This window comes from Perca flavescens, chromosome 11 (assembly GCF_004354835.1).
Source record: "Perca flavescens isolate YP-PL-M2 chromosome 11, PFLA_1.0, whole genome shotgun sequence".
Lineage (NCBI taxonomy): Eukaryota > Metazoa > Chordata > Actinopteri > Perciformes > Percidae > Perca > Perca flavescens.
The window spans coordinates 9,698,303-9,815,470 of record NC_041341.1 but is presented as its reverse complement, the minus strand read 5'-3'; the positions used below and the strand labels follow the sequence as shown (position 1 = coordinate 9,815,470).

The 117,168-nt window shown below is 39.5% G+C and overlaps 3 protein-coding genes across 7 annotated transcripts; 2 read left to right on the top strand and 1 right to left on the bottom strand.

Moving 5' to 3' along the window:
- Nucleotides 1-5,307: 5,307 nt before the first annotated feature.
- prkag3b (protein kinase, AMP-activated, gamma 3b non-catalytic subunit) lies at nt 5,308-29,662 on the top strand. Of its 5 annotated transcripts, none has more exons than XR_003693716.1 (13): nt 5,516-5,616; nt 13,148-13,202; nt 13,862-14,010; nt 15,280-15,361; nt 17,458-17,516; nt 17,628-17,673; nt 19,379-19,433; nt 20,765-20,891; nt 21,203-21,368; nt 21,684-21,721; nt 22,103-22,249; nt 23,615-24,410; nt 28,509-29,662. XR_003693716.1 is itself a non-coding variant. In XM_028591097.1 (13 exons), the coding sequence occupies exons 1-13, from the start codon at nt 5,599-5,601 to the stop codon at nt 28,538-28,540; spliced, it is 1,026 nt and encodes a 341-aa protein (XP_028446898.1). In that variant the 5' UTR covers nt 5,516-5,598; the 3' UTR covers nt 28,541-29,662. The 5 variants fall into 5 exon arrangements, 4 of the variants coding, with proteins under 4 accessions (XP_028446899.1, XP_028446898.1, XP_028446897.1 ...); XM_028591097.1 differs by having other exon boundaries at nt 13,904-14,010; nt 23,615-23,708; XM_028591096.1 differs by having other exon boundaries at nt 23,615-23,708.
- Nucleotides 29,663-36,473: 6,811 nt separating this feature from the next.
- On the top strand, nt 36,474-68,555 carry fer1l6 (fer-1 like family member 6). Its single transcript, XM_028590413.1, is given in 46 exon segments — nt 36,474-36,549; nt 37,182-37,293; nt 37,829-37,883; nt 38,248-38,379; nt 38,463-38,525; nt 39,092-39,170; nt 39,599-39,755; nt 41,276-41,462; nt 42,544-42,645; nt 42,758-42,848; nt 43,012-43,129; nt 43,224-43,458; nt 43,852-43,960; nt 44,834-44,855; nt 44,937-45,077; nt 45,884-46,004; nt 46,332-46,432; nt 47,347-47,449; nt 47,625-47,744; nt 47,955-48,107; nt 48,224-48,395; nt 48,737-48,861; nt 49,390-49,524; nt 49,646-49,795; nt 49,900-50,007; nt 51,617-51,679; nt 52,486-52,584; nt 52,781-53,006; nt 53,643-53,776; nt 53,894-54,016; nt 54,114-54,156; nt 56,990-57,087; nt 57,476-57,604; nt 57,690-57,824; nt 58,775-58,902; nt 59,005-59,175; nt 60,997-61,151; nt 61,728-61,870; nt 62,458-62,546; nt 62,673-62,771; nt 63,079-63,199; nt 65,297-65,371; nt 65,374-65,435; nt 65,611-65,773; nt 65,918-66,018; nt 66,496-68,555. Coding segments are annotated over 46 exon segments (5,505 nt in total). The 3' UTR covers nt 66,677-68,555.
- On the bottom strand, nt 67,348-78,484 carry si:ch211-67e16.4 (uncharacterized). The gene is made up of 10 exons (XM_028591444.1): nt 78,178-78,484; nt 76,573-77,068; nt 76,361-76,492; nt 75,746-75,975; nt 74,761-74,904; nt 73,229-73,316; nt 72,746-72,951; nt 71,461-71,547; nt 70,878-70,956; nt 67,348-68,884 (listed from the first exon to the last, which is right to left on the bottom strand). The coding sequence occupies exons 2-10, from the start codon at nt 77,012-77,014 to the stop codon at nt 68,634-68,636; spliced, it is 1,659 nt and encodes a 552-aa protein (XP_028447245.1). The 5' UTR covers nt 77,015-77,068; nt 78,178-78,484; the 3' UTR covers nt 67,348-68,633.
- Between the last annotated feature and the right edge of the window lie 38,684 nt (nt 78,485-117,168).

Sequence of the window (117,168 nt, the reverse complement as noted above, 5' to 3'; positions counted from 1 at the left end):
AGCAAGAATAAAACCGCAAAGCCACTACCTTACGGAACCCAGTGGTGATAACACAATACCGTGATTTCTCTAATGTCTTAAATCTAGGACTGTTGTTGGTTTAGTTAAGAGGGACTGTTGAGCAACTGGTTGCACAAGTCTCATTCCCAGCCTCATGGACTTTTGTGTGGAAATAGAGCGGTGAATTAAAAGGGGTCTCCGTGGATAAATGAAGGGAGAAGAGAGCAGCGCTGTAGAGCTCACCAGACTTTGTATGGTGTGTTGAGATCTCTGCAGCTTATTTCAAACATCTTGAAAGTGTCAGTACTTGATTTTATTTTCACTGGTTGGTGGTGTTACTGGTGTGTTTCACAAAAACCTCATTTTGATTAATGATGATTTACAGTATGTTTGAGATACTTGAAGATGAAACTTTGATTACTCGGTCGTTGATTACTTACGTGCACATTAGTAGACTCAGAAAAAAGTTAATATTACCAACAGCATTTCAATTTCTTTTTGACTTGGAGCACTTTAACTCTGTCATATTTAACTCATTTCATAACTAGTTTGACTTTTAAGAAGGGCTTTGGTTTTCTGTGTGATTACTTGTAGAAAAATGATAGCATATAGAATTGTATAGTATATTTCTCGAAAGTTGCCAAATCCAAGTCCAGCGCCAGAATCTAACCCTGCAGAACCCGACGGTGTACGTTCATTAATGCAAAGTATCAAACAAAAGTATCTCTTAAACTCATCACCGCTGTGAGTTAAGCGTTAATTAACTGATTGTGGGATTGAGGGTTCAGTGTTTGCTGCTTTAGGGGAACCTGTTTAAGATTTCTTATTGTATCCTCAGGAAGCATCTCATTTTAAAAATGGGAGGACACTTTCAGAAAAAAAAAACTACTTGAAGTTGCAAATGTTTGGGCACACTTTCTCTTAAAAGCAACATCTATTGAAACAAACTGACAGGAAGAAGTGCTTGTAGACGAGAACGGTGTAGCTGTCACATGAAAACATCTATTTCTTCTTGACCTTAGTCTTACCTAAGTGACAATTTGAAATGCTCCTTATGATGCCCTGTTTTGTTGTAATAATAATAATAATAAAACGTTTCCTATTATACAGTTATCTAAAATATAGGCTAAATGAGCTAAAACATACGAATTCAGCACAGCTTATTGGCTGCTACAGGCCCTCAAAGGTATACAAATAAATTAGTTTATGAATTACTATGTAAACTTATCAGGGTAAATCATTTATCCTGGAGTCTTAATGTTTTCATCAAAAAGAGGTGACAACCTGCTCGATTTAGCAGATTCCACTTTACACTGGAGCCACACCACTGTCATGTTTCGTTGGCTGCTTTATATTATTTCACTTTCACTATATATGTATGTGTGTGTGTGTGTGTGTGTATATATATATTTATATATATATATATATATATATATATATAATATAAAAGTGTGTGTGTGTTAAACAATAACACTGCGTTTGAAGTTGTTTTTAACATAGACATTTTATAAGTAAAGAGAGATCATATTTTTACTAACTTGACAATTGTAACATTTCCACGTTAAAGGGCTGTATGACTTGCTCAGGATGACAATTTCAAAATAAAAGTTATTTGTGGTACAAGTGTCATGATTGGGTCTTTATCTGGGTGATTTAAAAAAAAAAAAAAAAAAAAAAAAATATATATATATATATATATATATATATATATATATATATATATATATATATATAATGTTCCCCTAATACTGTATTTGAAGTCTCATTCCCAAAATTCAGCCTTGGTGTGCTGAATGAGCTTTCCTTAGTATGTGCCATTTCTGTATTGAGGAGGGGGGGGGGGTGGCCTTGACCAACTGCCACTTTGCTCGTTTGAAAGCCATGATGTCTCTCTCTCTCATGGGTGGGCCAAATTCTCTGGGTGGGCAAAGCAGAGAAAGGGGAGGTAACTCCAGATTGGCCCATCTGAGCTTTCATTTTCTCCAAGGCAGAGCAGGATACCCAGGGCTCGGTTTACACCTATCACCATTTCTGGCCACTGGGGGACCATAGGCAGGCTGGGGGAATGCATATTAATGTTAAAAAAAAACTCACAAAGTGACATTTTCATGCCATGGGACCTTATTAAACTTTTGTTTGTCATAGTTGTTGGCAGTTGGCCAACGATGTCCCTGTTTACAGTTACGGCATGTGTTGAACACACATACATACTTAAACCTCGTTCACACCAACGACCAGGGTTGGACTTGGGTTATCTGACCAATGTTCAACCCTTTTTATGACCATTCAAACCAAGCCAGTCAATAAGGGTATGGTCACAACCAGCGAGCAATGCATCTAATTGCCTTAAATGCTAGAAATGGGCAGGGTTTTACATACCCCATTCCATCTGTACACCACAAGAACTGTTTTGTAGCTACTTGAATTTGTCATTCTACAGTTTAACGCTTTTTAGGCCAAGGACCCCTTAACTGAAAGAGAGACGGAGCAGGGACCCCCTACTACATGTATAAAATTAAGTTGCATATTAAACTGGGCCGACAATTACATGTAGGGCGGCCTAAAGCCTTTATACATACCGTTATTGCATAGAATACTAAGCTTGAAAAAAATGTTTTCATTTAAAAACATACATGTGGCACGGTACATCCTCAGGATTAACTGTCTCTGTGGATGGCTACCTTAGTGACCACCTATAGGCCAGTTAGCCTATCCTCAGTGGGGGTTTCTATTTGCTAATATGTTGGATTCATGAAAAAAAAAAAAAAAAAAAATTACAATAATTTGGAGGCCCCTCTGTTTTGACTCTGAGGACCCCTGTTGAAGATCCCTGTTCTAAAGCACAAATAAATAAACATTACTCAACAGATGGTTTTGTTTTATATATATATATATATACAAACCTACACACATACTTACAAACTATACAAACACAGATACATACATACATACATACACACATACAGTACATTCGCACATACACACAAACACATACAAACATACACTCCCATTCATACAGAGTTGCTGCACAGAAGCGATGTCAGAGTAAAGACAGAAACCAGGCTGTGGTATTCTGAATGTGTGTCAGAACTCTCCAAGCAGTTAAACTATTAATATCTGAGATCTTCTCTAACCTGCAGTGACAGGCCCGTTTGCATAACTACATGTATTAATAGATGAACACCGCAGAATTGCTGTATATCAGAAATATAACGCGAACTTCTTAATTCTGGCTCGAGGTTGCATTTAACGTCTCTTGGAGCGAGTGTAGTAAAGTGGTGAATTAGTGGAGAGTTTAGCCAGCAGGTTTCACCAGGCGCTGAGCACAGCAAATCCTTGCTAATTAAAATATTCCCTCCTAGCTAAATTTATGGTTGTAATTGTTGATGACATGTTTGATATGTACTTAAAGGCAGCATGTTAACTCAACTCTGTGAGACAGAGAGAGTGGATAGTCTATTACAGTCGTTCAGTGTCTATAAATAGACATGAAACTTGAACGTCTTCCACACAGTAGGACTCACAAAGCCTTAAAGCTACACTGGTTTAAACCATAGACAGTATATTAAATGGTCTATGGTCTAAACTTCTTTTTTTGTCAGCTTTTGCGTCGCCATGTTTTCGTTTCGCGCTACTAGGGAGAGAAGTAGAAGGAAGGTTCTACGCAGGCACACAGACTTGGTGGTGTTGTGTGGCAGTGCTTTACACTATCACCTAGCCGCCCGGTGTGCACACTACATCGAATTTCACACACTTTTGCGTCACCATATGCACGCAGATTCCAAACCGCTTCAAAAACGCTTGTCTAAACGTGAATTAAAAAGTGATAACGCAACCCCACTTTATCGTTTTCTCTTCAGATCGTTTCCGTCTAAACATAACCTCAGTCAGTTCTCCTGCCTGCTTCTCCAAACTGGGGGCAGGCTGACCACCCTCTGCTGTAAGCAATACACTGACTATGGGTAAGCACCTCATACAACCCCACTGCAAAAAAAAAAAAAAAAAAAAAAAAAAATAGTACTATCCCTTTAAGTAAGAGAGTAAATATTGTACTTACGAATGTCAGCTGGCCAGTAACACAACTCCAAGTAAATGATATTGTTGCTCCATGTCCGCTGGCCGTGTAAATTGGCAACTGTTTGCGAACAAGTGTTAGGAAAAATATGCTTGGAACCGTTTTGCTTCATTTTCTTTTTTAAACCATTTGCATCAAAACTGCTGTTTTAAGTATTTCTGTTTTAGTATTTCTGTCTTTCATGTGTTAATCATGAAAGCTGAGTGACCTTGCAAGGAATGCACCCCTGAGGCCACAGCGCATAATGTGGAGGAGATGCCGAGCCTTGACCAGAGATAAGAAGAAAGCTACTGATTGTGTGAATTGTATAACTAACTTGACTCCCTGCTCCTTTTAAAAAGCCACTGTTGAGACCACTCGCCAGTCATTTGCTGTACTTAACACTGAGCACTGTTAGCTGGCTCTGCTTGCACAAGCCAAATAAGCTAAAGAAACAACTCCAGTTATTTTGTCCATTCTTAACTATCTAATAACTAATTCTAGTGACAACAAGTTAGCCAAAACAATTCTGGTAGTCAGATGATTTGTCAGTGTTCTGTTTACAGTTCGTTACGCTGCCCAAAAGTGACCAAAAAATGTACAGCAACTACTGCATGTTTTTGGAGACTTCGTCATAGTCAATTAAACCGTTGATTAGTCCCCATATGAGCAAACACCGAAAGAACCAGGATCTACTGTGACGTGACAATGCTAACAGTGAATCTGTTCTAGTAGTCTTATATGACCGAGCTACCGCCACCCCCATCATGCATTTACAGTAGCACGATTACAGAATGCACATACTTCACATTATTGACCCTTTCTCAAGCAAATTTCTTTCCCGAAGTTTTTGACTTTTTCCAACATTTTAAATTGTAAAATTTTTCTTCTACACATTTTCAGCGCTTATTTCTACATCCCATATTTTCTGATATAAAACAAAAATTGAAAACGGGTCAGTGTGACCCAAAGTCAACACAAGGGTTAAGGGTTGACCGCATTGGTGATCCAACTCTGCCATTTCCATTTCTGTATTTACAATTGAAGTGACGGGACGAGGTTCGTGCTCTGAGTGTTTTGGGGTTTTTGTTTTACTCCAAATGTTATTTATGCTGCCACCTGAAGTTCTTGCCGATGATTGATAAAGAACAACCTAATATCTGTCACCATAAAAACATATTGGGTATCTGTCTCCCCTACATGTTTCCCCTCCCACTCTCTCTCTCTCTCTCTCTCTGTGTGTGAATGCCAAAGGCCTCTCAACCCTCATTCCAGATTTAGACCTCAGCCTTTCCCAGACATTCAGACCCAGCTGGCTGGAGTTGCTGGCCGGTAGTGTACAGATTTCCTTGTCTCCCTCGTTCTTCCTCTCCTTCTCTGCTCTTCTTCGCCATGCCTGGACTCTTTCATCACTTTTTTTATCTGATCTGGTAGGAGGGCCTGCCGGATGTCTGAGTTGGAAATCGGGCCAAGGGTTGTAGTCCAGGGCCTCGCCAGTCGTTCTGGTTCCACAGAGGCAGACTTCCTGCTCCTCTTGCCCAACCATGGAGCCTCTCGCAGAGGTAAGACACTCTGCTGACTCACCCCCAGCCCCCTTCTGATCCGTCCACTTCTTTTGACTGCTGTCTGCTGTAAATGCAATGTGTGCGCTGGTATGCGTTAGGACAGGCCTTGTAACTGAAACGCTACAAAGAAAAAACACCAGGGCTACTTTTACATTACTACATATGTTTTTATTTACCTCTTTAAAGTAAAGCATGTTCACAATTTTGTCTTCTTGGATATATGTGTGTTGTGCCTAAACAAAGTGTCTGTGCATGCACTGATTCTATGTTTGTAGCTGTTAAGCTGTGAGATGTCAACACAGTACCCGAAACCTTGATTTTGATTTCATTACCGTTTTATTCATCCTGTTCAATCTAGGTATAGTATCCTCATATATCTCCTTTTGCCCATATTTACTAGTTGTCTCAAGCAGTTTATAATCTTTATCTTTGTTTACTTCCAAATAGAGCTAGAAAAATATAATGATTGGCCGATATTATCAGCCGATATTGGCCTATTACAGACATATCGGTATGTATCGGTATTGGCATATGTGTTTTCTGATATGCACTGATGTAAAAAAAACTCTTTTACAGAACAGATCATACAGAAAATTATGCTTGGTGTGATTTAAAAATGGGGTCATATAGGTATTTTATTTTTTATTTATTATTTATTTAAATGGTCAGCAACTGATTTATTTATCTATTTATATATTTGCAGTCATATCAGTCCAAAATTGGTACACAATCAACAAAGAAAAGGTCTGTTTTCATTCCAGCTCAAACCTTCACTACATATAAAATGGCATCTAACTCGAAAAGCCCATATCAGTTGGGGCCCTACTGCCAAAGACCAAGTTTAAAAATGTATCTCTCAAATACCATTTGAAACCATCTCAGAGACATGTAAACACGGTCACAGCATGGCTCATTAATCATCAAGTGAATATTAGGAAATTGACTTCATGATCTTGGAACGTGATAGCCAGTAAACCAGACGAATCTGCAAGCTCCTGTTTTATTTGCTCTGGCAGATAACTCACATTTGCTATTTGGTCTGACCATGTCCTGATAAAGGTTATAATTGTGACAGTGTTACATGAAACATGGTATTATTTACATTGAGGTTACACAAGTAGCCAGTGACTTGTCTTTTAAGGTCAACATATGGATAAAAAAAGAATGTCAAAGTACATACAAAACTTGTGGCACCGAGATATACACTGCAAGGTGCCAATGGAGATATAAGACACAGTAAACATATACAGTCCATCCGTCTGTGATTATCTTTTTTTTAGAATCACTCAGAGCTGCTGCCACTTCCTTTAGCTCTTTCTGGGATTCTCTTATTTCTCATATATGGAGGATACAGTGGTGTGAAAAAGTGTTTGCCCCCTTCCTCATTTCCTGTTCCTTTGCATGTTTGTCACACTTAAGTGTTTCGGAACATCAAACCAATTTAAACAATAGTCAAGGACAACACAAGTAAACACAAAATGCAATTTGTAAATGAAGGTGTTTATCATTAAAGGAGAAAAAAAATCCAAACCATCATGGCCCTGTGTGAAAAAGTGATTGCCCCCTAAACCTAATAACTGGTTGGGCCACCCTTAGCAGCAACAACTGCAACCAAGCGTTTGCGATAACGTGCAATGAGGCTTTTACAGCGTCCTGGAGGAATTTTGGCCCACTCATCTTTGCAGAATTGTCCTAATTCAGTTACATTAGAGGGTTTTCGAGCATGAACGGCCTTTTTAAGGTCATACCACAACATCTCAATAGGATTCAGGTCAGGACTTTGGCTAGGCCACTCCAAAGTCTTCATTTTGTTTTTCTTCAGCCATTCGGTGGTGGACTTGCTGGTGTGTTTAGGATCATTGTCCTGCTGCAGAACCCAAGTTCGTTTCAGCTTGAGTACACGAACAGATGGTCGGACATTCTCCTTCAGGATCTCTTGGTAGACAGCAGAATTCATAGTTCCTTTTATCACGGCAAGTCTTCCAGGTCCTGAAGCAGCAAAACAGCCCCAGACCATCACACTGCCACCACCATATTTTACAGTTGGTATAATGTTCTTTTTATGAAATGCAGTGTTCCTTCTACGCCAGATATACTTGGACACACACCTTCCAAAGAGTTCCACTTTTGTCTCATCGGTCCACAGAATGTTGTCCCAAAAGTCTTGGGGATCATCAAGATGTGTTCTGGAGAAATTGAGACGAGCTTTGATGTTCTTTTTGCTCAGCAGTGGTTTCTCCTTGGAACTCTGCCATGCAGGCCATTTTTGCCCAGTCTTTTCCTGATGGTGGAGGCATGAACGCTGACCTTAACTGAGGCAAGTGAGGCCTGCAGTTCTTTGGACGTTGTTGTGGGGTCTTTTGTGACCTCTTGGATGAGTCGTCGCTGCGCTCTTTGGGGTAATTTTGGGCGGCCGGCCACTCCTGGGAAGGTTCACCACTGTTCCATGTCTTCGCCATTTGTGGATAATGGCTCTCACTGTGGTTCGCTGGATTCCCAAAGCTTTGGAAATGGCTTTATAACCCTTTCCAGACTGATAGATCTCAATTACTTTCTTTCTCAATTGTTCCTGAATTTCTTTGGGTCTCGGCATGATGTGTAGCTTTTAAGGATCTTCTGGTGGACCTTACTGTGTCAAGCAGCTCCTATTTAAGTGATGCCTTGATTGTGAACAGGTGTGGCAATAATCAGGCCTGGGTGTGGCTAGAGAAATTGAACTCAGGTGTGGACAACCACAGTTATAGTATGTTTTAACAAGGGGGGCAATCACTTTTTCACACAGGGCCATGATGGTTTGGATTTTTTTTCTCCTTTAATAATAAACACCTTCATTTACAAATTGCATTTTGTGTTTACTTGTGTTGTCCTTGACTTTTGTTTAAATTGGTTTGATGTTCCGAAACACTTAAGTGTGACACACATGCAAAGGAACAGGAAATGAGGAAGGGGGCAAACACTTTTTCACACCACTGTATATTTATTCATAATCCAAATTGAAAGTCCAAAGAGAAAACGTAGCAAGATCAAATAAAAAATATTATTATTTTACTATGCTACTAGGAAAAATCATGCCATAATTAAATTCAAAAAAGAAAAAGGAAACTGAAAAGGCAAAGTTGAAATGTAAAATGATCATTTAAAATGCAAAGCTTAAATATAAATGCTTAAACTGAAATCTTTGAAATATTGTATTGAATGACAGAAACATCAAATATGAAACTCAAAATGTGAAATGAAAAAGCTTAAATAGAAATACTTAAAATCTCAAATAGAAAAAAAAAATTGGTAATTGCCTTTTGAAATTTTAAGATTCACCATTGCTATTTCTATTTAACATTAAGGCTTTTCATTTTGAAGTGACACTTATCAATTCAAATGAGGAGGCGTGGCCCAACGGCTGGTGGGAGGGTTGAGAGACTTCCAGCTGACAGAGGGGTCTCTGAGCTTCACTGGCCGGTCGGCGAGTAGGCAATGCCGGCCACAATTACCTGGCTTGTCACATTAGACTGGAGGGTCTGAAGTACGACAATTTCCGTTCGCTATTTCACCACTAAATTCACTTCTGAGACATTTTTGGGCAGTTTTACAAAAATATATGACCAATTTTGCACATCTGCTCCGCTGTTGTCAGACTCTCCAGTCCAGTCTTCAGCCTTGATTTAAAAGAGCTGAGAGTTGCAGCAGACCTACATTTAGGTGCAGGGACGGACTGGGGCTAAAAAACAGCCCTGGACTTTCTCCCAAATAGGCCCATCATCCGGCCATTCGCCACTAGCCGTGTGCGACAGACACTAGCCAGGATGTCCTGATACTATGCCTCAATACTGTAGCCTTGTAGCCTATCAGACAAGGTATTCACAGCAAGTAACATCTCAAAACCAATGATGATAACGGGGGTTGTGTTTATTAATGAAGCCTCAGCCTTCAACTAAAAACAACACTTTCAGAGATAAAGTAGGCTACTTGCTGTACCTGAACACAGCCCAGATAGCAAACACATTTGGGCCGATTCCGGCTGAAAAGCGCTACTGTCGGCTCATTGTCGGCATCGGAGTAAAGATAATGGGCCATAGTCGTGCCAACTGTGTACACAACACTTCTGCCTGATATACGACTTTTTATGAAGAGCCAGTGTCGGCTAAAAGCAGTTTTACTCGCGCTGGTTCAAATACAGCGTTTTATTAATGGGCCAGTGTCGGCTAGAAGCAGTTGTTCTATTGTCAGTTACGTACTCGGTGTAGCTGTGTATTTTTACCGTCGGCCCGAGTACGTTTTGTCACAGTCGGGCCACAACGAGAATTATGGAACTCAGCCGCCTGAAAAAAAAAATGTTTTGGCGGTTAAATTCTAGGACTCTGCCGGAGATTTCATTTTCGGGAGGAACATCTTCAGCGGCAGAAAAGGCAAGTAATTACATTTAATGTTCATTACAGTGTTGTATTACATTTAGAAGCTGTTGTAAATGTCAAGAAGAATTGTATTTTAATATCTTTATAACAATTAGATCGTTTGTGATGATAGGCTATCAGAAAACATTCTGATATGTTATCACAAATAGGCTAGATGAGTGCGATCTCATTGTGTAAATTTAATTAATTATCTTGTTTTATTATTATAACTGCTCCAGTGCACTATAGCTAATCCAATGATTTGGAGTTATTTTGAGTGTTAGTTCATTCAACGCCAGCTTCGATTCATCTGTTGAATGAATGGGCTATATCAGGCCTAGCATTCTGTGACCCATTGAATTACATAGCCAATTCTGTTACATAGCCTATATATATATATATATATATATATATATATATATATATATCAACCCTTCAACTAAGGGCGATAGATAGATATTAATATAATATTAAGATAATATTAAGAAAAGTTTGCTTACTCAAAGTGTTTTGGTTTGGCATTAATGGATGTGTGTGTGTGTGTGTCATTTCTTCCTCCAGAGTCAACATTGGAACCAGCAACAAACATGTCGTAGTTTCTGGACCACATCTGGCCCGGGGACCAAGCCGAGTCTCAGCCAGATCTGTCTTACAGTGTCTGGACCAGAACTGGGCCACATAACACTGTCACTTTACAGTGTCTGGGCCAAATAAAACACTGTCACTTTACAGTGTCTGGGCCAAATAAAACACTGTCACTTTACAGTGTCTGGGCCAAATAAAACACTGTCACTTTACAGTGTCTGGGCCAGAACTGGGCCAAATAAAACACTGTCACTTTACAGTGTCTGGGCCAGAACTGGGCCAAAATAAAACAGTACAAGTCACTTTACAGTGTCTGGGCCAGAATTGGGCCACATAAACAAAAAAATCATTTTACAGGGTGTGGGCCTCATCTGGGCCGGAGGGACTGTTTTTGTGTCTATTTTCCATGTGTGGACCAGTTCTGGCCCAGCCAGCCAGAACTGGGCCAGAATTGTAGCAAGGATGTGGCCCTGTGGTGGGCCAGACAAATTTTGTTATGTGGGAGGCATTAGATATATTGTAGGCCTATACCAAAACTACAGAGTGTTTTTTTACTACTATAACTATTCAAATATAAATGTATATAACATGGGTTGCTTTGTGTTAAAGAATTAGCATTGAATAACCTATTTAATTTGTCAATGTCATATTACACTTTTGATTCATATTAAGGCTGTGGAATGATGAAAATGACTAGGACCTATCAATGTTGTCTGTGAAGCTTTCACAACCAACCACCAGGTCTTTGCCAGTTCCACAATAGTAAACGCAAATTTATGAAAGACAAGGAAAAACTCCACTCTGATGGAAGACAGACAGAAAGTGCAAGCTAGGATCTTTTGGTTAAACTTTTGGTTACATTTGGTGAATTATTTCGCCTCCTTCCCTGTTTGTTAGCACGTTTAGAGTGGTACCAATGCATGCCTGACGTTTAATTTAATACCATAGTCTTCATCCTAGCAGCAAAAGTGAGCTCACTCTCAACCCTCCCACCAGCCTTTGGGCCACGCCTCCTAATTTGAAATGACAAGTGTTCTATTTCCAATTTTTCCAAATCGAGGCACCAATCACAAACGTTGAGGCGGGCATTACGCGATGACGATAGTGCAGCGACGGCGAGCAGCTTTTTGTTTACATTCAACATGACGGCCTCCGAAGCACAGCAACCTGTTGATGCCGCTGTCGCTGCTACGTCACCCGGATCGTTGGTCTGATTGGTTGATTTGGAAATGAGCTGTGAATGAACGTTCCTCGGTATTATCCTCTCAGTTACAACTGAGAAGGGTGTGGTGTCAACCAGGCTATTTTTCTGCAGAAATAAAAGCATCTTCCCCACGTTTTGTAGGAAAAGTTTTGTAGGTCTTGGACTATGATGATGTCATTTATAGACACGCATCCTCTTCAACTCTTAAATCTCTAGACTCAAGTCTATCACTCCTCCTTGAGATTCATAACCTGTCATGTCTATGGTACACATCATTGTATTGTATATGAAAGTGTTGTGTGGCATTCTCTCCAAGAGAGAAGTGATACTCACTGGTATTTCTTCATCTATAAGGCTGTTATTGGAAAACTACCACGCTACCTTACAGAACTTCTGCTACTTAGAGGGACCTTATCAGACTCGCTCGATCTCAACTTGAAAAAACCCTTTTGGACAATTTAGAAATCTGGTTTTAAACATGCAAACTTCTACTAGTACTTGCTCGACATAATTGCACTTTCTTTTGCATCGGTATTATCCTCATTTTTTCATCAAATAATCTTTCCAATTCAGAAAGTTTTATTCTCTTTCTATCTTTCTTATGATGGTTTTGCTTCTTTTATGTGTTGTTTTGTCTGTATAATTTGACTCAATGACATTGCAAATGAGGGCCTACCCTCAATGATCTTCCGAATTTAGATAAAGGTTGAATGAAAGTTCAAAGCCATGCTAGCAGCACTGTGAGGCTATGCTTTGAGGTAAATGCTAGCGTCAGCATGCTAACATGGTCACATTGACAATGCAAACGTGTTTAGCAGATATAAGGTTTATATTATGTTCTATACCTATCTAGCTTTTGCCATTGCACATTCCTTATTGGCAGCCTATTATTGACAGGACTTTGGAGTCAGTTAAGGCAAACGGGCTCTGGATGCTTCCTTTCCTTAGTGATGATCTCCTCCAGCAGGTTCTTGCCGTCTTTCCATGACATGCACTTCTGCTTGTACAACAAATGTTTTCAACACAGTAGACAACATGACACACTTTGGTTTAAGGAGCAGTTAAGCTATTTTTTGACCAACAACAGCTGAACCCTGTGACTGCATGCAGCCTCGTAGAAGACGGAACTCTTAGATGCGATTAGCTTACTGAGTAACAAGATACAATCTGACATTATTTAAGCACAACATTAGTCACATACTGTAGGTCAGTGAGGAAGGACGTCTTGAAGCAAATTAAAGACCTTCATGGCCGGTAATCACGGATGGGGCTCATTGCGGAGTTAAGTCTTCAAACTGTAACTGTACTCTGGCCTGTAACTAAACTGTTGATATACCACTTCCTTTCCCAGGCCCCGTTATTTAAGTTGGACCAGGAAGAGGATGTTCTCTCAATGAAGAGCAAAGGTAAAGAAGAGAAGATGTTGTAACTTTGAGTGTGTGTATTGTTTGACTAGGGCTGCACAATGTGAGTTAAAAAAATGTAATTGCGATTATTCTGACTGATATTGTAATTGCGATATGATTCACGATATTGCAGGGAATGATCATTTTTATATCATTATTCTCATTGAAATTTTTCTTAAAATCTAAATGATTATGGGAGGATCTGTACCAAGCAAAGATTTTCTCTTTAGTCTGTAGGATATGATTTGTAGGCTGGGACATCTCTGCAGCACCACAATACTCAATTCTGAATTGAGCCCCCCCTTGCGATTTGGATATTGATTGGATCATTTGTGCAGCCCTATGTTTGACTACTATTCCTGTGCAACTACTACTACCTCTACAGCCTCTACTACTCCTACTGTTCTGTAGAGTATGTTGCACAGGAAACTGATCATAGACCTTTGGGTGTTGGCCCGCTTTTCACAGCCACTGCACCTCCTGTTGATAAAGTGCAAGCAAACTGTAACCTGACTCACTCTATTATGAAAACCACATGCTGATGCTTCTATTAAATACCCAACATTTATCATGATTATTGTTAAAAAAAAAAAAAAAGGTTGTCAATATTTGGATTTCACGTAGTGCATATCATGTATTCAGTTGTTTTGTATTTGTAGGTGGCTGTACATATGCAGCAGATGCTTTTGCGCCCTCTGCAGACACAGACCCTGAGACATTTATATACATGAACTTCATGAAGAGTCACTGCTGCTACGATGCCATCCCCACCAGCTCCAAACTGGTCATTTTTGACACAACATTACAGGTATGGAACACATTGTTTTGTTATGTTTTTTTCTTCTTTTCTACAAATTCCCTCTTTTTGAATCTGGCAGTATGAATGTGTATATATTAGAGATATTCCGATACCGATACCATTATTGGAAAAACCTGAAACGCTGGTATCGGAAAGTACTGGAGTCTATGCACCGATCCGATACAACGTAATTTAGCCCTGAAGAAAATCTACTTTAAAGGAAACTTCTATTTAATTTCGAGATTGTTGAATTACATTTTGGACTTTAAATTTGGAGAAATAACTGTTGACTGTTAAAAATGATCCCTTAAGTTTCTGTTGAAAGTCAACCACGGAGAATTCATTATTTATTTATTTTTGACGTAGGCCTAATAAATCTTGCGTTATTTGAGCAAAATGTAAGGATCTCCGTGAGGGCTCCAACAGTACTGTCAGGTTTACATGGACTCTTCTGTTGGTTTTCATGGACTTTCAAGGTTTTCATGGACTTTCAGTTTGTGTTTCCCATTCACATTCCCCAGCACTCACCCCTCTCAGCTGTTCACTACTGATTACACGCACCTGCACTGCATTACGCCAGATCATCAGTTCACCACCTGCATCTCATCAGTGACCACCTTCATAAGCAGCACAGACACATTCACTCTTTGTCGAGTCTTGCATTTGTTCACGACACTCTGACTTGCTCTCGTATTTCTAGTTTAGTCCCAGTACTTACTTACCTGTTGTTGGCATCCTGTTGTCTGCTGCTGCTCTGTCGCATTACCTCGTCTCCTGTCGGTATCCTGCCTGTTCACACTACTCTCTGTTGGATCATTGTAAATAAAGCTCACTGCACTTACTCCAGTCTGACTCCTGCTCCTTCCGTCCGTGACAAGTACATTATTTATGTTCTTTTTCTGTTATGACTGGATAATAAAAGGAAGTTCTATGATGTTTATTCTTTGTTCATTTTTCACAAAAAAGATTGAACCTGAGCCAGGCCGAACAACAAAGATAGCAATCATATTGCATCCAAACAGTGATAGTAGTATACAGCTATTAGAACATAATAAAATATATGACACACTGGTATCGGATCAGTACTCGGTATCAGCTGATACGCAAGTTCAGGTATCGGTGTCGGGAAGCAAAAAATGGTATCAGACAATCTCTAGTATATATCTGTCGGTGGACTGTGTAAACGGAATTGTCCTTAGAGGATAAATAAAGCTATTAAAAAAAGACAAACTATTTTGGGTTGTAATTGTGTAAAAAAACTTTGTGTGTTCTTGACAGGTGAAGAAGGCTTTCTTCGCTCTCGTGGCTAACGGTGTGAGGGCAGCACCACTGTGGGACAGCAAGCAGAAGTGTTTTGTGGGTGAGCTCTAATACGTATCTGTCTACTGTAAATCTCGTTCTCTCTTGCATACACATGCACTGTAACCTAATGTTTGCTCGTGGGGGGAATCGTTGGGTCTCTGTAAATTATAGAGTGTGGTCTGGACCTACTGTAGCTGTAAAGTGTCCTGAAATAACTCTTGTTGTGATTTGAAACTATAAATAAAATTGAATTAAATTAAATGAATTCATTAGAGGTACAAAAATGATCTGAGTGTACTGAATCATCAGTGTCACCCACTGGTGACTAACAGTGCTGACACTCAGCTATAATGTACACTATATTAATGTTCAAAGCTTACTGAAAAACAGAGAAAGCCATCATATATAATCATCTGATTACTTTGTCTGCAGATTTTCTTTTGTTTTTTTTCCATTTTTGAGCAACCTGGGTCTTATTTTTAATATTTTGGCCATCATTCCCATTAGTTATAATATTTTACTCAGCAGCCTCATTGCAGACATTTCTTTCAGAGGGAATCTGTCAGGCTCCGGCCATGAAATAGATGCCAGTTGCTAGCGTTTAACGTGTTAAATTTAACCCTGGTCATTTAAACTTACTTACTTGTAGATTCTAATGATATAATGATAACTCTGTATCATCCTCCATGCCTTGCACAGCTACCTTCTGTTTCAACTCCAGGATTATAAAAGAGGGATGGGTCAGTGTCATCCTACAAGTGTTTAAAAAATATCAAACTAATAGTCTTTTCTGCCCTACAACACAATGTTGGAAATCATGAAAACCTATACATTTGAGTCATATTTTTTTTTAAAGTTTGTACGTGTCTTACAAACTCATTAGCCAGTCTTAATCATCTGGACAAGTCCGCCTGAATAAAATACAGTAGGAAATGAACTCAGTTATAATTTAAATCAAGCAATCTAATCAAAGAGCACATGAACAAGAATAACTATGTGGTCAACAACTTTCAGTACTCTCATAGACTGCTGTCACAATTCATTAGGTAGTGAAAAAGCACTGCGGTTCCAAGCACGCTGGCATTTAATAGGTGTGGGGTGGGACCTCCATTGGATTGAAGCCCAGTGTCTAAAGGTTCAGGTTTCCTCACTGTGGATAGGTGGTTTCAAATGATCCCGGCCCAGCTTGTGTGCTAACATGTAGAAGAAAGCAGGTCAACTGCAAAACATTTGGGTTACATTACAAACACCATCACCTCACTGAACACGAAGAGGTGATCATAGTGACACGTAGAGTGTACATTTTCTGGTTGCAATGGAAACGGCAACAGCCTTAAACATGCGTGTCAAGTGCCAGTTTAACTTGACTAAATCCCATAGATTAAAACCAGACTTTCAGCCTAAAGTCACACCAACAGCCCAGTGAGGTTACAATTCTTCTTATACACAGAAAACACACTTGTTGGATAATGGGGATGTGTATTTTATACTTTTAGATCATTACCGCTAGTGGGCAACAATTTAAAGGCAGAGAAGAGTAATAATTCACATGATGATTGACAGAGGGCCTTTTTAAGGTAAACATAAATAAAGGTCATTGTTGTCACGAATGCTTTTATTTTTCTTTTGAGATCGGTCTAATATATGTATGTCAAAACTGTTAAATGTGTATGGTAGCATAATATCCTGTCCTATCTCAAAGTTTCTCCACAAAAAGGTGGAAGTGGGGAAGAGATGTGTCACTTTAATAGATCCGTCACACAAGCAGTAATGGATTCATTATTAAAAGATAGACGCTGTCCGCAGTATGCATAATGCCCACATTAAAAATAAAGCCACACCAACTGTGAGTGAAACCATCTTTAAACTAAAGGCTGACATTTCCTTTTCCACACTCGTCAACGCTAATTTTCCAGTAAGTCTGACATCTTTGATTCTGCTGATTCTCTATGTATAACTCAGTTATGAAAAACAACTAGTGCGAAAACACACATGCACATCTGTCTCGTACAGGAGCTGCTGAGACGAACTTTGCTCTTCATTAGTTAAACAACATTCAACCTGGAAAACCATGTTTCCTCTGTGTGTGTGTGTGTGTGTGTGTGTGTGTGTGTGTGTGTGTGTGTGTGTGTGTGTGTGTGTGTGTGTGTGCAGGTATGCTGACCATCACTGACTTCATCAACATTCTCCATCGTTATTACAAGTCTCCTCTGGTGAGCTCTGTGACACAATGATACTAATACTAAGGCCTATAACTCTGTTCTCCGAATAAAAATCACATATCCGTCATCGAGATGCTGACATGTTGTTTGTTTTGTCTGCAGGTTCAGATCTATGAGCTGGAAGAGCAGAAGATAGAGACATGGAGAGGTCTGTGCAACACAACATATATCCTTATATAGTGCTAAATGGATAGTTAAGTTGTATGAGTCACTTCTCCATAGCCAGTCACTACATTTACATGCAGCCAATAACCCGTTCAAAACCGGAATATTAGCAATAACCCAGTCGCGCACGGCCACGTAAACACCGGCAAAAACCCGAATATGCTCATATTCCGGTTTTTAAAAACCCGAATATGCTACCTGGGTTACCCCTTTTCTAACCCGAAATTTTGGTCATGTAAACCCGTATGGGCATACCCCCATCAAAAGGAACATTGATTTGTGTTCTGCGCATGTTCTATTCGCAAGGAATCTTGGTCTTTGGAGTCGAGGAACTTCTTGTATGCGCCAGAAAACATAGTTATAATAATAATTATATACTATAATAATTTAGTTATATATATTTATATGTCAATGCAGAAAACCTGTGCGCAGTATACCGGAAGTACACAAGAAGTAGAGGTAAACATGGCGAGACGCAGCACATCACCACACTTTTGGAGCGAGGAGGAAACCAGTTTATTTATTAGTGTGGTGAAAACCGGGAATATAATGTCTTTTGTTGACGGCAGAAAGTACCGAGATAGTGAGATTTATAAGAAGGTGACCGAAAAGTTATTGCGTCTTAAGGTTGTCCGTACATCCAGACGCTAACCGTGCCTCGCCGTTTACATCGGGATATTGCCAACTGATTATAAATTCCATGTATACAGGAGTAACTCTCTCTGCTCACGCATGTAAACGAGGTATTCCGAATGTTTCAGAAACCCGAATAGTGACCTTAACCCGACCATAACCCGAAAATTGACAGCTTGTAAACGTAGTCAGTGTCAAGGATCAGACCTTTAGGGGGGCTCAGCCCCTAATGAGAATGTGACACGGATACAGTGCCTTGCAAAAGTGTTACTGTCACTAACAGACATGTTCACAAACCTTCACTTGAAGCACTAAAATGAATACAAAAAATAAAATAAAAAAGCCACCCTAAAAAGGGTCTAATATTGCCCGTGGTCAGTGTCTTAGCTACAGTAGATTGCAGTTGACACCCCCAGTATAGAGAAGCAGGCAGGAGTACCAACAAGGAAGCTAAGCAATGTACTTCTGTAGCAACCCAAAAAAATCAATATTAGTTTAGGTGTATGCTATATTTCATTTTTACCGCTTTACCTTGCCATGAACTGGGAACTGAAATTGTTATTTCTGCTCTATTGAAAGCCACCAGACCCCTTTGACAAAAACAATAATTTGACCTCCCAGAACATGGAAGCTGCTGGTCTACTGCTGCCTCAATTGGTTAGTTTGTGGTGTTTTAAAAGAGTTAGGAACTAACAAATTAACTAACTAACTGATCGAGGCACAGCGGTAAACCAGCAACTCCTGTGTTCTGCGAGGTAAAATTACTTTTTTTAAAGGAGTCTGGTGGCTTTCAAGAGAGCATAGATGAATACAACGGCTTCAGTTCACCGTCGTAAAGGGCAAATATTGATTGGTTTAGGTTCCTGTCTGCTTCTCCAAACTGCAGGCATGCCGACCGCCATCTACTGTAGCTAATACCCTGACTATGGATTTGTACGTCATACAAACACACTTTAAAAGATACAAACTATCCCTTTAATTAAGAAAACTTAAAAAAAAACATCCATTTGGTTTTTGTAGTTTGAGTTAATTTATTTTTGTCTCTCTCTCGACAGAGATCTATCTGCAGTACTCTGTCAACAGACTGATCAGCATCACTCCTGACTGCAGGTGAAACCAGCCTTTGAAATAATTCATACAGACATAAAGGCTCTCTGGTGTCTGAGAGTGTGATATTTCCATCTTTTTTCATCTTCCTTTATTCCCCCACACTTTTTAATTAGGTCTGTTCTTGTCAATTTTTGTGTCACGGCATAACCACAACCCTGGGAAAACTTGATACTGTCGTTACGTCTAGGGCACATGTGTCAAACTTAAGGCCCGCGGGCCAAATCCGGCCCCTCGCTCATTCTGATCCGGCCCCATATCAATCTAGGTTCACAATATATTTTGGCCCACCTAGTTGTGCGTCAAACCAAAAACATGGGAAACTGTTCTTCAATTTGCAATTACGCAACACTCAAAGCAGAATTTGGCAAATTTGCTGACTTTGAGACTCAGAAATTCCCACAGAACCAGAGAGTTTGCATATTTCAGCTGTGAAAGAGCTTGTTGTGAGTCAGCTGGGTGGTAGCCTACTTGGAAAATGTAATTATTGTTTTTGCTTGATTTTCTAAATTCTAGGATGGCTTTGGAACTAATTTTTTCAGGGCTATGTGGACCAAACTGTAAGTGAGAAGAATATATGACACATATTTGACTCTTTCGATGAGATAAAGGCATGTCAATAAACTATACATGTCTGGCCCTTGATGTGATTCTCTTTTTCCAGTGTGGCCCTTAGTGAAATTGAGTTTGACACCCCTGGTCTAGGGGCTCTCAGCCCTATTTGTGAAACTACAGAGCTAAAGTCTCGGTTTGCCAGACCGCAGGTGAAATGAGTGGGCATATCTGTCGTCCTTGGCTCTGCGTTTCTTCGCTCCGTCAGCCGAACAGCTCTCTCCGTGATCCGGCGCCGATGCTCCGTTAACAGTTCACTTGTAGACATTTAAATGAATGCCGACAAAAAAAAGTAGCACAACTTGATGGGGGGGGGAAAGAAAATCTTCGTCATGACATTCAGAAGCATATGTCTCTCTTCCAAAACCGACTGTCTCCCAGTCTGTCCTCAACTTCCACTTTCTAAACTTGACGCAGGTAAGCCACACCCTCCTCAGCCTGGCAACCAATAGGAAAAAATTGTACGATATTTATATAATGTCTTAAGTTTATGTTCTATCAGCAGGACGCACTCATCTGAAATCAAGTGTTCAGCACTATAGTTCACTGTAGTCTGAGCTGTGGTCTGTTGCATTAAAACCCCCGCAGAAGGAACTGAGGGAGCATTGCTGCCTGATAACAGAGCACTAAATGAATGAATGAATGTGTCTTGTTACTCCATGTCACAATCCTCACGTGTGATTATTATAATCGTAATCATGCATCATTTATTGTCTCCTCAGTCTGTTTGATGCCATCTACTCCTTGTTGAAGAATAAGATTCACCGGCTGCCGATCATCGACCCAACATCAGGAAATGTCCTCCATATCCTCACACACAAACGCATCCTCAAGTTCCTCCACATCTTTGTAAGACTTCTTCTTCCCTTTGTAATGAGCATTTGTCCACATCTTTTTACTTACTGTACAACAAAACACATTTAAACTCAGCCAACCATTTAAAACACAGAATTCTGAAAATGTCCTACAAATAAGAATAGAAAAAAAATGTTCCAAAGAAGAGGATTTCACTTTCAAAATAAAAGACATAGTTTCTTTTTATTCTGATTGGATAGAAAGAAATAGATATGAAAAACTATTGGATTTCTGTAAAATTCTTTTCAATTTGGTTTCATTTTTAGATATTGTATACTAGTTTTCTGTCTTCCCCTTCCCTCCAGGGATCTACGATTCCTAAACCCAGATTTCTTCAGAAGCGGATCAATGAAGTGGCGATCGGTACCTTCAGACAGATTGCGACAGTCCAGGAAACGGCCTCTGTCTATGACGCTCTGTCCATTTTTGTAGAGAGAAGAGTGTCTGCGCTGCCTGTAGTCAATGAGCAAGGTAGTCTAACATCACACTGGCATTTGGTTTGTTAACAAAAGAGCAATTTTGTTTGTTTTATGTATTAGAATCACAGTTTAGTTTCAATCGAAAAACACTTTGGATCCATTGCATTACTACATTACAGTACTGAAATGAATGCTTCGTGTTCAGGCCAGCTGTCATTCATCAACAATCAGCCAGACTCGCTTGTGATTTCTTTCCAATATTGATTTTTATTTTATATATCATACGCTTTGAGTTGACATCTATATGTTTTGTCTGTGTGTACAATCTATTCTATGGTCTGTTCATCTCTCTGTGTCTCCTCTGCAGGTAAAGTCGTGGCGCTGTACTCCAGGTTTGATGTCATTGTAAGTTAGTTTCACATATCCTTTAGTCTTGTGATTCGTTTCATTAGTTTTATAATTGTTGTTTTCTTTTGCAACACAGGAGCACTAGTCAAAAAGTTAAAGACATAAGAGTTCTGTCAACAGTAAATTAACTGTGAGCCAGAATGTTGTTTTAGCAACCAAAAGGCTAGCTTCAGTCAGGACTACTGTGATTGAAAAAAAAATACATGTAATTAACTATTTAATATAATTCAATTAAACATAATTTAGCTTAGAGTTACAGTCACAGAATAGCTGTGATGCATGTCAACATTAAATCTTACAAAACAATACGTATACAACATTGTCAATTAAACGGCTATGGATCGCTTTGTTTTCTTTTCTTTTTCCGCTATCACTCAGAATCTCGCAGCCCAAAAAAACTACAACAACCTGAACATGACAATGCAGGAGGCCATTTCCTCCAGGGCCTGCTTTATGGAGGGAGTCCTCAAGTGTTACCCTTACGAAACACTTGAGACCATCATCGACCGCATCGCCAAGGCTGAGGTATCATACATGCATCAACAGTCTGACTGACTTTTCTGTATTAAAGCAACACCAAAGATTCTTTTGTACCTTAAAATAATGTTTACGAAGTCGTTTCAGTGGTTGGCATTTCCATGTGATGTTTAGAACTGTAACCTTAACAGCAGGGCTGTAGCGCTTAAGTCCGGACTCAAGACGTTTTTCTATTGTCTTGGACTCGCCTCGGACTCGGCCATTGGACTGGCCAAATATTGTAGTTGGTCTCGACCTAGTCCAGCACTATATGCTTTTTTTCTAAAGTAACTTCCTCCTTTAAAACAAAACCACTGATGAAGCGCACTTCAGGTATTAGTTTAATTAAAAATCCATCTAGAAGTGCATTGACGTTCTTTGCCTGGTAAATGCCTGGCTGCGTCATATACTTCATCATCAGGCATCAATCATTTTCAGGATTCTTTTTTTTTTTCTGTCTCGGCCATGACTGTCTCTCATTTGGACTCGGTCTTGACTTGGACTTGAATCTCTTTGGACTCGGTCTTGACTCGGGTATACTAGTCCTGGTCTTGGACGTGTCTTGGACTTGTCAAAGGTGGACTTGACTACAGCCCTGCTTAACAGTTTTTTGTTTATCTTTCTTTTTACTTTTTTTTCTCACCTCCAATACATGAAAATGTAAAGGTAGGGGGTATTGTGTGAGGTTTATTAGATGTTCATTCATCAAGCATTGGATGCGATAATGTATGATTATAGAAAAAAAGAGGGAGTTCTCTGCGCTTCTACAGACCACAACAATTTGGTGCAACCAAGGCAGGACACAACAGCACAAATAGCAAAAAATTGCCGGTGCAACACGGATGTCTTCTACTTGATGATTTTATTTCCTAAGGTGCATAACAGTGACTAACGTTTCGATGTATAGTTACATCTTCATCAGAGTCCTTGGAGAGAATGGGCAATGGAGCCCTTAATAAGGATCATCAACAGGTGTGATTGTGCTCAAGAGGGGCGGTGACAATCTAAAGTTACACCCATCTCAACCAAGGTGTTACACTCAGTAATCAGTCGTTAAGGGGCAAATGCCCATAGCCAAGCCAAAGATGAATATATACAAACAAAAATATACAAATGTATAAAAATGTAAAGAATTTTAAAAGTTTTTTACAAAAGTTCTTTACAAAAAAGTTCACAGGGCAATGTATGATTATGTTTCTATGTAGGTTAACTGTATGTTTATGGTGTGTTTGTGTCACTATTTCGTTACTGTTGAATGCCCAAGATGAATTTATCCTATAGGAAACAAAGGCTTATCTTATCTTATCTCAGTGATAGTGAATGTTTTTCTTTTTAGGCTATAGAAGGATAATAACCAAATCCTTTTCTTCTCAGGTGCATCGTTTGGTGTTGGTTGACAGTGATGACGCGGTGAGAGGGATTGTCTCTCTATCTGACCTTCTCCAAGCCCTGGTTCTCACTCCTGCAGGTATTGATGCACTGTACTCCTAATGCCAATCCTTCAATTCATCCCTTCTTTTCCTCAATCTTCGGTTATCTGTCTATCTACCTTCAAATCCTCAAAGCTTCCTGCTCCTTCTGTTGATCTGTGCTCCTTTTCCTGTAAAAAAAACTCTTCTTCATCTTCAACTTTTCGTCCTCCTAAAGACACTAAGGGTCTTTCTTCTCTTCCTGTGAAATTTCCTGATGTCAGAGATCCAACTCTGTCAATTTCCTCCTTCCCTGAAATCTCCTGATCCTTTCAAGCATACTTACCACTCTCCTTCTGCTCCTTCAAAATCAACCAACCACCCGATCTGAAACTCTCATTGGGGACAAACATCTTTACATTTCTTCTTCTAAAACTCTCATTTGAAGCATTCAACTAAATGTTTCCAGAGCGTGCTCTGATCGATCCTGCACCTGGAAAATAAACAAAAGCCCCCTCAAAACCCCCTGCCCAGCCACAATCAACTTTGCTTTCACGATCAAATTCTTAATCTTCCAATCCAACTTTAAAACCAGTTCAGTTACCGCCACCAAAATCCTGCAATCCTACCTACCAGCCAACCAACCAAGTTTCCTTATCGTCTACGTTCTACAAAGTCTGACACCCCCCCAACGTCTTCACGCTGCAGTCCCTCCTCTGAAACCACCACGCCAACAGCGCCTCTTAGCCAACACATCCCAGGTAGGAAGCCCAACTTAAGCTGCCGGTGGCTGCTTGTCTGAGCTTGCATCTTCACTTTTCCTTTGAATTACAAAATCTCGCTGCTGCCTGTTGTAGTCCTTCTGTAGATTCTCCAAAAGGATCATATGAGGGGGAATTGGTACCCATGTAGTTATGGGATCTATCTTGACCTGTTTTAGCAACAACAACAAATTAAAGGAAATATACCTGTGTTTCTTGTTCACAAATTCCCAGTTTTCTTTCAATTTAGCATAACGTATATTCATGTAATATATGATTTACCATACTGTATATATCCCAGTGTTTCCCACACATAGACTAATTTGTGGCGGTGTGCCATACAATCAACACCGCTGCCACATATTGCTTTTCGTTATTTGTATTTTTCTTTTTTACGCTATTTAAAACATGCAGCGTATTCGTTCAGCTGCATTTCCTTTCCATGTGGAAGTGGCTTATTTGGTGCATACTTTTCCATGTAGCTCTCAGTCTCGGCCCCCCATCTGCTAGCGATGGGGGTCTGACCAAACAAAAATCGCAACATACGTAATACCGGCAATACATAATCCGAGGGAAAGTCTCATCACCCCGCCCCTTTCTGAGGGAAAACAATCCGGCATTCCCCATAGACGAGAACAGCGTAAATTACTTTAAATTGCTTTCTAATCTGTGGTAAACACTGTATCCTGATAGGGCAGTGAATCTCAAATAATTTACTATCAAGGTGCCCACATGCTGTGATTTCTATTCCAATGTTGTACCATTCCCACCCATCTCTGCTTTAAGAAGAATCTGTTGATATCTGGGGACAGATGTGTCTGTACTCATATAACTAAAGTCATGGTAAAATAATATTTTGTTTTATTGAGCATGTGAGAGAAAGTTCAGTCTGATTCCTTATGTGACATCCTCCTTCCTCATCTGATGATTCATGTTGTAGTTGAATCTCAAGAGTCGACATTGACATGGTTTGTGTTTTGGGGAATGTTTTGGTGATGTCACTGAGGTCAGATTGAGTGGATTTAGTTATGTGTAGCCACCTGTGTAGCTGTCTGGATGTCACTTAGATCAGCCTCTTCTAGCCTAACATGTCTGAGTTTCAAGTCCCCCACCATTGGCTTTTTTTTATACTTTCCTGAATATTTTAGCCTTTCTTCGTCAATTAAACTGCACAAAATATTGCATATTTGAGGTTCAAAGTTCATTCTGACTTTGGAAAAATAAGGTCAACAAACTCGCCACATTTAGTAGCTCCTATTTAGTAGAGCATTTGCTCATATCATATCATCCTCATCAGCAGACTTTGGAGTTCAAATTTCAGCTCTAAACTCCTTTTTGCACATATTACCAGGGGACCTCATGTGTTTTAGAAGTTACCCCCCCTCATGTCTGTACCCATGCGGCTCATTTGCACTCTGACATTATCCCCCTGGCTATGATGTCAAGGCTCATTGTTAACAGTTCACCAAAAACTGTTGAGCCTGTTGGAAGAGAGAAAAATTTTGCTTACCGCATGCTGCCATCTTTCGAGATTGTACTCTTCTGATGAATTGGAGCTTTCTCTTTCTGTGAGTGGGTCTCGATGCTGTGTAGCGAGATGAGCCTGCTGAATTTGCACCCAAGACGCATTGCAAAACTTTAATTTATTGTTGCCAACGCAGCCTCCATAATACTTGACCAGGAAGAAGGTCGAAAAAAGGCACGGACCAAACAAAAAACATAGGAGAAAAAAAAGGCTTGAACAATTCCAAATTTCGCTGTACGATTAATTGTCTCAGACATAATTGCGATTAACAATATAATTGTCTCTTTCAGTCAAATTCAAAAACATGTATTACTTTTTTAAACAGTAAAGTTTAAAATTTAAAATTTAAAAAGTTTCAAAGGAATTCCAGGATACATCTTTTGTTATCTATCACTGTTATGTGACCGAGATAATGTAGTAACACAAGTACACATCCTATGATGTAGATGCCTCTTTATTATCATAAAATAACATTCTAACTGTACCCCCCTTTTCATTTTTGTTGCTATGAACGTGTATAGGATCAAGTGCCTACAACTAACATAGCTTTAGCTCAACAGTCCAACCAATAATCACATACATAATTGTAATATGGCATATCTAAACAAAATCAACAATTACCATGAACAGTCATACCCCTTCGGACCTTGGCTAATGTTAGCAATTCATTGTTGTTAAACAAAAAAAAAAAATGATTACGTAAAAATATTGGCAATTAGACGATATGGGGCGATTTTAGGAACAGACCTTTAGGGGGGCTCAGCCCCCTGATGAGAATGTGACACGGATACAGTGCCTTGCAAAAGTGTTAACCCCCCCCCCACACACACACACACACACACACACACTATTAACACTACGATGGAACTAAGCCTGACACTTTATAATTTGATACAATGTTCTAACATTCAGCAATTTTAGTTGCTTACGTTTCCATTTGGGTTCTAATCTGGGCCCTGAAATGACCAACTTCTTCTCTGGTGGACTACCATCGTTAAACTTCACAACCGCACTCCTGCTCTCCCTCTGACAGATTAGATAGAGACTCAGCCAAAGGCGGGAGTCTGGCACAACCACCTCTGATTGGCCGACACTACGGTTCTGTTAACCCTTTCCTTGACTGGGTTACAGGTGCATAGCATCGGCGACAGCAACACAGGATATTAAACCTGTTTCAAGCCCTTTGAACCTGTAATTGTTTGTCGTCTGTCACTAACAGACAAGTTTGCAAACTCTAACTTGAAGCACTAAAATTAATATAAAAAAAAAAGAAAAGACGATTATGTAATACTTGTTACAGGCCTACCCCAAATCACAAGATGTCGACTCACATGGGTCTTATGTTATCTACCTCTGTGTTTGGCAAAATATGGTTGCTAATTTGCGTTGGATTTTTGTACTTGAAGAATTACGGACATGGCAGATTTGCATGGGAATATGATCACAGATCTTGCAATTATTATAAATTAGGTCCCCAGGTAATACTAGTCCGGTGTGAACAGGGCTTTAAGTTTTCCCGGTTTTCACAGAGTTGTAGATGTTCAAATGTACTATTTTTGGAAGCTATTAGGACTTCTCGTCCATGTTGGCTTTCGAACGTGATAACTGGGCAAACATCCATCAGCTGATGAGGATGTGTTATGATTAAAGCAGCTCCTAATGGGACCTCGTGGTGAGACGTTAATTAACATGTTAGGCTGAAGACCTTAGAAAGCAAGCCGGCCTTGATCATCCGTGACTTCTGTCGGCATGTCATTACAATATACTGCATTTACATCATACCAGATTTACCCTAAATATAAGAAGCCATCTGTGAGACTATATTTGTACAAGTGGGTTGACATTTCCCACTTGGTTTTACAGTACAAGTCCTCCAGTGGTCAGTACATCTGCTCCCTGAAGTTGGCCTATGAGTTTATCACACGACATGTTGTGATCGAAAATACGTGCCTCCAATAATTTATTTCATGGCTGTCCAATGATGTAAACACCCTTATCCACCCAGGCTGTACAAATACTTTATCAGCCATTTTTTCTGGTTCCTCTGATATGATGTGAACTTTGAGTTTCAGCATTGATGAAACATTCTGTAGCATTACACTGTGTGCTTAAGTGCTTTCCTCTGTCTACAAACAATGTAAATATTGAATAGATTGTAGATTTAGTGTTGTGAATGTGTATACAGTTGTATAAGATTGTGCTCCTTACATATATACTGTAGCAACACCACACATTTTCAACTGGATAATCTTTGGTTAAAGTAAGGTTGTAGTTGGTGATGGTCAAATGAAGCTTCGCGAACCACTGTCTTTATTTTCTGAGCTCACTAGATGGCGCTCTCTGTTCAAAGAAAAAGGTTAAAGGAATGGCAATTCAGTGTGTTTTCAACCCTTTGTTGAACCAAGAGCGGCATCTAGTGAGCTCAGAAAATAAAGACAGTGGTTCGCGAAGCTTCATTTGACCATCACTAGTTGTAGTCACTTAAGTTAAACTTGGTGTCAGTATGAAAACTGAAATGAATGAAAAGGTTTTCCTCCTCTCTTGTTAACTTTTTCTTTTCATTGGTTTTTCAGATATTTACAATAAATCCAGCTGTCAAGACTGAAGAAAACTCTGAAAGACTCTGAGTTGGCAAAATAAATTTGCAGAGCAGGGCTGTGGCTGAGAAGTCACTGGTTTCAGTCCCAGTCTGGAGGACAAATATGGAAAGAGAAAATGAAAATAACTCTTCTCTATGAGCACCAATAATGTGCCCTGGGAAGTGTGTGCTGGGAAGTTACCAGTGTTGAACTTTATCACGGGTGTGAATGGAAAGCAGCGTTGAACTGATGATGCACACATCAAGAGACTTTTAAACTTGACTTATTAGTCATCAAATTTGAGTTTATTTAGCAAGTTCTGTTAACTTGGAAATTGAGTTGTTGATACAACATGTACAAATTTTTTTTTTATCTTTAGTGGTTTTGACTTTCTAGTCTTGGAATGATTTCAAATTAGTCATTCATATATTGGAAATATTGGATCTTTGGAATTAGTTTTTGTTTGTTTAGCACAAGGAAAGTATGCAAAACAAGAAAGGGAAAACGTATACAATGGTGATGGTAGAAATATGCTACAACGAACATCAAACACAATCAATAAAAGAATAGACCATTAAACTGATAATCAAGAGACATCGTCATCAGAAGAAGAGCACAAACGAGCAAAGCAAGAAACATTTCAAGGCAAGGAGCGAGATATACAGTAGATGTATACGATCTTTTAGCCTTTCTATTCATTTCTACCATATATCTCAGGATGGGAATCGCTTTACAGATTTTTGTTATTGGATCTTGGAATTGTAATCACATTTTTGTAAATGCACTTATGTTTTAATCACTGTGAAAAAAAGAATAAATGTTTTGCTTTAAAGTGTACTGGTAACTGGTAACAACCAGGTAACAAGGGTTAAAGCTCAATAATAAGGTAATAAGGGGGTTAATACTAAATGAACAGTGTAATACCATTGCAATTACAACTATAATGTATAGGCGGACTGGCAATGCCATAAGGGCCGATGCACTCTTGGGCCGATTTGGGCTGCTGGGAAAAAAAATAAAAATTGGCAACACTGGTGTTTCACACTAGTTTGACTAAAATATGCAAGACTGTACGGCTGCAGCCTGGAGCCTCCTGTCTGGTGCCGTCGGGCTTCTACTTTATAAAATAAAAGCTTGCGTCTACTATGTCTTCATACTTTTGTGTTTTGGGTGTTTAAGTATGTAATAATATGTTTTAAATATGCAAGCATTTCCATGGTATTCTAAGATGGTGCCTTGGTAGTTTATTTGAAGGTGTTATGAATTGTGTGAATTATTTCATTTTGAAAGCCTGTAAGTGTGCCTCATGCCGCTGGTGCCATAATCTCATGTGAGCCTGGTTTTTGCAATTTAAAGCAAATAATGTCCCTTTCTGAAATTGGGCCAGTAAGGGATGGAATTACCAGGGAAAATCTTTTGTCCCAGTCCGCCCTTGTAGCCTGGTAATATCTTGGTAATAATTAGTGGTCATATTGTGGTTCAATCTTTGTAATAGGGTAATAATGGAGCAAAAAGATTAGAGTAATATTGGGTAATAAAAACAAGACAACGTAAGCTGGATAAGCAGGTTAGCAAGCTACTATATTAGAAAATAGGGAAACGGGTAATTATAAGGGATAACAAAAGGTAATATGCTTACAATGTGAAAGTGATATTAAAGGTGCAGTAGGTAAGACTTATAAAACTAACTTTCTGTCATATTTGCTGAAACTGACCCTAAGTTCGAGTAGAACTACATGAATCAGGTAGTATGTTAATCACTGCTCATCACGCATTCATTCTCCCTTGTGGGGGGAGGGGCTTAGGAGACCGGTTTGGGCTTTAAAGGAAAGGGGGGAGGAACTGAGAAGTTGTCAATGTTAAAACATTTTGGCTAAGTCCTGGATCTTTGCAATCCTACCTACAGCACCTTTAATGTTATGTTTTTGCAGTAACCATAGGTAAGTATCAGTATAAAAGCCTCAGAATTACATGGGAATTTCTGTTAAATTTATACTTTAAACGGTGTGATTTTCTCTAAGTGATTTGGTAATAATTCTTTAAACTTAACACCAAAAGCCAGAGGTCATTTCTTGGAAACACATCTGGTGGTTTCAGTGAAATAAACATGAATCATGGCGGGAAAATACCTGTGTTTTTTTTTTTTTTTTTTTTTTAAGTTATCTTCAATCCAAATGCTGTCTGCTGATCCTCTCTGACTGACGATATGTCACTGCTCTGTTTACCAGGGGTGGGTTTGTTAACTCTACCACTTCCATACATCCTGGTACATCACATGATTACCAGGCTACATGACACACACACACACACACACACACACACACACACACACACACACACACACACACACGTACACACACACACATTAGGTAAATAGCTCTGCCTCTGCAGAGGAAGTCGGTAAGTTTTGAGTGACAACTTAATGCATTGCTGGTTTAATTCTTGTCGTGGGAGGTTTTGACAATAACTAGGATATAAAATATTGCCAGACTTATCCTTTGCCTCCTGTGTATTAATAGTTAACCATAAAATAACACTAGTCAGCCGCACACATAAAGATATAACTGATTATGAGCATCAGTCCACTCTATCTTGCTCTGCTAACCATGCCAAACATGTAAATCATATTGTTCTACCTGTAATATTTTATGCTTTATGTTACATTTTCATGTTAAAGCAAGGAATAACAGCAATGCTACTGATCATAATATAATCAATACTACAGTACTAGTTCAAACAACAGTATTCAGATTACTACTCATGCTGCATCTTCTTTTATGGCAACACTAACACCATAGCACTAGTGCTACCAGTGCTTTGTCTATAATCATGTGATATAGTATGAAATAAGTTAGAAAATCATCAGAAACTCTACAAATAAAGTCTTAAAAAATATAATAATATTCAAACTCTTGAACTTCCCAGCAGGTAATCAAGGAAAAATAAATAAGGCGTGGGCCATGCATCAGCCACATGCTCCCTCAGCTTTACAACTTCATACTCTGAACAAACATTTCAACCACCAATCACTAGGTCAGGCTGTTACTTCACCTTAACATCTAACTCTGGATCTGTCTGAGCCAACACATGCCAAAAGGAGGAAGCCAAGCGTGTCCAGCTGCCGGAACTGATGAGTAACACTGACTTCTGACTGCCAAAATGGATCCCAAACCAAGGTATGGCTCCGGCTCTGCCGTGTGGTTACTGCAGTGATGTTTGGTGTTGAGTCAACAGGCTAATGTTATCTTTTTTTTTTTTTTTTTTTTACACTCTGCTAACCGGAACTGAATGTAGGCAATGTGTAGTTTAGTTTCTGTGATCAAGACCAAACCCAAAAAAGAGAGAGAAAAAGTACTTCAACGGTTCAAAGATTGTCATCTTTTTGTTGTCTTAAGTGTTGTCTTAAATACAGTATCAGCAGATATCAGGGCTGTCCACCTTTGTCAAGTCCAAGACCATGTTTACTAGGACTAGTTGAGACTGAGTCCAAAGAGGTTCAAGTCCAAGTCAAGACCGAGTCCAAATGAGAGACTGTCAAGAAAAAAAGAGAAGATACATGAATCCTCTTCAAGATCACCTACTTCCCTGTTTATAATTTATCTGATGCTATTTTAAGATGAACACTTTGCTTAATTATTTGTAACAATCAAAAAGCAAGTGCAGAGTAACACACTATAGGATCATATGAGGTTGCTGACATTGTGTCTGTGGCCAAAATGAAAATGATTGATGCCTGATGATTGAGGTATGTGACACAGCCAGGTGTATACCAGGGGGCCAATGCCTGTTCCAGGTGGATTTTGAATTAAACTAATACCTGTTTTCTGATTTAGTTTGCTACATCAATGGTTTTGTTTTGAAGGAGGAAGTTACTTTAGAAAAAAAAACTTGCTCGAGACCAACCACAATATTTGGCCAGTCCAATAGCTGAGTTTGAGACAAGTCCGAGTCCAAATACTAATGAGTTCGAGACAATAGAAAAGCGTCTTGAGTCCAAGCGCGGGCTCAAGTACTACAGCCCTGGCAGATATACTGTACTGTATACTACACTATGTGTAGTTTAATTCCCGTGATCAAGACCAAACCAAAAAAGAGAAAGAAAAAGTACTTCAAAGGTTCAAAGATTGTCGTGTTTTTAGGTTAAGACTTCTGTAAACATAAAGTCAGTGTTGTCTTATATACAGTTTCAGCAGAAAATATCAAAGTATCCTCATTCATTTCATTGAGACCACTGCTTAAACACAGCAGAGGCTCTGGAAAATGCAGGATTATCCGGCAAAACAATTGGCTCAACTGAAACCAAATGCAACATCATCCAGTAACAAGCTGTTCTCACTCCCAACTCGTAATATACTGACGCTTGGGGAGTGGCTCTCAGCATCAGATACCGACGCAAAAATCACCCTTCAGCGTGTGTTTGGAACGCACCGGGCAGAGCAGCAGCTCGACCGCGGTGCTGCAAGATGACATGGTATTAACAGTGGCAGCGGTAGTGAGAAGTATGAAAGACTGAACATCCGCATAGGGAGGTTGGTTGGGGTGGTGGATGGATCAGGTAACACAGGACTTTCACCCAGGAGACCGGGGTTCGGGTCCTGTTCTTGTCCCGCGTGTAACAGAAACGTACGTTTTGTAACCCCACCCTCTATCTTTTCCTAAACCTAACTGTCCCGTTCTTGTGCCGCAATATCATCTAAACGTACGTCCCGACCCAGAGCGTCGAAAAGTGACGCCAAGAGTCCCGACCAAGCGTGTCTAAATACGACGCTGAAGGAGACTTTTTGCGTCAACAACAAGCGCCAAAGGCAACTGACCGAGCGTTGCTACTTGACTCGATGTGTTGCCAGTAACACGCTGAATTGGCCAATCAAATATGTGCATGTAAGCGCACCTTCCTGGTAGATTTCTCTGCAATGTAAATGTGGTAATTAAACTGTTTATCTTACCGAGACGGAGAATAAAATGATTGTCACCATGGTAACTTTCCGTATTTGTAAAATTACAACAACTAAAAAAACATTTTAGCATCTGACATTTTAGCATCTGACATACCCCAAAACTCATAGATGTAAATACTCAAACTGGACTTCTTGTAAGCCTGCTAAGGGAAAATCCAGTTACTGACCATCAAATCATTCTGCCTATGTAGTAAGTCAGTGTGCAGCATAAAAGAAGGTAAATGAACACTGAAATAAAATCTGTTGTATCAGGCCTGTTTGATACCCAAACTTAGCTAAATCTTCATTACCAAACACAATCTCATGTTTATAAAAAATACTTCAACATTTGAGGGAAAATGCTCAAAACTCATTCAAAGCAACACAACTCTTAACACACGTCTCAGAACAGGCTCAGTGCAGCCAAACACTATGAACAGTCCTCACTGAGATAACACACACTGAGAGGAAAAACACTAGCATCAAACACCAATACAGAAATTACAAACTTTCTCATCTTTACAGTTTAAAAAAATTTTAGTGACTTGACACTACTCAAAAGTTTATTTAAGGAAAAGAGATTGTATAATATATATATTTTTACATGAGGTAAACAAGATGGAATGAAAATTTTGTCTCTAGTAATTTATGGAATTACTGGGGAAAAAAACTAAAGGTGCATACGTAAGAGTAACAAAGAATAGTGGGACTAATCCTGCCTCTCTCCAGCATCATGTGGCAAGTTTTCTTCATCACATTGGATGTCTGCATCATCTCAAAAATGAATGTGGTGTTTCTATTGCTTTCACCTCCATTACTTTCTGAAAAACAGTAAGAACACAGTTTTATTATAGTAAAGATATAGTGTTTTTCACTTTTTTATAGCTGTCTATATAACCTTAGACATCTTACTTGGACATGTTGGTATCTTTGCTCTTTTACATGTTTTTCTCAACCGGTACAGTGTGTAATTGGTTTCATTCTTATTTGGTGTTTGTATACAAAAAAAGGCTTTCTGAGCTTTCTCTGTATTCACTAACTACTCTAAAAAAAAAAGACACCTGCTTAGGCTTTCAGCTAAAAGTGCAATCAGCAGTGTTTGATAGGCACCACACTGAAAGCTATTCTGTTTTGAATGCGTGGTTAACAGTTTTGACAGCAGTGTGTTAGCATTTGAACAAAGTGCTGTAAATCTACAGTGTTGTGCACATTGCGGTAAAAGTCATGGGATAAGTGTGTAGAGTTTTGAAAACTGTGTTCAAGCAATGAAAAACGAACTAGAGTTTGGTCCATATGAACTGCTGCTGTGCAGACTGTGGTTAGAGTTTTGCACATGTGACTCCTGTTGTGTCGTTTAGCAATCGAAATGGAAGACGGATTGGAACGAGCAGGGCAGGTCCCTTTACCTTAACCACAAACTAACACAACACTGTAAAGAAAATGAACCGCTGGAACCACAGCCAGTAAAACATTGGGCATGATGGAATCACAATATTTTTTTTAGAACGAGAAGGAAGAAGCCGAGCTGGACACGGGATATTCAAGACTGGATCATTTCATTATTTGGATGTGAGGAAGCATGGGTGGAGAGTGCGCAGGCTTTTTCCGTGAGGACGAGTTTCTTTATTTACAGTGCAGTCAAGTCAAATGATAAAGGCACTTCTGGTGAAGGAAGGGCTGTAAAGAGTGAGCAAATGAGGATGACTGAAAGCTGACAGCATAATTATGTGTTGGAAATTAGCCAGGGTCACTCAGGTGATAAAAGCACGCTGTGTTATTCAGCTTTGTCCAAGACAGGGACAATGTCCTACGTCTTAGTCTGAGCAGAGAGAGATGAGGAGATAACAAATCATCAGACATCCTTTAAGCACACAGAGGGCAGGAAAGCATCCAGATGTGAGTTGTTTTGAGTCGTTGGTGGTGGTTTTTAGTTGTAAACCGAAGGACCCGAACCCTCCTGGTGCCCGTTAGTGGAAAAAGAAAAACGTCTCTGGACTTCAGCAGAATGGATTATTCAGACACTCCGGAAACCCAGCGGCGGTGAGCAGTTTAAATGATTTTTGTTTTCGAATATTTTGTTGCATCAAAGTGACTTCTGTGTTACTTTTGACAATCCAGGATCCATAAGCTATCAGTCTGTCAGTTGAATAAAATATTCTTAGTTTTTACACTTGAGATTTCAATTAAAGATATCTTTTTCCTGTTTTTGAAGACTGGTGGTACAGTGAAAAAAAATAAACTCTGAGATAATGGTCAATATTTATAAAGAAAAAAATCGAAATTCTTGAAGTTAAAATATAGTAAGAATTAGGTAAAAAAAAACAGGACTTATATCATGGGAACATAAACTATTGTTAAACAATTTTGTTTAAATTTTGTTTCCACAACTTAAAAAAATAATAATTCTATTTTATTTATTCCCAAGGAACGTTTTTGCAATAATAAACTGAATTTAAAGAGTATTTGAAGGTTGTTGTCAGAGGGAATACTTCAAGGGACTTTATTGCAAAGCATTTGTTTTTCTTCTTTTTTACAAAATATTGATTGCATTTTGATGGAAAATCTGAATTCAAGATGCTGCAACTATTCATAGACATATAATCATATTTAGTTACATACATGCATCTAACTCAGCTTGGTTTCTTACTTATATGTGAAATAAAACACCAGAAAAGGCAAGAGGCTGTGTGTCGCAAACTGGGGTAAAAACGCCTAAGATACTAAGATACATATTCCACATACGCTGTATACATGTCCAAAGAATCCTTCTAAAAGCCGAATAACATCGGCATGTCCAATATGTCTTTAAAGGCAAAGGCTACATTTTGCAAACTTGTCGTATTCTGAATAAAATTGGAACATTAGTATGCATGTAAACGTAATCAGTGACTGTCCCTGACCCCCAGACATGGGCAGATCTTCCCTGGATGACATGGAAGTCATCTGTAGCAGAGACAGTTGAAGATAAGATTTGACTGATTGAAAGTTTTCCTTCTCTTCTGTGAGCAGAAAGGCCAAGTTGATGTTTGGCCTGAAAGGAAAGAAGAAGAAGAAGGAAGTCAATACGGACCTGGTCCTAGCAAACAAGGGAGCTGTGGGTGAGGCCCCGGACAACACACACACACACACACACACACACACACACGGTTGTATTTACAGTGTACAACAGAGTAGGTATTCCTGTTATATCTCTGTGGGTGAGACTAACCCTTGTCAAACAGTTGCATGTTGAGCGTAGCTCTAACAGCAATTAATGGTCATTTAGGTTTTCAATGACAACACAGAAAAGTATCCTCACAGGATGTAATTGTCCCTGTTTATCCCGTGTGCTAAAAAAAAAAAAAAAAAAAAAAAAGGTCCTCTGACAGGATTTTAAGGTGTTCGTTTTCCCATTGCCAAATCCAACAGGATGTGGCAATGGGATCAATCAGTATGGACTCAATCTGACATGAAAATCTGCATATTATTGAATATTTCAAAGTAATTTCATTATTTTAAGAGACTTCTTTGTGTTACGTCACGGTGCTGGTGTTAGTTAGCGTAAAAGATGGCTGACAACCAAGACCTCACATTGATTGATGATCAAGATTTGTAGTCATGCATAGAACAACTTCACTGACCTTTTCCTACTAACAGAAAGCTCACAGTACATGTAGTTAGACATGTTCTTTATTTCTCTTGGCCACATGAAGTTGTGCAAAATAAAGTCTGTCTGTGTTTGTGTACGCAGACAGTGGGGCGGAGGTGCCTTCTGAAGCGTCTCCCATGGTGGAAGTAATAAACACTGAGGACCAACCAGGAAGCTCTGCAGTCAGAACCAGAATAATACCAAACAATAAGAGGTATGAAATATTCACATTACAGATAACTTATGCCGTATTTGGGAGCAAATACAAGTATTTAAGAAGCAAAATGCTGCCATGAACATATATTTAATTACCTCCGAGTGGCGTTTTAAGCATCATGCTCTTCTTCAGACAAGCTGTTCCTGTATTTGTTTTTTTTTTGTCTGATGAAGAGCTTGATGCTCAAAACGTCACTTGGCGGTAATTAAATATATGTTCATTGGAGCATTATCTAGTGTGCAGACTCTATTTTTCCGTCTTTTAGATTTTCTTCTGTCCAGCACCATGGAATTTATTGTCTGGATGCGCGTGCTTTTGTCAACCTTAATGCACAGACACAGCACATCACAATTTATCGCCAGAAATCCAAAAAATAAACATGATGTTAAATCCTGTCACCAGGATTTGTCAAGTTTCTATTTATCTTGGTGGTTCATTAAGTGTTCTGTCTGTTTGTTGTGCTGTGATGATCAGTATGGAGGAAAAATGTGATTGAGACACTGAACTGAACTGCACAGTGAAACTTCCACAGGGCCAAACTGAGAACTTGCATCCAGAAGAGTGAAGAGAAGCCTCAGCACTTCCAGGTAACAGCATACAGAACACACAGTTATGGAATATATTTGTGTTTTATATATTATATAAAATGTAAGATTAACCTTGATTAATTCTCGGCGGAGCTCTGTTGAGTAGTAAGAGTACTCATGAAAAGAAAAAGGTACAGAAATAATTGAAAATAACACAAGTGACCATTTTAATGCAAATTAAAACAGAAAAAGACAAAACAGCACACTTTTATAATGCTCTAAGTTGATGATATAAATTAAAATATAAAAAATATCATTACAAAACAAACAATGTGCTTTACAGTGTAAGACAAATGCATATATGTAATTTATATAGTCTTTTTTAGGCCTCATTGGGAATAAATCCTTCTCATCTGGTCCGTAGATTACCATTAACATCACAGAGGCCAGGCAGCTGGTGGGAGAAAACATCGACCCCAGTGTGGTGATCGAGATCGGTGATGAGAAGAAACAGACTTCAGTCAAAGAAGGAACCAATGCTCCCTTTTACAATGAGGTAAGAATCAATCCTTAAAAAAAACACATTTGAATCATCTGTGTCTCAGTCTAAAATTGTCCCCCCTCTCTTCTTTTCGCCAGTATTTCGTGTTTGACTTCTTTGCCCACAAAGAGGTCTTCTTCGATAAAGTCATCAGGCTGACGGTGAGTAAAAGAACAGCCAATGAGCATTTCAAAGATAAGTTTTAGGTAGGGCTGGGCGATATGGAGTAAATCAGATATCACAATATTCTTGACCAAATACCTCGATATCGATGTTGTGGCGATATTCTAGGGTTGAAAATTGGTGCTTTAACAAAATATCTTCACACTTAGATTAATGATTAATGTGGACATAATGTCTAAGTGGTGAAAAGGCAAATAATAGAACAGCTAGAACCGGCTGGTAAGTTCAGAAAAGTACATCACTTTATTGTAATGCAGCTTTTAAAACCAGTAAAAGACACCACTTATCACGATATTATGATATCCAAAATCTAAGACGATATTTAGTCTCATATCACGATATCGATATAATATCGATATATTGCCCAGCCCTAGTTTTAGGTGTCTATCATTGTAAATGATCAGTTCAGAAAGCCTACAAATTGGATGATGAAAGTAAATGTTTGGTTGCATGATCTGATAGTCTGGAGTTGCAAGGTTTTTCAGTGGCCTATCAGTTTCAAGTTTAAGCTCTGTGTCTTGTCCGTGTCTCTTACTCTCACCAGGTGATACACTCTAAAATGCTGAGGAATTTCTGTGTTGGAGCCTTCAAGCTGGATGTGTGGACAGTATACAGACAGCCAGGTAGCTCAACTCTTTCTGAAATGTGGTTAACAGCAGCTGCAGTGATTTGAAAAGGCTAAAGGTTTATAGCCTGCCAGAGGCCATTACATTATTTTTCTGATTTTGATTCCATTTTTCTGATTTATCTAATTCCCTGGGTATAATTTGTTTAAACTTGTTTTAATCTAGCTTTATTTCCACAAACTCTATGAAAAATAATATATGCATATATATGTTTTAAATTCAGTTTTAACTTGTTTGCATTTTAATGTTGTTTTATTTCCACAACATCTATGCACATATGTATTCATGCTTGTATGTGTATACATATTCGGTACGTCTTTGCGAAGCATTTTGGTGCAAAACCAATTTGCTTTTTAAAGTGCTTTTTTAATGAAATAAACTTGAAACTTTGATTTGATTTAATTCTCTTTTTCTTGCTCCCTCAGGTCACCAATTCCTCAATAAGTGGGCAATGCTGACCAATCCTGGTGACATTAGCACTGGGGTCAAAGGTTATGTCAAATGTGACATCAGCGTCTCAGCGAAAGGAGACACCATAAAGCCAGGACCAAAAGCGAGTGATGCTGAAGAGAGGATAGACAAGTATAATCCCCATCTTTTTTCTAAATGTTTTGCAGTTTTTCTGCTTCATTAGACCAGTTTGGTTTTCTGGGAAAGTTTACAGAAACAGCAACGATATAGTAAAGGTATCTAATAGTAGTTGTGAGATAGAATCTAACAACATCAGCATTACCTCTGGAACTGTATGCCTTCACCTCTTATACCCTCAGTTTAAAATGCCCCACTGTCATTTTTAAATTACAAAAACCTAGAATTGTAAGTCTCTAGATATACCAAATATATTAGGCTGAAATTTGAAGAGATACTGTATATATAATAATATACAATATACATTTACTTTACTTAAAGAGATAGTTCAGATCTTTTTAACTTAGGTTGTATGAGGTACATATCCATAGTCAGTATGTTAGCTACAGTAGATGACGGTTGGCACGCCCACAGTTTAAAGAAGCAGACACAGAGTATCGACACAGAAGCTAAACTATGCAACTGCTGGGGGTAGCAGCTAAACGCATATTAGAAACTGAAAAAAATCGATATCAGCCTAAGTTTACGCTGTATTTAGAATATTTTTTCACTGCACCTTGGCTTCGGACAGCCCTTTCTGACAGAAAACTGAAGCCATTATGTATGCTCTCTACGAAGCCACCAAACTCATTTGACAAAACTCATTTGGCTGCCATCTACTTTAGGTAATACATTGACTATGGAAAAGTATGTCAAACAACCACACCTCGCAATATCCAAACTATTCCTTTAAAGTGGCCATATTATGCTCATTTTCAGGTTCATAATTGTAATTTGAGATTGTATCAGAATAGGTTTACATTTCAAAAAACACCATATTTTTGTTGTACTGCACATTGCTGCAGCTCCTCTATTCACCCTGTGTCAGGTCTCTGTTTTAGCTACAGAGTGAGACCTCTCAACTTCTGTCAGATCTTTGTTGTCAGTTGGACATGTGCAGTAGCTAGGTAAGGATTACATGAGCTAGCTAGCTGTTTCTCCAACTTCGGCCTGTACAAGGCAGGATTAGCTGGGAGACTTCTTCTAAACGCACTTCCAACTTTGCATGAAATACCTGCAGAACAGGGACACGTAAGTAGTGTAAGTAGGCCATTGAGAAGGAGCTAGCATGATAGCGCTAGCATGCTAACGGTTAGCCCCCTAGGCCCCTCGTTTCGGCTAGTGATGTAGAAAGCCGTGCAGAGTTTGAACAGCTCACCCGGAGACTGAAGGCAGGACACATTCAGAAACCTATATCTCACTCAAAACAGCATGGATGGGTTTTTTGTTTCAAAGTTTGTATGCGTGTGGAAGCACCAGAGACACAAAATAATACCCCAAATCCCAGAAAAAGTGATTTTTTCATAATATGGGCTCTTCAATTGCGCAAATGCGTTCTTCAATTTCAGTTTATAGCAATAGTGATCGCATCTCTTTACATGCAGATGACACCCTGCTATTTATAAAAAAACAAACCAACAGTTTGGACTGGGTTGAAATATATTTGTGTGTTGCTGTGATGGCCTTTTCCTCAGGAACCTGCTGATACCAGAAGGTTTTCCCTCGGAACGACCCTGGGCTCGTTTCTATGTGAAGGTGTATCGAGCTGAAGGCCTTCCACGGAACAACTCCAGCATCATGGCCAACGTCACCAAGGCCTTCATAGGAGACAACACAGCACTCATCGACCCATATGTAGTGGTGGGCTTCTTCAAACAAGTGGTGGGTTGAATATCAACTACTAGCAGATGTCATTTCCATATAGGCTCATTTAAAAACTAATCAAGAAGCTCTTTTTGTTGTCCAATTATATAATTTTCCAATTCTTATGAGTAAGACAGCAGGTATGTTTTTGGGCAAAGAGGCTCCAAATTGCGCAAGATTTCAAATACAGAGTTGAATTATTGAATCACAAATGTATTTTAAGAAACAGGTTTAAAAATTTGTGAATACAAGAACAAATTCTAAGTAGTGAAAATTGATATGACTAATTTCAGACACATTTGTAGATCTAACATAAAAATGGTAAATGGTTACAGATATGTCAATTACTAAAGGTCTAATATTGTTAAAGTAAGATTTCAGTTGTTTTTCATTATTAAGCAGGTTGCGGTGCTATATAAATACTGTGGAAATATAAAAATGCTCAATGCACAGAAAAATGCACACAGCCTTCATTCAGAAACTGTGCCTTAAAACGAGTAGTCAAGGGTTCTGTACAGTTGTTATGTCACAACTATACTATATATAGGTAAAAATGCCACTACAGTGCTGTTACAGTCATTCCCTGGCTGCAATGACGGGTCAGAGACTCTGAGAGCGGAAATGCAGAAGACATAGAAACGCTGACTAATCAGAGCAGAATGGGCTTTTCGGGCTTAAAGAGACAGGCGCTAAAACAAAGTATTTCTGACAGGAGTTAAATACAGGTATATGCAGACAGACAGCATGAGAAAAATTATGTGTTTTTTTAACATTAAAGCATGGACACATATTCTAGTAGAGACCTAAAATACAAGTAGGAACCTGAAAATTTGCATTATATGGGACCGTTTAAATTGTATACAAACACATCCTCAAAGCTCTAAACCAAAAGTCATCACTTTTGCATTTGCATTGTCCTGAGGAAAGATTAACTTAAAGAAATAAAGAAATTTTAATTACGCTTTGCTCTTTTAAAAAAAAAAAAGTTTGGTCCATTTTCAGTCATCCATGTTTAGCTTTCATCTCATGTTTGGAATATAGCACAAGTTGTTTTATTTAAGACTAAATCATCTTTCAATCTTCCTCCATTGCCTCTCAGGGTCGAACATCTACACAGAAGTCCACAGCAGACCCGGTGTGGAATGAGCAGATCGTCTTCACAGAGATGTTTCCCCCTCTGTGTCAGAGACTGAAGATTCAGGTCTGAGCGTTTCTATGTAGGAGGTGGAACTATATACTGTATATATGTACAATTACACTACGCATAACCAGACTATAAACCTGACAGGATGCTGACTTCTCTCTCCTCACAGGTCTGGGATGAGGGAAGCATGAGCGACGTTGCCATAGGAACCCATTACTTTGACTTGAGGCGCATCTCCAATGAACAGGATGGCGACAGAGGTGAGGAGAGATGAAGTCATGAAAGAAGGACAGGCGAATGGAAAGAAGAAATGTTTTTTGGGAATGATAGGCTACATATGTGAAGGGGACTGAAGGGAGCACAGTGAGGACAGACAGGAATCATCCAGTTTGTCTCTCTTCATCTTATTCTCTCTTTCTCCAGGGTTTTTACCAACTTTTGGACCTGCTTGGATTAACCTGTACGGCTCTGCCCGAAACTATTCTATAGGTGATGACACAGTGGAGCTTAATGAGGGCATCGGAGAGGGCGTGTCCTACAGGTCAGTGTTAGATACATTCAATTATGAGAAAAATGTATAGATAGTTAACCAACAACTTACCAACAACAAGTTCTCCAATCCGTGCATGTGTCAGGGGTCGGGTCTACATGGAGCTCACAGTGGAGATCCTATCAGGAGGGACTGGTTCGGAGTCCAAACTCAGCAAAATGGTCAAGCCATTGAAGGACACTAAAGCAGGGAAAGTAGGAGGGAAGGATGGTAAGACTCCTGCAGGAGGAGGAGCGGTAGGAGCAGCAGGAGGAGCTGCTGATGATGACAAAGGAAAAGCTTTGGCTCCAGAGGTCCTACCTGTGGAATCTCCTCCTGTTGTAAGAAGTTTTCTTTTAATAATATCCTCAATCTTTCCCTACATAGAAACACGGTTTAGTAATTTAATAAGACAATATAGTTTTGTCACACCAATTGGTAATAATTATTCCTTTTTTGCTGAGATTGGTATGGCAAATGGCTCTGAATACTACAAGGCCCATGAGCCTTTGAGTTTCTAATCACTTTTTTCAACATAGTTACTACTGTCTGCACCGATGATTCAACTGGTAGAGTTTTGTGTCAATATACTGTATGTGCTGCAATTGCCACAATTGTCATGAGTCAATTTGGATTAATTCAGCAATTAATGTTGCAGTGCCAATGGACATGTCTATATTCATGTCCCGGAAATGCCTCATTATGACAGTCTACTGTGATGTTTCTGTGTCCAGCTGAATTCGGACAACATTGAGAGCTTTCTGCTGTTCGGGGCGTTGTTTGAAGCCACCATGATTGACAGGAAGATTGGAGACAAGCCCATCAGCATCGAGTTCTCCCTCGGTAAGTCTCCAAATCTACTGATCTCACTCCTTGCCTTTACAAGCGTTGCACTGAATAGTAACACCTCACACATTAAAGTACTTTGTAATCAAAGGAGCTCATAATATTCCGTTTAATACGTCTTGATGCAACTCTTGAGTAGTTTGTGATGTTATTGCTTTGAATTTGAGGATTTTAAAGTATTTCTGTTATTTGGTCTACCCTGCATTTATCACTGAAACCAAGAATAAAATCACAGTACAGTACAGTAGGTTAAATTCCTGAAAACAGTCACATTTGATGGCAGTGGTGTCCAGCGGTGGAAGAAGTACTCAGATCTTTCACTTAAGTGAAAGTCGCAATACTACATTGTAGAAATACTCTGTTACAAGTAAAAGCCCTACATTTAAAATGTTACTTTAGTATAAAAATATACTTAAAGTACCAAAAGTAAAAGTGGATTGGTCAATTTTAGAATAATGTACCCAATACAATGTTTTTGGATTAGATTGAATTATTGATGCTATAATGAGTACATCACTTTAATATTGCACCTGGTAAATGTGGGGGTTCATTTTAATTTGTTTATACATATTTTATATTTATATACAGTATACTTTATATAATTAATGTATATACTGCTGGGTAGCTTGTGAATTCTTATTGATCTAATAACATCTTAAGCTACTTGTTGAGTATATTTTGTATTCTCTTCTGGATCTGTAAAGTAACTAGTTAGGTACTAAGTTATCAAATGAATATAGAAGTAAAAAATACAATATTTCCCTCTGAATTCTACCCAAGTACATTGCTTGAGTAAATGTACATAGTTACTTTTCACTGCTGCTGGTGATAAATAAGGAATCCTTCTTCTTCTTTTGTTTCCTCGCTCAGGTAACTACGGTAACGTGTTGGAGTCTGCAGGCCAGCCCAGCGCCCCTGCTCCCAGTCCTGCTGTCAGTCGGAGGAGAAGAGGGCTGGACGTCCCAGATAGCAGTGACTTGTTTGGCTCCTCTCCTCTCGGATCCCCCATTTCCAACCCGTCCTCGCCCCTCCTACCCAAGGAACCTCAGGACTTCCCTGTGACCTCTAAGTCAACCACGCCTCCACAAAGGCCGCTCATTGTCGACGGAAACAAGTTGAGCCGCTTTGTTGTTTGATTCTTCACGCTCTGTTGAGCCTTGAAAGAAGTTTGATGGTTTTTTCTCTATGTTGTCTTGTGTGCAAATTATGTACACTGTCTCAGACACTACTGAAGGAATGTGGCTTATTATATAATTACAGTGTTTAATTTGTCTTTGTTTGGAATTACAAAGCATTTTCCTTTAAGTTTAGATGAAAGCTCTGGTTATGGACAGTAGTTAAGAATTTTTTTGTCAAACATACTGTAGTTCTTTTTTTAATTAAGAAAGAGTTCATAATATCGTCATGAATTGGGGAATCAATGAAAAGCAGTGAAAGGGGAGGTAACCTTGCTCCTTTTGACCTCATAAGGAGCAAGATTACAGATCAGCCCATCTGAGCTTTCATTTTCTCAAAGGCAGAGCAGGATACCCAGGGCTCGGTTTACACCTATCACCATTTCTAGCCACTGGGGGACCAAAGGCAGGCTGGGGGAACGCATATTAATGTTAAAAAACCTGATAAAGTTTTCATGCCATGAGATTCAATTCGAATTAAGTTATCCAGCATTTCATAAATGAAAGTAGATGACTGATGCCTCAAAGTAAATCCAGATATTTAATAGTATTACTAGCTATCTCGACCCTTTTACGTTTGGTAATTACCAAAATCTTGTAGCTCGGTGGTGAGTGATGTAATTGTAGAGTCTTTCAGTTCCAGCGAAGAAGAGCGTTTCCTAGCTTTACAACATATTGCTCTTCATTGTTTTCTCCTTGTGTTCTGTAGATAACTGTTGTTTCATGTGCGCGTGTGTACATTTAGGCACTACATGTATCTTCCCCTGGAGAAGCAGAAGCCGTGTATTAATGTGCTGAGTCACTGGGAGAACCGAACCTACCGACTCTACAACTCTAATATGCTGGAGAATATAGCTGTTCTGTTTGTATGAACACACACACACGCACGCACGCACACACACACACACACACACACACACACACACACACACACAAACTTTTATGGCATGTTATTTTTACTGATCACATTTTTGTCAACATGATCTGATGTGTGCTCTTGCCTCATCATGGGAATGTATTTAAACCATTAAATGTCTAAAGAGACTGCTAAAACATCTTTTTTGTAACATTGTGCAGTGACCTGATGTACAGTAGTTGTAATAGTGAAAGGTCACTGAAAAGCCTACCTCAAAACTCTGTGAATAGTTTCACTGCCATCCCAGTAAAAAAACTCATATTTTTTTGTTTTTTAGGAGGAGGGATTGGAATTTGCAGCCGAGCTAAACAGGAATTCAGATCCAGGAGCGGAGCATATGCTCAAAACCATCCTCAGAGAGTTCTGTATGGACGCCAGGTATTCTAATCGGAGCATAATAACACTGTTGGTGTCTCACTTTAACAATGATGGGAATGTATTACTGTAACAGCATTGTGAGAAAATATATAATTACGTCATAGCCTACATTAATCTAGAAGTTTGTCCAGGATTGAAACTTTGTTTACGAATATGTTGGCACTTGACTTATAAGTGTTCATGCTAAACCAGGGATCTCAAACTCAATTTACCTGGGGGCCGCTGGAGGCAGAGTCTGGGTGAGGCTGGGCCGCATCAGGTTTTCCACAAGAAAAGCTTTGTAAAAAAAATTCCAATCTTCTCAAATCTCTTTATTTTTTATTATTTATATTCTTTTATCCCGCCGCGTACACATCACTTTGATTTATTTTGTCAGAGAGAGAGAGACCTCATATTAACTCTCTAAGTGCCATTGACGTGTCTGTGTGTGTATGTATATATATATATATATATATATATATATATATATATATATATATAACAAATTGGGATTTGTTATATGCAGGGGCTCTTAATAGGGGGATCCGGCAGTATACCCCCCCGGGAAAAAAAATTGAAAAATAAACTGTGAAATGGCACTTTCTGGAGAGTTTTGTGCAAAGAAATGGAGAAATTGACTCACAAACTATCGTCCCACGGGCCAAGAATTGGCCTGCGGGCATAAAAATGGCATGCGGGCAGAAAATCTGCTGGTCGCATAAATGGCCAGCTGGACATAAATAACCAGCTGGGCGCAAAATAACCCAGGGGCCGCGAGTTTGAGACTCCTGTGCTAAACCCATTTGAATCCTTGACATCTCAATGCTGTTGTAAAGCATCAAAACCAAAATAACAACAGTATTCACTGTTACTTTAAACACTGAAAAGGACCTGCAGAATATTGAAGTGTTGCAAACTGTTCTGTATTTCTGCAGGAGTTTCATAGCAACATCAGAGGCCAAGTTGAAGGCAGAGCTAAAGTCGAGCTACCTGACACAGCTGGATAGGAAACGCCTCACCATGTGTAAAGAGGAACTGGTGGGGAAATCTGAGACATACACACACACACACACACACACACTAAGAATTCTTCCTGTTACATCAATACTAACAAGCATAGAGCATTTGCACCAAAGATGTGCACAAATCATGCATTTCAACAACGTGTGTGTGTGTGTGTGTGTGTGTGTGTGTGTGTGTGTGTGTTTTGCAGGAGAGTATGATAGAAGAGGCCAAGTCCTTGGTTGACAGGAAGAGAAACACTGGTGGTGTGAAAGAATTGCTGCTGGATGCAACAAAACTCACACACAAACTACGCTTCCTTGTGGAGGAGGTATGGAACTCACCATGTTTGTGTGTGTGTGTGTGTGTGTGTGTGTGTGTGTGTGTGTGTGTGTGTGTGTGTGTGTGTGTGTGTGTGTGTGTGTGTGTGTGTGTGTGTGTTCATTTCAATTCATGTTCAATTCACTGTTTTTTTTATTATTTACATTGCACATCCAAAAAACCTTTCTTACACACATGTGCACGCCTTCACATTCTGCAGCCCCAGCACACAGTGCCCGATGTATTTGTGTGGTTGCTAAGCAACAACAAGCGTGTTGCTTACTCTCGGGTGCGTGCCAGAGACCTGCTGTACTCCAGAAGCCGGGAGGCCCGAGGAATCCACTGTGGCAAGATATTAACACTGTTTCTAAAGGTAAACACACACACACACACACACACACACACACACACACACACACACACACAAAAAGAACTTTAATGTAGGGAGACTGGGAGAAAAAAAAAAACTCTATGTTTGTATATGTGCAGCCTCCAGGAAAGCGTGTTACAGGCTTGTCAGTCCAAGCAAAGCTGGATGTGTATCTGTGGTATGGAACCTGTTCAGAGTCCATCCACATGCTGGACGATCTGCCTGCACGGTTCATTTCGGCCACCGGAGGCGCTGACGCCAGCTGCCCTCCAACAAGCCTGCTGTGCACAGGTGAGAAGCAGTGCAAAGTCATTTTCTCTAATTATTTGTAGTCATTTTGTCTTTGAACTTCACACGTAGCAAATGGCAGTCCTTAACGTTTTTTTGGCTTCTTTTTGACCACTGACTAGAAACAGAAAATGTTGCCACTAATGATTATTGCCATTGTCAATTAATCTGTTGATTATTTTTTCGAATAATCCTTTCGTTGTTTGGGCTATAACATGTCAGAAAATTATTCCCTTGGTCACTGTTTCCCAAAGCCCTAGAATACGTCCTCAAATGTCTTGTTTTAAACGGATGCTTTAAAGTCACCCTTAACCACATGTTATATTGTGAATCTGTGTCTCTAGAGCAGTATCAATTCCAGTTGAGGTGCCACATGTATCAGGCTCGAGGTCTCATCGCTGCAGACACCTCCGGCCTGTCTGACCCTTTTGCTCGAGTCACCTTTCTGTCACACAGCCAGACCACCAATGTAAGTGAGTGTTTGTGCTCCTAGAACACTAAATAAAGCTTCTCTGGGATTGCTGATCACCAAGCTGCTTGTGTTAGAACTGCACTTGGATCCAAAAGCAGCTTGTACACACACACATTTTTTTATTTATTAATTACACTAATAACACTCAGATAAAGGAATAACCTAAACTTGAAATAAAACCTGCAGAATAATAATAATAAAAAAATCACATATCTAGATATCTCATATATCTAGATTCTTCTGCTTCTGATATAGTATGTTACTGGTGTACAACTGGTGGCTAGTCAGCTGATGCTAACTTTATTTTTGAGATGGGACTTGATTAATAGTTAAGTAATGGTCTTGCTAGCAGTTAGTTAATTGTTTCGTAAGTGCTTTGTTAATGGGTTGTAAATACACTTGCAATCTAGCGTAACTGCGTTTTACTGTGTGTAGGATTTGAGCTGTCATTGTCCAGGTCTGTGTTTATTTGTGTGTTCATGGTGTGTGTGTGTGTGTGTGTGTGTGTGTGTTTGCTGCTGTCAGATAATCAGTCAGACTCTCAGTCCGACATGGAATCAGTGTTTGCCGATGAGCCCCCTGCTGCTTAGTGGAGATCTGCAGCACATCCAGCAGGAGCCGCCACGCATTGTCATCGAGGTGTACGACGACGACGCGCTGGTAACGCCACATAGACGGACCCATTGACAAATAAAACAAGTAATGCTTTAATCATGGTTTTGCTGCTAGCTGCTGACTCTAAACGTGTGACCCTTTCTGATCTCATCCCCGTCCTCTGCAGAGTAAGGCGGATTATCTGGGAGCCACGGTGACGGTGCCTGAGGTGAGATTGTCCTCTGACCCCTACACACCTCCAACTCTGCAGTACAGCCCCCTGCACTGCGGCAGCCAGACAGGAGGAGACCTGCTGGCTGCTTTTGAACTGCTGCAGGTCAGTCAGTAACCATTCAGTTTCCATCTTGACGATGCAGGATGAGACAATAATGAAGAATGAAGCACTCATAATAAAGAAGTATCACTGTAATGAACGTGTAGATCCAAGAGTTTGGAGAGCCGAGTCTGCCGGCGTTAGAGGAACAGGAAGGAGGCATCTTCACAGTTCCTGCCAACATCAGACCTGTTCTCAGCACCTACAGGCTGGAGGTATGGCTGCCCGTGTGTGTGTGTGTGTGTGTGTGTGTGTTTTAGGACACTCAGGCTTTTAAAAACTACTGCATGTTTGTGACCCCTGTTTTTTAAAGGGGTGATAGAATGCAAAACCGATTTTACCTTGTCATAGTTGAAAAATGACAGTTTGGTGGGTAAATAGGACATGGAACCGCGGAGCCCCGGGAAGTGCAGTAATCCACAAAGGATGACTTTGCCCTGGGTATGGAGCCCAGCAGGCTGCTGCTTTCTCGTGAGACTGTGTGGAGCTCCTAAAGTCCGACACGTCTTACCAAATTTGCAATTAGCCATCTATTTTCATAAAACGACCAATATTTGAGCTTTATATAGTTGATTTCTCGCATAAAAAAGTATCAAAAGTGAATTTGGTAACGAAACATTGCAGTGTCTAGAATATGAGACCTGCTGTATCGTCTCTAATGTGTGTGTATGGGGATTCGCTCAACCAATCAGCGCGCAGCTCATCTAAATATTCATGAGCATAACATATTTGGAAGAAAAGCTCTTGTTACAAATAGGGCCAAAACACAGGGATGCATAAGGGTCAATAAAATATCAACCAGGCCATTTTCAGCCCAACCAATGTTACATACCCCATTAGGAGACCTTAAGGAACAATGTGAAATACCCTATATAATCATTCTATCACCCCTTTAAAGGTCCCATGGCATGAAAACTTCACTTTATGAGGTTTTTTAACATTAATATGAGTTCCCCCAGCCTGCTTATGGTCCCCCAGTGACTAGAAATGGTGATAGGTGTAAACCGAGCCCTGGGTATCTGCTCTGCCTTTGAGAAAATGAAAGCTCAGATGGGCCGATCTGGAATCTTGCTCCTTATGAGGTCATAAGGCGACATGCCCACCCTCCACCTTGCCCCCCTCTCCTGCTCAATAGCATTTAAAGCTACAGACACAGAAATGGCACATTCTAAGGAAAGCTCATTGTGGGATTGGCTCTAGTTGCTGTGATTCTGCACCAAGGCTGAATTTCGGGAAAGAGACTTCAGATACAGTATTAGGGGACGACTAAGGTCTATATAAAAGAGACTTCAGATACAGTATTAGGGGACCAATAAGGTCTATATTAAAGAGACTTCAGATACAGTATTAGGGGACCACTAAGGTCTGTATTAAAGAGACTTCAGATACAGTATTAGGGGACCACTAAGGTCTATATAAAAGAGACTTCAGATACAGTATTAGGGGACCACTGAGGCCTATACAAAAGCATCCAAAAAGCAGCATGTCATGGGACCTTTAAAGATTTCTTCTGACGTAAAGTTTTGTTTCATCCAGTCCATGAACAACACTGAACTGAGTTGTTTTGTCATTGGACGACTCTCCGCATGACATTACACACTCATTTATCATTAAAGTTCCTCTGCCATTTTTTTCTTAAAAAGCTGATAGGTTAGAGGTACAAAGTTTTAACCCAGCAGCACTGTTATGAAATGGGAATGGTGATATACTGTGTGTATATATAATGTTTTTTTTTTGCCAATAAATAACACACCAAACAGTTTTGGTATCAAAATCCAAGCCCAGCACTCAGCTTTAACAAACCTTTATGTATGTGTCCACTAGGTGTTTTTCTGGGGTCTGAGGGAGCTGAAGAAGGTTCAGTTGCTGTCTGTTGATCGCCCACAGGTACACACACATAGACACACGCACACACACATACACACGCGCACACAAACACACACACACACACACCTGTGTTGTCTTAACTTAGCCAGGTATATGCTCCTTTCTGACTGCACAACTAAAACACAGTAGTGTCAAGTCAAGATGTTTTCATTTAGTTTAAAGCTATAGTGCGTAGTTTCTGTCGCCCCCATGAGGAATTCTAAGTAATGACAACAAAATTGTCGGCACGTCCACATGATACAAGCCTTCCATGATCGCGCACCACCCCCACCCCTCCTCCATGCAGTTGCTATTAGCCGAGGAGGACACGGAGGATGAAAAAAACATGAAGGACTTGTCAGAAGAGGTGATTATCTTCACTCGAGTTTCTGCGTGCGAAAGTCTCCAGACAACACAATCTTCTGAACATAGCCATACTGAGAAATACAGAGAGAGTTGAGTGGAGCTGATAGTCTTTATTAGCTTTCTAGCAACTCATTTGGCAATGTATTGAATGTAACGGAGTTACGCACTAAAGCTTTAAATTGCCCAATATTACAAATTACAGATTTGCATGAAGAGGCTTACAGCATACTCTATCCCTAGACCTTTGATTCGGATAATGAGAAACTCCCCCCAAAAAACCTTTTAACAAGGAGAAAAATGAAAGAAACCTCAGGAAGCATCTATCATTGAAAAACATGAAACTAAAATCCAGTTAATTTACACATTAGAAGAAAAGATCTGGAAACTGTGAAAGACAGAAATAATGAAAAACAGATGGTGAATGTGAAATGATATAACAGTAACCTCTTCTCTTTCCCTAGGTCTTCATAGAGTGTGCAGGTAAAACATTGCGTTCCTCCGTCATTCAGAAGTACAAGTCCAACCCAAACTTCACCACGCTGGTTGATTTTATCGAGCTGGTAAGACGAATTGAGCATTTATACCCCATGTTTGTTTTTCTTTGGAATGATGTTCAGGTGCCGACATGCCTTTGGCCATGTAGTGTAATATGTTACGACGTATCCACTCTAGCTAAGGAATCAATAAATGTGTTGGTTAATTAATGGACTTTCTTCGTATAACATACAACTTCTGCTCTATTCTGCCGTCCTTTAGGAGTTACCAGAGAACGAACACCTCCACCCTCCTCTCAGCATCACTGTTGTCGATTGGCGGGCGTTTGGTCGCAGCACGTTGGTAGGAAACCACATTATCAACAACCTCAAGGCCTTCAAATACATCCCACCCCCAGCCCCGCCTGCTCCTGTACAGAAACACAAACCACCCAAAGTCACATACACCCTTGGACCTGCCCTGACACCAGATCCAGAAAGCACTGATGGTAATAAATCAACAGAGGAGCTACACTAACATTTGTTTTGCTATTATCATATGTGATGATTGGAGAGCAGAGAAAAAAACTGTAGTAACATTGAGTGTTTTTTCGGCCACAATCAAAACCACTTTTAAATGTATTTTTTGAAATATTTTCTTACATTAAAAGAAAACTCTTTTTTTACTTGAAAATATATTTTTGGTTGCAAAACTGCCAGGGACTCAGAGCACATAAACAATATAAGTATTAAATAGTCCTTCCGTTAAGTTATGTCAATATGCAGGTTGGAAAGAATTAAAGATGTTTTTTTTGTTTTTTTTTAAGATAATTTTTGGGGCATTTTAGGCCGTTTATTTGTATAGGACAGCTTACAGTAGACTTGAAAGGGGATAGACAGGGGGAATGACATGCAGCAAAGGGCTGCAGGTCGAAGTTCAACCAGCGGCCGCTGCGTCTAGGAGAAAACCTCTATATATGGGCACATGCGCTACCAGGTAAGCTACCTAGGTGCCCAGGAATAAAGATGTTTATGAAAATGATGATGATAGAGAAGATAATTATGATTGATTGATTTACAAATCTAGTTCAGCTCAGTTGATCTCGTCCCATAGGAAGACTTATCTTTTGTCACTCGTCCAATAGGATCGTCCCAGCACGCTGGAGAGACCAGTTCAGCTGCAGCACTAACAAATCAAGACTTCCTGATCACTGTGGAGGATGAAGCCCCACCTACACCTCCAGACCCACCCAATAAGGAAGAAACCAGGAAGAAAAGGGTGAAAGTCACAGCGTATACTATAACTACATAAGTAACTATATGTTCTTATGGATCACATACATCGCTGTCTAAATATTCTTTGCATGTGCATGTTGTGTATCTATTTTAAATCCAGGACAGCACGAAAATGAGCACTCGTGGTCGTTCCACCAAGCGGAGGAGGCGGACCATCGCTGACGAATCAGCAGAGAGTGTCATCGACTGGTGGTCCAAATACTACGCGTCTGTAGAGAAACAGGTTGCTCTGATTGTTCAGTTTTGTTGCAAAAGATCTAAAACATTTTTTTTTTCTCCAATAGAACATGTTAACGTGTGTGCTCCTGTTTGTGTTCCAGGCCCAACAGGACAGCTCTCCTTTCCCCCAGATCTTTGAGAGAGGTAAGAACTCATCTCATGTGACGTTAAACCTCTGTCAGTCATGTTGAAGATGCTCTGTGACTCACAACACTTGAGCTCCTATCCCACTGGACAAAAAAACTGCTAACATCTGGTTTTTCTCTTTAGTGGAAAAGGTTACAATTGTCATTCATTTCCGGCACAAATTACTTTGCAGTAGTCGCGGGTATTTATCGGCTCCAGCTCCGATCGGCAGGGATAGAAACATGACACCCGGGTGGACAGGCTTCTGACACGATGCAGTGATGCGCACTGAAGTTCCGGATGTTGCCGCGTAAATAAAAAGAAACAGCATGCAGTAGCGCCTGAACATCAGCACTGAGTTTGAAAGAGAGACTGATAAAGTAATAGATATAAAAAAAGAAGTAACCACCGTAACATTTTCACTGGCCTCCATACTGCTTTCTATGGTTTATTAATCCTGTTTTACGTTTGTGACAACGAACATGAGGTCACCAGAAAAAAAGAAAAGAAAGGCATACTCGTCTATTGGCAATGGGAAAGGAGTCTATCACTTATTTTTAGCGTGTTTTCCCGCATTTGAAATACCTGAATATATCTGATAATTTTGGTGTAAAAAGGTTATTAGTTGTGTTTTGTTGAATTCAATCCCATATTAGTGGATTAGTTCCCTATTGACTGGGGTGTGACGGAAGTCTGAAAGACACTAATCTGCAATAATATTCAACACATTACTTAACACTTGTTGCAATTAATATGACCAAAACTAAGGTATTTCCCCTTTGTCCTGAATGCCCTGAATGTCCTTTTTTGTGCACCCTATTGGGACACTTAGACACAGAGGAGAACGTCATCCACACTGAATCTCTCTTTTTTGAACCTCTGTCATTAACCTGTATTTTTGTATATGACTTTGCAAACATAAAATAGTGATCTGATTGGCCCCTCTGATTTGGCATAAAAATACGATTCAAGTCAGTTGTCTGACATCAGAAATATTACCCTTTGTGGTAAATGACAATAACTAAACCCTGCTGTATTAGAAGTTATTATAGGTGATCAATGTCCACACAATAGGAATGAATTCCCCCAAATAGTGGTGGTGAAGAAGAGACTTAGCTGTGTTCTTATTGTTTAGGCGTTTCAGAGTTTTGAACATTTTACCACTGAAACTATCAGTTTAAATCTAAAATAAATATGCGATTAAAGTCGTCTTTGGAAGGTGTTACCCCATTATTTCCCCATTATTTCCCCCTGACCCACACACACATTGTTGTGCATTGCAGCTTTGCCGTACCAGAGCTTGCTCAGCGATGGAATAGACTCCTTGGGTAAGGACAAAGACACGTAGCTAAAAAAGTTCTCATTACAGGACATAAAGCAATTTCAAGCCAGTTTTAGCCTCTGTTAATCGTAACTTCCTTGGAGGAAATCTTCTTCTTTTCGTTTACTGACAACTGGAAGCTCTGGGGACTGACTGTATCTGACTGGTTTCTGTGGTATACTATCCTGTAGATAGATCTGTTAGGCTCTGTTTAAAGTATTACACTGTTGATGTACTGGATGTGTAGTTCTGTCACTGCATGATCTGCCCTGCAGCTACCACTTTTACCCTCCAGGTACTTTTAGCAGTGGACAAAGTGGTGTTGGCCACTTTACTGGGGGTACAAATACCTAAGATTTTATTCTAGAGGCATCACTATGGTGTTATTTAATGTTCAGGTGAGCAGCATTTATAAGGTTTCTAAAAAAATCCCCTGGAAAGGGCATAATGATGGTACTTTTCCCATGGCTTTGTATGACATTTCTTTATGAAATGCTATACTGTAACTTTTTATGATTTTTTTTTTATGGCATACTGGGCATGCACAAGCTGGAATGCTATTGATAAGGGTATATGCGTCATCTTCGTACCGTTTGGCAAACTCAAAAAACTTCATCAAAACATGGACAAACGTGGATAGAACATTGTATAATCTGACCAAAACATCTCTGTACAATTCCAAACATGGACCGACAGCCATGGCTCATCAACGAACATATGCGTTTGTCTGTGTTTGTTGGTGAATGTTTGATTGGTGTGCCATGGCTAACAAACTCTTTCTTCTTTTGTATTTTTTTCCGGAGATGAGGGAGACTAAATTGAGCGTCAGCGTCAGTTCTGGCAAGCCATGTAGTCAAGACGCTGCTAACGCTATTGGCCATCAACACGGCTCATCAGCTGATCTGCTCCAGCTGAGCTGCATCAGCTGATCTGGATTAGCCCATCAGCTGGTCAACACCCCTCGCTGCTCAATGGCTACACTCAAACAGGGCGCCCTATTTAAAGCAGATTCAGTTAGCTCCTACCTGATTGCTGCTCACTTCTCTGCCGCCCGTCACCTCCCCAGCTCCTCCTGGTCGTGTGTGACGTGGCATTTGCTTCTATGTCATGGTTGCTGCTCTGTTCATGTGGGGGAATAGTTCAGCTCTCCCAGTCCTAAACTGTGTGAGCGTTCCCTAATGCTGCTGCGGTCCTCTGACTCTCTGCTATTTCATGGTGCTCATGAAAGGTCAAAGGACTCCCTGAACAGAGCCATACCGCCAAAATTTAATTCAGAATTTATTAGCTGAAATGCAATTATTCAATAATAATTTCCTAAATAATTTTTATTGTCATGTGTGTTCTTGACTTTATGGACCTGACACAACTTAAGTTATTAAAAAAATGACTGAATGTAGTTTGTTCCCTGCCGTTAACCACTTTGTCATCACAATGCAAACACATGTTTTGGCTTTCTCTTTACTTCCATGCAACGGTGCCTTGTGTCAGTGTGTCGCCACTGAAAATATCTTGTTTTGTGTGTTCCAACAGTCAGCAGCTTCTCCGATGGGGACAAGAAGAAGAAACAGAAAGAAAAAGGAACCCTGGAGCCAAGCATTGGTCTGCCTACTAAATTAGCCACACTCAAGGTACACCGTTCCCAAACACTGCAAGTCCAATAAGATCACAGCAGAAACTCTGACAAATAAGATGCTCAGAACGCAGGAGTATGTAGTCCGACTAAGCTTGATTGACAGCTTCCTCACTCTGCTTTTACTTGTTTTGCACCCGTTAAGGTGGGACAATGTATGTTATCATTGTCATTATTTAATAGAGTGTGTGTCATCAGGTAAATCCCCTCACACCTCCACCTATTGTCAGGATTCTGCAGACCAAAGTTTGGTGCATTTGTTAAAAACTAAATTCTCTTTACAAATATGTGCACTTTTTTTTTTTTAATCAAACAATATATCTTGGTAATAATACATGTCAGAGAGAAAAAAGTTTGATGCAGTGATGCTGGCAATCTCTCTGCAGCTGTACAACAAGGAGCTGGAGGCAGAGTTTGGCCCTTTTGATGACTGGGTGAACACATATGAGCTGTTCAGAGGGAAAGCCAACGAGGAAGAGGGCGCGACTGAGGAGAGATTTGTTGGCAAATTTAAGGTGAGACAATAAAGTTGAATGACCTCTATGGGAAGCACTCATCTATCTTCGTTATTGTTCCAATCCATTCTAATCTTCTCTGCAGGGGCGATTCTGCCTGTATAAGCTGTCTGAGGATGAGGATTGGGACAAAGACGCAGACACCGGGAACTTCAGAGTCAACAGAGGAATCCCTCCGAACGGACCGGTCCAAGTCCTCGTACGGGTTTACATCGTCTCTGTGCGTCTACATTTTATTGATCAGTTTTAGAAGTATACTATGGATGTTTTGGGGCATTAAGACTAAATGCACAGCTGTTGAGAGCATCTCAGAATAATTGTCCATAGTCCGCAACTAGGCTTCATTAAGGAATATCTGAAATTAAAATTTACAAATTTGCATATTTCCCAGCAAAGAAGTAAAATAACATTATGGCTAACACCTAGAAAGAACTAAAGGAGAAAATGTGCACAGCAAAACCCAAAAGGACGAAGAAAGGGATTTTTTAATTGACGATTTCTTTCAAATGAAGATATTAATCCCCCTTTCTTCCTGCTTGTTGCATCAAACATTGCATTTACGTACAAAAGTGGATGAATCCTCATGCAGGTCTGTGGGCTTTTTAAAAACAATCTTATCGTCTATTTTCATTGCAGGAGCTTTCCCAGGAACCTTTTTAGGAACTATCAAAAATGACCTGCATTTCAACCAGACGTACCATAGTCTAAATCTAGTTTCTGCTGTATAGTTTCTGCCATCCCAGAAGTCTGTTCTTCAGATGCAAAGCAATACATTACAAGGAACAACTTGACATCGACCTCCTCCACATTAATTGTAGTCATTTTTGCACGTAAAATGACTTTGTTGTTGCTGTTTTATTTAGTAATTTTCTTATGAAATTAATTTGCTTAGCCCTGTATAATTATATATAGTTTAACTCAGGGTTCAAAATGAACTTATTCGTCCACCAGCCAAATGCTGCTAGTGAATGTTTGGCTTGTGAGTACACTGGTGGATGGTGCTAAATTTAAACCCTGGTTTGACTGACTGCAGTGTAATACCTAACATGCAGGTCTGTTAACGTAGGCGAAGCCAGGGAAAGGTCATGCAAACAGGGTTCAAATACAGAATCCTTGCTTTTATGAGACTAAACTATACCAACGTGTTAATGTTCTCTCCTCTCTCTCCAGGCGTCTAACCTGCACCCAGCTGATCCGGATGGGAAGTCAGACCCTTACATTGTTATTCGACTTGGCAAAAATGAAATCAAAGACAGAGACAACTACATCCCTAAACAGCTGAATCCTGTGTTTGGAAGGTATAGTATGTGGCTGACTGACTACAGCTTATCCCTTTGTGTTTAAAGTATTTTCATATGTTGGGCCCGACACAGAACTTCTCCTTTTCTTCCTGCTTCCAGATCTTTTGAGATGCAGGCAACATTTCCTCACGAGTCTCTGCTGTCAGTGGTGATCTATGACTATGACATGGTGGGAGGGGACGACCTGATAGGAGAGACTCGCATCGACCTGGAGAACCGATTCTACAGCCGACACAGAGCCACCTGTGGCCTCCCTACTGAGTACAGTCTGTGAGTCTGGTAGTTTCATCCTAACCTGACTCCGCCAGATGGATTGCTTCGCATTTGCTCGGCATATCCATCTGGGAACTTTCCGTTGGAGAACTTTTGGGAACGGACAGAAAATACTGGTTAGCTGATTGGATAAACCATCTGTCTATCACCACCTATGTTGGTGATAGACGGGCCAAATCAACCAATCAGATCAAACTCTTGCCGAAACCAGTCGGGAGAAGAGCAAAAACATATATTCCTCCGCGAAAAGCCTCCAGTGCCGTTTTTTGCTCTTCTTTCAATGAAGGAATACTTTCTAATTTGGATAAAACTTGCGCGATAGCTACGCTCATCTCATCCGTGGAAGCTGCCATGTTGTTTAGCATAACTGTACGTACACACCGCCGCCGACTTGGGCGTCTAAAGATACCGGAAGTCATTAATTTTCAATGGAAGCTGGCTTCTCTCAGCTGCAAGGAGCGTCAAAACTGTCGGCGTCGCGTTTTGGGCGTTTTTTTGAGTCAATCAGAAAGTTGAACTTTGGTCAACTTTATGGTAATGAGCTATGACGCGGTTCAGCGGCAAGCAGCGGCAAACGGCAGCAACCAATCGGAATATAGACGTCCTTCTCGCTGGCTGATTCTGGAGAAACATACGATGTAAACTTTTGTTCCTACCAAGACATTAGTTCCATGAAAATGGAGGGAAGTCTCATAATCGCCGTTGCTGGGTTCCCCTATCATTTATGATGTGACGTTGTTTGCGTATAGGGACCAGTTAACGTGCCGTCACATGGTCTCTAAACAGTCCGCTCACAGTGAAGTCCTGCACGGGTCAACAGCTGGCGGCTGCTCGCTCTGCCTGCATTCTGCTGCGGTTCAGCGGCTAACTGCTAACAGACACCGCTGTGACCAACAAACAATACAAATGATGTCCTTATATATGTAATTTATAAAAGGTTTCTAGTGTCAGTGTATTGGCCGTGCAGTGGCTGCTTGTGCTTTTTCTTCAATCGTGTGTTGCACATGATCGAAGAACGCTCCCACGTCAGAGCGGCCAAAGCGTCAAACAGCTTCCTCGGACTTATGACAAGCGTCCTCGACAGGGCGTCCAGAGCTTCTTTGCAGCTCAAGTCGGCGGCGGTGTGTACGTACAGTAACAGTCGCTTCTCGTTGCGTTACACCTAAACCCGCCTCAAAACCAACGCTGATTGGTCGGTCGTTTGGCGAACGGCTCAAGATGCCAGAATGATCTGCGAGTGGAAAACTGGAGCTCGCGACATCAGGACGGTCTCACGAGGCTAGTTTCATCCAGCTGGTTGCTACGTTGTCTCTGTGCTCTTATTTGTTTTTTTATTTTAGTTTTTATTGGATTTTCCGTATATATCCCAACTCTACACGGTCACATTACATAGAAAACAAATAATAGCAAACAGACAACAAAAAAAGTAACACAGCCTGGGAGAAAAAGTAACGACAGCCACAAAAATAAAAATGTTGAACATTACAAGTAGCTGCCTTATCTTCAAATAAATACACGCTGTGAGCCAGTGTCCTTATATTTTGTCTATGTAAAGTATCCACTTCTGCCATCTCTTTGCGTACAAATCTTCCCTCAAACCTTACACACAAGTCAATCTTTTTCATCGTCCTTAGTTTTTGTATGACATTAAACCATGGTTGTCATTTCCTATTTACCCACCAAACGCGTTTTTCAACTATGACAAGGTAAATTTTTTTTTTTGCATTCTATCACCCCTTTAAAACCTTACAATCTGTATAATAACCACACTAAAACAGGTTGCTATGCCTCCTCTGTTCTTCTCTGTCTGTCTGTTAGCGATGGTTATAATGCCTGGAGAGACTGTCTGAAGCCGACGGAGCTGCTGACTAAGCTGTGCAGAGACAACGCTCTGGACGACCCTCAATTCAAACCCGGACGCATCACTGTGGCTGGCAAAGTTTTCATTGGCAAGACGCTCTTCATGGATGAAGGTAAAGACTGGACACACTACATACTGCTGTTGGTCTGAGATGAGACATTTAGCATTTATAAGCACTATAAAACATGTATTACATGGTTTATAACACACTATAATGGTAGTTGTGAGCAGAGACTTTTTAAAGTGTTTATTATGTACACCATCAGTAACACTACATAACCATCTACATAAGAGTGACATGACACTGTCATGACACAGTCATGACACATGAACTCTAACCCTAACTTGTCATGACAAAAACCAAATGACACTTACTAAAAGAAGCGTTATGTCATGAACATTTATGACTTGTTTATAATGTTTATGACACGTTCATGACAGTGTCATGTCACTCTTATGTAGATACCGTCAAGTGAAGTGTAACCACACCATCTCTCAACAATTATAACTTATCCTAAGAGGACATATTTTAAATGAATACAAATACTTTATGTAATTTGTTTTCCTTATCTGTTTTCTGATAATACTTGTTGGGAAAATACATTAACAGCCACTTACTTACAACTACATAATATTGTAGTCTGTGGGACATTATGTGTGATGATTATGATGTGTGCTCATGTCTCAGACCAGCCACTGGAGTCCTATGAGCACTTGTCTCTGAAGATCCTGCACCGCTGGGCGGAGATCCCAGCTGTGGGATGCAAGCTGGTACCAGAACACATCGAGACCAGAACTCTGTTCAACAAGGCTCGGCCCGGCATGGACCAGGTATTTTACAGTATTTTAACACTATCTAACAAAGTACACGGTTCTCCGACTGTAATATGGATTAAAACCAAAATATTTTTTACAAAGTTTTCTTCAGACAACGAAAAGTAATGTGGCCTTTGTATGTCTTTACTCTATTCCACCAGCCTTAATGGTTCAGAATAAAAGCATATGACATTTTTATGACATACTATACTATACATTTTTGCAAGTGCTTTTCAGATTAAAAGATTTACAGAATACAATTAAAGAATCAGAAATACATGTAAAGTGTATGTACCCTGTGTGATATACAAAAACTAATTAATTTCAACGAATGTTATCTGATGCAAAAAACTATTATAAAACAAATTACATTTCAAAATGCTTCTGTTGGCTAGTACCTTATCCTCACACGAATAAACAATCCAAAAACATATTTTGAAAAATAGTAGACTCATCATTTTCAACTCATTATTAAAATAGGCCAAAGGCTAATTCTGGAAGTCTAATATTAGCTGAAGGAGCACAACTAGATAATGATCCATGTTTAATGTAATGCTACTTCTTTTCTGTGTGTGTGTGTGTGTGTCTGTGTGTGTGTGCAGGGTCAGGTCCAGATGTGGGTAGACATGTTTCCCATGGACTTACCTCATCCCGGGCGTTCAGTGGACATTTCACCTCGAACACCAAAAGGGTGAGAGCTTTCTCACCACCTCAATCTTTAAGTCTTGATGAAACAATATATGTTTTTGGAAAGGGAAACAGCCCCAATGTGTGTGTGTGTGTGTGTGTGTGTGTGTGTGTGTGTGTGTCTCTTCAGGTACGAGCTGCGTGTCATCATCTGGAACACAGAGGATGTGATTCTGGAGGACAGCAACTTCCTGACCGGTCAACAGTCCAGTGATATCTACATCAAGGGGTAACTACAAGCTTTTTTTTTTTAACGCACTCCTTTGGCTAATTCTAAACAATCTATCTTTTCTTGGTCAAAAATAAGTTTGCCTGGGCACCTGGATAGCTCACCTGGTAGAGTGTGGGCCCCATGTACAGAGGCTCAGTCCTCGCCGCAGCAGCTGCAGGTTCAATTCCGACCTGCGGCCTATCAAATAAAGGCCTAAAATGCCCCAAAAATAATCTAAAAAAAAAATAAGTTTGCCTACTTTTCCTTTCCTTTTAATGTCTATAGAAAAGTTCTAAGCACTGCTACTGTCGATCTTTCTCTGTAGCTGGTTGAAAGGTTTGGAGGATGACCGACAGGAGACAGACGTCCACTACAACTCTCTGACTGGGGAAGGAAACTTCAACTGGCGCTTTGTGTTCCCCTTCAGCTACCTGCCTGCTGAGAAGGTACTGACTAATGGACAGTCCCCTTCTGGTCTGCCACCGTGGGACCTTATTTCGGAAAATAATATGTGCGGTAGTTGGCGGCGAAAGACAATTTTTTTTTTTTTTTATCCTGTTTAAATTATGCCAATTAGACATAGGAAGTTTGTCACTATGAAAGCTTATTTTCATGGTGTCGACAGGGTCTTGAAAAGTATTAAATGTCTTAAACCCAGTTTCCAAAGTTTTACATTTCAAAGCTTGTTTCTTAATGTTAATATATCCAAAGAAGTTGTATATGCTACAGTTTGCATGGGCTTGTAGTGGAATAATGTGTAGTTTATTTATGGACTCTTCTTGGATTTTAAAATTTCTGCTTTTTTTTTTATTGTACAGTGATATGTAGATTTGAGAGACAGGAAAGGCGGGGGACAAAGAGAAAGGGGACGGTACTCTGTCTTTTTAATGACAATTTTTATGATATACTATACTAAGACTTTTATGACATGTTTTTTGACATACTATACTATAACTTTTTTATGTAATTTTTTATGACTTACTATACTATGACTTTTTAATATTTTTATGACACACTATACAATTACTTTTTTAAGTTATTTTTTATAACATACAACTTTATTATGTAATTTTTTTATGACATACTATGACTTTTTGTCACTTTGTATGACTTTCTATGACATTTTTCATGACATACTATACTATGACTTTTTTTTCAGCACTTTTTTCAACATACTATACTGGGACTGTTTTCGATATACTATACTACGACTTTTTTTCGACATACTAAACTATGACTTTTTTTGATACCGTATTGGTATACTATGACTTTTTTCGACGTACTATTACTTTTTTTCCCAACTAGGATTTTTTATCATTTGATGACTTTTTTTCATCATATTATACTGACTTTTTTTGAACATACTATACTATGACTTTTTTCCCTTTTTTTTGACATACTATGACTTTTTTCATCATACTATACTATGACTTTTTTTGTCATACTATACTATCGACTATTTCGATATACTGTTACGTTTTTCTGTTTTTTTTTTTTTACATACTAAACTGTGACTTTTGTCTGATTTGTTTTGACTTACTATACTATGACTTTTTTCGACATACTTCTAATATGACTTTTTTTCGTCATAGTATACTATAACTTTTTCAATATACTATACTGTGACTTTTCCACTTTTTTACAACATACTATACTTTGACTTTTTTATGACATTTTTTATGACATAGCCTACTATACTATAACTTTTTAATTTAATTTTGTATGACCTATACTATGACTTTTTTTTAATCACTTTTTTCGACATACTATTTTCAATATGCTATGCTACGACTTTTTTTTCGACATACTAAACTATGACTTTTTTTATAACTTTTTTCGATTTATACCGTATTGGTATACTATGCCTTTTTTCGACGTACTGAGTTTTTTCATCATACTATACTATGACTTTTTTCGATATACTATACAGTTACTTTTTTCTGATTTTTTTTTTTTTACATACTAAACTGTGACTTTTATCTGATTTGTTTTGACATACTATACTATGACTTTTTTGACTTACTACACTATGACTTTTTTCGACATACTTCTAATATGACTTTTGTCATACTGACTTTATCACTTTTTTCTTCATACTTATACTATGACTTTTTTCGATATACTATACTGTGACTTTTCCACTTTTTTCGTCATACTATACTATGACTTTTCCTGACATTTTTCATGACATACTATACTATGACTTTTATACATCATTTTTTTCACATACTATTCTATGACCTTTTATTACATTTACCACAATTCACATCGCTACGTTCACTTAAATGACGAGAGTATGATAAGAAAAAGTCTCAGGATGGACAGGATTGTCTTAAGGTTTGTTCTCACAGATAGGACAACAGTGTTACAATTAATGACAAGGAAAACGCATGAGAGAGGTTTTCTTCGGAGTTCTCACAGAATGGAAAGTGAAATGCAACATTAACAACACATTATAATATGACTTTGTAATGGACTTAGGAATATATTAGGAACCTGCAAAACACTATTACATTGTTAACACACATCTCTTTCTCTTACAGGTAGTAGTGGTGAGGAAGAGACAGCACATTTTCTCCCTGGATAAAAAAACAGCCATCCTTAGTCTGCAGGCTGGGAGAAGCTTCCTGCCATCCTTAGTCTGCAGGTCTGGGTGTGTGAGAGGCTCTCTGTGTGTGTCTTGTGTGTGTGTGTGTGTGTGTGTGTGTGTGTGTGTGTGTGTGTGTGTGTGTGTGTGTGTGTGTGTGTGTGTGTGTGTGTGTGTGTGTGTGTGTGTGTGTGTGTGTGTGTGTGTGTGTGTGTGTGTGTGTGTGTGTGTGTGTATTTGACTGATAATGTGTATGTGTTTGTTTGTGCATGTAGGCACCGTGGAGTTAGACCTCCATGGTTTGCCTCGAGGTGCAAAGACGGCAAAGTCATGTAAGGTGGACATGTTGACGGACGGGACAGAGAAAATCTCCATCTTTCAGCAGAAGAGAGCAAGAGGCTGGTGGCCCTTCTGCAAGTCTGGAGAGCTGACGGTACGTAAACAAACACACACACTGTAAAAAAAAAAAAAAAAAAAAACAAGTCATACAGACTGACAAGCAATTGTTGAGACTTTGACTGACAGGTCTGGAAAGTTTGATTGAGGGGTGTGCTCGGGTGTGGGCTGAATCCATCAGGGGAAAGTGGAGGCGGAGTTCCATCTTGTGACAGCTGAGGAGGGTGAGAAAAATCCTGTTGGCAGAGCCCGCAAGGAGCCGGAGCCGCTGCCAAAACCAAAGTAAGAGTCTGGCAGTATTCTCTCTCTCACCAAAATCAAAACTGGTGTGTGTTCCTTAACGGTAGTTTGCTGACCTTAGTTGATTTAGTAGCTGCTGGAATGCTATGCTATTTGGACTTTGGATAGCCTTTAAATGATTACAATTTGTATTTTTACCAGCAGTTAGATAAGAACAATATCATATCTGTAGATTAAAGGAATAGGTTAACATTTTGGGTTAAATGCACTTTCTTGCCAGACATGAGTGGTATAGCTCAAGAGTTCAGTACAAACATAAGAGTGGCACCGATCTTCTGTGTCGAACTATTCCTTTTTATATAAAATAAAGCACCTCAGAATCAATCTGGACTTGTTTAGCCTATTAGCACAAAGCTGGAAGAAGGGGGAAATACCTATATCTGAGGTCTGTACCGTTGCTGCTAAATGTACTACTGAATAAAAGTACTTAATTATCGCTTCTCCTCCTCTCTTCCTCAGTCGTCCAGACACCTCCTTCTCGTGGTTTGTCAATCCATTCAAGTGTTTCTTCCACTTGGTGTGGCGAAGCTACAAGAAGTACATCATCATCGCCCTGGTCCTGCTCATCACATTACTGTTCCTCGCTCTGCTGTTCTATACACTGCCAGGAGCCATTTCTCAGAAGATAATTAATGGATAACACACACACAAAAAAAACAGACTGACTGTGTTCACGCTGTAGTTCTAAACATATACTCAAAATTATGGATGGCTTTTAGATGATGCAATTCCCCTTCCGTGCCTGACAACAACACTCCCCAGCTTTTTACATTACCTATTTTTAAGATTTATGTATTTACATCAATAGGAACAAATGGGTTTGGGACTGAGAGCCATAGACACATTTTAGTGTAGTATTGAAAGACAAATGCATTAGCACAACAGTCTTGGTCTTTTCTTAGTAAATGTTAACAATAACAAAAATCTAGAATATCACAAGCCTTGAAGCGTAGGTTCAGTTTTTTTTTTTTTTTTTTTTTAAAGTCTATCTAAATACAATACTCAATGTATTGTAATGTATTTTTACACCGAACGAGGACTGTGGAATTCATCCCCATCTCTTACAGTTTAGTCATGCTACGGGAGAAGGGCTTTACAGCCAGTATGAAGAGGAACGATAATTACAAACAACCAATAACGCTTACGACGTACTGCAGTGTTGTCTGAAGATAGACTTTAAAAAACATCTGAACCGTTACTTTTAGCTTATCTACATATTAGTTGTTAAGGAAGAGTCCAGCTTAGTGAAAATAAAAAAGTACGACACAGTGCTTATTTTAGCTTCATTTATTATAATAAATGAACAGGTAATCAGGCTTCTCATTTTTATCTGGTGATTGTCAATCTTCAGTTTATTCTGGCCAAACTATAAAAATTTATTTTTTACATGTTTCTGGCAAATAACTCATTTAAGTTAAAGTCAAAGTAATCATTCTCAGGTAATTTCTTTGTGTCCTCCTCTCATACACATTTCAACTCCACAACAAAGTGCAAAAATGATACATTAAATAATGATAAATGGAAATATCTTTCAAACAAACATTTCACTTTAAAATACATGTACTGGAGAGATAAAGATAACTTACTTTTAAAAAATGTATCTACATATATACACATTAAATAATTAGGGCCCGAACGCCAACAGCGGCGAAGGCCCTATTGAAACTTCTCTCTTTTTTTCCCGGCAAATGAATCGCCTTTTTGAGTTATAGAAGACCAACTTTCTGTAGGGGGGGCATCAAAACAGGAAGTGGGTGTAACTTGAGTGTACATTGACCACGCCCCCCTATACTTTAACCATGCCCACTTACTCAGACCACACCCCCTTTTGCCCTGCCCGTATGCTTAAGCCACGCCCCCCTTTAATAACTAATCTCATTTGATGTAGACTATTGTGTGAGGTATCAGTGAACTAAGCAGAGAGTTCCATTTTCATTGGTCATGGTTTGGCCCGCCCCCTATGCTTTAGCCATGCCCCTTTCACAGCTAATGAACTGTATGACGTAGAGTCTGTGTGAGGTATCATTGAACTCCGCATGGAGTTCCCTTTTCGTTGGTGACGATTTGCAGTGTCTGAGTGCCGCGCAAATGCACGATCGCAAGGAGCGGCGTCCGCCAGTAACTCCGACGTGCAAGGGCCCGTCCAAAGCTGCTTTAATTTATATTGTTCCTGTGTTATAAGATAATTGGTTTGTATAAGATTCGGAATGTTGTTGAAGTGTTTTGATTTGATTGAATGAGTTTACAGTAGCTGTTTTGTTGAACTACTATATTGGATGTTAAGTGTAACTGATGTAAAATGAGAGTAAAGACAAGGAGATCAATATCAGGTGCTCCAATTTTTGGGTTTGCACATATATGATGGGATAAGGTGCTTGTAAGTTTAACCTGATGAAGATCCATCATGACTTTTAAACATTCTCATCCATGCTCAATAAAGAAAGCGTTTTAGCGCACATGCTATCCTGTTATTGTGTTGTAAATGAGAGTTCAATGACTCTGTGTTTGATTAAACTTTCCTGAACACCAAAAATTACAGATTTTGAAAAACACATTCTTTAAAAAAAAAAAAAAATCTCTCTTGACTTTCAAACATCTCACGGCAAGATATCTGTGTCTGTCAGAGAAATACTCTGCTGCAATAGGCTGACCTGGGGGTAGGAAGAGGATGATGTCACAGTGTGTTGATGTGCAGCCATGTTTGGGCCTCTCGGGAGCAAACACGAGGAGGAAGAGGTGGAGGGCATGAAGGGGAGAGAGGCAGAGATGCCGTTTGCTGCTGACATGTTGCTGAGGACTGACTGAGGCAGCGCTGAGCTCTGTCTCTGCTGACTGTTCGAGGTGGCAGCTGAAACACAAGATGCCAATTTATTGGTTCATAAAGTAGCAAGTGATAAAAAGCACTGTCTGATGGCCCTCACTTTCCTGAGAAAAAAATCAATCAATTTATATTAATGTATCTTATATTTATGAACTGTATTCCTTATAATGTACATACTCTTCAAAATATTACACCCAAACACAAAATGCCCAGGGACCACAGGCGGGAAATGCATGGAATAAAAATACCATAAAAGTCAAAGTATAATATGTCATAAAAAAAAGGTCATAGTATATTAGGTCATGAAAAGGTGATTAAAAAGTCTTTAAAAAGTCATAGTATAGTGTGTTGTAAAAAAGTCATAAAAAGTCATAGTATAGTGTCATAAAAGTCATAAAAAAAAAAGTAATACTGTAGTATGCAGGGCTGTAGTCAAGTCCAACTTTGTTGAGAATATTTGGCGAGTGGCGAATGGCCGAGTATTCTGGTATGTTTTGCACATTCACGAAGTGCCATGTGCTCAGTGCTGTAGTTTTATGTATCCAATTTATTTAGTATTAGAGCACTGCAGAATGTTTTGTTTTTTAAGCTTGAAAAGCTATGAATTAAATATCCTATATGGCTTTAATAGAAAAATGTATTTGACGCATCGTGCTGCATCTTGATATCGAATCGAAGACATAATAATCGTAATCGAATCGGGATATCAGTGAAGATTCACACCTCTATAGCATAGTGTTTCATTAAAAAGTCTTTCAAAAAGTAGTGTGTAATAAAAAAGTAATAAAAAAAGTCACTATAGTATGCCATTAAAGTCATAATATAGTATGCCATAAAATTCATAAAAACATTGTATAGAATGCAGTACAAACGTCCTAAATATCTTTAAAAAAAGTCAGTGTATGTTGTAAAAAATGTCATAAAGTCATAGTATAGAATGCTGTAAAAAAGTCGTAGTATAGTATGTCAAAAAAAATCTTTAAAAAAGTAATTGTAGTGTTTCATGAAAGTCAGAAAAAAAAAATGTCGTAAAAAATTACATAAAAAGTCATAATATAGTATGGCGTAAAAGATTACATATAGTATAGAATGTTTAAAAGTATTTAAAAAAAGTCACAGTAGTGTGTCATAGAAAAAGTCATAGTATAGTGTGCCATAAAAGTCACATTATAGTATGTCACAAAAAGTCATTCAAAAGTCATAGAATAGTGTGTCAGAAAAAAATCATAGTAAAGTATGCCATAGAATAAAAAAGTCAGTGTTGTAAGTCATAAAACATTACATAAAAAGTCAAAGTATAGTATGTCATACATTTTTTTGTAAAAAGTCATAGTATAGAATGCTGTAAAAAAAACATAAGTCATAGTATATAGTAAAAAAAAAAAAAAATCATAGTATGTCTTAAAAAAAGTAATTAAAAAGTATAAAAATCATAGTATAAATGATTAGATAAAAAGTCATAAAGAGTATGTCATAAAAAAGTCATAGTATAGTTTGTCGTAAAAGATTACATAAAAAGTCATAGTAGAGTATGTCATAAAGAAGTCATAGTATAGTTTGTAATAAAATTACATAGTTATAGTAGGTCATGATAAAAGTCATTAAAAAGTCATAGTATAGTATGCCATAAAAGTCATACAAAAATCATAGTATAGTTGATCGTAAAAAAATAACAAACGTGGTAGTATAGTATGTCATAAAACAGGGATTTTCCTCACATTTTTCTGAATTAAGTTTTTTTCCTACAGTATGAAAAAAAAAAAAAAAAAAAGACTGAATTGATCATGTATCGTCATCTGCTAACCCTGATTGTGACACATCTCATCTCAGGTTCAATTCAGTTACTAAATGACAACAGCAGCCTCACATATAAGTGACCTTCATAAAAGGGAGGTTCTGCATGTTGCCAAAGTGCTCTGCTTTGAAACCAGAATTCAGATCTGTGAGGAATGACACAGGCAAGTGACAACTGGGACAGAACAGTTGACAAAAAGTAAGTCCAAGGTGTGTCTCATCTTACCACAAGTCACTCTGAGCTGCTGATGCTGGCTGCTGTTGGGAAAGCCAGTTTGAGAAAGACCTGCTGCGCCACCTAGAGCCTAAGAATGAGCAAGACAAAAATGACAGGCTTTGTAATATTATGAAGGAATGCTCCTTCTATGTAAATGATCCTTGTGGCTTATAATGAGATCTGTAGGTAGCAGTTTACGTGTTTTTATTATTCAAAACTAAGCCATGTAGCAGACACTGTGCAATTAGGTAATGTATTGACAGTTAAATCGTAGTTAGGATCTGCTGCTGTTGTGTTAGTAAAGGTATCACTTACTAGCCTGAGTGTGGTCACTGACAGCACTTAAGTAAAGTTGTATGAGTCCATATTAACATCTCTAACACAATAAAAGTTAAACTAATCATTGAACGCTTCATTCAAAATCAGACCCACTGAAAAAAAGGAAGTTGTGAGACCTAGAAATGTCAATTTCCTACAAAGAAATGCTTGCTAAATAGGACATTTCCTTGTGTCAGGGACATTGTCTTTCTCTACGTCATATACTTTTATACAAAAAAAAGAAGAAGAAAAAAGAGCCAAAGTCATTACTGACCTGAGTCTGATTAATACAGGCCTGGAGTTTCCGTTTTGCCCTCCATCTGGCCACCCTCAGTCTGGTCTTCTCTCGACGCTCTCGCACCTTCAGCACAACAAAATCATCGTATTTTACGTTCAATACAGGCAACTGTAAGAAGACACTTTGATAGAACTCCACAATCTTGAAACGTTTTTGATGTGTATGGGTCACATAGATTATGATTAGAATATTTCTGTAAGGACAGAGTCTGCCATAAACACCAAGGTTGACTAACCAGTAGGGCTGGGCGATATGGTTGAAAACTGTATCACGATATAAGTTTTTCATATCGGTCATATCGATAATTATTGATATTTTTTTATGACCTATTTAAAATAAGGACCAGGAGAAAAATATATTAAATTTAAACATTTTTATTTTAAACTTAACCCTGCTCTGATTATAATCCCCTCAGTTATAAAAGCAGAAATGTCAACACAACCATGGAAAACACTCAAATAGTTCAAATGTAAACATAGGTCTAAAATCACAATGAACACTTAACAATTATCTCTTAACATTAAGGTGCAAAATTAAAGAATAAGTAAGAAGTGCTTAATAAAGTGTCATAAAATAGTGCAAAGTGTTAGCTAAATATAAGAAACCTGAGAAGGAACTATTTTCTGCAGGTTTAGTGCTAAGTTGGTAACTTGGCTTCTGGACAGTGCTCAGCATGTCTGCCTTCGTTATTTCTTTGTAGCGTTTAGTAAGGCGCTGATGCAGAGTACCTCTCCATGGCGGTCTGCTGCTTGTGCTGTGTTGCAGCTGCAGATGTTGTTGGACGTTGATGGCGAATACGGCTGTGCTCGAAAGTGTGAGCGCGGCTAAAGTGGTAAAACAAGTTTATGGTCGTACCAGTGTTGGTGGGGACGACATTGGTCTGACTACGGTCAGACTTATAAAATCCCCAAAACTGCGATACTGACTTTTCCTGTTTTATCAACTATTTCCTCGCTCGCTGCAGCACTCACTTTCCACTCCACGCCGGTTCTGTTATTGAAGAACACGAGACAGCGATGTGGCGCAACCAAACATGATACTGTTACATGATGGGCTGTTAGAGTGTCACTCCCCACGTTGCTAGGTTGCCAGAGAGTGAGGGCCTTTGTTCATGCAACCAAACTTGATTCACAACCTCTGGTTTCTTCTGATGAAGAAAAACAAGTTATCGAACGTTTTATCGACCGCATTTTCTATTGATATTGATTATGTGTCTATCGCGATACATATCGTTATCGTTTTATCGCCCAGCCCTACTAACCAGATCTGCCAGCAGCGGCTGAGGCAGCGTCTTCTCCAGCTCTCTGCGTTTGTTGATGCTTCGCCTCCGGAGCTCATTCCTGCGCAGTTTGTATTCTTCATAAAGGCTGAGGTCTTTAGTCCAGGGCCGCACCGCCTGGCGAGGTGGGATGCCAGATGGCAAAGCCACCATCGATTGCAGGGAGGCCACCGGCTGAGGCATCAGATCTAAGAGCACACACAAGGAGGGGTTTGCAGTGGTGGGGCTTTTTTTTAAACAAATTACAGTATAGATTAGAGGTAGATCAATATATCAGGTTTCTGATTTATATATCAATGTTGGCCTCCAGTTATTATAGCAGCTTTTTTTTTTGGCCAGGGTGCATAAGTAGGGAAACACACCTTTGCATTCACTACTGCAAATGCAAGAAATTGTACTCAAAATCTAGCCAAGCAGTATAAACTCAGAAGCATGACATCTGCCCACTCACACAGATGTACTCACAGGTGGTTGGTCGGGCTGAGCTGAAGGCTGCAGTGTGATTTCTCTGGCTTGTTGGAAGGCCCGACCACTCCGTCCCTGACCTTTGAGACTGGAGGAACAGACAAAAGCATTCACTCTCTTTAACAGATCGTTCTGAACCGTCTGTTATTCAGTGCACTCTCTGGGCCCTATTTTAACGATCTGAAACGCAAGTATCAAACACAAAACGCAAGTAGCTTTGTGGGCGGATCTCGGGCGCTGTTGCTATTATACCGGCGGGATGGGTTGGTCTGAAGTAGTTAGTGTGGTTTGGGCGTAACGTGTAATAAACCAATCAGAGCGTCATCTCACATTCCCTTTAAGAGCAGGCGCGCTTGTTCCATGGTGGATTGCTATTATGACGGCGGATTTGCCCGGCGCACGAAAACGGGAGCTGTCCGGGATGCGATAAAGTAATAAATGCCCATCTTGACCGGGTGGCGATGTTGCTGCGGCCTCTCGGGCGCATCTCCTCAAGTCTGGAGAGGATTGCTGCAGCCATGGAGCGTGGGCCTCCAAACGCACCACCTGCTCCTGTTGTGCCCCTTCCTCCCCCCCACTCAATCTCCTTCCACCCGCTCCATCAGGAGCACATCGCATCGCGCATTGCCACTCCAGGACCAGATTCCGCCGGAGTGTCCAACATCACGTCTCCTTAAGTCCTCTAATATTTCCTCATTTATGTCATCAACACATCCATGATTCATGGAAATGTTGTGTAAAACACAACAAGCCACAAAGAATGCTGCGACTTTTTGAGGACTGTACTGTAAACCTGATCTATCCAAACACCTGAAGCGCATTTTCAGTAATATTTTCACTTGTAATTATGTATGGTTTGCAAAAGTAGGAACTGCTGCGTCCGTTTAGATGAGGGAAGCAAAGTGTATGCGCATTGTGCACACGCTACATTATGGCTAACATGGGCCCCTAAAATAGCATCTGAATAACGCGCTACTGACTTTAGACCAGGTTTTTCCTGGTCAGTGGCGGAATTGTTTTCTGAAACTGCAAAATAGCACCAAGTAACGTATGCGCCGGAACACGCCTCCTCTTTTCGCTGAACCGCCCCTGGTAGCGCAAATTCATTCCCTAATTTACCGACGTGCGTCTGTGGAGGGAAAAGTCCGCTGTGCTCCGGGTGCAAAATAGGAATGCTACATGCGTCGGTGTACAAAGGCAATTGCGCTGAGTGCAAGATAGGGCCCTCTAAGTTGTCTATCTTGTAATAATGTATCTTAATTCCCTTGGTTTGATTTTCTATCCTACACGGGTGTAGAAATTGCCAGTGATGGTTCACTGGCAGATTTGTCACTGCTAGTGCAATAAAACATTGCCTCAGAAAGAAACCACCACTTTTATTTAAGAGGGACTGACACACATAGTGTTCTGTTCTTCTCTTTATAGGTTCTTAAAACAACATTATTTTCTTAACAACTTGGAAAGAACACTTTCACAAGAACTTTTTGTGCGGACGTGGCATTGTCAGATTTGATACTCAGCTCTAGCTTTACCTCTGACTCTGGAAGATGACCCTGTTGAACCTGGCAGTCCAGCAGAAGGGTGGCCATCACCTCCTGCTCCTTCTCTGGCTCCTCCTTGATACAGATCACCTCCTCCTCCTCCTCCTCCTCCTCCTCATGGGCCTCCTGCTTCACCTGCACTACAACAGGGGACAACCAGGGCTTTAGGACTGTGATGAGAAATCAAAGGACAATACAGTACCTCCACTAGTTTACTTGTAGTTAGAAGGACTATACGTGTACTGGTATCTTTATTCCATTCAATACCTTTCTGTAGCGGTCAGCCTCGGGGTGTTTTTTGTGTCAGTACTTTTGTATTGTGTTGTGTTATTGACGTTATTCTTACCAGACACACAGAATTTTAATAGTTTCTGGCACACTCCAGGACACTAACTAAAATCTCACAGTCCACTGTCTTTCTGTTGGACTGATCTATTCAGTTATGTTTTTACGTGTTTCATTCTGTGAAGCACACATTTTCTTATGATGAGCACTACACAATTTTTTATTATTATTAGAACTATGAGAATAAATTATAAGTAAAAGTAAAAGCAATATTTTTGACTTCCACTTGCTCAATGATTGCCAGTAATCACATAACATGTAGCTAAAGTATTAGGCTTAATTGCCCAACTAACTTATAATCAAATATGCTGTCTTTAATCTTAAAGCTTTAGTGCGTACCTTTTTTATATTAATGAATGTCCGTTACATTCAAGCAATTGCCAAATGAGTTGATATAATTAAGACTATCAGCTTTACAAAACATGCTCTGTATTTCTCAGCAAGTGAAGATAATTACCTCTTCTGAAGGCCCTTGTGTCTACTACTATGTTCTCCTACTACAAATGAAGTATATATTTATAGAGTCAGCCTTTTCTCTTTGTTCTCATTTTAAGAGAGATCAGAGGTCAATCGTGGAGCAGGTAGGGCCCACTTCAGTAGGGTGTGCGTCTGCGTGAGCGAGTGTTGCCACCTGTGGAGCAGAGGAAGTCAGAGTGGAGCTATCGGCCTGCGTGGAACCATAAGGGGACAACGGGCCAGCGGCTGACTGCTGGCTCGGGTCCAAAGTCAGGGCCTGGACAGTAGGAGGGACCTCGGCGGCGTCCACACCCTCTGTATGTGGCTGCAGAGTGACAGTCCACTCACAGTCGTCCTCCTGATCCTTGCTCTGTGCGGTGTCTTGCTCTGCGGGACAGAACAAAACTGCACAAAGGGAGACATGTGTTAAGGGATACACGGTGGCAACAATGGTATTTTGTTAATGCATGTGCAGCGCACTCAGCGTTTTTTCCTATTTTGTGACCATAACACAGAATGTACTGAATTCAATTGACGAAAACAACAACAATCAGTGCTCTCTGGTGGACAAACTGTGTAATGGAGACATTGTTTATAATTTACCTCAAACATACTGTATCTTTTACACATCTTTACTTTAATTTCTTGTTACTCGTCGTCTCACACACACACACACACACACACACACACACACACACACACACACACACACACACACACACACACACACACACACACACACACACACACACACACACACACACACACACACACACACACACACACACACTGCTGTCCAAAGATTCTGATGATAGTGTGTTCACAGAGAGTGAGGCAGACGTGTCGGAGCTCAAAACTCCCACATCTGAATGACAGCGCACTCTAACTGCATGCCTGCTCGTGCTGTGTGGAGAGGTGCATTCTGGGAATAAAAACACAGAAAGGAGTAAGACTCATCGGAGTGGACGGCCAAGTAGAAGTCATCGTTTGTGTGGTCATTACCTTGATTGCTTCTTGTCAGTGGTCCCTCAGAGGTCCTGGTCTGAGTAGTCGAGCATGATGGAGAGGTGTCGGTGGAGGTAACACCTGCACCGCCTCTCTGTGCTTGAAGAAAGGTGGACGGGTGGATGCGGACCAGAGTGGAGGCAGAGGCTCTCTGCTGCAGCTCCTCCTCCACTCCTTGCCTGTAGTACTTCAGCTTCAGCTCGGTGTAGCGCAGCTTGGCTCGAATGTTGTCAGTCTCCTTCTCTTTTTGGGCCTTTTCCCTCTGCAACGTCATGACGTCCCTCTTCATCAGCGCAACTTGGGCTTTCAGCTCCTCAAATTTGACTCCGACCACTTTGAGCATCTCAGCCAGTACCGTCTCCACCGCTACATTCACTGCTCGCTCAACCACGGCACCCATCTGGCCTCGAATCAGCGACACGGCAATGCTGACATCCATGTTGAAAAGACCTCGGATGAACCTTTTCCAGCCGTTTTAGGGTCAAATTTTTACCTGCATGCAAAATTACATCACAGTTTAGAAGTGCAGTTTAATTATTCAGGTATTTGTCTACAATTATGTCACTTAATCCAACTGTCTAAATTGCAAGAGAATACAGAAAAATAAATCACACTAAACAGTTAGTCCCATTTTTGTTAACCCAGTTCTGCCAAAAAGCATTATATTGATTAGCTATGCTGTTGGAAAATCAAATCCAGAAACAAACAAAGCAGAGACAAGAAAAGAATCAGAGCATGAACTTTGTTTTCTTTTGCATTGAATATGAAGCTGCAAGAATGCTCCTGCTCTCACGAGCAACTTGGAAAACAAACACAAAAACTTGTATACCTTTTTCACGGCAGACATGTTGACATGTCATAGTAGGAAAAGCACAGATGTACTCAAAACCATTAATGATGGTGGCATTCCACTTAGGAGAGGTCCTGGTATTGTGCATGCTGACTCACTGAAATATCTTACTGGGACACTAGATGGAACTGAGCCATCATTAAGGTTATCAATTTCAGCTGTGCTTTTCCTATTATGACAAGTCAAAATGTCGGCTGTGAAAAAGGTCCATTAAATGACTGCCTAATAATGATACCAATTTTCTGTTACTACAGCTCCTGAGTATGCATACTTAATAATAGTTGTTATTTTGTTTCAGATGTCACAACGACTAATTCACTGACTGTGTGTGAGAGGTAATAAGCATTTCCACTGTGAAGAGCATTGTCTACATTGCAGACAATCTTCACAATCAACAAACAAAGTGCTAAAGACACATTTAAGTGTTCCTTAAGTGTCCCATAAAAGTACCAGTACTAGTCTGTAAAGCACTTTTGGCTGCATGCTTGCATGAAAGATGCTATATAAATAAAATAAAGTTGAAGTTAAGCAGCAAAACATGCTTGCTTTCTAAAGTACTCTATTAAGGAAATAAACTTAAACTTAAGATGAGCATACGTGAAAAATATGAACGATAGCGTTACAGTAAAATCTTGGATCTCCGACTTGTAACGTTGGTTTAACACTCGGAACTTTAACTATACATTTCAGACTGTGGTGAATGTCGTTTATTAAAGTCAAAATTACAATGAAAGAGTAAGCATTCTACTTACCATTTATGCTTGTTGGTGATAAACAGCTTAGCCAGTTAGCTGATCGCTAACTTAGCTAACGAGAAGCCTCTTTAGTTATGCATACCATTCGTAACACTAAAGAACTATACTTGAACACTGTTTTCTAGTACATTGACTCCGGTTTCGTTCCGTAAATGGTTTATTTAAACATACATTTGGGAATACGTCTGAATACTAATGCTAGTGTAGTTTTACCATCACAACCACAACGTTTTCCGGTTTTCCTACGTGGGGAAATGTTTCCGGCTATACGTAGATACCGCCGCATTGGCCGCCTCGGTACGTCGACCACGTCGACGCGGTCGCCATATTGGGACGGACAACCCGCGCCTCCTTCTTATGTATGTCAATAGAGGCAGGAGTTCTATGCACAATTAAAATAATCATTTACGGCTGAATTTCCAACTGATTTTAAGAGCTTTGCTTTGCTACAAATGCAAGACATGTATTCATGATAAATGTTACTTGGTGTAACTAAAAATCTAGGTTTTCATTCCAAAAATTTGTCAGTAAATATTTTAGTCTTAACTTAAATGTGTTTAGATTCAGCAGAGTAAGCTATCACTGCTAGGATGCTTCTGCACCCACGTGGCTTCTCAATATCAATACTGTATTTTTGTTTGTTTTATAATTCGTTTTAAAACACTGTGACCAGAGATAAATAAATATGAATTAAATGATATATCACAAGTAAATTAAATATAAAACATAAGGTATCTAAACATTATATACAATTAAATCAGTAAGTCGATTTATACAGGATGCAATTTTCCAGGGGGATGCGTGGGATTTCCCCCTTTCTGGTCTACATATCCCTGCCACTGCTGAATTATTTTTATCCCCGGTGGGGACAAAATGACAAAGTATTTTAAACTAAGTAAAGCGCAGTAAAGTTAACGTATATAGCAGCGGCGGCGCCAGGGAGGGGCTAGGGGGTGCTGTAGCTACCCCTAGGTTTGCCATAGCACCCCCTTAGCACCCCCAAGAAATTGCTATGGTTGATTTATAAATAAATAAAAAATCGTTAATGTGTAAATAGTATAATTTATATTTATAATTTATTGAAAAATTAATAAATACATTAATAAAACAAACCGATTATTTTTAGGCTAAAAAACACAGGTGATCGTATTCCAATGGTGCAGCACACATTGAACTTTGGACCTTACTTCCGCAGTAACGTATTCACAAAGAAGAAGAAGAGCTCAATATTTGGAGCCGTTAGGAGTAGAGAAGTGAGTCTAATGCTAGCAATGGATAGTTTTTTACTCCCTCAACGTCAAGGTGTGGAGACTTTATCAAAACCTGTAAATGAGACTGAGAGATATGGTGAACTTGTCACCAACCGGGACGAAGAAAAGGAGGAAGATGACCTGACCACGGCCGTTATTGCTGCTTAGGATGCTTAACGTCACCCTGCTGTACATGACATTAGACCAGGGGATCACACAGCCAGGCCACAGTGGGTGAGTCAGCTGATAGGGGTCCATGCAAGAACTTTACTCTTATCTCTGTCTCGTAGAAGAGCATTACAGTAAACATGTGTTTTACAGAAATGTGAATAAATGGATTACCGAATCTAAAGTTATACAGCGCACTGGACATCGGTTTATTTTTAGCCCAGAAAACGTGTTCGACGTCAGTGGCTTATTTAGATATATTAGTCACTACAGATATCACTGCATAATTTTGACCATACGTGCTAGTGTGAAAACTGTGTGAGGATACATGCGCGTGTGTTTTTATGTGTGTGCTTGGCTATGGGTGGTAATACATCCAGGATTTGGCCTGCTGCATTAATCTTCTGAGCCAATGTATGAGTGCTGCAGTAATGATTGTTTAAACCTGGCTTGTTGGCTGGTATTTGGAATATGTTTGGTGGGCTAATCAGAGTTCTAGGTGCTGTTGTATCGGCAACTTTAAATCAATCTCTCTCGTTCGCTTGTTGAGGTGGGTAGGCATCTGCGCGAGTGTGTGTAATGTTAGCCTATTTGTGTCAAGGGAAACTCAAAATTTCAAACGACGGTCCTTTCGTGGGCCATGTAGTGGAGTTTAGACAGAAAAAGTTATCGTCATGCGGCATATAGTTAAGTTTAGGCACCAAAATGACTAGTTAAGTTTAGGAAAAAGATTGTGCTTTGGATTAAGACATTCCCGAGGAACGAACGAGCGTTTCCTTGGTGAAAGTATTTTGTTTTTTGCCGCAAAGTGAACTCCGCTCTCCGGCTTGAAAGCGCTGTATTTTCCATTGAATACTGAAGTACAAACTTAAGTGTTTGGCATGCCTGGTACTATATCCATATATTGCAAGGGGGATTTCATTTGTGCATGTTTTGTTATGCATGATCAATAAACATTCCCTCCTTTGCTTATTTCACAAATTGCTATATATATATATATATATATATATATATATATATATATATATACACAGCACCAATGTGCTATATATATATATATATATATATATATATATATATATATATACTGTATATACACAGCACCAATGGCCAACAATACAAATAAAATGTGGTGCAGTTTGTTCAATTGCTCTTACAGGACTTCTAAAGTAACAACGTCACATCAAACTAACTTCTTAAAAACAACAGCTATGCCCTCAGAGGTAGTCATTACATATTGTGTTTATGATCCGTTGAGGCTAATACACAGTAGCTGTTGGGTCGTACAGTAATAAGCTGGATGAAGTCTTGCTGTAGCCAGCTCTGTTCCCTGAGGCCTGTTCACCTCCGTAGAGGTGGCCCACTGGGGAGGTCGCAGTCGAGGATCTAATGACCCCTCATTACAGTGAGCTTACATCACCTCTGGGCTTGTATGTGGCCCAATGCTATTGACATTACTGAATCAAAGTAGTCGGAAGGTTGGGGATTTTGGGCTCCCTGGGCAGCGAAGCTCATAGCAAATTTTTAGAATGCATTTGTTACTGGATCATATGAACAGTAATGTCTTGTGATGACACAGAATCTATCAAATTATAGTTAATACCTGACTAGTGAGGCCTCCAAAGGTAGTGTGTGTATATTGTGTATGCCGAAACTAAAATCTAAGCATGTAAACTAACAGTTAATAATACAAGGACAAAAACATGATTTCAAACTTTGTCTTTTATAGAAACAAAGGGAAAAAGAAAAGAGAAAAGCAAATGATACGTCTGACAAATGGACAATGGAGAAGGTATTTTCTTTCGAGAAACAGATGAGTATGGATGTGAATATGCTTGTCACTGCATATCTTTGATTATCTATTTGATTTAACGATCTTCCAAAATGGGTGAACCATTTCATCAAACAAAAATCTTTCGCAGGCGTCCATCATGATCTCAAGAAGGTTAAAGGTCAGGGGGTAGTAGTCTCAGCTTTAGTTGGATTTAGACCCAGTAGCTGTAACAAAGTGAAATAAGAGTAGATCCACGGTCTGGAGATCCCCTGAGTTTTCTCTAGACCTCCAGCCTCCAACATGAGACCCCTCTTAAAGGCCAACTGCTGCTGCAACAGCACCATCTGTCTGCAGGAGGACAGAATAGAGAGAGACGCAAAGATAGCGTAATGCTTTTTAAACATCTGAATATATGGATTTATAGCCCCAGGACACAGAGTCATACAGTATATATTTATATATTTACCTGGCGAGCAGCTCTGCCTGCAGCTTGGCCTCCTCTGCGGCCTGCAAGGCAGCCTCCTCTTCTCTCTGCTTACGCTCCTCTTCTTTGCTCCTCCTGTTCTCCTCCTCCTGCTCCTTCCTACAGAGGTAAACTATCCTTTCCCTCTCATCCATCTCCTGTAGCTTCTTGCTCTCCTCCTCCTGCTTCCTCTCCTCTTCCAGGCGCAGACACTCTAGTTCAGCTGAGATAAGACAAAATGCAATTTCAGTTAGAGATAAGAAAAAATTGAATTTGCACATTATAAAATTACTTCCAGCTAACAGTTTTGTTTTGAATTGTTATGGTGCAGTTAAAAGTGAAATAAGCAAGTCACTGATTCCGGCTCACCTTAGCAGTTTACGCATGATAATGGTAACAGATCCACGCTAACACTCCATACTTAACCCTGTCTTCAAAAAAAAATTACATTCCCATACAACTAAACTCCATTCTCAATTACGTTTCATCTCCCAGATTACTTTTGTAGAACACGTAGCAGCGACAGGCACACATTGTGAAAGGGCCCCAGTTAGAAAGACGTGGTCAACGTTGTTAATTGTTACAAAACTTACAAAAATTGACTAGGTTTAAGAAAAGGTTTTTCCCCCTTGCTTTCTCTTGATCATCCTTTTTTCTTTGTCACTCCTCTTTCTTTTTCTCCTCCTCTGACGCTCACCTTTCCTCCTCTGTTCCTCCTCCTCTCTCATCCTCCGGAGTAACTCCATCTGTCGTCTCCTCTCTTCCTGCCTCCTTCTCTCTCTTTCTCTTTGCGCCTGCTCCCGTTTCACTTGCTCCAGCTTCTCTTCCTCGTGCTTCCTCCTCTCATCCTCCTCCGCCAGCTTCTTCAGTCTGGAGATGGAGATTGAATATGAATGAAGTGGCAGTCGTTCTGTCCTCTTGTTTTCAAGACAGACTTGAAAACACTTAGAACCTGTCCTTTACGCAGTTAATCTTTATATTGTTATAGAAAAAATAGAACCTGAGCTCCTCAGCTCTCTTCCTTCTCTCGCCCTCCAGCTCGCTCTTCATCCTCTCCTCTGTCTGCTCCTTCTCCTGCTGCTTCCTCTCTTCTTCCTCCCGCTCCCTCCTCTTCCTCTCCACCTCCTGCCTACGCCTCTCTGCTCGCTGGGCCAGACGCAGAGCTGCAGCCTCCTCCTCTTTCTCCTGACTTTTTTGGGGGCTAGAGGACTAAGACACACACACATCCAAATATGCACAACGACACAAATTATTATTTAATGTACATACTTTTCGTGGGTTTTTTTCAGTGCTCGGCAAACCTGAGAAATGGCAGAATACAATTTTTTGTTAAATAATGAGTGAAATAACGGGAAATTGTGATAATTAGATCAATGTTAAACTTTCACTCAGACAGCATTATTAAGGTTACATTAATTACATTACATTATTAAATCAAACGTGAAAAAGTACAGTATTTTCTGTGTGTGTGCTTCCTACCAACCTCTGGCTTTGCTGGGTTAAGCATCAGCTGTTCCTCCGTTACCATGACAGTCGAACATGAGGACAGGCAGCCACGTGATGAAGCGAGACCCACGGCGCTGGCCGGCACTGCCTCCTCACAGGAAGAGGCAGCAGACCTCTTCGAGCTCCTCTGGCTGAATTGGGATGCAGTGGCAACGGACCGTAGCGAGCTCACTGATTGGACGCTGCTGTGTTGGTCAGCATTGGTGGAAAGGTGCTCTGTGTCTGTGTCCTCCTCTGCCTCTGAATTTGTTTTGGTGTTGTTATCGTGTCTTTGTGTTGCAGAGGGTGGATTCCTTTTGGTGGATTTTAGCTGAGACTCCTCTTCCAATTCCTGGCTGATTTCCACCACCTCTTTCTCCAGGGGGTCATCAAGGTTTCCTGTGAGAAAAGAAAAGGAAAGTAAAAAAGACAGGACAGGAATGCAAAAGTAAAAACATGATTCACATGGAAGTATAGCTAGCTAGTTCACTACTTCTACAGAGACGGCTACAATACTTTCATCTCACAAAATGTATTCTAGATGCCATCTTTTGACCTGCAAATCTCCATATCAGGGTTCACTGCATGGGGATAAAATGTCTTTGTCTTTTGTCTTTGGCTTTTATTATAAAACATACATTATGTAATTAGGGGTGGGAAAAAAAAAATTTGTTGGTCAGTTTGTCTGCTTGACTACATGATTTTGCAGCAATACAATTGAAGTGAGATGAATAAACAGAGAAATGTATCTTTTTAGATAAAGCAGATGTTGACAAAGTTTCCTTTTGGGAAACTAATGAATTAATGGAAATTAATGAATTGCAATATATCACAGAATATTGCAATATGTTTAAAATCGCAATAATATCGTATCGTGACATAAGTATCGTGATGATATTGTATCGTAAGGCCTCTGGTGATTCCCACCCCTATATGTAATACATGTAGTGTTTTAATGATGTGATGCCCAAATTAAAGATAAAACTTTGCCTCATGACTTGCTTTGTGTCCCGAAGAATGTGTCCCTCTATCACCATTTGAGAGAATTTCAAACGTTAAAAGTTTCATACTTCAAATTTCAAACAAATGTCCCCTCATGCCAAGTGTCATGTTGTTGTTTTGCCTGAATGGCTTACCACCGACTAACTCTTTGTGTTTCAGCCTTCCTTTCCTCCTGCTCCTCCCAACAGACTCTTCCTTCTGCCTCGCCTCTTCTCCTTGCTCTTCTCTCTCCTTATTCATCTTCACTCCTCTTCTCTCTCCTTTCCTGTCCGTCATCTTCTTTTTCTAATAGACAGAAAAGCACAGGAATAGTAAACCTGAATGGCATATCATCTTATCCATTGCTTTGGATAGATACAGGTGTTTCTATTTGTCTGGTATTTCAGTGTGTATGTAACACATTTGACAATACAGTACAATTACATAACAGTATGCATTTTATCGATTTGTGCATATCTTGATTTCATAAACTTTGAGAATGTTCCTAAAAAAGTCAATGATTCCATCATGGTCTCCTCAAATTGATTGGAATCAGCAGCCACAGCAAACCCATTGCATCACAAAATACAAATCAGCCAGTCAGTAGTAAATCAACCAGTCAATCAAGACTTACCACAGAAGGGAGAGCAGACTGGTCCCGAGTCTCTGCTGCTTCTCTGTTGGTCCGCTCCTCTTGTTTCTGGCTCCTGATTGATTGAGCATCACTCCCTGTCTTTTCCCTTAGCCGTTTTCCCTCCCTCCTTGTCATTGATGTCTTCTGTCCATTTGATGCTGCACCTTTCACTGTTTTTGTCTCTCGTTTCCTAAATAAATGGAGGTGTGTGTGAGTGTGTGCAGTTTGTTAGTCAGTGCGTTGAAGAAGTCAAAGGGCTTACAATGCCTGTTGTGTTTTTATTTTTATTTTTTATAAGAGCTTGTGAGTATTCCTAGTTCACCTTGTAGTTGCTGCCCTTTCCTCAGTGACCTTCCTCTTAGTATTCTTCCTCCATTTGTTTACAGCATCCTCTGTTGTTGTTTCATTTGAGCCGGTGTTCTGCTGGCTGAATGATACATCATCATTAAACTGCAGCCTCTCTCAGGACAAATCTCCAAATGTTTCACACTCTCATTTCAGGAACAAACTTTGTATTCAGTGTCAGCAGACCAGCAGCTGTGGGATCCTGTTGATTTGCAAAATCTCAAATATAAAGGATTACTCTTGACGTGTTTATTTCAAAGAGGTAAAAATGATTATAGTCATAATGGCGCATGACAACCATTTTTTAAACCGAAGACTGATCCACATAGAGAGGCATCTTCAATGTCCCAATCTAGAGATAAAAGCTGCGTTACAAATACTACAAAAACGACATCTATAAATCAAGATGGAAATTCAAGAACTTCAGTGCCCAGAAATCTGGCAAAATGACATCAATAAAATAACCTTTCTCCTGCAGTGACAACAGATGTAATGTTGGTTGATTCCAGCCTCTTGTTTGTCTGCTGAATGGGAACATTAAAGTGATCACATAGGGGCCACATACATCTAATGAAACTTTAGTTACCATGTGGTTTTGAGGGTTGTGGCAAATATTCACTCTCGGAAATAGCTCCCACTGAAACTGCTGGTCTTTTGCCTTAACCCTGAATGTCTGAATTACAATAATTACATGTATTAATAGGGAACAGGATTGAAGACTCAAGAGTTTTGACAGTGTTGGGCAACTCAGTTCAGCTAAACAGACAAAAAATAAATCTTTAGTGCAAAAGAAGAAAAGCTCAGACTCAACACTCAAATTGATTCTCTGTCTTTGTAACAAATAATGATATGAGAACTCTTGGTGTAATCAATAATAAACACAAAACCATTAGTTTAATACGTTTAGTTATCTGCTACTGAGGACATCTGACACATTGATTATGTCTTTAACATAAAGACATCAAGTTAAAGAAGAATTACACCAACCCTGGCTGATGTGATCCAGGAAAATGGCTAGTCAGTCCTATACTGCCCAGCTCTTCCTCTTTGTCCTCCTCCTCTGCCTCAGTGTTGCCTCCTGTTGGCTCCTCCTTCCCTACCCGCTCCCTCTGCGGAGGCATCCTAACATTGTTTTCAGCATCCTTTTCCCATGATTCTGCCACTGCCTCTGCACCCTTTGGTTTTTTCTTGGTTTTCTTGGTCACAGCTGCTGGAATGACAAACAACAAGTTATGGATAATATGCATTCAAATTAAAATTGTGAGACAATAAGCAGCAGAGTTTTACGTGGGTCTGTGTGCCTCCTGGGCGAGCATGCATTCGTCTCTGAGATCTGTTGATCCCTGGGAAGATCTAAGTGCTGGTTAGAGAAAAGAATAAAAGAAGTAAATAATAATAATAAGTTAAAATGAACAATTATATGAGCTATAGTCAACATGGCATGATGAATTTGTACTTAATTGTACCATTTAATAAAACATAATCACAATTCCAGACATCAGCTCATATATTGAAAATATTTAAATGGTCCATTATCAAATTCTGTAGCCTAGAAATCTAGACGCACCCTAGCGGCAGCAAATTTAATTTGCAGCCAGGAGGGGGGTCTAGTCACTCTCCGTTGACTTGCGAGCTGGAAAAACCAAACTCTGGTCAGGCCAATAACATTGTGTATAGAGTCGATGGGCGGACTTATGGCTGCTGCTGGGAACAGTGGCCTTCTGGAAGACTTGGAGTTCAGCTTTTCTTTGAGAAAAGTACGGCACTGAAATCATTCTTAAAAAAGGAAGATGTGTTCGGAGTTTTGCCCACCAGATACAGCAAAAGTTTAATCTATCAACTAGCTTCGCTACCTTCTTCGTTGTTCTGCCTGGTTGTAGCGCTATCCTATTGCATGCAGTGGGAATTTGAAAGGCAATTGTTTATCCCGCCCCTCGCATTGTGCTCAAGGTAAGTGCAATACGGCACCTTCTGTTAAAAAAAGTTATAAGATTTATCAGCTTCTCATCCGAATCATCAGCCACTACCACCAATATCTGGCCTCCATGGGGTGTTTGATCTTGCTTCTGCCCCCTAGTTTTCAAATCTCCCTGTACAGTGCATAAGAATTACTGCCAATTCTTAAATATCACATACCATCTGTTGTAATAAACATTCATCTTTACTTCATTCACTTGTCTATCCTGATTGAAATGTACTTAGTTACTTTAACCACCACTGCAGACAGACGTGGGACTTTTTGTTCTCTGGAATACACAACATTTATGTTCATGACGAGGTGCTCTGAATGAACATTCTTTTACTTTTGTTGGAGAGTCTTCATCAGCAGTCTTAGTGCTAAGCTACAAAAACACATGCTGGCCCATTACACCTTTAAAGGTCAGTTAGAAAACAGCACTTCACCTTGTGTATGTACTGATGGTACTGGATGTCACCCACAGGGCCATCTATGTTCAGCTCCACCTCTCCCTCTGCACACAATGAACAGGCAATGGTTAGAACAGGGAACAAACACAGGCAGGGTTGGGAATTCATAACAAAATATGTGATGTGCTTTTTAAACCAAATGGGTAATTGCAAAGGGAAGCTAACACCAAGCAAACAACTACAGGTACAACTAATACCAATTAATTATTGAACTGTGTCTAATGTATAGAATTATGTGCTCATGAGCCAATTCAATTCCAATGGCATGACATCAAAACCTGGAAAAAACAAGTTTAAAGCTATGCTTTGCTGAACCTGTCCCAAATATATTTGTGATGGACAATGGAAGTCCATCAAAGTACTTCATTGACATAAACAATGACAAAGGTTCCACTGCAATCAATGGAGACGGATACAAAGCAACTGATACAGACTGTTTCATAAGAATGAAATACAAGCCAATAGAGAAAGACAAGAGAACTTGTTAAACCGGCATTTAATCTAATGAAATCCACCCCTGAAGAGCATCAAAGAGAGTTGCATACCGAACCTGCCCCTCCAACTCTACAAATGACCACAATAATGTGTGTGTGTCGGTGTGTGTGTGTGTACACAGACCTGTATGTGTGTGTTCAGGCTGCAGCACAATGACCCAGGGCAACTTCTCTCCTTCTGCCGACAAAACCTGGAGAGCTGTGTGACAGAAAGAGTGAGTTATTGATAATTACTGAAATCCTTCACCTTGCTCTAATGTTTCAGGAAGTGTGCCGATTTTGGATTTCTTGATGAAGGAAGTTCTGAGCGTACCTTTCTCCTGTGTGTCACCATCAGCGTGAGATGGATCCTGGCTGTTGTCGTACAGCGACAGCTGAATGATCTCCCCATCAGGACCCAAGATCAGGCTGCCAACAGAGTTGCCGTTCTGCAAATCTGACAATACACAACAACTCTGAGGAACAGAGACATAGACCCTTTGACGGGTGAACAATAGTGAAACGACCAGTGCCTGGATTGGACCAAAAAAGGTGCCAGTACCCTAATTCAGCATTTGCATTAGATGACCATTGCATGTTACATTACATGTCATTTTAGCTGACGCTTTTATCCAAAGCGACTTACAATTGCTATATATGTCAGAGGTCGCATGCCTCTGGAGCAACTAGGGGTAAAGTGTCTTGCTCAAGGACACATTGGTTGATGTGTCGCAGTGGGAATCTAACCTGGATCTCCCGCACCAAAGGCATGTGTCTTATCCACTGCGCCATCACCACCCCCGTGTGTCTTGGATATATTTGTATTCACATGGATAGCTTGTAGAGGTGACCCACAGTATTCAACTATTCAATGGTTTGATATCATAATAATAATCATAATATATAGTCTATTTTGGCATGTCTCTTTTACTAATAACTCCATTGTAGGTCACTTTTACATTTTAGTTAAAGGTTGAATGCAACAAGTTAACTTAAATCATATCTCATATTTGTTGATAGGAGTGGTTCTTGCATGTAGCCCATTGGGTCCCTATGACAGTTGTATGATTCACACTATTACAAGAGATACAACAGAAACAAAGCATGGATAATTTGGGATGTAGCTCATGAACCTGTTCATAAGTGACAGTATGCATTAAACACACACAGTGGCTACCGTCCATTTACTGGAATCACTTTAAAAGCTGAATCAGAACAAAGGAAGAAATAGTTAACATAGTTTCCTGTTCTGACACAGTGGTTTAGCTCCCCATACCTCTCAGCTCCAGAGGCAGAACGCCCCTCACCACGCCTCTGTTAGCTTCGCTGGAGTCACAGGGATCCTGGAGGTCAAGCAGTCGGTTCTGTAAGAAGGCCAAAGAGCTCTGTTTGCCCGGGCCTTTCCGTCCTGCAACACAACCCAGCAGTCCTACTGGAGGAGGAGGCTCTGAAGGGGAAGACACAGAAGACAGAGAAGACACAAGAGAAGACAGCGTGATGGACACAAAGACCATGGTAAACCCTTGCAGAAATTCTCCAACTAGAGTGTATGGCTTGGGAAGTAGCTCAGTGGATGAGTTTTGTGGCAGCATTGCAGCAAATTAATCATAAATCACAACAACAACAAAGACACAAAAAGAGGTTGCTGTTGAGCTGATCTCTCCATCTATCAGGCAGAATTTATAATTTCATATTGAAACACGAGCTTGTAAAGTTTGTGCTGTACCTTCTCCTGGCTCCAGCAGAATCATAGAGCCTTTCTCTTTCTCAGAGGGTAGCCCTACTCCTCCTCCTCCTCCTGCTCCTCTTCCTCCTCCTCCTCCTCCTCCTCCTCTTCCTCCTCCTCCCTGCTCTACTGTCTCTTTTATATAGTATTGTCTCTCTGTTTTTTCTCCTCCTCCTCTTTGGTTTCCACTTATTTCTTCTTAAAGAGAGAGGGAGAAGAGTTAATAATGTGTACATTGGCAGATTAACATTTCCTTGTTATAATGTTAGTGTTTACAAAGTAGAGATGTACACATCACTAAATTAAAATGGGTTGCACAACACACACTATGGAGTGGTAAGCTGTTACTAATTATTTCACTAAGTAATTGCCAGGTGTTACTGCTGCGTAGCTAACTAATAATATGGAAAACATATCCGACCTGATTTTTTGAAAATGCTGTGTAATAATTATGTGAAATAAGAGTATAGTGTATATAGTATAGAATATTGACAAACATAATGATCTATCCAACTAAGTCAGTGTGTGTATAGTCTTCCCCTGTGTGTGTCTTTGTTACCCTTCTTTCCAGGAAACAGCAGAGGAAGAACAAGAGGCTGCTGATGGAGTCTATTCAGATTTTCTTGGGATTGAAACCCAACTCTTTCTGCCTTTGGTTGGGCATCCTGCCCAGTCTGAGCTGGGCCGGGGGTGAAGCTACGACTCTCTGCTATTGGAGGGAGGCGCCGTGCATGGTGTTCATCCCTGCGGGGGCCCTGAAACATTCAATTGAGGCGTGTCTGATATTCAGAGGTTTTGGTCTCAAATAATGTAATGCCACATGTGGGAAATGAGGATTTCTGTCAATATTTCAAATTAAACCAATATTTATGCCGTAGAGATCAGAATAAACCAAAAATGCACATGCACCTTTGCAGATTTCTGTTTTTGCAGTTGTCGAAAAAAAGTATTCTACTGTGATATTTCAGTATATAAAGAGTGGAAGTAATGGAGTAGCTACGTAGTTCCAATAAAACCAAAGATGTGTGTTTCAAGGATATTGGCAATTTACTGCCAATCAATGTCACTCAAAGTTAGTAGAAAAGTAAATTTTTAGAGATCGTACCTGTTTCTATGATAATCCAGATAATGGTGCTCTTGAATATCTGATTCATTTAATTTTTCTATATGCCAAATTTTATCTTCAAAAACAGCAATTTTCTAATTCACCACCTAAGTTTGTGTGAACGTGTCTTACCCTGTCTGTCTTCTCCCAGCAAGGTCCATTACTGACTGTCAGGGGAGGAAGGAGGCCTGTGTGTGGGGAAGGCAATCAGTGCATCCTTATCAACATATACTGTAGAGGAGTTGTACTACGAGGTTAAGGTTTTGTGTATACTCCACGTAGTCTGACTAGACAACAGTCAGGAAAATACAGTTGTTGATTGAGATACTGAAAATGAACATGAGTACATGAAGATAACGTCTTGATATATTGTTCATTTATTTTCATACACATCAGGACATAGCCTACATTTCTGTCTATTATGACAGACCACACACACACCTATCCTCCCAGGTCTTTTCCCACTTATCAATTTTTCATAGTTGTCTTCATCACCGGTCGTTCCACTATCTTGAATGGAACAGCGTTGATCATCTGCCACGTCATGGACCCATTCATTTGGATGCTGGAGCTCCCCTCCCATACTATGGGGGTTTATTTCAGTATTCTGTATATTTTCAGTATGCCGCAGACTCATGTCTACATATGTCTGCAGTTGGTAGAAAACACATTTAGCCAATAAATTAAACAACATAGTATCATTACAACCATTCACATATATTTTCAAAGATAAAGGCACATACATACATAATAATACACATGTATAGATTCAGTTTCAGTCATAAGCATGCACCTGAGGTTTCTCTGGTTCGTCAGGGGTCTTTGCTGCATAGTCTACCCAGGGACGAGGCTCCATCTGTGGAGTTGGACTCCTGGAGGTGCAGGGTATCTGAAGGAACAGATCCAGCCTGACTCTCTTTCTGCTGCTCTGCTCCTCCGCATTATCTGCAGAGAAGCTTAATTTTTAGGATCTAACCATACTAAGTTGCTTTCAACCACTTTGGGATAGTTGACATGGTTGCATTCTTCCTCTTGGTTATAGTTTTAAGAAGCAGAGCAGGACTTACAAAAGCCACATGACTCCCAAGTGACTTTACTGCACACACGTTTGATAATTTGTTATTCTGGCAGAGAAATTTTATAGATTTACACTTATTCATTATGAAATTCTTTGCTATTCAGGCTGCATATTTTCTTGTTTTTACATCATATTTGTTTTGTTTTTCTTGCTCATAACAGGATACTATGAAAGAGTTTCTGTTTTGGACTTTGAATCTCTACAAATACCAGTTTGTATCAACCCATCTATCTGTGTTTCCGTCTTTTACCTTCAGGTTGATTCTCCAGTTGTTCAGTGATTCTCTCTGTAGGAAGCCACTGGGGGTTCAGCTGTACAAGAAAATCCGGACTGGGCTGCTCTTGTGTTGTGCGAAAGGGCAGAGGGCTGGGACAATGAAGGTCTGGAGCAGGAGGTAGGTGAAGAGGAGGACAGAGTGGATTGAGTCTGGAGGAGGTGAACTGGAAGGAAGACAAACACAAGACTTGCATTAATGAATTTTTGACGATCCAACCATGACTGCTCTATGTGGTAGAAAAAGTGCCAAATTTTAACTTGTTTGCTAAAATAGCTGCCTGCTGCTGCTAGAAACAGGGTTGATGAGAGCTCTAAGACCAAACCAAACAATCAATATTCCCTAAAATCCAAAACCATGAGCTTACTGTTGATATAAATACATATTGATTAATAGTGCTTCACTTTTTCTAAATGCTTGGTTTACATAAATAAGAGGAGTTATTCCTGGTCTATACCTGAGTGTCGTTGTAGCTCAAAATGGCTGCCGATAACTCCTTGAGGGTGCTCAGTTGTTCCACTTGATGAGTGTACCGCCGTTGCTTCTTCTCTCTGGTCTCTGAGAGATAACCCGTTTCCGTAGTAACCAAGTCCTGGAGACAGAAGAAGGTCAACCTGAAACCTCTTGGTTTCTGTAAATGTCAAAGGTCTACGTAGATCAATATGGAGTTTCCAGTAAAGGTTCACACTTGTGTCTGTCCTAGGCAAATATTCATTGGTACACACACACACACACACACACACACACACACACACACACACACACACACACACACAGATACCTGGGAGTATAGTAGAAGTGGCCCCCTACGGGTGCTGTACGTTTTTGGAATGGCTGACTCTGCCTCCACAAGCAGATGGCCGCTGTTGGACAGTCGCAGGAGAGAGTCCTGGGACTTCCAAATGTAGTAATCCTGTTGACAGATTGATGGATAATATTGATTATAAGATAAATGGAATGATTGATTATTTGACGTCTGGATTGATGGATGAACTGAATAATCGGACGTAAATGTGAGGGTGTTTAATTTAATTACATTCCATAACCAAGACAGTACACCAGCAACCAACAAACAATCTGACCAATATGCAACTGAAGTTCATTTCTATACTAATAGTTAGAATTGCCCCTATTACAGCCTTTGTGAGTACCTGCGGTGTAAAGCAGACGTCCAGCCGTCCGTCATGTCTCCCTGTGTTTCTGTTGGTTGAGACGAATCGAGCACACCCCCGACTCAGCAGGGACAGAGACAAATCCTTCATGATGTATTTGAATCTTGGATTGGAGGATGGCTAAGCCAAAGGGGAAAGAGCGTAATTAGGTTATTCCATAGACTAAGCCTAATAACGATAATAGTGCTCTATGCAAATGATTCTGAATTGATTTGGTAATTTAAAACGTAACTATTACAGTAGGTTTAGGTTTTTGTGGAGTTTTATTTTGCTCTCAGAGTCTGTGTTGGTTTTAATATGCATGGAAAATGTACTCTTAATTGCCTTTATATTTGTGAATGTAAGTGTGAATTAGATTGAATTGTTTGAGGTGTGTGGTGGCACTGTAAAACACTGGCAACCTGATCAGGTGTACCCTGATTCTTCTCACTCAACGTATGCTGGGTTTAGCTCCAGGCCACTGCAACCATGAGGGTAGAAAAGGACATATGGGTATAAGAATGAGGCACTGCGTGCAAATAAAGTTTAAGATAGAAAATAAGAAAGCTATTGGCACCACTGCCCAATGTGTAAAGTCATTGTGGAGCACAGTATATTATCTCTGAATGTTACTTTTTACTTCTGCCTTACTATACTATACTATAACAGAGACAACATTGTCTTTAATGCAACAACTGGATATAAATCATAGCAGATAGCACATGCAATGAAAGAGGCAAATTTCCAGTGGAAGTCACGTATCATCAAGCTTTCAGTTTAGCTATTCGATTCAATACAATTCTATTTCATTTATATTGTCCAATCATATCAGAAGTTATCTCAGGATACTGTACAGATAAAGTAGGTGTAGAAAGTCCTCATTCAGATTGACAGAGTGAATATAACAACAGAATAAACATAATTTCCTGAATCACCAATATTAGAAGTACCAACACTGAGGAGAAAAACAAATCCAGAGAAAGATTTGGAAAAAAGTCAAGTAAGTGAGGAAGATTTAGATTTATTTAGTTTTTCAGCTCCTTGTCCTTGTAAATTTTATAGCAGAAATGAGCATTAAAAGACAAAACGTTGGACGTACCTGCTATCTCCCATACAAAGCCCTCTGTGTGTATGTGTATGTGTGTGTGTGTGTGTGTGTGTGTGTGTGTGTGTGTGTGTGTGTGTGTGTGGGTGGCTGTGTGTTCAATCCCTGTTGCTAGGTTGTTGAGAGTCGGAACTTTGTGTTTCTGTTGCCGTGGCTGCAGTGACATGTATGGGAGCACACCCACCCACACACACACACACACACACACACACACACACACACACACACACACACACACACACACACGCACGCACGCAAACACACACACACACACACACACACACACATAAAGGAAAATAAGCCTTTTAAATGTTGCCTCCAGTACTGTGAGAACACCTCACATGCACCAGGGCATTAAAGGCGTGATAAGTTGTAGTTTATTGCTAGTTGGTTGCAGCCAGGCATCAGTATGCCAAGGCCCCTACCCCCCATCTGACATCACACCAGACTTCTTTGCCTATCATCAGGGTTGGGGCAGCCCTATGTTGTGACTTGCTTCATGACTTGCTTCATGCATCCATGATTTCTTTCTTTCAGTGATTATCCAAGGCTCATGAAGGTTGAAATTGATATCCATTGGTAATTTGAGAACATGACCTTCAGACTCAACTCCTTTATTACCACAACAGTTTGGTACAATGCCCCCATCACTGTTGACACTGCACTAATCTGTCTTTCCATCTTTCAGTCAAGCTAACACTCGCTCATGAACAAGACCCCAGGCAGCATTTGGACCCAAATGCTGAAGGTTCTATGGGTATAGGCTTGGCCACCAGACACTCGCCAATAAGGTCACCTATCAGGCCTGGCTCCACAGAAGTGCCCCCTAATTCCGTATTCCATTTTTACAGTATCTTGTTACTTTTATTTTTACTATTTTAATGTTTTTAATGAGAATTTTATGTGGTGAAGAGTGATTTGTAAAGGACTTTCACCTGACTTGGAGACTTGCCTGTCTTGACTTTAGAACTTGCGTCATGGCTTAAGACTTACTTTGGACTTTTGTTATGGAAACAATCCGAATTGTTTTGTAGTTCGTATCCTATCATCTACTGGCTTGACCTCCATGAGTTGATTCTGAAAGCAGTTACGAGCGCTCGGACAACAAAGTGACATGAAGCAGGGTTCAGTTCACAATGTTCTAAAGCAGGGGTCTTCAACGTTTTTAAGCCAATGACCCTTTAACTGAAAGACAGAGGGATCAAGGACCCCCTACTAAGTATATTGTATAAAATAAATGGCATATTAAACTGAGCCTACAATAACATGTATACAGCTCATCAAAAAGACAGACAACAGACCATAAACAACAGACAACAACAAGACCACCAACCTCTCCCTCCTCCCCACACAACCCCAATGCACAATCCCAAATATCTGCACATCATACATACAAGAATAGCAAAGTGCAATGTCATTAGTGCCAATGGGCTATCAACAGCAAGGTGCATCATCATCAGTGGCGTTTTAATATTATACCAACGTGCAGTATTGTTAGCCAGAAAGGATCAAGTTATTTTCCCTAATTTATTTAGTAGTGTAATGCTGGTAGGAATGAATGATTTGCGAGCCCGGTTGGTTTGTAAGGACGGCACCCTATATCTTCTGCCTGATAGCAGCACCTCATACGCCTGAAATAGGGGATGTAGCCCATCACCGCAAATAGCTTGTCCTTTCCTCACTACCCTAGATTCGCAGATTGTGGTCAAAGAACTTAACTGAAGTCCAGCAATCTTGCTGGCCATACTAACTATCCGTAGTAATTTACTTTTATTTGTCACTGACAAAGACAAGTACCAGGCAATGGAGCAGAAAGTCAAAATACTCTCAACAAAAGAGCGATAGAAAAGGACCATCATCTTTTTCCACTCTGAACTGTCTCAGCTTCCGCATAAAATACAATCGCTGCAGACCCTTTTTATAGATGGCATCAGTGTTGGTGTTCCATGATAGCTTAGCATCTATTATTGTTCCTAAGTATTTATACTCCTCTACCACTTCAATCCTTTGCGCCTCTATAGTCATCTGCTGGTGGGTCGAGCCCCCACTTCTAAAGTCAAATATCATTTCTTTAGTTTTGTTTGTGTTTAGCAGAAGACAACTGGACCTGCACCATTCTATAAACTGATCTACCCAAGCCCGATAGTTGGTTTCATCGTTGTCCCGTATCAAACCTATGATTGCTGTATCATCAGCAAATTTGATTGTAACATGTTCCTGTGTGTTGCTACTGTATTCATTTGTGTACAGGGTAAATAAGACTGTGGAGATTGTACTTCCTTGTGGAGCCCCCGTGTTTGTAATAATGGGAGAAGACACAGCTTCATTTACCCTGACACACTGCACTCGCTCAGTCAGAAATCACTCAACCCACCTGATGACATCTCTATGCACTCCCAACCGCAATAGCCTCTCCATCATAATGTGAGGCCTAATGGTGTTAAATGCAGATGAGAAGTCTATAAATAACACACGTGCATATTGTTTGGGCTGATCAAGACGACAATAAATATTACGGAGCATATACAATAGGGCGTCATCAGTGCTCCTTTCTGTCCTGTATGCAAATTGTAGAGGGTCAATAACCCCTTGCACATCTCCTAGAACATGTTTTAAGACAATCTTCTCAAGACTTTTCATTACAATTGATGTTAAGGCAACTGGACGATAGTCATTTAAGGCAGAGGGTTTTGCCACTTTTGGTACTGGCACTATCAGTGAGGTTTTCCAGGCCTTTGGAATGTAATGTGTGTCAAGAGAGATTTGAAAAAGCTGCCCAAATATAGGGGGCACCAGAAGAAAGGAGGATTGGTTCATGGTAGGTTCACGCAGATACATCTTCAGGAAGGAATATGGTTACAGCAATTTATGATGCCAATTAAAACAGATGAGAGGATTTGCTCAGAGTTTTCACAGAACGGAATAACAACTTTCAAAACAAGGACTTGGTCCCACCTCTGGCACTTGCTACATCCAATATGGCTGCATTCTAGAAGAAACAATAGCTCACTCTTAATTGGTTTAATATTTAATACTGCTTGACATGTTTGTTCCTTGGCCAGAACAAAAGTATAAAGGTTCAGCAACTGCTTCTGTTTGTCTCAGTAGGGAGGGGAGGTTATGGCAGTCTTCAGTTTCCTTTTGATCATCCATCTCTCTAACTGGTAAATGTCATCTCTGATATGAGTAATATGACACACACATTTTCACAAGGTCTTACACATTAATCTCTGCAATTTGTAATGGAGGTTTCTAATTCCAGGTTTTCTTGACATGTTATGGTATAGGTAAACGTCTACTAAAAAGTTCATGTTTATTACAAACTATGTTTTTCCATGACTATATTCTATAACTTTGAATTAATCTATCATCTAAATTGCTTGTGTCTTATTACTGGGCCGATGGAGAACTCAACACAGATTAAGTCATTTGTGTTGGCTATGTATGGTAACATGGGACCCTTAAAGTACTTGTATTTCACTGTGGCATTGCTATTTTACATATCAGTTATTTTGGCCAACACAGTTCTTATTGTCATTATTTATGTTGACAGAAATCTGCATGAGCCCATGTACATATTCCTGTGTAATTTGTTTGTTAATGAAATATATGGCAGCACGTCCTTGTTGCCTTGCTTGATGCATCAAGTGTTGTTGGACACTCATGAAATTCCTGTCCATTTCTGTTTCCTTCAAATATTTAACATTCATACGTATGTAGCTGTTGAATTTGGAACGTTAACAATAATGGCATATGACAGATATGTATGTATTTGTAAGCCTTTACATTACAATGCCATAATAACTAAACAAATAGTATTAAAGGTAATTCTTATTATTTGGATAGTTTCCTTTGTAGAGGTTGGAGTTTTACTGTCGTTCACTATTCGTTTAAAGCTTTGTGGGACTGTCATCCACAAGGTTTTTTGTGCACATCACCTTGTAGTTCAACTTTCTTGTTCACCAGACAGAACAGTGTCACTGATTCATGATCTGGTGTTTGGACTATTTTTCACTGTTGCTGTTCCTGTCACTTATATTTCATTCACTTATGTCAAAATTTTGGCTGTGTGTTTAAAAGGTTCCAAAGAGACCAAAGTGAAGGCTGTTGACACCTGCACTCCACATTTAGTTTCACTCATTAGTTTTGTCTTTGCCTGTTTTTACAATCTGATCACTCAGAGATTTGACTCTGTTCCATATCCACTGTGTGTTGTCTTTTCCATGTATATAGTGATTGTTCAGCCTCTTCAAAATCCAATCATGTATGGGCTTAAACTGTCAAAAATTAGACATGCTTGTAAACATTTGTTGACATTAAAATCATTGCAACTCTACATTTTCCTGCAGCGTATTTACATTCTTGCGTCCATTATTAATAAAAATAATACAGCACAGTTTATATTGTGGCAATATTTTTGTTGTAATTGCTTTAAATACAAAACTGGAATCGTCTGGGGTTGCTGCCCTGTAAGAGGTTTATTAATTTTTCTCAAGCAAGGAACGTTGTGTTTGCAATGGTGAAAATGCAATGTATTATTTTTTAATAAGTATTCATGGAGTATTGATGGCGTACTATGTGTACCCACAAATAAATAAATAGAGTGCTCATATTATGCTCATTGTCAGGTTCATAATTGTATTTAAAGGTTATATCAGAATAGGTTTACATGGTTTAATTTAAAAAAAAAAACACTATATTTTTGTTGTACTACATATTGCTGCAGATGTTTTTTTCAACCTGTGTGTTGAGCTCTCTGTTTTAGCTACCGAGTGAGGCATCACACTTCTAATCCATCTTTGTTGGGAGTACCTAGGTCATCACTACAAGCCAGTCAGAAGCAGAGTAATAACATAATAAAGGAAAAGGAAAAAGCCAAAAAGCATGATATGAGCACTTTAAAGTACATACATTTTTATCAAACACAAATGAAGATCTAAAGTAGGGGCAAGCAAATACTGAGATGTGGGGTGGATGTTGCCCCTTGACAAAAAATATTTGACCTGCTGAATGAAACCTGAACATTTTCCTTATTGAGCCACATAAATCAGAAATCCCCTTTTAAATTTAACAACATACAAGAAGTTTAATTCAAATCTAAAATTTAAATGAGTTTACCATCTTATGATAAATCATCAACACATGCAGGGCAAATGATATTTAACAGGTTGTAGTATGTTTAGTTAGTTTATTTGACATGAGAGGGATCATACACAACTATAACAATGTTAAGGATAACACGGTTAAGCAAGGCTTATTTATATCTCAAAATACCAAATAATGTTTGACTTAGAGTGACTTTATTTATGATGATACAGGACAATAAGCTTACACTTCCCATAAAGTGACCCGTAAAACATAATTGGACATTGTGTTGAAAACAATTGCAAATAAACAGGTTAAGCAGAATAATAACATGAAATACACACAATACTGTATTCAGAGTTACAGTGCATTATATTGAACAGTGGGCGCTGCATTCACATGCTCTGACTGTAATGAAAACAGAAGAGAGACATTATTCTGAAACGTGCGCGTAACACTTTATTGAAGTTGCACAGCAGTGGAATGTGTCAAATAAAGTAATCTCACTTAGCACAAATAGTGCATGAAATATGATCGCTGCTGCGAGACATCTGCCTTTTGATCATGATCACTGCTTTGCAAATATTTTATTTAACTGCTACTGTATGAACAAAATGCTGATGTTAAGTGTTTGCAGAACAAATGTTATGGCACTTTAAAATAAAATTGTGCTATACGCTACTTTTGAATTCATTATTGGATTTTGCGTATAACAATGCGATTAATCACGATTTATCAAGGAAATCATGCAATTAATCGCAATTAAAACTTTTAATCATTGCCCAGCCCTAATATATAAACTTAACACAAAAAGTAAGGAAATCAGTGTTTGGTAGATTATTTCTCTGTGGCGCTGAGTATGTGGGTTGGACCCATGAAAAATTTACCAAATCTTCTCTGCCATTGCTTTTGGTACCCCCAGGTGCTGCCAATCAACCAGTGGCAAACCCATATCTCCACAGTCTGGGACCAAACTCTATCCTCCAAGATGACAATGCTCGCCCACACAGGTTTACCAGAGACTACCTCCAGAATCCAGAATGTGGGAGTGGAGAGGATGGGATGGCCTGCCAGCAGTCCTGACCTCAACCCCATTGAACTCTTGTAGGATCAGCTTGGGCGTGCTGTTTGTGCCAGAGTGACCAATACAACCACGTTGGCTGACTTGTGACAAATGCTGGTTGAAGAATGGGATGCCATCCCACAGCAGTGTGTGACCAGGCTGGTGACCAGCATGAGGAGGAGGTGCCAGGCTGTTGTGGCGTTGTATGGTTCTTCCACACTCTACTGAGGCTCCTGTTTGTGAAATGAATAAATTGTTAAATTGCCATTATGTCTTGTTTCTTCAAACTTCAATCATCCAATCCACCAACGGGTCAATGGCAGAATAAGCTGTTTGTCATTGGCAGAGAAGATTTGACAAATTTTTCATGGGCGCAACCCACATACTCAGCACTGCTGCTCATCCCACAAATGCATGTTCCTTACAAATGGGACACCATTTACAAGGGAACTAAACAGGCTTTCCAACGGTATGAGATTTATTGCCAAAAAGCATTGTTATCACAGAGAAATAATCTACCAAACACAATTTTCCTTACTTTTTGAGCTAAGTTTATATATATATATATATATATATATATATATATATATATATATATATATATATATATATATATATATATATATATATATATATATATATATATATATATATATATATATATATATATATATATATATATATATATACACTATGGACAAATCTAGTTTGCTTGAAGCTACTTAGAAATTGTAGTTCAAACTAAAACTAAACTAAAACAAAATAAAATAGACACAGAAAATGCCATTCAATTGAGTGTTGCACAAAGTGCCCATTTGTTCACAGGTCAGACATTAACCAAAAAAAAACAAGATACCCCACTATTCATTGGAAAGTGCAGGAATGACTTGGTTGTGTATACAATGTTGATCACTCAGACACTAGAGTCCAGGGGTATTGCACCAAGCATGATTACTCAGTTAGCAAAATATTATGCTCTCACTAAACGTGTGTTTATGAATAGCAATAATCTTATGACTAATTTGAATTTCATTTGATAGAGAAGATGCAAGTTAACATAGTTCCAATCAGAATATGAAACTTATGTGATACATAGAGAGTTTATAGAATATGCCAATTTTTGAACTCTTTATTAAAACCTAGTATATTTAAGTTCAGTTTTACAGCTTTCTGGAAAACACATGAGACCAGAGAAGGGAAAAAATACATCATAAGTAAAATATAAAATACTGCTATGAGTAAATGTGGGCTAATTTACAACAATACATTATATACAAACTGATATTATCCCATTTTAGACATTCAGTAGCCTCAATATGGATTTGACCTTAACCCCCTAAGAGCTCTGCTAATTCCCCACATCTCATGATTTTGGAAATTTTTGGAAAAAATATGAAATCAGGATATCTTGGAGGTGGTAGGCTGCAAATTCAGTGGTGCATGCTGTGTGTTTTCTGTCAGTCAAAGCGACAAGTGACTGACTGAGTAAACAGCAATTTGAAATGCAACTTAAGGACCTGAGCAGTTTGGCCTCGTTGATGCACTTTGATTCTTTCAGATGACAATAAGACTGGGCATTTGTCAGATGCCTGTTTCAAGAGCAATAAATACAAGTGTGAGACCTAAACCTGTCCTAAACAAAAGTGGATGGGATGCCTGGGGATACCTTCACTGCGATTAGAGGGGGTTCAATGACATTAGAGAAGGAATTGAAAAATTTAAAATTTAAATAATTTCTTTCCTTTTATTACACCAAAAATGTTGTGTAGTTTTGTAGTTCACTGCACAAATACTTGCAAAAAACTAATATAACTACTTGATTCACTATGCAAATATGAAAGTATTTACAGTGCCAGCAAGCTACTGAAAAATGTAGTTAAACTACTAGTTTACAGTAATCACAGGCTAGTTCTCTACTCCCCAGCACTGTATATAACTTTTTACATACTGTGCATTAGACTGAAGAGGCCCGTGAGATGCACCAGCATGCTGTGTCATTTTCTCCTTCCCTAAATAAATGATAAAGGTGCATGAATAACAATGTTGCATTGTTATGACTACTGCTTGCTTAAATACCTAGAACCTTAACGTAAATTCCATGCTGTAACATATGCAGTTACATATTCTAGATGTGACACTAACAATACACAGCACAGGGTAGATTGCCTTTTAATGCTCACTAGTTCCACAGGTTTATGTGACATACAGTCCATGCAATAAATGCAAAGAGTAGCATGTTTTCACTTTACACAGACCTACGTTTCTTTAGGTCCTTGCAATATGGACAAGTATATTTTTCTTTTCATAGCAAAAGTAATTTAAATCCTTCTCTCTAAAGTATGTTGGTCTCACTGGAGCCAGTCTGCAGTATATGAAAGGTTACAACAAGTTTAAGACATTTTCTGAACCAGGGGTAAAAAAAGGCATAGATCAGAGGATTTAGAAAGGAGTTAAAATAATACAGACGTATTACGAATGCAGCAGATACAGGATTGAGCATGGTATCAGTAAGAGCAACAGAGTAATATGGGCAGAGACATATTAGAAACACAACTACAACAATACCGAGAGTCCTGGCTGCTTTAATTTCAGAACTTTTAGCAGTTACTTTCACTGAACCCTGAAGTGTGACAGCTGCAATATGAGAGCGCATGGCACGAGCCTGAGACACAGCCACCACAAATACTCTCATATACAGAACTATGATGACAGTGACAGGACCGATAAAGGATACCACCAGATCAACAAGTCCTGCGGTGTAGTCACTGACAACCACACACTCCCCAGAGCAGGAGTTATACCTGCCTGGTTGTTTCAAGTTATCCTTCAGCACAAGAATTTGAAAGATTACAGAACATATCCAACACAGACAAACACAGACTTGAACTCTTTTTTCTGTGACTTTAGTGGAGTAATGCAGAGGATCACAAATAGCCACATAGCGGTCAATAGATATAAGCACCATGCTTCCCACTGAAGCAGAAGTAATGATGTAGTCCAAAAGATAATACAGAGTACACATGAGGTCACTGAGGAACCAGCAACCTTCAATGAGCACAATTTGAAAGAACATGAGGAGGCCCACGAAGAAATCTGAGACAGCCAAAGAGAGGAGGAGGAGGTTGGTAGGGCTGTGGAGCTGCCTGGAGAGGAAGACCAGCAACAAATTTGTGATTCAGTATATTTAGAGGACACAGAAAATAACATGAGACTATCTTCCACCAAACAAGTATAACATTTAGTTTTCAATTCCATGCGCTAAGTCTCCCATACTTGAAGTGGGAGATGGAGATGATGACCAGCAGGTTGAGAGTTGTGGTGAGCAGAGTGATGGAGGACAGTATAATGTAAGACAGTATGATCTCAAAGTGAGTACGTATTGGTTTCTTGCAGGAGGCATTGAGGAGTTGTGGGAAGCAGAGTTCAACTTCTTCCAGGATCTCCATCGTCACAGAGAGAGAAGAGTAGCTCTGCCAACTCTCTGAACAAAGCTCTCTGTAATACAGTCAATTTATAGATGCCCTCCCTCCCTTGTCCTCTGCTGTATTTTATTCCTCTGTAGGTGAGAACAACATCTTTCATCCTCCCTTCACCTCTTGCAGTCATCCCCTCCATTTTGATCTGCTACCCTCTGCTGCACACAGGATTTCCTGTGGGACTGGAAACATTTCTGTGACTGCAGTCATATAGTTAAATGGAATACAGGGTTCTTGATAAATGGACATATCAGGTGGTTACCAAAGTCAGTCCATGTATACAGATTAAAATCCCCTTATATACACAAACAATGCAAAAAAATAAATCATGAAGTCAGCAGCCAATTTTCAGAAACTTCCAAACACAGATGATTAGCCCTAATAAGCCATTAAGGCCCGTTGCATGCTTGTGCTTCTCAATCAAGAATGTGTACCTGGGGCACCCAGATAGCTCAGTTGGAAGAGCGGGACCCCATATATAGAGGTTTACTCCTCAACACAGTAGCCCCAGGTTCAATTCTGACCTGCGGCCCTTTGCTGCATGTCATTCCCCCTGTCTCTCCCTTTTCATATATTCAGTTGTCCCGTCAAAAATAAAGGCCAAAAATGGCGAAAATATAATCTTTATAAAAAAGAAAAAGAAATAGTGCATGGGGACGTCTTGAAATTTTTTTTTTTATTATTAATTTGATCTTTTAGGGCTGTGCATTTTCCATTGTGACATGTCAAAATATATTTTGTGGCAAAGGCCAATTGCGAGATGAGAAAAGAAAAAGCAATTAAGCAATTAAGCAATTAAGAGGTCTGAAATACAGGTGTTTATACAGGTGTTGTTGACAAGATGTAAAAGGTATGTGTGGTGTTTTGCATTGTGTGGCATAAAGCATTATAGACGTAGACTACCAGCATACTCCCAGGCTTGCTCCAGGATCCTTGTAAGAGTGAAGAACTTGTCAGTTGTTCCATCACCAGGATACATTCTGCATTGTTCCTCTTCAATCTAAGGTTTGACTATCTGAACCCTACTTTCCAGCAACTTGGAATAGACTTTATGAGGGAGTTTGAGAAGTGTGATACCCCTGTAACTGGCACACATTCTTTGGCCCCTCTTTTTGAACAGGGGAACCACCACCCGGTCTGCCCTGTCCCAGACTTTCACGCAATGTTGAAGAGGCATCTCGACGACAACCCCCCTTGAGCATCTACCTCTGCCTCTACTCTATTGCCTCTACCATAGAGGTATACAGGAGGCATTGTTGGATTCAGGAGTTCTTCAAAGTGCTCTTTCCACCACCCAATTACCTTCTCAGTTGAGGTCCCACAGCATCCCATCCTTACTGTACACAGCCTGGATGGTTACCCTCCTGACGTGGCAGACTGTTTTCCAGAAGCACCTTTGTGCTGACCTTAATTTTTTCAGACAAGGGCCTTCTCCAGACGTTCCCAATTTATTTGCACATATCCCGTTTGTGCTTACCAGGTCTGTCTGGAGTCTTCCTCCACCCACTGACCCAACTCACCACCAGATGGTTATCGGTTGACATCTGTGAAGCTCATTTCACCCAAGTATACCAAAACACGTGGCCCTAGATCAGACGATACAAACACAAAATGTATCAGAAATCCTTTAGCCTAGGGTGCTCTGGTAACACCTACACATATGATCATCCTTATTCAGATTCAGATTCAGATTCAGATTCAGATTCAGATTCACTTTATTAGCCATTTGCAGTGTAACCCGCATTGGAAAAAATGTGCAAGTAGCTCAAAGTGCAAAGTCAACACATCAGAGGACACAACATAAAAACAGACAAACAAAGCCACATGAAGCCTCAATATTAAAAATGCTCAATATAAAAATGCTGTACAATGAAATCCATACACAAATTTAAAGTGCCTAGTTTAAGATGCTTTGTTCAAAGCAATCACAGCTTGTGGAAAGAAACTGTGTAAATGGCGATCAGTAGAACATTTGGCAGAACGATACCTTCTCCCTGAGGGAAGCATCTCAAAGAAAGCCACTGCTGGATGACCTGAGGCATCCTTAGCCAGTTGCAAAGCTCGATTCAATAGTCTAGCTTTATATGTGAACTCCAGGAGCGGAAAGGTGCAGCCAGTAATTCTGCTGGCTGAGCGAACCACTTTATTCAAAGCCTTCTTCTCTTTTTTGAGTGAGATTACCAAACCACACAGTAATACAACTGGTTAGGACACTCTCAATTACACAATAGTAAAAATTCAATAAAATCTTAGTATTTTGAGTAAACTATTGAAGCCTACGTAAAAAGAAAAGGTGCTGTCTCGCTTTCTCAGCAATGTTAGTCGTATTAGAGCTCCAATTCAAATCATGAGAAAGAGTCACACCCAAAAATTTACATTTCTCAATAATATAATAATATAATAATAATATGTTGTTTATTATAGACAATCCATGACTAGCACAGAAGTCTAACCACTTAGACCGCTTAGGTTAAGATCAGGGAGTGACTTTCCTCCCAAACATACTTCTCCAGGTCTCTCCATCATTGCCCACCTGCGTCTCCCAGCACCATGGAGTCCCCTACTGGAGCCCCATACACAAATCAATTTAGGTTACAAGCTGCTGTTCAGTGCATATGCACAGAACATAGTCAGAGTTTTCTTCCCCCACAATCCGTGGGCATAGGGAGGCGACCCTCTTGTTCATCAGAGTAAACTCCAAAGTAGCAGTGCTAGCCCAGGGGTTTCTGAATATCCCTACGATCCGAGACTGTTCGTAGATCTAAATGGTTGCGCTCCACCTCCTGTAAAAGTTCTTGGTCCTTCCCCCACAGAGAGGTGGTGTTCCACATCCCCAGAGCCAGCCTCTGCTGCCCATGTCTGTGCTGCCAAGGCCCCTGACCAACACTGCCACGTGTGGTAGCGCACCCGACCCCAGCAGGTCTCTCCATAGGTGGTAGGCCAATTGGAGAGGAGGGTGCCACTTTGTTTCTTTGGACTGTGCCCGGCCATGTTCCCTGGCAAACCCAGCCATCAGGCACTCGCTGACAAGCCTTCCATCGGGGCCTGGCACCAGTCTTTTTGAAACATTCTTAGTCTGGCCCCTCACCTGAGACCACTTTGCCATGGGAGACCCACATCAGCTATCAGGTTCCCAAACATATGCAAGCTAATGTTAGTAAAGTAACAGTACTATTGTGTTATGTATATTGTATGAGATTAATAGCGTGAAGCAATGTTTACAGTGTAAGAGAGAAGCAACCAAGATTTGTGTTTTTAATATATTTCTCTGAGCAGTATGAACAATCATGTCAATGAAACCGAAATTAGGTCTTAGTATCTCCATTGTTTACATGCAGCTGTTCTAGCTGTAGCTAGTCAGTGTTACAACTCCATTACGTGAGTTGTCTGCCAGGGAAATCTAGACACATATGATTACATTTATGCTACAAGGTAGACAATCCTTTTTCATCATTGACGCAAGGAAAAGTATCATAGGCGTCGTTCTGCATTATGCACAACCATGCTATAGTTAACCAAGCAAGTAGCAACTATAAAACTTTAAATTTATACAAATAGGCAGAATTACCTGTCGAGAAGAAAGCAGGCAACTTCGGTGTCCCTTTTAAAATCCTTGCTCCTTATGACATGTCTCTCTCTTAGTTACGCTGTTATAGTTACGCTGTTATAGTTCTAGACTGCCGGGGGACTTCCTTCCTTTGACACACTGAGCTGCTCGCTCCTCTCCCTTTCTATTACTATTATTATTACTATTTGTGTGTATCCCGTCCCAGAAATGCTTGTTACTAATCCTAGCTTCTGGGGAGTTTACTCCCCGGAGTCCTTATGTTTTTTCACCCAGCGTATTTCCTTGGAGAACGTTGGCACCAAGATCCTGGTTGCAGCTGTCGCCGTGATCCTGCTGCACTCCCTGCTTAGCTCAGCGGTGCCCTGCAATGTCATGCTGCTTCCTGCTGAACCCTGCAGCTTCCCGCTACATCCAGTCACTGTTCCATTATTAATGTGACTACTATTGCCACTGTTCATCACACCCCCAACCGGCCCGTCAGACACAGCCTACCAAGAGCCTGGGTCTGTCCGAGGTTTCTTAAGAGGGAGTTTTTCCTCGCCACTGTCGCACTGCTTGCTCTTGAGGGAATTACTGTAATTGTTGGAATTGTTGGGGCTTTGTAAATTATAGAGTGTGGTCTAGACCTACTCTATCTGTAAAGTGTCTCGAGATAACCTATGTTATGATTTGATATTATAAATAAAATTGAATTGAATTGAATTGAATAATCTCTTTCCATCTTGGAAAAGCAGATTATACGCGTACGAGAATACTTTGATTAGTTGGTGGAAGTAATTACATGTGAATGAGCACATATTTGTGAAAGAACAAAGGTTTTTTTGCTAAGAATCAACTAAAGAAATTACACAATGGAGCTTTAAGCAGATTAATAATATCTGAAGAGTAAATTCACACAACGCTGTCCTTATATTTAAACACACATTTATTTTCATCTCTAATATTTAACAAAATATATATTTACATTTTGAAAAAGTAAATCACAAATTTTCACGATTAATAGTTTAATTTATTATCAACAGTTTTGTCTATTTATCAGTGTGAGAAAAACTAATTCACATTATCTGTGACAATAAGACAATATTGAAATCAATAAATTATCATTATTTTGTATTGATAGTACATTGGTAATACATCAGAGAAAGTATATAGAAATTGTAATACATAGTGTTAATTATACTTGGGAGAAATCTAGTTTGGTTAACTAAAGCTACTTCGAAAGGTAGTTCAAACTACTTTGGCAAAAAAATAAAAACAACACAATGTAAAATAAAAGGCATGCCAGCAAAAAATGCCCCTCAATTAAATTAATTGCAAAAAGTGCCCACTTGTTCACAGGTCAGACTTAAACCAAAAAAATAGTAACCCACTATTAATGGGAAAGTTCTGTAATGTCAGCTTTTGTTTGGTTTGTATACAATGTCCATGGTCAGAAACTAGGGTCCAGGTGGGGGTACTGCACCAAGCAAGATTACTAAGTTAACAAGGTAAGGTCAAAATAACATGCATCAACCTCTCTGAACATTTGTAAGTAAATAGCAATTATTAATAATTATTCAAATTGAATTTAATTTAATTTGATAGGGACAATGCAACTTAACATAGTTCCATTATAGAGCATTAAACGGATGTTCTGCACAGAGAGTTTATAGCTATTGCTAATTCTAACAATTACTTTTCTGACACCTAATATATTCAAGTTTTACAGCTTATGTTGTTACACATTACAAATACTTGCTCATCAAATGTAAAAAAAAAAAAAAAAATACTGCTATGAGAAATGTTGGCTATATAATTAAATTCAAGTAATTTGTATATGAAAATACATTATATACAAAACTGATATTGTCACATTTTAGGCATTTAGTAGCTTCAATATGGGTTTGACCTTAATATGCCATTGACTGACTGAGTGAACAACCACTTGAAATGCAACTGGAAGAATTGAACAGTTGCACAGCGATGTACTAGATATTTCAGATGACAACAAGACTGGGCATTTTTCAGATGCTTTTTCAAGAGTGATAACTATAAGTGTGAGACCTAAACCTGTCCTAAACAAAAGTGGCTGCCTGACGAATGTATTGCCTGGGCATGACAAAAGGGGTTAAATTACAGTGGAGAAGCAATTAAAAAAAAAAAAAAAAAAAAATCATTCCTTTTCTTTTATGCCCCGAAAAGTTATTTAATTACCTGAATCATTATACAAGTGTGAATGTAGTGAAGTACCAGCAATCTGCTGCAAAATTTACATCAACTACTAGTATACAGTAATTACATGTAGGCTAGTTCCCTACTCCCCAGCACTGCATATAACTTATAACATTACTGTGCATTTGACTGAAGAGGCCCCTGAGAAGCACCAGCATGCTGCATCATTTTCTCCTTCTCTAAATAAATGATGAAGATGCATGCAATATATGCAAAGACTAGCATGTTTTCACTTTACGCAGACCAACATTATTCAAGGCATTGCAATATGGACGTGTATGTTTATGTTTCCATAGCAAAAGTAGTTTTAGTCACTCCAGCCTCTCTCTCTCTCTCTCTCTCTCTCTATAGTATGTTGGTCTCACTGGAGCCAGGCTGCAGTATCTGAAGCGTTACAACAAGTTTAAGACATTTTCTGAACCAGGGGTAGAAAAAGGCGTAAATCAGAGGATTTAGACAGGAGTTACAATAGAAAAGACATGTTACAAAGGCATCGGATGAAGCATTGAGCAAGTTATCGCCTGTATAAGCAACACAGAAGTATGGGCAGAGACATATTAGAAACACAACTACAACAACACCGAGAGTCCTTGCTGCTTTCATTTCAGATTTCTTAGCAGTTACTTTCACTGAACCCTGAAGTGTGACAGCTGCAATATGAGACCGCATGGCACGAGCCTGAGACACAGCCACTACAAATACTCTCATATACAGAACTATGATGACAGTAACAGGACCGATAAAGGATACCACCAGATCAACAAGTCCTGCGGTGTAGTCACTGAAAACCACACACTCCCCAGAGCAGGAGTTATACCTGCCTGGTTGTTTCAAGTTATCCTTCAGAATCAGAATTTGAAAAATTACAGAACAAATCCAACACAGACAAACACAGACATGAACTCTTTTTTCTGTGACTTTAGTGGAGTAATGCAGAGGATCACAAATAGCCACATAGCGGTCAATAGATATGAGCACCATGGTTCCTATTGATGCAGAAGTAATGGTATAGTCCAAAACATAATACAGAGTACACATGAGGTCACCGAGGAACCAGCAGCCGTCTATAAGTATAATTTGAAAGAACATGAGGAGGCCCACGAAGAAATCTGAGACAGCCAGAGAGAGGATGAGGAGGTTGGAGGGGGTGTAGAGCTGCCTGGAGAAAAAGACCAGCAACAAAACTATGATTCAATATACTGTATCTATAGGACACATTATAAATAACATGAAATCTTCCACCAAACTCTGACATCTATAACATTTTGTTTTCAACTCCATGCACCATACTTGAAGTGGGAGATGGAGATGATGACCAGCAGGTTAAGAGTTGTGGTGAGCAGAGTGATGGAGGACAGTATAATGTAAGACAGTATGAACTCAAAATGAGTACGCATTGGCTTCTTGCAGGAGGCATTGAGGAGTTGTGGGAAGCAGAGTTCAACTTCTTCCAGGATCTCCATCATCAAAGAGAGAGAGAGAGAGAGAGAGAGAGAGAGAGAGAGTATCTCTGTTGACTCTGACAAAATCTCTCTGTATTACAGCCAATTTATAGCTGCCCTCCCTCCCCTGTTGCATTTTATTCCTCTATAGCTGAGAACCACCACCTTCACTTCTTGCAGTCATCCTCTCCATTTTGACCTACTACCCTCTACTGCACACGGGATTCCTATGGGAATTGAGTCACTTCTCTGACTGCAGTCATATAGTAAAATGGCATAATGGTTTTTATAAATGGACATATTGAGTGGTTTCCAAAGTCAGTTAAATTTGTTTTCTGTAAGATTTTTATCTAGTTAAATGTCTCTTAAGTTCCTGTCTATCAAAGCGGGAGTTAAACCAATGGTGATTAAGCATATGACCCACTGATGATAGCACTCGTATTTGCTGCTTTGTCAAGTAATAGGATCTGAGTGTCTGTGGCGACTTAGGTTATTTCACATTCTGACTCAGTGGCTAGTAGGGTGTTTGTTTATTGCTAGCCGCTCCGATGCGTGTGTTCCCACACGGCTCGCATCTTCATGGATTTATCAGCTTTTAGCTCATCTTAGACTAAACTGCTCTCTGTGTAGACTGGAGCATGTGAAGGCATCGCGCTGGTGAGAACTGATTCTACCCACGCCATTTAGTCGAGACCTCACTTGGACGTCCCAGGATCGCGTCTAAAATTACATCTTACTGTCAAAGGTGCCGAAAAAAACCTAACTCAAATCTTACGGACTACAACATTAATGTATTAAGATTTATATACCATAATAAACACAAATAAAGTGTCAAAAACTTTCAAAACCTCAGCAGCATATTTTTAGAAACTCCTAAACCTCAGATGATTAGCCCTGATTAGCCATAAAGGCCTGTTGCATGCTTCTTGCGCTGGACTTTACAATCACGCACATGTGCATGTATCCTTTCACGTAGAGAAATAGAAAGGGTCTTCCAGGAGTTAATACCCTCCTTAAGCTGTTCAATTTTGTTGTGCAACTTCTTCCTAAGAGTGCTTCAGGATTTTTCGAAACAATTACAACAAGATATAAAAAAATAGTCAACAGTAAATATGTCATATTGATCTCCTTAAAGGACTGGCATTAGTTCACTTTTGTCTGAGTTGACAGAGAATCCAGAAAGGTTGTCGAAGTTGCTAATTCATGTCAAGAGGTGAGGTATTGATGTTTGAGGACGAGATATAAACCAAAGAATGTCGTCAGCATATAGCAAGATATGACGCTATTTTGTCTGACACTGGTAGCTACCGGCTCAATAATAATCAAGAACACAAAAGCGGAGAGGGGGCTACCTTAACTGGTCCGATGACTCATTGCAAAAGGGCGCAAAATATTTGGATTGGTATTAACTGAGGCAATAGGGTGTGGATAAATAATCTCAATCCACTTTATAAAGGAGGGTCCAAATCCAGATTTCTTGAGTGTCATGAACATATAGGGCCATTCCACTAGATCAAATGCATGCTGTATGCTCCATATGCTCTGTACAAAATATTGAATAAGCAATGCAAATTCAGTTACTCAAATGTTTTATTTGGAGTGACTATATTTATGATGATATAAGATAATAAGCTTACACTTCCCATACAACACAGTCTCACTCCCTAATCGTCAAATGTATGACGCATGGTCAAGGACCCTGGCATCAAGTTTCAACAAAATAGGGGTACCCTTGACGTTATTTTTTGACGAGGGGGTCCGTCAGATAGACATTCATGTTATTCCCTCACCGTCGGATATCGACGAAATAAAAAAACACGCCCCCCGCCCCTTAACTCGAAATCTGTGACAGTTATTATTGGTATTTTTAGCCCAATAACCGCTGTTTTAATCAACATTATTCACGAGATATTATCATAGTTTATATGTATTTTTTTTTATGTTATTATTTCGGTCTATTTCGGCCAGGTAAGCTGGATTGCTTTTTTGTTGATTTATATTTTTTAAACTATAATGCTACATCTATCAACATTTATTTAGATGTTATCATGGTATTCATTTCTTTACTTTAATAATATTATTTCGGTCTTATTACCGGTGAAATATTACAGTATATGCTGTAATACAGAACATTACGACATGATCCGAGCAGGAAGCATTCAAAGCCGATAGGTCTATCCCCCAATGCAATGCGGCCATTCATTTCAAAGAATCGGGCAGCGATCAGCTGGTCTTTAACGCCAGGATCGCTTCAATATACATATATACAGTCAGTGATTGTGTCACCAGCAACAACACGTTGCTCAGTTTTGTTCCAGTAAGTTATGAACCATAACGTTTAAACGAATCCGCGGAAAACTCCAGAAGTGACGTAGTACGTCCCGCTCAGCGGATACGAAGATAAAAATATATAATATTCGTAATATTGATGTTTTTTTCTAACGTTGTATTTGAGGAGTTAAACAATAAAGATAGTTATAATAATAAAATACAGTTTCATGTATTTGTCTCATATATTGTGTGCTCGGCCGGCCGGCGGGCGGCCTCAATCTGAAATGGAATCAAGCCATTTCACGGTGGGCAGCAGAAAGAGGAGCCGAACGAGTCCCCCCACCCACCCCGGAAGAACTACAAGTGCTCAAGCTTTGTAACAGCTTCTGTGGCGTTTCTTATCGGAGTTGTAGTTTTAAAGTATATTGGTATATTTCTCATAAGTAGAAGTTGGCAGTGTATAATTTTGGATACACCCTGGGGTTTTTTGGAATGGAGAACACACTGGTGTCATCAGATTTTAAAAATTGAATCGTTAAATAGGTGAAAATAGCTTATTACCATATTTGATAGTGCTTACAGTAGGTAATTTGGTGACCATATATCTACAGAACAGCTGAGGTCCAGAGCTTTCTATAACAGCTGGTTTTATGTGTGTAGCACCTTCTGTTGCTAAATGACAAGCCTTCATACATGTACTGGGTTCAAGGTTCAGAGGTCAATATTTCAATGCAGGAGTAATGTATCCTCTTCAGACTGACATATGTTCCTCTCCAGGTTGAGACCTTTCCAACGATGTGTTTGCTAAAGTGCTACAACAACGTTTTAATTTTTACATATCATGGAGACCACTTAGCGGGAGATACTTTATTGTCCCCAGATGGATATTTGCCTTGAGTTCAAATGCTTCACAAATAACACTTGATATATTGTTTTATCATACAGCTGACATACTTACAATAAAAAACAACATGAACAAAGTGATTTTCCCAGCTTGTGAAATGGTTGAATGAGATGTGTGAGTTTTGTCTTTGTGCAGTAGGGCTGAGGTAGAAGTGTGCCAAAAATGCCAAAACACATGTTGTATATGTATAAATACCCAAACAAAGCTATAAACATCTTACTCTGTGAACAGAAACCTCGGAAAAATCTGCTTATCCTTTTAATTTCCTGAAAATACTTCCTAAAACTAGTCGCTTCTTAATTTTGAAAAGGTAGTCTCAGTAAAGGCTACAAAGGTTAGGATGGCTACAAGCTGTAACCACGGTGATTGATATGAGGATCATCTTCTGAATATAATAATTAATATGTTAGGCCTACCATAAACTGATATTTCAAAAAAGTAATTTAATTAATAATTTATTTAAAACAACTAATAATGCAGTGTGATTTTAAATCAAACTAAGTCCCACACATAAATATACTCATGTTTTTCCCCTTTAGTCTTTGCTATTAATATTCATCAACTGCAAAATTAGAAAATTTCATTTTTAAATAACTATGTATGGAAAATAAAATAAAAAATGCTTCTCTTTGTATATAGTTTATTGTTTTTCACAACAGTACAATTCAAAACAAATGCAAATTAGTCAAACAAGCCATTAGGCTGTATTTCTAAACACTCAACTGTAGGTTTTTTATATAGTATATGGCAAATCAAAGTGCTAAATATAAAACACAATTTTTTCATTATTTGTATTTTATTGTGTAAATATTCACGTACAACGTGGAACATTCTCCCTGCGTTCATGGACATCGGAAAAACGTTTTTCCGGTAAAAACGTCACCATTCACGTAACTTCCTGTGGGAATCAGAGGTCGGAAACTCGAGCTGGATTTTGATACCCGAGTTGGTGACGCGTTGTTGACGACAACTGACGTTTGATGGAGGCAACTTCGGTTCACTGAACATATTTTAATGACAATAAACTGTTTATTGTGGACAAATGCCTCTTCCAAGAAACATACACAGACATAATATGTTTCAAATTATTCATAAATAGGCCCACGTATAAAAAAAAAAACACCTTATCCGTGTCCTTTCCCGTTGGTTGTCCTGCAGATAACACAAACAAACACCTGGCGATGTGCTGTTTGGATGCTCGCATAAGAAAACAGCAGAAAATCTTTTGTTATTGTGGCCTCCATGTTTTCAGACACCTGATGCTCTCGGCTACGGCCAACCGTTGGTGGCAGTAAAGCAAAAAGAAGAAGAAGAGCAAGCATCCCGACCACGTGAACGCTACCAGTCGGAAAAACAACGTAACCACGGGGGCGGTGCCTGTTATTCCGAGGTGGCATGAATGCAGGGTCTTTCCATTGACATATGGTCTTTTTTTTTTTTTTTAAGTTTTATTTCATAATACAAATAACAAAAATTCAATCATGTAGTATGAGAGAAGATATGATACAAAAATGTATACAGATAATACATGAAATAAAAGGAGTACTATTTTAAACAAGAAAAATAAAAGAAACAAAAAAAAGACAGACTTTCAAGAATGTTAAAATAAGAGACAGCAAGATCACTAAAGGAATTTTGAGTAGATATCATATATTAGTATAGCTTTCTTATTGGATACCAATTTAAGAGACTCAAAGTACATGTCAAATTCAACTTGGAATAGTTTGAAGCACGGTGTTGAACTGGAAAATTTTGCCTTGTGGATTTGAAACTTACCTAATAAAATAAAAAGATTTACAATATTACATAACTTCCTATCTTTACATTCAAAATATGTAATAATATGTTTCCCGTCAAGTGTGATTGTATATTTTGTTTAAGATACCATATAATCTTCAAAACCTTCAAAAATCCAGAATACAGTACAGAATGAGCAACCATAAAAAAGATGGGTTAACGACTCTTGTTCTGTTTTACAAAAACTACAATAGTTATCAACAGGCATGAATTTCGAGACAAATAGGTTTGTAGGATATATATTATGTAATATTTTCAAATGTAATTCCCTAACCTTGTTCGTGATACAATATCTAAAGGGAACAAGCCACGCCTTATGCCAGTTAACATCAGTAAAATGAGAATTCCAGAAAAATTTCCCACGAGGTGATATTTTCTTTAAATTTAGAAAGTATTTTCTAATGTGCTTATTAGTACAGTTTCTGCTCATAATATCCATACCGTTAATATAAAGAGTAAAATTAAAATCAGTAACTTCATTTTGTTTTTTATAACTTTTCATTAATTCTAAAATGCCAGTAGGTGATTTGAAAACTGAATTATATTCTTTGAACATTATTGGGAATGCTTTCTCTCTGAGATAAGATTCATAATTAAGTAAATGACCATTACAATCAAAAAGATCTTTCACGAAGATAATATCTCTATTGATCCAATTTTGCAAATAGACTGACTTGTTCCCCCTAGTGATGCATTCATTATTCCATAAGATAGACTTGTGTGGAGAAAAGT

Bases quoted from the DNA above. Each gene is read 5' to 3' on its own strand.
- si:ch211-67e16.4 (XM_028591444.1), bottom strand. From the start codon at position 77,014: ATGGATGTCAGCATTGCCGTGTCGCTGATTCGAGGCCAGATGGGTGCC. The intron at 73,317-74,760 runs GTAAAGCTAGAG...CTGTTCCTCCAG, and splicing joins GTCATCTTCCAGAGTCAGAG to TCTCAAAGGTCAGGGACGGA. The intron at 68,885-70,877 runs GTAAGATGAGAC...CTTGTGTTTCAG, and splicing joins GCAGCTCAGAGTGACTTGTG to CTGCCACCTCGAACAGTCAG.
- prkag3b (XM_028591096.1), top strand. The intron at 15,362-17,457 runs GTGAGCTCTAAT...GTGTGTGTGCAG, and splicing joins CAAGCAGAAGTGTTTTGTGG to GTATGCTGACCATCACTGAC. The intron at 22,250-23,614 runs GTATCATACATG...TTTTCTTCTCAG, and splicing joins ACCGCATCGCCAAGGCTGAG to GTGCATCGTTTGGTGTTGGT.